Source organism: Oryctolagus cuniculus, chromosome 19 (assembly GCF_051225735.1).
Source record: "Oryctolagus cuniculus isolate XC-2025 breed Fujian yellow rabbit chromosome 19, ASM5122573v1, whole genome shotgun sequence".
Taxonomy (NCBI): domain Eukaryota; kingdom Metazoa; phylum Chordata; class Mammalia; order Lagomorpha; family Leporidae; genus Oryctolagus; species Oryctolagus cuniculus.
In genome coordinates this window covers 55,383,932-55,505,827 of record NC_142885.1, presented here as the reverse complement: position 1 = coordinate 55,505,827, position 121,896 = coordinate 55,383,932, and the positions used below count along the sequence as shown (strand labels likewise).

Here is a 121,896-nt window from a genome sequence, read left to right as displayed (position 1 = left end):
CCGGAAGGGACACTCTCCGAGCCTCTGTTTCCTCAACCCTACACCTCTCGGGGATTGTCCGGGCGGACCCCAAGTCTGGCCCAGCGACCCGGCGCGCCTCACAGAACCCGCGAGGCCGCCGCCGCCGCCGCCGCCGCGGAGCCTTCGCCCACCTTCCGGCCGCGGGCAGGGGGCGGAGCCTCGGGGTGGCGCGCGCGCGCCCAGGGGCGGGGAAGGCGGCTCCGGTTCCTCCTCCTCCTCCTCCCTCCCTTCGCTCCCCACAACAGGCGCGGCGGCGGCAGCGCGGCCGCGGGACCAGGTGAGAGCGCCACGCTCGGGGCCGCGCGGCCCAGGGTGCTTCGGCCGCGGAGACCCCCTGGCTCGCGGGGAACTTGTGGAAGAGCGCGGGGGCGGCGGCTCGAGAGTGTGCACAGGTTCCGGGGTCACTGATAAGGGGGTGTCTCCTTGTCTGGGAGTTCACAGACGCGCCTGGGAGTGCACGCTAAGGTTTGGTAAAAGGGTGACCAACCCCACCTTGCCTCGGAGACCGTCTTCCTTTCGGGAGACCCGGTTGGGAAGACGTGCAGTCAAACCTCCTGCCTAGGAGTATTGAAAATGGGTGCCGTCCTCTCCACCGAGTCACTGCCGAGAGAGAGGAGCTGCGAGTGCAAGGGTGGATTTTACTCGGCACCCCTCACCCCAGCCCGCCTCGAGTCCCCATTTCTCAGCCTCTGTGACCTCTCGGGCGCGGCGCGTGGCTTGGTCACATCCCATTCCTCCTCGCTGGGATGCCCCCCGCTTCTAGTACTAGAAAGACTGGGCCCCAGTGGGAAAGGAGGTGGTTAGGGTGGGCTCCAGGCGCCCTCCCCCAGCCAGAGATGCGACCCGCTCTTCCCCCCTCCCTGCTGGACCGTTAGAGGATGGCCGTTTGCCCGCGGGGGCGCGAGAGCCGCGAGGTGCTTTGGGGGTTGGCGGGGCACCTGTGGCTGCGCCAGGTGGCACCGTCCGTGCGGCGAAGGCTGCCTGGTTCCCGCGGAGACCCCTGCGAGGAGCCAGGGACTAGGGGTAAGGAACTCGCTGGCCAGGTCCATGCACTTGATGGCTTGGCGGTGGCTTGCTCCCCCACGCTAGCTCCCATCGGACTTCCCAAACCGGTCTGGCGCTTGGGTTTCCCAGGCCAAAGGAGATGTGCCTGGGAATTGGGCTTGTTTCTACCCGCTGCGGAGATGAGATTAGGGGAACCGAGTGCTGGGAACATCTCAAATTCAAGGTCTGGGCCGGCTGCGGCTTCAGAGATGGAAGATGGGGTGGAGGGACTTTAATCCTCCCTGTCCACAGGCAGAACAGCGCTAGCTGGAGCCCTGAAAATGCGCTTTCATTTGCCCACAAGACCCTGTAGCTATTGGGAAACTTCTGCTTTGTAACTCACATAATTAGCATGCAGGATATTCAATATGGTAAATAAATGTGAGGTTCTCAGTTAATTTTGGCCACTGTGACTGAATGCGTTAGGCATTTGTGTTACAGGTCAGGGGGTCAATGGTAAGGGAGAAATGGAAAAGATACCTTGTTTGGGGGATCATAAAATAAGCCATTTTGGGGGGAGTATAAAAGCTCAGCAAGGATCAAAAAAGTATTTAGCCAACTGCCCTTATTAAAAATAAATAAAAATGATGTGAGGTTGGGAGCGTCCCAGAAATTCCAGGCTCCTTAGTCAGAGGATGTACTGCGGCAAGGTCTTCTCCCTAAGGCACAGCTCTCAAAACTGGGAAGAGACCCACAAGTAAACAGATTGGTTTAGGGCATTGGGAACCAACTTGTACAATATGGGTAGTAAATAAAGAAAAGAGATTGGCCACATCATTGTCTCACTAGAAAGGCATTTTTATTTTTTAAGGTCAGTGTGCCTTGAAATAGTGTCCTCAGCTTGCTTTCTGTTTTTTTTTTTTTTTTCAGTGTTTTGCCATGCTAAAAAAAAAAGACTCTCAGTGATGATACTGTTAATAGTTATATGTCCAATATCTTTTACTCTGCAATATATACATAAAAGACATATTTGTAACAAATTGGAGTATTTTTAAAAAATGTATCATGAACATCTAAATAAAAAATAAATATTATTTATTTTTTAATTTGAAAGTTAGAGTCATAGACAGTGAGAGAGAGACAGACAGAGAGAAAGGTCTTCCTTCTGTTGGTTTACTCCCCAAATGTGCCAATCCAAAGCCATGGTCTCCCATGCGGTTGCAGGGGCCCAAGCACCTGGGCCATCCTCCATTGCCTTCCCACGCCACAGCAGAGAGCTGGACTGGAAGAGGAGCAACTGGGACTAGAACCTGGTGCCCATATGGGATGCTGGCACCACAGGCGGAGGATTAACCTAGTGAGCCACGATGCTGGCCCCTGAACATCTTTTTAATGTCACTGATTAGTAACATCATTTTAGTGACTGAATTTACCATTATCTAGTCAGTTTCCTCCTGAAGGGCAGTTAGCTTCTTCCCAGTGTCCTGCCGGTCATTATATATTATAAACAGCGATGTGCTACACGTCCTTTGGCTACATTTTTATAAACTTGTTTGATTATTTAGGTTTCAGTTGCTGGGTTAAAGTGTGTGCAATGTGAAATTTGGATAAATATTGCCAAGTTATCCACTGTCTGCATGCCCTCCCTCAGTGTGTGAGGAGTTCTTGTGGAACCAGTTGGATGGAGACCTTTAATGATTTAAGAAACATTTTTGTTTTTCTCCAGTGACAGAGACGAAGTGGCATGAGGGATTGGACTGCGCACTCCATTGATTTACTGACAGGAGAATTAATCCTCAAGAAGATTGAAGTAACCTTCAGGATGGTGAAAGAAGAGTCCCCGAGTATCTCAAAGGACTTGCAAGAGTTACAGAGGAAGCTGTCTTTGCTGATAGAGTCTTTCAAGAATAACTCAAAGGTCAGTGTCCAGTCATTATATATAATGGAAAATCCCAAAGTAACATGAGTGTAAACAAGATAGAAAGTAATTTCTTTGCAAGCAGAAGAAATTTGAAGGTATGTCAGTATTGTTTCTAGCTCACCATCCTGCCTTCTGTAAGTTATAACCTTCAAATTCGTCATCCAAAATGGCTGCTGGAGTACCGGCCATTATATCTGTATTGCAGGAATAAGATTGAAGGAGTGGAGGATGAAATATTTTCTGGTACCTCCAATTTAAGGAGACTTCCTGAAGTAATAGTCAATACCTTGAATTCATCTCTCGTAGTCCAGAATTTTGTTGAATGACCACTTGTAAAGGGAATTGAAATTTCATTAGTTGGGTATAGAGAGGCCATTCTCAGTTTGTGCTAACGAAACCATTCTTTTCTTGTTTGGCTGCTTATTTTAGCTTACTTGTTCCCATAAAAACTAGGGACCAAGGCCTACTTTAAGACTTAAGCCCAGTGTTCCACTAGAAATCACAGAAATATGATATGCACCACATATGTGATTGCTAGTAGCCACACTCAACAAGTGAAAGGAAACAGGTAGAATTTTAATGATCTTTTATTTAACCTAGTATATCTAAAATATTATTTCAACTTAGAATCATTGTAAAAAGTTATTAATGAAAGAACCCTTGAGATGTTTTACATTTTTTATGCTCTTTGAAATCCTTTGTATGTTTTATACCTACAGCACATTTTGATTCAAATTAGCCATTTTTTCAGGTATCCAGTAGCTACTCAATAGCAATCGGACTTGTGATCCTATATTTTGCCTTCTTCCATGTTTATTTTTGTGCTTTGCATGTATTTCAGTATTTTGTCTGCAGGAAAAATAGCTTTCAGAGATAATACTATTCACATCTGTTGTATCTTTTCTAGACACTTTTCCCCTATGTGATATACCCATAAAAGTGCATATGTATGTGTAACAAAACAAGCTGTTTTGTGATCGGTTTTTTGTTCTGGACAGCACAGCTACATTAAGGTCTACTCTAGGAGATACTTCTTTGCAGTTCAGAGCAGTAAACTCTACAGAGACCTTTTCTGGACTCGCTCCAGAACCCATCTGGGACTCTGTGGATTTACCAAGCTATTTTTAAATTGTACAAGTAGCTTTCTAGTCAGCTGGCTGAGGCTCAAAATTTAGCTCAATAAGTAAAGTCCTCATGCCCTTTTCACAAGAGTTGATTCTCATTGCTTATGGTGGTTACATTCTGCGAAGTCACTGCAGTAAGTAAGTAAGTAAGTGCTGAATAAGCAAATCTCCAACCATTGCTCCTAGGGGAGCACCATATTTGGTTCCTGGTCATCAACTGATCGATATGTACCCTTATTTTATGTGCATTTTTGCTTAAAGGTTATTTAATGTGTATTTGTGATCATCAACATAGAGCTCAGGGCCGGCAGCCCTCGAACTTGTGCCTGGAACAAACATGTATTGTCTAACATGTGTTTTCTCCCTAAAGCACATCACTGCCTTGTGCTCAGGAACACTAGATACCACTTTAGTACTCTACTTGGGGGCCAGTGTAATAACCAAGCAGAAGCACAAAAATTTGAAAAATGTAGTACCAAATAGACCATGGGGAGGACACTTGTTAAATGAGTTGAAACAAGAAGCCAGATTGTCACCTTATTTGACCTCAACTAGGAATGTACACGTTAGGTGACTCAGTTTTTTGCTGCCTTATGCATGTCCTCTTATGATGTGAAAGGACCACAGGTATTGATTTTGAGTTAGAGAGAGCTGTTGGCATGTAGACACATTCACACATATGGAATCCATGAATAATTAGGATTGTGTGTTAACATTGACTGAGTTCCTACTGCATGCCAAACCCTGTACTGGGTGTCTGACCAGCTTGCCTTTGTTAATATTCACAGCAACTTTCTCAGGTAGGTATTTCAAAGCACTTGAACTCATGCCTTAGCATTTCTTCACCCCTTCATTCCAGATCCTCAGCCATGTTCATTGGAATAGGTTTTGGGCCAACCAACTCCCAGAATGATAGGAAAAATGATCAGTTGTCCAAGTCCTGATGTTCTTTAGATACTCCTGAGGTAGAATATTTAAAACATTTTGGTTGTATTTATCAATATTAATTTTTTTTAACAGGCAGAGTGGACAGTAAGAGAGAGAGAGAGACAGAGAGAAAGGTCTTCCTTTTGCCGTTGGTTCACCCTCCAGTGGCCGCTGCGGCCAGTGCGCTGTGGCCAGTGCACCGCGCTGATCTGAAGGCAGGAACCAGGTGCTTCTCCTGGTCTCCCATGTGGGTGCAGGGCCCAAGGACTTGGGCCATCCTCCACTGCACTCCCTGGCCACAGCAGAGAGCTGGCCTGGAAGAGGGGCAACCGGGACAGAATCTGGCGCCCTGACCAGGACTAGAACCCGCTGTGCCGGCGCCGCAAGGCGAAGGATTAGCCTAGTGAGCCGCGGCGCCGGCCTTTATCAATATTAATTTTATGAAGAACTCTGCAGTATTGAAGGCAAAAGGAGAGTAAACTACTTGTAAACTCATCACTAACAAATCCAGTGGTGGTGGAAGTGATGAGGATGAGGATTATGCGTGTAATTTTTACCCAATAGTGGTTATAATTATGGCAGGTACAGTTTTGTATTTTATGTTTGCTTGATACTATGTACTGTGATTTTTCAATGTTGAAGTGTGGATCTTCAGAACAGTTACTTTTACAGAAGGTAAGTATATCAGTGAAGTGCATCAGGTTGACATACCATAATTTACCTGTATCTGGGAAGTTTAGATGTTAGTAAGTCCTTTGAACTCCAAATGGCAATAGATTGGGCTTCCAGGTGGAGCGTAGGAAACAGCCCCATCATCTCTTCCTGGAAGCCTCTGAAGCCCAGTCAGGTTTTTTTGTTTATTTGTTTGTTTTTAAAGATTTATTTTATTTATTTGAAAGAGTTACAGAGAGAGGGAGAGATAGAGAGGTCTTCCATCTGCTGGTTCACTCCCCAAATGGCTGGAATGGCTGGAGGTGAGCCTATCTGAAGAAAGGAGCCAGGAACTTCTTCTGGGTCTCCCACGTGGGTTCAGGGGCCCATGGGCTTGGGTCATCTTCTGCTGCTTTCCCAAGCACATTAACAGGGAGCTGGATTGGAAGTGGAACAGCCAGGACTCAAACTGGCACCTTTATAGGATGCCAGCGGCACTGCAGTTTGGGGCTTTAACCCACTGTGCACAGCGCCGGCCCCCAAGTCAAGTCTTAATTGTCTCTCTTTTAGACTGAGAGAGACAGAAACCTGCTCAAAATATCTCAAGCAAACAAGTAAATGGCGTGGGGGGTGGGGGTGGGGGTTTCCAAGTCTTTTGGGAAATGTAAGGCTGAGTTTGAAACCAAGGCAGGTGCTCGCTTCGGCAGCACATATACTAAAGTTGAAACCAAGGGCAGAAAGTGTGAAGCTGGCCCAGCTTCAGGAGGAATTAGAACCGGGATCTGGTAAGTAGATGGAGTCAGAGATAACTCTCAACACCCTTCTCTTGGCTGTTTAGCTTCTCCTTGTAGCCTTCCCATGTGAAGAGATGGAGCATGGGCTGTGCAGGTAACCATCCTGATGTGGATTATCTGTGATGAAATAGTTGTGTCCCCTATAGACCTTTTTGCCACAAAGGATGCTTTTGAACAATGTCCCCAGGCACCTCTGTGCCAACCCTGAATGCTATGCCAGAGGCCACCCAGAGACTATAATCTGGGAGAAGCCATCATGTAGCGCCTTTGGTTTGTCATCATCAGTGGTTTCAAATGATCTCAATTCCTCATCATCCCTTGTGGTACCAAGGGACAAAGAATCATTGATTTGTCTTATGCATTCTGACACCAGAGTATGTGTCTGGCTGCTGTGTGGCCCCAGGTGGAAGCTTCATGTCCTCTGATCTGTCCACTTTGTCCCTGTTTTGGATCCTCCCAAGCCCAAGTGCCTATTTATAAATAAATCACCTTTGTCTGACCTTGGCCAAGTCACTTTGGCTCATTGAGCTTCCACCTCCTCTTTTCTAAAATAAGCAATGCCAGGTTCATAAGCTTGTAGTGAGGATTATCTGTGCTGCTGTTTGAGAAGGTTTAACACAGAGCCAGGCACATGATATCCCAACCTGGCAGCCCTGGGTTCTTCAGTGCGGCTCTGTGCCTGGAAATCCTAGGTTGGAAACTGTGGCTGCCTCCAGGGTGTGCACTGCAAACTGGAGCATGTTACTGAGTAATAAGCTCTCCCACTTCCCATCCTCCTATTGTGTCTCCCGTTGTTGCCACAAGAATGAAAAGTTAATTGCAGTGTTTTAGCCCCATGGATTTAGGTAATATTCAGTTGTTCCTCATTACCTGCCTCACAGAATAGTAAGGAAAAATAGATGAGGAAATACATGGAAAGCACTTGAAACGGTGCTGGGCACCTGCGTGTTTAATGAGTGCTCTCCGTTTTGGTGAGACTTGGCTGACCCATGCCCTTTCCTACTATGGCAGATCGGCTTAGCAGGGTGATGCTTCTTGCCTGGGAAAAGCTGGTTACCCAGTTTAACTCTGCATCTTTTTTTTTTTTTTTTTTTTTTTTTTTTTTTTTTTTGACAGGCAAAGTGGACAGTGAGAGAGAGAGAGAGAGAAAGGTCTTCCTTTTGCCATTGGTTCACCCTCCAATGGCTGCCGCGGCCGGTGCACTGCGGCCAGCGCATCGTGCTGATCCAAAACCAGGAGCCAGGTGCTTCTCCTGGTCTCCCATGTGGGTGCAGGGCCCAAGGACCTGGGCCATCCTCCACTGCACTCCCTGGCCACAGCAGAGAGCTGGCCTGGAAGAGGGGCAACCGGGACAGAATCCAGCGCCCCAACCGGGACTAGAACCCGGTGTGCTGGCGCCACAAGGCAGAGGATTAGCCTATTGAGCCACGGCGCCAGCCTTTTTGCATCTTACCATGGTCTCTGTGTACATCTGAGGGATTGTCTATTTTTGGGTTGTAGAGTCCAGACTCAGAAGAGGCTAAGAAGAAAGTGGATTCCTTCAAGGAGCAATCTTGTTTTACTCTTGGATCACCAAGACGAATTGTCCCTATGAAAAACAATTTTTCTTTTGATGTTCCACTTTCATACCACATCCCCCCATCTTTTTCATCTCTGCACCAGCCTAGGTTTGGACTATCTGTCTGTCTATCTATCTGTCCATACATCCATCTATCTCCTTCTATACATCTGTTTACATTTTTTTAATTCACTTACAACACATCTCACCTGGGATGCCAATTTCTGTTGAAAATACTTTCTATGTTCAGATTTTATAACATCTCAGTTGAAAAGAGTAGCTGTGTGTGCCCAACCTTTTTGAGATATGCTTAGAAACTGTCCAATGACTGAATCAAGGATCAGTTCTGAGTTAGAATCCCACCTCCACCAGTATGTTTTTAAATTTAATGAAAAATCCAGGCCATTGGGGCCGGTGCCGTGGCTCACTTGGTTAATCCTCCGCCTGCAGCGCCGGCATCCTATATGGGTGCCAGGTTCTAGTCCCGGCTGCTCCTCTTCCAATCCAGCTCTCTGCTGTGGCCTGGGAGGGCAGTAGAGGATGGCCCAAGTGCTTGGGCCCCTGCACCCTCATGGAAGACCAGGAAGAAGCACCTGGCTCCTGGCTTTGGATCGGCGCAGCGCCAGCTGTAGCGGCCATTTGGGGAGTGAACCAATGGAAGGAAGACCTTTCTGTCTCCCTCTCTCTCTCACTGTCTATAACTCTGCCTGTCAAATAAAAAAAAAAAAAAAAAATCCAGGCCATCAGTTGCACAAGCCACGTTTCAAGGTTGGATGGCCCACATGCGGTTGCAGTGCTGGGTAGTGCAGGTGTAAACCCTTGAGTCTGACACCCTCACTGTCCCATCCTGCCACACAGGCCTTCCTGTGCTAACCTAACACTTGCTGTGTACATTGCTGCCTTCCTTACCTGGAATACCCCTGGGCTCCTCCCCACTGTGCTCTCTGGGGCCCTTTTGATGGGAAGAGTCAGAGAGAACAGTTCAGTCTGCCAGTGACACAGGTGGTATGCATGGGCCAGAATGGCCAGCACTCGGGACAACCTGGGGCAGCTTGAGAAGCCAGCCACCATGCAGGTGGTCCTGCATGGCCACCCCCGCAGCCCCTCTGCCTCTCGCTATCAGCTTCTCTCACTTAGTAAGAGCTCCCTGGGCACTGAAATTGGAGTGTCCAGTCTGGGCAGCACCAGCTCAGAGGTGATTTCTGGCACAGTCACCTCTGGCTATGGAAACAAAATAGCAAAGTGTTTGGTGGCTTTTTGTCACAATAGGGTAGTGGGTAGCATTGTGCCCTATTGTGGCCGGGCAGGAAGTGAGATTTGCCGTGCTTCAAGAGATCCCTCTAGGAGGCGGAGTTGAAGTCCCAAGTCAGATGGCAATGGCTTCTTGGAACGGCCTTTTCTGTTAAACAGGGTGAGCCTTGTGCTATGGTTGCTATCAGAATAAAGAACAGAATTTTCCTGTTTTCAGCTTGTCCTGAAATTTTCACCACTTGAATCACTTATGTAAACACTTGCTTCTACGAGGCACACATGTATTGGCCGGTGGCACTGTGATTGTTGAACTTGAATTATATTTTTATTGTGGCTGCTGGCCTGTAAGGCCCTAAGGAATGAGACATGGGAAGGATTAGTTTTGTAGGAGAAAGGTTCTGGAGTGCTGGAAACTTTAAAAGGGAACTAGGTCCAGAATTTAAGTGCTGAGGAGAGAGAAGGTGTGGGGCCTAAGAAGGGTACCCATGATGCGTGCAGCAGCTTAACCTGCTGTGCCTCAATGCTGGCCCCTTCTTTCTTTCTTTCTTTTTTTTTTTTTTTTTCTTCACTCTTATTTTTTAACAGATTCAGTGTGCTTTGTAGATACAATCCTAAGAATATAATATTCCCTTCCTCCTTCCCTCCCCATCACTTCCTCTAACCCCCCATAAACTAATGCATGTACAAATCACCTGGAGATTTTGTTTCAAAAGCAGAATCTGATTCAGCAGGCCTGGGGCAGAGCCCGAGATACTGCATTTCTAACAAGTCCCCAGGTGATGCTGAGTCCCTAGGACTTAACCTCTTTGTGCCTTAGTGACTACAATGTGAAAACCTCAGCTGTATAGTAGGCGACAGATTACATGTGTGTTCCACGTGTGCTGAGGGTGTTTCCCAAGAGAGCAGTGTTGAGCAGGAGTGCCCTGACTTATCTTTCCTCCTTTCACAAGGCTTGAGGTTGGGTGGGGCTCTCAGACTTACCACCTGTGCACACTGCCTTAAATTGCTGCCTGGGTGACTCATGTCTTGGGAGACATCTGGTAGTGACTTATTATTCATGAGCCTTCCAACTTTATGTTTTGTCATTATATTGCCACATCCTGGGTGGATGCTTCCAACCTGGGATTCAGGCATGACACTCAATCCTGGCTCCCTGTCCTTTGCCCACAGGTGGTGGCCTTCATGAAGTCTCCAGTGGCTCAGTACCTGGACAGGCATCCTTTCCTGGCCCTAACCCTGCTGGTGTTCCTTGTCATGTCGGCCCTTCCGGTTGGGTTCTTCCTGTTCTTTGTGGTGTTGACCTTCTTGGCTGCTCTTGTGGGAGTCATATTACTGGAAGGTATGCGGCTTAGTTATTCACCCGTTTGAAAAATGACTCAGTTGGGAGGACAGTGTGTATTGGGCATCTGCCATTCTGTCAAAGCTTCTTGTTCTTGTTAAAAGTCGCATAGAAGGCAGTCTACCAGAGTAGACTGGAATCTGTGTTAGAATCCTACCTCCAGCAGTGTGTTTTTGTTATCTTCTGTGAGTCTCAAATTTGACAGGTAACAAAAAATGAGCAAAGCACCCACATATAGTACACTTTAGGGATGGTGGGGATTGAAGGCCGCTAGAGGGCCAGGTAGTTGTTGCCATGCAGAGATGCGCACTGAGGTGGTGAGAAGACCTCCTTTTGAAACCGTGCCAGAAACTCGGATTTTTGTGGGAGATCTCACCTAAGAAACCTGAACTAACTCTCATTGTTTTAGACACACTGTTCTGGGTTTGCCAGTTTTCAACCTGTTTTAGATGAATGCTTCTCCTAACCATGTTCTCTTTTAGGACTGGTCATCTCCGTGGGTGGCCTCTCACTGCTTTGTGTCCTCTGTGGCTTGAGCTTTGTGTCACTCACCATGTCGGGGGCAATCGTAGTGTCCTACGTGGTGGTCTCCAGCCTCATCAGGTTCTGGTTTTCTCCCAGGTAAATATGTGTTCATGGAATAATTGATCATAATTTTAAAATTATTTATTTTACTTGTTTGAAAGGTAGTGAGACAAATAGACAAGAAATCTTCCACCCACTGCTTCATTGTTTAAATGCCCACCATAGCCAGAGCTGGGCAAGGCTGAAGTTGGGAGCCAGGAACTCAATCCTGGTTTCCCACATGACTGTCAGGGACCCAAATACTTGAGCTGTTACTTGCTGCCTCTCAGGGTGTACATTAACAGGAAGCTGGAGTCAGGAGCAGAACCAGAACTTGAACCCAGGCACTCTGATACGGGATGCAGGCATCTCAAGCAACGTTTTAACCACAGTGCCAAATGCCCACCCCATGAGGGGATTTTTACAAATAATACCCTAACCCCTATTGTCTCAAAGCAAAATTGTGAGAGTTGAATATTTCTGGTAGTTCTCCATAATGTCAGACATTAAATGGGAATTTACAATGGACTTTCAAGCAGCCTCTTGCTGTTATCATCTGTCACACACACAACTCATTTCTTTGTCACAGCAACTCTATGAAGTGGTGGTTATTGATTCCTCTAGAAAAATTTCTATTTAACTTCCAAAAGTCAAATTAAGGTGTTTTTAGTATAGCTATTATAGAAAACAATATGGAGATTCCTCAAAAAAATTAAAAATAGAACTAACAAACAACCCAGCAATCCCATTACTGGGTATATATGCAAAGGAAATTAAATCATATTATCAAAGAGGCATCTGCACGCCTGTGTTTAGTGCAGCTGCATTCACAATAGCCGAGAGATGGAATCAATGTGTCTTTCAGTAGATGGATGGATGAAGAAAATGTGTATAAACACAATGGGACATTGTATGTTGTATATGTACAATGGCATGCTATTCAGTTCTATTATTTCTGACAACATGGATAAGCCTTGAAAATATTATGTAACATGAAACAAGCCAGGCACAGAAAGACAAATACTGCATGATCTCACTCATTAAATGGTGTCTGAAGCAATCTTGTAGACGTAGAGAACAGAATAATGGTCCCCAGAGGCTGGGACTGGTGTGGGGTGGAGAGAAGTTGGTTAATGTACAAAAGTAATTTAGAGGGGAGGAATACATTCGGGTTTTCACTGAACACTTGGATGACTGTAGTGACCCCTCAAAAAATGCATGGAGAATGTGTATTATGAAAAAAAAATAGATTTAGATTTCAAAATATTTTTGCATGAAAATCAACTTACCTTTTAAATTGCATTTTCCACAACTTTGTTGAAAATAATGTGCTAATTTTCAAAAGTGATTGTTTTTAATGATTTATTTTTTCCCCTTTGTGTTGATTTTAGAGTCTTATATCTCAATGAAGTACACTGTACTTCATTGAAGCTCTTGCTAATTTGGTGATAATGGCTAATACCTGTGCCAGGGACTCTGCTAAGCTCTTTCCAGGTTTTACCTCACATAATGATACCCACTAGCCCATTCTGTAATAAGGAAAATAAAGCCAACCCAAAAAGTTGAGAGTAACAGAGAAGGGATCTAAATCTAGGTAAGTTAATAATAATAAGCAAATGATTGAGCATAGCTATGTCCCAATAAACATTGTTTACAAAAACAAGCAGCCAACTAGGTTTGGCCCAAGGGCCATTGTTTGCCAATTCTTCCTCTGCAAGAATCAACATCCTGAGTTTCATTTTTCTACAGAAGAGCCCTTGAAATTCTTATCAAAATGTTATCCTTTGTTATTCATGTGTTGAGAAATAGAGTGGCTATTTTTTCTGAGACAGTACACCAAAACTCTACAAATAGTAGTTTCTTAAAGGTTAGTTGAAATGTGAAATTTTGGTACTCTGTCATATTAACATCCACTGGTTTATCTAGTACTTTAAGTGGATCTTTACCATGCATGATTTTGTAATTTCATGCTTTGATCATTTGGATGATATTGGTTCATTGAGTCACGCAGATCTTCCAAATTTATTATGGAACTTCAGAATGTTCATGGAAAAAATGGAATCACAAAGTAAAAGTATAAACTTTATTTCTCAACATAGGCTAGGCTCCATCAAGTTCAAGACACTTTGTAGTCCATCCCCCAGAGGGTTCTGGAAATTTAATCCTGTCAACGTAGCCTTTTTACATTATTAACTGAAGAAAAATGGGTGCCCTTTAAAGATTCTTTTAAGGTTAGGAAACAAAAACAAGTCAGAAGGACCCAAATCTGGATGCTTTATGATTTCCCATAGAAAGAATGTTGTCATGATGAAGTATTTTCTGATGATTCATGGATATTTTTCTGCTAAAGCTTCAGCTAATTTCTTTTTCTTTTTTTTTAAGATTTATTTATTTGAAAGACAGAGTTACAGAGAGAGGTAGAGACACACAGAGAGGTCTCCCATCTGCTGATTCACTCCCCAGTTGGCCACAATGGCTGGAGCTGTGCCGATCCAAAGCCAGGAGCCAGGAGCTTCTTCCGGGTCTCCCACGTAGGTGCAGGGAGGGGCTCAGGGACTTGGGCCATCTTCTACTGCTTTCCCAGGCCACAGCAGAGAGCTGGATTGGAAGTGGAGCAGCTGGGACTAGAACTGGTGCCCATACGGGATGCCGGTGTTTCAGGCCAGGGCGTTAACCTGCTGTCCCACAGTGCTGTTCCCTGGCTAATTTCTTTTTTTTTTTTTTAACTTTTATTTAATGAATATAAATTTCCAAAGTACGATTTATGGATTACAATGGCTTCCCCCACATACCGTCCCTCCCACCCACTACCCTCCCCTTTCCCACTCCCTCTCCCCTTCCATTCACATCAAGATTCATTTTCGATTATCTTAATATACAGAAGATCAGCTTAGTATACATTAAGTAAGGATTTCAACAGTTTGCTCCCACACAGAAACATAAAGTGAAAAATAATAGATGATTTTTTTTAAATGATGATGAAATCAGATCAGACCTATTGTCATGTTTAATCCCAGTGAGAGTCAAGTTGGGAGCTGATAATTTCTTTTTTTTTTTTTTTTTACAGAGGATCAGTTTAGTATACATTAAGTAAAGATTTCAACAGTTTGCACCCCCATAGAAACACAAAGTGAAATATATTGTTTGAGTACTCGTTATAGCATTAAATCTCAATACACAGCACATTAAGGACAGAGATCCTACATGAGGAGTAAGTGCACAGTGACTCCTGTTGTTGACTTTACCAATTGACACTCCTGTCTATGGCATCAGTAATCTCCCTATGCTCCAGTCATGAGTTTCCAAGGCTATGGAAGCCCTCTGAGTTCTCCGATTCTTATCTTGTTTCGACAAGGTCATAGTCAAAGTGGAGGTTCTCTCCTCCCTTCAGAGAAAGGTACCTCCTTCTTTGAAGACCTGTTCTTTCCACTGGGATCTCACTCACAGAGATCTTTTGCCAGAGTGTCTTGGCTTTCCATGCCTGAAGTACTCTCATGGGTCTTTCAGCCAGATCCGAATGCCTTTAGGGCTGATTCTGAGGCCAGAGTGCTATTTAGGACATCTGCCATTCTATGAGTCTGCTGAGTATCTCACTTCCCATGTTGGATCACTCTCCCCTTTATTTATTCCATCGGTTAGTGTTAGCAGGTACTAGACTTGTTTATGTGCTCCCTTTGACTCTTAGTCCTTTCATTATGATCAATTGTGAACTGAAATTGATCACTTGGAATAGTGAGATGGCATTGGTACATGCCACCTTGATGGGATTGAATTGGAATCCCCTGGTATGTTTTTAACTCTACCATTTGGGGCAAGTCAGCTTGAGCATGTCCCAAATTATACATCTCTTCCCTCTCTTATTCCCACTCTTATGTTTAACAGGGATCACATTTCAGTTAATTTTTAACACTTAAGAATAACTGTGTATTAATTACAGAATTAAACCAGTCATATTAAGTAGAACAGACAAAAAAACTACTAAGAGGGATAATGTATTAAGTTGTTCATTAACAGTTAGGGCTATGCTGATCAAGTCACCGTTTCCCATAGTGTCCATTTCACTTCGGAGGTTTCCTTTTTGGTGTTCAGTCAGTTGTCACCAATCAGGGAGAACATATGGTATTTGTCCCTTTGGGACTGGCTTATTTCACTCAGCATGATGTGTTCCCTGGCTAATTTCTTAAAACATTCTTGTACCTAGCAAATGTTATTTTTCTTTGACATTCCAGAAAGTCAACAAGCAAAATGCCGTGGCCTTTACTCTTAACCCTTCTGCTTTTGCTTTGACTGCTTTTGCTTTGACTCAGCCATTGTTCTAATTATGCTTTGTCTTCTAGATTGTACTGGTAAAGCCAGGTTTCACTTCCTGTTAGAATACTTTAGGATCTTGATCCCATTTGTGCCAAAGTTCCATCGAAAACTCTGCTCTTGTTTGCAGTATCTGGTGCAATGGTTTAGGCAAAAAGTTTTTTCCACTTTAATGTTTTGGACAGAATTATGTCAACTGACCCATTGCGATGTCTGTGGTACTGGCTGTTTCTGCTGTTAATTGTCAGTCTTACTCAGGGCACTAACAAGATGAATTTTTTTATTGCAAGTTGATATGAGTGGTTTAGTGCTGCTGGCTTCATCTTCAACATTGTCTGGTCCCATCTTAAACAAGTTACCCTTTTGTGAACCGATTTCTTTGGGGCCATTTATCCCTGACAACTTTGTGAAAAGCATCAATGATTTCACTTTCTTCCACCCAAGCTCCAACATTAATTTAGTGTTTGTTCTTGTTTCAATTTTAGTAGAATTCATGTTGCTCTGGTAGGACTCTTCAAAATGATGTCTTATCTGTCTTAGGGCCTGTCAGTAGATCCTGTTAGACAAGTTATAACAAGTTAGTACATTTTGGTGCAAAAGTTTTTGAAATCCATGCATAGATTTTTCATAATACACATCGTCTGTGAAGGTTCTGATGTGAAAAGTGTCACTTTTGAGAGAATGAGAAAATGGCATATATTATGAACATAGTTTTCATCTGAGAGCCCTTTCATTATTGAATTCTTTAAAACTCAAGAAAAATAACTTCCGCATTAAATCCCTCAAAGAATGAGAGGATAAGGGGGCTGGTGCTGTGGCATAGTGGGTAAAGCTGCCACCTGCAATGCTGTCATTCCCTAGGGGCACTGGTTTGAGTCCCGGCTGCTCCACTTCTGATCCAGCTCTCTGCTATGGCCTGAGAAAGCAGTAATAGATGGCCTAAGTCCTTGGGCCCCTGCACCATGCGGGATATTCAAATAAATAAACAAATCTTTTAAAAAAAAAATGAGAGGATAAAAGGAGAACAATACAATCCATGATGTAATGGAATTTGGACCCTAAAACATCAAACAACTAAGGTGGTTTTAAAAGAGAAAGCAAAAGAAAGGAAAACAGTAAGGTGTACTTATAAAAATCAGCTAAACAATCTTAAAAATTTGTTTGAAAGGTAGAGAGACAAAGATATCTTCCATCTGTTGGATCACTCTCCAAATGCCTGTAAGAGGTGGGGCTGGGCTGGACTGAAGCCTGAATCCTGAAACTCTTAGATCTCCTGTGTAGGTGGCGTGGAACCAAGAACTTGAACCATCACCTGCTGCCTCCTAGGGTGCACATTAACAGGAAGGTGGATTGGAAGCGGAGTAGCCAGGATTTGCACCAGGCACTCTAATATGGGATGCTGGCCTCCCATGTAGCATCCTTTTTTTTTTTTTTAAGATTTATTTATTTATTTGAAAGTCAGTTACACAGAGAGAAGGGGAGAGAGAGAGAGAGAGAGTGAGAGAGAGAGAGAGAAAGGTCTTCCATCCACTGGTTCACTCTCTAGATGGCTGCAACGGCTGGAGCTGCACTGTTCCAAAGCCAGGAGCCAGGAGCTTTTTCCGGGTCTCCCACGCAGGTGCAGGGACCCAAGGACTTGGGCCATCTTCTACTGTTTTCCCAGGCCATAAGCAGAGAGCTGGATCAGAAGTGGAGCAGCCGGGACACGAACCAGCATCCCATTTGGGATGCTGGCACTGTAGGTGCCAGCTTCACCCACTACACCACATTGCTGGCCCCCCATGTGGCATCTTTATCACGATGCTAGATGCCTGCCCCTAAACAATCTTTTGAGAAAATACATGGAGCTGCCTCCTCTGTGGATTAACTAGCCTCTGAGGAGGAAAGACTATGCTGCTTTGTTTTGGACACAGTGAGACCTGCAAGGCCCTGTCTTCTAGGGGAAAGTAGGGAGCCGAGGCACCTGTGTCTGTTTGTAGACTCACCAGAATCACGTATTTCACACCACACTCAGTCTCCCAAACCAGTCAGAACATACCTAGCCTCCTCACATCTGAAGAAGAGCAATGGGGCCAGCTTTGTGGTGTAGCAGGTAAAGGTGGTTGGTATCCTGGCAACTCTCCTTCCCATCCAACTCTGCTAATGGCGTAGGAAAATCAGCGGAAGATAGCTCAAGTACCTGGGGCTCTGCTACCTTATGTAGGAGACTCGAAGGAGGCTTCTGGCTCCCGGCTTTGGCCTGGCCCAGCCTTGGCCATTGTGGCCATCTGGGGAGTGAACCAGTAGATGGAAGATTTCTCTGTCTCTTTCTCTCTGTAACTCTGACTTTCAAATAAATAAATAAATCTTAAAAAAAAAGAAAGACTTTATTCTTTTTTTTTTTGTTATCAGGTAGGACTGCTTTATGTGGCAAGTAAATAAAAAATCCTAAATATTTAGGAACTTAAATAGGGATTCACGGGGTCAGCACTGTGGCGTAGCAGGTAAAGCAGTCGCCTGCAATGCTGGCATCACGTATGGGCACTGGTTCATGTCTCGGCTACTCCATTTCCCATTCAGCTCCCTGCTAATGGTCTAGGAAAAGCAGCGGAAGATGGCCCAAGTACTTGAGCCCCTGCTACACACACGGGAGACCTGGAAGAAGCTCCTGCCTCCTGGCTTCAGCCTGCTCCAGCCCTGGCTGTTGCAGCCATACGGGGAGTGAACCAATGAATGGAAGATGTTTTTCTCTGTCTCTCTCTCTCTCTCTGTCTGTCTGTCTCTCTCTCCCTCTCCCTGTCTCTTTCTCTCTAACTCTGACTTTCAAATAAATAAATCTTTAAAAAAATAGGGATTCATTTTTATTACATAACAAAAAGCTGTAGGTAGCCCAGGGCCGCTGCATATATATATTATGAACCTTCACCCTTTCTGTATGCCCACAGTTAGCACCCAGTGCACCAGCTACATGCGAGGCAGGATGGGGGTCGGGGGGTCGGGGGGTTGGTGGTAAATGAGTGCTCCTAATTGAATCTGATCCTTAGTATCAAGTGAATGAAATCTTCCTGAAGACCTCTTCTCATCCTCCCAAAGCAGACTTCATTGGCTAGGACTTTGTCAGATGGGAACTCCAAGCTGGGAGTGTTCAGCTTTCTCATCTTCTCTAGCATAGACTCATAAAGAGAAAAGCAGTGGAAATGTGTACTGGCTAACCAGACTTCACTGGGGTGTCAGTCAGTGGTGGCAGAACTCTTTGAAATTCAAAGATAATACATAGATGCAATTAAGCTACTCTTAACCGCACTACCTTTCCCCTCACTGCCTCCCGCAACCTACAGTCACAGGGACCAAGAAAGACCTATTTTTCTTCTTTACCTTCTGCCTCCTTTCCACTGAAGCTGTCGAAGACTAATTAGAATCAAAAGTTAGGGGTCTGAATCCTAGCCTCTGCCATTTTTCCTTGGTGTTGCCTTGAACAGACTGCTTAATTTCTCTGACCTCCGTTTTCTTCCCAGTTGGTAAAGTAGAGCTGCTCCTTGCTCTGCCTTTCTCACTGGGTTGTGGTGAGGACGCAGACGATTGGGGAACACAAAATATCAGAACAGGGGAAAGGAGCCATAACCCTACTCCCAATCCAGTCGTTGTAACATCATGTGCCCTCAGTTTCCTCATGCACAAAACTGGCCTAGCCCCAGAACTGGTGTGGTTGGGAGAGGCAGCTGAAAACAAAGCAGCCAAGAATGTTGTGTGTTCAGCTATGTATACCCTCTACCTGGCTCTAGAGCTAACCACCTCTTCTTGTTACTGAACAGACCCCCATCACAGCAAAACCCGAGTGGCGACTGTCAGCTGGCTATGAAGTCTGCAGACTTTGAGGGACTCTACCAGGAATGACCGACCGAACAGAACCAGAGCCCTTTTCCAAGCACCTCAGGGAAGCTGTTGGATCTCGCCCACTCTGTGGGGTCATGACTCAAGAGAAGCTGTCTGAGTAGTCAAGACACTCCTTAGATGTGTCTTCTGGCTTTTCCACTTTAGTGTTTGTTGGATCCTGCAGCGGCCAAGTTGGCCAGGGTGATGTGTCACCTCCCACTCAAGTATGTGGTCTTGACCTTGGCAGGGATCTGGGTTAAGACCTAGAGCCTCAGGGCTTATGTCTACAGACCCAAGAGGAGGCAGCAATGGGTTTCTTTTCATTTTATTTTTGTGTTTAGAAATGCGGGAAGCTGTTTATGTTTGTCACTCATTTAAAACAAGAGGTAAAACGTATTTTAAAACAGAGCAGGCTCTTCTGCCTTATTCACTATTCACTTTCAATCAGAAAGCATTGTACCATTTGGGAATAACAGCCTCCCAAATTTGGAAAATAGAATCCAAACTTAACTATATAGCCAAGAGTCTTTTTAAAATAAAAGTCTTAAAGGCCTGCTTTCCACTGTTACTGTTGAATACTCAATCCTGTTAATTTTTTACATATTTGTACTTGATACTTTTGTATTGTTTTAAAGAACTTATCCTGTTAAGACATTTCTTCCAAAAAGATTGATAAAGGACTACAAAATAAAAATAAAACATCCTGTGGATTTTCTGCTTCCAGTGGTTTTATTTGCTGTGGCAGTTTATTAACTGTCTTGGTGAGCTTTTTGTCTACTGCCTCCCTCCCTACCCTCAGCCCCACAAGGCCTACCTGCCTATTCCTTCTCTGTCAGTTTCATGGCAGATCCTGGGTGACGATGATTTTTTAAGTTGCTAGTGACATTCAAAACTGTGGGGATGGTGAGGGGAGAGGTTTGTTTCATGCAACTAAAAAGCCAAGGATAGACTTAAGGCACAGATGGATTCAGATGCGTAAGTAGTATCAGTAGGTATTTCTCATGCCTGCTTCTCCCCACCTGAGCTGCTTTTTCAGGCAGGCTTACCCCATATTGAGGTCCCAGCTCTAGTTAGCACTCTGTACTGGACTAGAAAGCTGCTATTTTTCCAAAGTACCTAGAAATGTTCTGTTGTCAGTTCTGATTGGACAGATTTTGGTCATGTGAACAACCCCCAACCAATCACAGTTGCCAAGAGGAGGGGATATGCAGATAAGAAGGCTGGGACTTATATCCATTCAGGCACTAGGGGAAGAGTTAGGTCAGCTCCATTGTTGCACACAGGGTGGAGATGCTTGGGTGCAGAGAAATGGGAGGCAGCTTCAAGATCAGAAGCAAATGACCTTTTTACTGGGCAGACAAAAATAAATGCTGCTACTTGCCACAGTGGGGCTTAAAGGCCTTAAGTTAGTATGGAAACTTCTGTATGCCATGACATTTTGTATACCTGGCACTAAAAGGTGGATTCGTCTCCTGTACAGATAAGAACTGCCTGTTTCTGCCAATACCATAGGTGTACCAGTACACAAAGTTGCTGTTTATTGACTGTTTCTTTCCTTTGTACAAGTGTCTGATATTAACTGCCTTACTCTGTCGACCCACTCAACCAAATATGTGCAGCAGCTAGAGCTGGGAACTCAACTGGTCTCCCACAAGGGTGACAGGGACCCAAGTACTTGAGCCATCACTGCTGCCTCCTAGGGTCTGAATCAATGGGAAGCTGGGTTCAAGAACAGAGCTGGGACTTGAATCCAGGTACTCTGATGTGGGATGCAGGCATCCCAAGTGTTGTCTTAACTGTTGCATCAAAGCCCACCCTCCCAAGTTACTTTATAATGTAAGAGTCCTTGCACAAGTGTGTTCCTTATCTGTTGCTGTGTCACAAGTCATTGCCAACTATTGGTTTGAAAGAACACATGTTTGTTATCTCACATTTTCTGTGTCAGAAGTCCAGGCACAGCCTGGTTGGGTCCTTTCCAGAGGCCATAATCACAGTGTTGCCAGTGCTGGGCTGTCATTTGAGGTTTGACTGGAGAAGGATCCACATCCCAGTTGCTGCTGTCAAGGACAGCACCCAGTTTCTTGCTTTCTGTAGGACTGAGTCCTCAGTTCCTTGCTGTACGTCCCTCCCCAGGTGTCCATTCACGGTGTGGCTTTTTGTTTGCAAGTCCTGAAAGGAGAAAGTCTCTTAGCAAGGTGGACACCACATTCTGAAGTAATAACATGTATGCGTAATGAACTTCCTGTTGCTTTTTCTGTATTCTGGTTAGAAGCAAGTAATGCGAACCACTTGCACTTGAGAAGGTCTGGGAATCGCACCAGGGTAGGCAAAGCACAGATGGGTCATGGGTCCCACGTTAGAGGCTACCCACTACGACAATATGTTAGACTGTGATACATACATACATTGAAGAAAAGTACTAGAGTGGTAAATATTTGTGAGAGTCTACTTCAGTCACAGTGATCGGGAATTTCTTCTTTTTGAACCAAAGAGTCAGAAGTTGCTGCCATGCCAAGCACTGGAGGGCAGGTTTTCCTGGCAAAGGGCACAGCAAACCAATGTCCCAGAGTCTGGTGGGAACTTAATGTGTTTAAGAAACAATGTAGGGAGCTGGTGTGGTGCCGCAGGATAAGCTACCTTCTGCAATGTCAGCCTCGCATGTGTGTGCCAGGTCGTGTCCCAGCTACTCTGCTTCCAATTCAGTCCCTTGCTAATGTGCCTGGGAAGGCAGCAGAAGATGGCCCAAGTATTTGAACTCCTGCTACCCATCTGGGAGACCTTGATGGAATTCCAGCCTCCCACCTTTAGCCTGTCCCAGCCTTGGCTGTTGTGTCCATTTGGCTAGTGAGCCAGTGGTTGGAAAATCCCTCTCTCTCCATCCCTTTCTCTCTATAACTATGTCTTTCAGATAAATAAATATTCTTTTCAAAAAGAAAAAAAGCGAAAGAAACAATGTGTAGCTTGGCCCAATGAGGAAAAGGTAAATAGAGAGGAGCTCATCACGTGGAACTTCACAGGGCAAGAAGTCCACACCAAAGAGCAAGAGAAGGCAATGAAGACTCTCACGTAGGACAGTGACACGATCAGACTTAGAAAAAAATCATTCCATGATCAATAGCTTGTGAGCAGGGAGGCCAGTGTAGAGGCATGCAGAAGTCCAGCGCAGACTGATTTTGATTGAAAACTTCACACTGGGGTGGAAGTAACAGGGACCTTCCTCCCGCAGCCTTTGGTGGTAGATTGCAAGTGGGTGGAGGAGAGGGAGACACAACGTTGGTACCTGGAGCTCTAGCCCGAGCCGGTGGTGAGTAGACTGTGTCACTGTTTCCTGAGGTGAGCGGGGTGTGAAAATGCAAGCCCTGCTTTGCTGTGTTAAGTCAGATAGGCCTTTTTGACACCGAGAGAGCTTAGAGGGCGGATTCGGGCTGAGGATACACACATTGGGATTATTTTCAGTGCTAGGGCTTTGCGCAAACTTCTTGCAGGATGCTCTACAGAGAGTAGCCAAGAGATCGTTTCGAAACATATTTCTGTTTACATAAACAGCCTTGCTTCAAACACTGCCAAATGCAAGACTCTTTCCCACAGCACTTGGAAGTACTAACTCCTTCCTCTTGGGTCAAGCTATGACCAAAGACCAATCACCAGCTATGGAATATTTTTCATATTCCATCGGCTTATGAAGTGTATAGGTGAAACCACAGTTCAGAGCTTAAATGGCTCACCCAGTTCAGCCTAGAAATGTGGCATCAAAGTCGAGGTTTGCAATCACGATATTATTTCAGTCTGTTCTTCACACTGCCCGGGCTTAAAGCAAAATGAAGTGAAATAATGTACCAAACCCTGGAACCATGCCTGCTACAGGATAAGCCCGTGAAAAAGAGTTGTCAAAATGTATGCCGGTATGAATTATTTAAAGCTGAGTGGAAGAGAAATGTGTTAAAAGGCTTATTGTTAGCCAAGCTGTGGAGGACTATGACTCACTAGTTATTCAAAAGATATCGCTAACTTTTAAGACACAGTTTAATATTGGCTTGTTTGGAATGATTATCAATCCCCAGCACACGGACACTGTGGCTGTTTATAGTCATCATGTTAGCAGTGCGTCCAGGGTGTGTGTTTATTACTGAGCATCTGCCTTACACACATCACATCACTACTTGTTTTCAGTCAGTCTGCACTGCTGCCCATTTGAACCATGCAGAAACTAAAAGATTGAGAAATCAAATTGCCCAAGGACACACAGAATTAGAAATGGGATTCAAAGCCAATTTGCCGGCCGGCGCCACGGCTCACTAGGCTAATCCTCCACCTGCGGCACCGGCACCCCAGGTTCTAGTCCCGGTCAGAGCGCTGGATTCTGTCTCGGTTGCCCCTCTTCCAGTCCAGCTCTCTGCTGTGGCCCGGGAAGGCAGTGGAGGATGGCCCAAGTGCTTGGGCCCTGCACCCGCATGGGAGACCAGGAGGAAGCACCTGGCTCCTGGCTTTGGATCGGCACAGTGCGCCGGCCGTAGCAGCCATTTTGGGGGGTGAACCAACAGAAGGAAGACCTTTCTCTCTGTCTCTCTGTCTCTCTCACTGTCTAACTCTGCCTGGCAAAATAATAATAATAATAATAACAACAACAACAACAACAAAGCCAATTTGCCTTGCTGCAAAACCTACTTTGTAAGCCATGTGCTCTTAAATGCTAACCTCTCTCCCCCCGCCTGCCTTTGCGGTCTTCTGGGGATTGGCCTTATTCCTTAATCCATGTCATGACTGACAATCCCCCTTCCATACCTCCCAGCTCCAAACACTCCCACCTTTTGTGACCCAGCTCAAGGCTCAGCCCTCCACCAAGCAGTGTTTCCTTCATGTGCGGAGTCTCCCCACTCAACAGCCTTTATGGGACAGATCGGTGGGCAAGTAACAACCTCTGTGTCACTGGTTTCCTCAATCTGCACTGAGAATGCCACCCAACCCCCGAGCCACTGGGAACTGAGGCAGGTGGTTTCTGTACAATGAAAGTGCTACATTGGGGTTGGGGTGGGGTGGCATTGTGTTGTAGAGGGTTAGGCTGCCGCCTGTGATGCAGGCATCCCATATGGGTGATGGTTTGAGTCCCGGCTGCTCCACTTCCAGTCCAGCTCCCTGCTAATGTGCCTGGAAAACAGTGGAAGAAGACCCATGTCCCTGGGCACCTGCACCCAGATGATGCTCCTGCCTACTGGCTTTGGCCTGGCCCAGTACAGCCCATTGTGGCTGTTTGGGGACTGAACCAGTGGATGGAAGCTTTCTCTCTCTCTCTCTCTCTCTCTGTCCCTCTCTTTCTGTAACTCTGCCTTTCAAATACAATAAAATAAAAATAAATTAAAATAATTTTTTAAGTGCTACATCCCTGATGTGGTCACCTCCTGTTGACTGTTAGTCTCTTATAATGGTGCCTCTGCCCCCTCTCACCCCCCCTTAGACACAGAAGTCCCTGAACAATATTTTCCATTGACTAGAAAGATTTTCCTGCCCCTGGGGGACAATTGGCAGTGTCTGGAGGCATTTTTGATGGCATGACCCTGTGTGTGGGGTAGGGGGGATGGATTGTCTGCTGTCTTCTAGTGGGTTGAGACCAGAGATGCTGCTGAATATGTTACCAAACACAGAAGAGCTCCCCACAATGAAGAGCTGTCGCGGCCCTCATGTCAGTAGCACTGGTGTTGAAAAATCCTGACCTGGACAAATAATAAGAATTAAGAGATTCAGGCCACACAATAGCAGAAATGGTCTGGGGCGGGACCAGAATTGACCAGAGCTGTCCCAGAGCAGCCAGTTCTTTGGGAGGCAGCAGGGAAGCACACTCTTCTCATAAAATAGTTCCTGTTTTCTTTTAAAAACTTTTATTTATTTGAAAGGCTGAGAGACAGCTTTCGTCTTCTGGTTCACTCCCCAAATGCCTACAATAGCCAAGGCTGGGCCAGGCCAAAGCCAGCAGCCAGGAACTCCATCTGGGTCTCCCATGTAGGTGGCAGGGACCCAAGTCCTTCCCAGGGTGTGCATCCGCCAGAAGCTGGATCAGAAGCAGAAGAGCCAGAACTCAGACCAGGCACTCCATATGGGATGCAGTCATCCTAGGTGACATCTCAGCCACTTCACCAAATGCCTGCCTCTGTTTTCTGTTTTCAGAGAGCGCTCACGTCACTTATGTTCTTGACCTTTCAATAGAGTCCTGAGAAGTTATTCTGTTCTCATCCCTATCCCGTCTTCAACTGAAAGAAGAAGAAATTAAAAAAAAAAGTAATTCACCCATCCAAGATTTCGGGGCTAGTTAGAGACTAACTGTTGTTGCCAGCCTCTCTGCTCAGACACGGTCCCTCTCCTCCCTGCTGCCTTCTTGGTAAGACATTCATGACAAGGGTGAGACGTCAGAAAGGTAGACTACCAGGTCCCACAGCCCTCCAGGTCAGAGAGGACGTCCTTCGTGTGTGGGCCCTCTTCTTGAGGATGTTGTACAGCCTTTCTAAACTCAGGAGGAGGGGTGGACACTTGGTACAGCAGTTAAGACACCAGTAAAGATGCCCAAATCCCATATTGGAGTACCTGGTTCCAGTCCAGGCTCCACCTCCAATTCCAATTTCCTGCTATGAGCACTCTGGGAGGCAGCAGGTGATAGCTCAGGGACTTAGGTCCTTGCCACTCTTACGGGAGATTCAGGGACTGGGTTTCAGGCTTCTGTCTGGTCATGTTCTGGCTATTGGGGGCATTTAATGGAGTGAACAAGCAGATGAAAGATCTTTCTCTGTGTCTGTCTCTATCTCTCTGCCTTTCAAATAAGTTAATTTTAAAATTTAATAAACAGACTCAAGAGATGACCCAAGCCCACAGTCACATGCTCCAGGAATCACTATGCCCCTTTGTAGTGTTGGAGCCTCAAACTCCATCGTTTTCTTAATAACCAGCAGAAGGGAAATGAGTTCCTAAAGACAGCAGTCCATATATTAACCAGTAGAGGGCGCTCACTCCCAGGCCATCTGAAGCTGGCTCTACAGAGACACAAGAGCACTGGGAGCCCTAAGAAGTATCAGGCTAAGGCTTCTTAAACTTTAACATGCGTTTGTCTGGCGGCGGAAGGGTGGGGGCAGTGCCGTTAAAAGGCAGATTGTGAGTCCATAGATCTGCAGCAGGACCCGAGTTTTCATTCTGATGACCAGCTCCTGGTGAATCCTCCCACCAACACCATGAGTACCCAGGTAATAAACATCTCCAACCCTCTCATGCACATGGCTAAACCTGAGGCCAGAGAGGAAAACATTGCTTATCCATGGCCGCTGCAGTAAGTCTGCAGCGCCAGAGCTAGAACTCACGTCTCCTGTGTCCAGTACTCCATGGCATTTTCTCTGCCCCTCCTCCCCGGAACAGAATTCAGAGGAAAAGAACCCTACGTGTGGGTGAGAAATAAGAGACCATGCTATCTACTTTGAATCAAACGTCTTTGCACAGTATGTCTTCTGTGGCTGCATTCTGAAATCATGGATGTAATCAACTATGGATCAAAAATAATTGGAAAAATATGGCATGTGTACTGAACACATGCACTTCTTTTTCCTGTCATTAATGCCTAAATGATACAGTATAATAACTATTTGCATAGCATTTGATTGTGTCAGGTGTTAGCTAATTTAGAGATTTAAAGTACATGGGAGAATGTGGTATGCTATATCCAAATACTACCCTATTTTACATGAGGGACTTGAGTATACATGGATTCTGGTGTTTTCAGAAGTCCTGGAAGAAGTACCGTGAGGTTACTGAGGGTCGACTGTATACTCCACTTTTCTTTCTTTCTTTTTTTTTTTTAAAAAGATTTATTTTATTTATTTGAAAGAGTTACAGAGAGAGGTAGAGACACAGAGAGAGAGGTCTTCCATCCGCTGGTTCACTCCCCAGATGGCCGCAACAGTTGGAGCTGCACTGATCCGAAGCCAGGAGCCAGGCAGGAGCTTCTTCCAGGTCTCCCATGCAGGTGCAGGGGCCCAAAGACTTTGGCCATCTTCCTGCTTTCCCAGGCCATAGCAGAGAGCTGGATCAGAAGAGGAGCAGCTGGGACTAGAACAGGTGCCCATAAAGGATGCCAGCGCTTCAGGCCAGGGCTTTAACTCGGGGTGCCACAGCGCCAGCCCCTGTACTCCACTTTTCATCAAATCACTTCCCTTGCAGTTACCAGTGGAAATTCAAGAGAAACACAGCCAAACTCTGGTCCTTGAGGAGGCAAAGCAAAATAGATTTGTCAGCAACAAGTACTCTTATTTTTGGTCTACACCAAATTGGCTATTAATCCAAAGAAAAGCTTACATGTAACGTGGTGTGTTGATATGGACGCATATTATGGTCACAGACTTTCTTTTAAAATTAGAGTTCTTTAAGCTTGAGTCAGTTTAGATGCTTTCCCTACCAGAAACAAAATGACTCCCTTAAAAAATGAGAACCCATAAGCTCTCACTAAACATGAAATCCAGAGGTGAGTGGTTCCAGGGATGATCCAGGAAACACAATGTAGCCACCAAGGTTCCAGACTCACTTTGCTTTTGCTCTGTCATTCTCAAAGTGTCCTGTGGTTGGTTTCCTCATGGTGCCAATGTGGCTGCCACAACTTGAGGAATCACAAACAATGCCATGCAACCACATTCAAAGTCAGGTAGAAAAGGGGTGAGCTGGATATAGTTTTTTTGAAACAAGGAGAAAAAAAGACAGAAGCCCCTTCTCAATTCCCCCTTAAATCTCACTGGACAGAACCATAACACATGCACGTGTCTAAACAAATCTTTGGCAGAATAATCAGGGCCTCTCTTGAATATCTCCAGCCCATCAGGACACTGATGCCAGATTTGAGCAAAGACAAGGTTCTCTTGGCAGGGACAAAGTGGGCAGGGAGGGAAGAATGGAAATGAAAACACAAGGAGACCCCTTCTAATGGATTAAGCCCTGGACTGTCTGTCCCCATGTACTTGTGTCGTAACTGTGCTTAGCACAACATGAGACTCTTTGGATGTTGTGTGATCAGTGTCAGGGTGAAGGATGGTTTAGCCAGATCTGGGGCCTCAGGAGACTCAATTCAAGGTGTTAGTGGAGAAGGGGGGATTGCCATTGTGGTGCAGCAGGCTAAATTGCCATTTGTGACACTGGCATCCCATGTCAGAGTGCCGGTTCGAATCCCAGCTGCTCTGCTTCTGATCTAGCTTCCCATTAATGTGCCTGGGAAGGTACCACATGATGGCCCAGATGCTTGGGTCCCTGCTACCCATGTGGGGAACCTAGAGGGAGTTCCAGGCTACTGGCTTTAGCTTGGCCCAGCTCTGGATGTTGTAGAAATTTGGGTAGTGAAGTAACAGATGGAAGATCTCTTTCTTTCCCTGTCTCTCCTTCTCTGTCACTTTGCCTTTCAAATCAATTAATAGATTTTTTTAAAATGGTGTCAGTGGGGCTGGATCCTTTTGGAGGGTCTGGGAAGAACCCATTTCCTTACCTTTCACAGTGTCTAGTATCTACCTATACTCTGTCTTCAAAGTGTATCACTGCTTCCATCATTACATAGCTTTCTCATCCCTCTTTAGAGGTATTGGATTTGTGGCTCACCTAGATAATCTAGATAATTCTCTGTTCTCAACATGCTTAACCGAATCATGTCTGCCAGGTTCCTTTTGCCATATAAAGGAACGTTCCTAACCCCAGGGATTAGCACATGAATGTTTTGGGGCCCATCATTTAGCCTCTCATAGAGTGTATATATGCTCAGATCCCACTGTTTCAGGATTCTAGCTTTGTATATTTTAAAAATTATGTGCCTGATTAAGAACACTAATCTATCTAATAGCTTCATTCAATCCATGACTATGGTGCATATTACCTGTGAGGTTTTACCTAGAATTCTTAGAACAGTTCTATTGTTATCTTGGTGTTTAGATAACAGTGCTGACTGGATAGCACATATATCAATATTGTATTACTGAACCCTTGCTTGCTTCCTATATGGTTTTTCTTCCCATTTAACAGATATGGAAATAGGATCAGAGATCACTCTACCTGCCTAAAAGTTACACAGCTAAGAGGATATAGATCCAGAATCCAGGCTTAAATCTTGCCACAGTGCCCTACCTATCCTAGAACTTTCTGAAGCAGCAGAATGGGGCAAGAAGGAAAAATATGTTTGAGGAGGCGTCCCAAGGTCCACAAGTTCATTTCAGCCTCTGCACCCTCAATGAAAACTGTCCAGAGAGGGTTAGAAAGCCCTTTCATCCTACCCTTGACAACTGTGTTAACAATGACAACTCATCACTACCTAATAAGGGAGGTTGCAAACCCTAGTGTGGATGCAGGTGCAGGCTTCCAGGATCAGAGCTCAATTCTCTGCCCACACAGTTGCTCTCTGATTAGGTTGCCTCCCCCAGACACAGTAGGATGCATACCTTCAAAAGTTAAGAACACGACTTTAATCAAGTGCTTATTATGCTTATTCCAGGCTGCCATGGCAACAAGTGTTCATCACAGCCAGTTTGGCTTTCCACTCTCAAAGTTCTGCTTTGGCATTTGTGGCCAACACATCAGAACCACAGCCCAGAGTCCAGGGGGCTTCGAACTTGACCTATAACTATACATAGATGGATCAACTTGCGAAGAAATGTTCTAGTTCTGTGGTTCAGGGGACTATGACATCATGGGCAAGCTAATCTAGGATTCAAGTCACTCATCTATATCACAAGTATTTTTTTAGCAATGTGTTGTTCAAGTTGTGGATAGCAACTAAGTAGAGTGGTTTGATTTCCTATGGCCACTGTAACAAGTGAACACAATGGCCTAAAATGTCTTACAATTTTTTAAAATTAAAAACCAATTAACGATTTATTGAGGAATCCATTTCACACTGCATTTGAACCACTGCACCAAAAGTGAAGGACCACAAAGAATTTTGCTTTCATTTTATGTACTTCGTGTTATTCTCTACACTTCAGAATTTCCAGTTCACTAGTGTAGGTGAGATGTTAAACAATATGCATGAATGTTATTTATAAAACACCAACTTTCTAGTTCAAGGTTTTTGCCTAGTAATTGTATTATGAGTGCTTAAGAAACTCCAAAATAACTTGCATCTGTGAGCACAAACTTCATTTTTCCATCATAACAGTCACAACGTGTGATGGGCAAAGCATGCAAAATAAGGACAAAAATGGAATGGCAAAGGAAAACAGCACATTTATGCCGTTCTTTACAGGCAAGCCAAAGTAAATGGAACTTTTATTACCTTACCTACTAATTATGCACAGATGCCTATGAGATAGATTTTCTTAGAATAAGCCTATTTTGAATCATAGCACAATTCAAAGGTGAAAATGTAAGATTTTTCATGGAGAAAAAATACAAATCATGAAATATTTTTTATAAACTGGGCCCTGTTTTGTGAAAGGCTGTTGGTTTGGCTTAATTTTATCGGACACCAAGATTTGCCATAGTAGTTATGGGAAGGCAGAGGCAAGCAAACACCAATATAACTACATTTCAGTGTGAGTGTAGTTACTGTTTACTAGATGACCATATTACAAAAATATCATGGTAGACACCTTAGTTCATGATTCTGATAATGTTGATCTATCTGGTTTTTCCTGCTGCCAGCATTTCCACCCTTTACAAAATGGGTGGCCTTTTTGTTCATCCAATCTCATGGACAAGATAACTTGAAGGACCACAGGATGTTTGCTTCCCCCCCCTTTTTTTTAAAGATTTATTTACTTGAAAGACAGAGGTAGAGAAGGAGAGAAAGAGGTCTTCCATCTACTGGTTCACTCTCCAAATGGCCACAACAGCTGGAACTGAGCCAATCCAAAGCCAGGAGCCAGGAGCTTCTTCTGGGTATCCCATGTAAGTGCAGTACTTGGGCCATCTTTGGCTGCTTTCCCAGGCTATTAGCAGGGAGCTGTATTGGAGGTGGAGCAGCCAGGACTCAAACCAGCACCTATATGGGATACTGCCACTGCAGGTGGAGCCTTAACCTTCTTACCACAGCGTCGGCCCCACACTTGCTTCCTTGTTTTCTAACAGAATAGATCTAGTCAATCAGATCCTCCATGCAGATGATACTGTATTTACCAAGAGAACAGGCAATCAGAGTGTTATCTATTAAGGTAATTTGCTTCTTGTTGATTTTTGCCATAGCCATGCTTATAAATCAACTCATTTACTAACTTCAGATTCAGTTACCAACTCCCCTCCCTCCATGCAACATATGGTTCCATAATCCTCAGCATGCTAACTGAAGCCTTGTTGAGCTTAACAAAACTGCCAATGAAGATCTGGTGAAGATGAAGTTGCAACAATTTTCAGACTTGGGGGCTCACACCATTGCTACCTCGGATACTGCTGACAAATTCCAGTTTAGGTTCTAGAGGTACATAGAAGTTCCCAGCTTTTCTTGCCATCCTCATTACTCAAATTTCAGTTCTGCACATATGCCTGCATTCCTTGTGGTAGTGCTTAGCGTTTTGATAAAGCGAGGAGAGTGCTTTCGAAGCATATTTTGGGCAAAATTCCTCCTTAGACACTTAATCTTCAGTTCTGCAAAAATCCCTTCACTTTTTCTTAAGTGTTTTTGGCACATCAGGGATCTTCTTTTTGGCATCCTCCATGGTTCCAGCCAGAAGAGACAGTCCCAGACAGGGCACTGGCACTGCGTTCCACTAAGGTGTCACCTGACTGACCCTCCTGCCTTTTGTAAAGACCCTCATAAGGCTCACCTGAATATTCTGTGCCAAGACCCTAAGTCACGTCTGCAATGACTGTGTTGCCACGTAAGGGGAACAACACTTACAAACTCTAGGAATTAGGATGTAGACACCAGGAAGGGAGCTGTTATTTAGCCTACATCAGAGGGTCAACAATTCATTTTAGCAGCCAGGAACTCTGAAGGTGCCAGTAAGAAAGTACAACACAGGGGGCCTGGCGTCCCCTATGGGTGCCAGGTTCTAGTCCGTGTTGCCCCTCTTCCCATCCAGCTCTCTGCTGTGGCCCGGAAAGGCAGTGGAGGATGGCCCAAGTGCTTGGGCCCTGCACCCACATGGGAGACCAGGAAGAAACACCTGGCCAGCCATGGCGGCCATTTGGGGAGTGAACCAATGATGGAACAATGGAAGGCCTTCCTCTGTCTCTGTAACTGTCAAAATTAAAGTACAACACAGTTTACTTCCAGTTCTGAAGTGCAACGACAAAGTCACCATTTCTTGCTTTGTCATTAGAATAATGCTTTAGCCGGTGCCGTGGCTCACTAGGCTAATCCTCCACCTTGCAGCACCGGCACACCGGGTTCTAGTCCCGGTCGGGGCACTGGATTCTGTCCCGCTTGCTCCTCTTCCAGGCCAGCTCTCTGCTATGGCCCGGGAATGCAGTGGAGGATGGCCCAAGTCCTCGGGCCCTGCACCCCATGGGAGACCAGGAGAAGTACCTGGCTCCTGGCTTCGCATCAGCGCAATGCGCCGGCCGCGGCGGCCATTGGAGGGTGAACCAACGGTAAAAGGAAGACCTTTCTTCTGTCTCTCTCACTGTCCACTCTGCCTGTCAAAAAATAAAAAATAATAAATCTAATAAAAGGGTTTAGAAACCAAAGATGTATTGAAAGAAGGAACAAGAAGTCAATCTAAAAATTAGAGACCTGTGAGTCTTGTGTATCACATGGACATATTCCTTCCTGAGTCTCAAGGTCAGGCTTTGAAAAACCTCAGGAGGATGGTAACTCAGTTGAGAGCTAAAGTCCAAACATACAGACTTTCATGTTTCTACTTTCATATTTCCTCCATGTATAGAAACTTAAAAAAATTATGTTCTTTTGCAAAAATTCTATTTTAGATCCAAACTTTTTCTAGTTGAAAAGGCACAAATGATTTTATTTCCACACTAGATATCTTGAAGATGGTCTGCAAGTGCTACAGGGTAAAGAGGACATTAATGGTAGGATTCTAGCCTAGGATAAGGGAAGGCTCTTTTCTTGAAGATGCCTAAGGAGGAGGAAATGATCACGTGCAGGAAATGGCAAAGCAGCTCTCCAGGCTCAGTTTCAGCTATAGAGGCTTCGTGTCAACACTAGGACTGCTGCAAATTGCAAAGGAAGCTGGCACCTTCTATTGACCTCCCCTCCCCATCCCCAGGAAAAGGGGGATTGGTCTTTAGATTGGGACTGGGGGTGGGGGGTGGGGAGAATGTGGCTTAGTTCTCTTCATGTGCATGATTAAGTCATTGTAAGGGAAGTCATCTACTTCTTAGTGATCAATCCGAGTTAGGAAATACTTTGAAGCAACACTTTTCTTGGGAACATCTATTTTCACGTCTTCTGAAGTGTGGGAAGCAGGGCCCGGCTCCCACAACATGGCGCGGAGAGGGAGTAAACAAGTTTTACACAGCGGCTTCTGCTGCTTCATCAATTTGACTAATGAGTTGCAGGAGTTGACCCATCCTCTGATTGGAAGAAAGCGGCGTGCTCAGCACGTGGGCAGCGGGCAGCAGAGCACGGATTGGTGGAAGAGGACTATAAAAGGGGATTCAACTGCACTTTCGGGGACAACTACTGTCTCCGGGCTGGTGGAGAGTTCACTGGGGAGCTCGTTATTTTGCTCTTCTCTTTACCTGTTCTTGCGTTGCTAGAGAAAAAAACTACAGCAAGGGAATAACAGTGTCTGGCCCGGTGCCGCTCCTCCGCTTGGGGGGGGGGGGTGATATGAAGGGAAATTGTGCCAATGATCAGCGATAGCTTCCTGCCTCTCTATCCTAGATGAGAGGGCACTCCAGAAAGTTCATGGAAAAAATATGGACATTTTTAAACAAACTCAACCTATGCACAGTAATATGCATTTATGAATTTGAAGACCCCTTATATGCATGGTTTAAATGTTTCATACCAAAATAATTTCATTTCCCCTGAACTTTTAGGTTTATGTGAGTAAAAAGTGAAACATTAGATTTACTTACTTAAATGTACCCTCCTCCAGGGTGGGCTATAGCTAAACCCTCTACTGCTTGGGAGTGCCAGAGGATTCAGGTGAGGGGGCGAGGGTTCAGAAAAGACCCAATGAGCACCGGATTCTGTCCCAGTTGCCCTCTTCCAGGCCAGCTCTCTGCTGTGGCCCAGGAGTGCAGTGGAGGATGGCCCAAGTCTTTGGGCCCTGCACCCTATGGGAGACCAAGATAAGTACCTGGCTTCTGCCTTCGGATCAGCGCGGTGTGCCGGCCACAGAGCGCTGGCCGCAGCAGCCATTGGAGGGTGAACCAACGGCAAAGGAAGACCTTTCTCTCTGTCTCTCTCTCTTACTGTCCACTCTGCCTGTCAAAAATAAAAAGACCCAATGATAGGAAGCAATTGAACTACATCCATACAGGGGGAAGGCTGCCCAGGAGATTTCAGTCACTGTTCTATACAGTGAATGTGTAACCAACAGTCCTTCCACACCAAGTCATCTTACGGAAGGCAAGAGGCTTATTTCAACCATTTTATTTGCAAGTCAAGTTAGTGACTTAACATCATGGTCCTCTTTTTACACAGGTAACTGATGAAGCCTAGAGTTGCCACTACACCTGCTACGGCAGCCACAGCAGCCGTTGTTTTAGAAGTAACATCTCCAGCCATCCCATGCTCCTTGGAATCCCCAACACCTGGAATTAAGCAGTCAAGTCTTAGGATCAGCTTTAAGTCTTCAAGGTAAGTTGAAGCTTCATATAGTAAGGCTCCCAGAGAAGGGGATGGAATGACATTTCAAAGAGCTTTTGGAAATTTGCAACAAGGTGGAGCCTTGTCCTGTGAGCCACTCTCCTCCCACTCCCTCTCTTCTCCTGGACAGTCCCACATGCTTTTGTCAGTCTTAGATCCAACAAGCTCACACCTGGGAAGTACTTTGGGCCCTCAGTCTGTTTAACCCAAAATCCTTATGCCCAAAGAAATATCGTTAGCCAACCCCTGAGTGATCCTACGGGTTGTTAGTGAGGGATTTTAGTTAGCTCAATTTCAAATTCCAGGCCCAAAGGTAAGGTTATCTGAAGTGAGAAGACAGAATGGCAATGGGAATGTAACTTATTAAACATACCTTTAAAAGTTCATGGAAAAGGAATAAAGAGGTAAGTTGATTTTGGTGCAAAAAAAAAAAAACACCTTGAAATCTATTCATCTGAGACCTCTTGAGTAGAAAATATGTATTATGAGATGGCTATCCATAACTTAAGTTTTGTATGTACTGAGGTTTGGCAGTAGCAAGTTAAAACATACATATTCTTCTGACCAATCTAGTAGCAGGCTACTAGAAACATACCCTGCATTTCTTGATGTAAGCAAAGACTTAAGATTCCAGTATGGCATTAAGGTGAAGAATAGACATAACCTAGATGTCCATATACGAAGACCACAGCTAAGGTAGAGCTGTGTGGAATCTTATATGGCTGTTAACAGTGAGATACGCCTCTTTGTAAGGATGTAAGAGGACTAAAGCAAAGAGGCCATCTATGCATCTTTAGGTGGAATATGCAATACCACTTGTATGACAGGGAGATTTCTGTAAGGGTATACAACAGACTAAAAGGAAGCCTGTCTTAGTAAAGAGACTTTTGTCTTTTCTTCTGTGTAGTTATACCATGAGCACATATTTGTGTGAGCATTATTCTCTCCACATAGAAAGCTAAGAACTTGAGACCAGGAGGTACTCCATGCTCTAAATCCATACCTCTGAAGGAAGAGCCATTCGGTAACAGGAGGATGGGTCCTGGGAGGCTGGCTGTCACTCTCTCCTCTTCGGTGTTCCCTGTGGCTGAGATAGATCACTGGGTTTGTCTCTGGCCTCTGGAACAGGTGCTTGAGAAGTTGATGGGGATCCCCAACAGCAGATACTCCTGCTCCTTCCCATAGGTTTCCCTGCCCTCGTGGTGAGAAGTGGAATGAAGCTTCCAAGAACCTATGCATTTCAGACTCATGTGAATGAGGCAAACTGAACTGGTAGGGGGCGGGATCCTCAGGCTCTTAGGACTAAGTGGAGAATGAGTTGTACCTGTCCCTTTCAAATCTTCAGTTCTTAGAGACTAAGGCCGGCTTTCAGTGAGACTCACAGTAATGGGGATTTGAGATTTTTTTTTTTTTTTTTTACCTCGCCTGTGTCTAGATGACCCAGGGCAAGTCACAGAGCACAAAGGAGAGTCAGGATAGTGTTGATTGCAGATTAAGGCACTGCAGTGGAAGTAGACCTGGAGATGGAAGAAAGGAGTCCGGTGGAATCAGTGTAGCAACATTTAACCTGTGCCAGGTGGCTTCTTAATCACCTACCAGGCTAGAGCGTGCTTGGGCCTCTGATACAAAGGCAAAGGTCTTCACATCAAACCTCTGGTAGTGCTCAGGATGGGTCACAGAGGAGCCAACTGGGTGGAAGTTAGTTTGATAGTTGTCCAGGCTATACTCACAGCTGGAAGGCACACACCAGGGATGAATCCGTTATGTGCACGGCAGAGTCTAATTCAGCATTTATTCAAGGGCAGCCATGCCTAACATTTTCAGGACTGCTGTTACAACTACCTTCTACCAGTACATTCGTTTTACTTTATGGATCATTTTATTAAAGAAAAAGATTGAAAGGTGGAGTGATGGAGAGGGTCAGAGAGCCAGATTGGGAGACACAAAGCAATCTTCTATCCACTGGTTCACTCCCCAGGGCTGGGCCAAGCTAAAGCCGGGAACTCCATCTGGGTCTCTCACATGGGTAACAGGAACCCAAATATCTGGGCCACTGTCTAACTCCCAGTCACTTTAGCAGGAAGCAGGCATGAGACTCAATTCCAAGTACTATGATATGGGATGCAGGCATCAAAAGCTATAGCCTAACATGCTGTGTCACATGACCACCCCCTGGTAGACCTTGAAAATTTTCCAAACTTATTTGAAAGGAAGCAAGAGGGATTTTAGAGGGATACTCCCCAAATGCTGGGGGATGGACCAGAAGCCAGGAGTCCAGAACCCAATCCATGGGTCTTTAATAGGAGTGGCAGGAACCCAGGTACTTGAACCATCACCTGCTGCCTCTTACAGTGTTAGTAGGAAGCTAGAATCAGAAGTAGAGCCAGGACTCAGATCCAGTACTTGGAATATGGATGCCTCATGTCCTTTAGTGCCTCTTAACCTCCAGGCCAGACACCTGCCCCAGTCTTCCTCTTTTGACTTTATACAATGGTGACCATGAAGTGTCCTAAGAGGTACATGCTATTTTTCTATTACATACTAAAAATAAGTACCTGTTCACTTGTCAGTTGAACAAGAGGGACAAATTGCATGTGTCACTTGCACAGACACTGGCTTAATTTTTCCACATTACCAAGTGCCTTTTGCTTCCCAAGCAGTATGTGTTAGTGACAGGAGGGGCAAAACCCTGACGTATTGTACTTGTATGTGTTAGGTGATTTTATGAAGAGCACAGTATGATGTACATCAAAAAAGTCTATAGAAAGTGGAGCTGGGGAGACAAATGCCTTTGTAGCAGTGTGTGTGTGTGTGTATGCAGGCACACACACACACATGCACAAATCGTTGAAATCTTTAGTATAGAGTTGGTATTTTGTGTACAAAGTTCATTGAAAATGAATCATTAATTGAGAATGGAACTGGCAAGGAGAGGGAGGAGGAAGAATGGGAGTATGGTGGGAAAAAACTATATTCTTAAAGTTAAACTTAAGACACTTGTATTCCTTAAATTTGAAGAGAGAGAAAAAGATTCAATTAGAAAGCAAGAGTCACTCAGATCAGGAACTGATGACTAAGAAACTAGGACTAAATCAGGGCCATTGTGACTTATTGCTCGTCTCAAGTCCACGAGGGTTTTTTCTTATCACTGTCTAGTTCTAATGGGTTACCTGGGAAACCGTACAGTATGGAAAGTACCTACCCATCCATGACAATACTCCACTTGGGGAGAGATGCTGGGTCCATGGAAGATGTTGCCCAGCAGTCATCTAGGGCCAGCTTGATATTGGGGTCATTTCTATTTAGGACTCTCACTTCCATGTAAATTGGTTGGCGGAGGTATTTCACTATAGGGTACTCATTGACCCTGTAAGGCTGTTGATAGGACTCATCTGAAATGGAACAGAAATTTCCCATATTCAAGTAGTTAATGCTTGCAACATATGCTTAAATGTCATTCCTTCATTATTCTGGCAGCATCAGAAAGTTCATTTTAAGGAAAAGTTCCCTAAAGTATTTAAGACAATGTGATAGGAAGCAACATCTCACCTGGATAGGTTTGCAGGCTCAAAGCAAGTGGACCTGGCTTCACTGAGGCCACAGGAGGAGGAAGACTTTTGATATTGGCATTGAGTAGCATGTCATCTCTGGTGTAATAGCACTGCACTGTCATTCTGTAAGAGTGTGTGCGTGGCGTTATGGTTCAGAGAATTTTGTTAATGAACTGTTTAAGAATTAGCAATTAGTATCACACCTGAATTCACTATCTCTGGATATTTTGCTTGGAGGGAGATTTTCCCAGAGAGCATGTACTTCATTTTCATAGATGACTTTCTCATCTTCAAACTTAAATGTTTGAGATAGTTTGTTAACAACCAGTTACTTCAAAGGTAAGTAATGACATACTATCATCTGCCAGTACTAACCTTGTGTCTTGTTCCACATCCGTTCAGAGGAATGCGAAACCTTACCAGCCCCTGAGACTGAGCCTTGAAGACAGGTTGGCAGGATGAACTTCCTACCCTAAGGGTATCCAAGTTGAGAGCTGGTTTGGTTTGGTGGGTGTAGACTTCAAAGTCCATAAACCCATCCTGGGTGCAAAGCTCACCTGAAACTAGACAGCGGTAAAGGTTTAGAGAAAGGCAGTTTGTCTGCCATGTGATATCAACCTGGAAATGTTATAGGGAAGCAAATTATTTTTGGCAGGAGCCACTGGGTTTTAAGTCTTGGGAAAATACCTTAATAAGCAGCTCGAGTTACAAGGGGGAGCTTAAACCCCAGTGAAGCTGCTGTGTGAGGAACGAGAATGATTTTCCCTTCCAAGAGGGCAAGTACCAGGAGATATGGAAAGAAGTACTGTCTGGGATAAGAGTTGAAGGACAAAGCTCTGATGAGAGGCTTACGTGATTTGAGATCAGCCTTAATGGGGCTTAAGGTACCTTGTGCTATAACTATATCCCTTCTTTCCATACACTTGAGCATTCCTACACCACAAATCTGAAACCCTAAGTCAGAAGTGCCCCGAGATCTTGAAGCTGTTGCTTGAAGTTTCTAATTTTGGAGCACCTCATATTTCAGATTTTCAGGTTAGAGATGATTGATAGGTAATATAGATATACAAATATTTCAAGACTTTCCAAGTGCAAAACTAAAAACCAAAACCCAAATTCTGAAATACTGGTTCCAAGTATTTGATAAGGAGCATGCATGCAAACTATACTGAAATCTTGAGTGGTTTGAGGGGGAAATCGAGGCAGAACTAATTTTTCCCCATTTAGCTTAATCTGATACAGAGTGAACAGGACCCCAGGAGCAGAGGCAAGATCGAAGATGCCCATTGTATTCCTACTGGGGACATCTGTAGGAGATTGACAATCTTTTACAGGTATGATTTTTTCATTAGAACTATGAGACATTCTTCCTGTGGTAGGCTCAAGCCTCTAACCTGAGATATTAAATATTTAAACATTGAGCAGTTATGGTGAGATCTACCACTTACTCATATCAGTGTTTCAGAAATGTTGTAATACTTAAGTCCCCATAATGGCAGTTGGACTAATGTTTCTTATTTGACCACTCTTTTTCAAGCCACAAACAATACACTCAAATCTGCAATTATATGTTTTGCCACGTGCACAAAAGTCAAGGAAAAAAGGCGATTTTAATAAGTCTTCACCTATAGAAGCTGGTGAGTCACAAGGGCACTCAGGATTAATCACTGTGGATACTGTATCCAGTTCCAAGTTAAAGGTCAACTTGAGTGAAGATATGTAGAACTGATCATGGAGGCATTTTTCAGAAAACTGCGATGAGAGAACAGTGTCAACTAACAATCCCAGCCTGTCTTGGGCCCAGAGAAGTCATGAGACAGGAAGGAAGTCCAAACTCTTACAGTGTATACTCCAGGCTTATCTGGTTTCTCTTTAAGCCAAAGAAGGGAGACCCTATCACTTCCCCAGATCAGGATGTTTCCCCAGGCAGGAAATCTACTGCTTAATTCATGCCCTGAAGTACCCAGCACTGCAAGCTCTTTGTACTAGGCATTAGAGCTTGAATTAACAGATCAAATTCCAAGGAACAGTGGAGAGCTCTACCAAGTCTGAGTCAAAAGGACTCTACAGATGTTATTACAAAATGCCATTGCGGAGCCGGCGCCATGGCTCAATAGGCTAATCCTCCACCTTGCGGCGCCGGCACACCGGGTTCTAGTCCCGGTTGGGGCGCCGGATTCTGTCCCGGTTGCCCCTCTTCCAGGCCAGCTCTCTGCTATGGCCAGGGATGCAGTGGAGGATGGCCCAGGTGCTTGGGCCCTGCACCCCATGGGAGACCAGGAAAAGCACCTGGCTCCTGCCATCGGATCAGCACGGTGCGCCGGCTGCAGCGGCGGCCATTGGAGGGTGATCCAACGGCAAAGGAAGACCTTTCTCTCTGTCTCTCACTGTCCACTCTGCCTGTCAAAAAAAAAAAAAAAAAAAAAAAAAAAAAAAAAAAAAGAAATAAGTTTACAAAATGCCATTGCGAAACACACAACCCAACTTGAGATTACTCTCTCTGTCCCTGGCAATCGCATCAGTCAAGACTGGCCTGGTTGAAAACCAGATGGGATCCTGCTGTTTGGATCAAGCTGTCCTGCTTGTAGAACAGGAGAGGTTCCCCATTAGATATTTGCTAAGTTTGTACTGCCTGATGAACTGAGAGACAACATTAGATTCTATTTCAGATATCAAGGAGGCTTGGTGTTAGAGATTAAATTTCAGTCACTTGAAAATTCACTATGTAAAGTGATCCAATGAGGTCTTCCAAAGTGTGACTGTTACACCAGCAATTCATTTATGGTCAAGTCAGTTTTATCAAGACAACCCATACAAGTGTACTTGAGGTCAGGCTTTCATAGAGTTCAATGGTTTTAACAGAACATACTTTTGTTTTGAGAACAGTTTTGCTGAAATGCAGTCTTAAGCCATTTATTGCTTCTACATCAATCCCTTGGTCATGCAGCTGGCTCACTGTGATGTTCCTATTTTCAATGCTCACAGACTCTAGCTTCCCAGGAAATTCTGGTATGGTAAGAGTCATATGCGTAGCATTACAAGTCACAGGACCTGGAAGGAATGAGTGACAGGATGCCCATTACTAGTCTTGATTAAGCCCCAGAACCATGTCTTCCACAACCAAAGTTGCAGCTTCCTGGAGCCTCACCTGACAGACAAATAGCTCGTGATGGGAAAGTCATCTTCTGTCCAGGAGATACCAATGAAAGCTTCAGAAACATGGTGTGGAGATGACTGGTACCTTCCTGGAGGGACAATATGTATTTAAGGTGTTGGTTTACTTGAATATCTAACCATTAAGAACCACTAGAGCGTATGTTTGAATACAGGGAGCCATTTTGACACAAATGTAACTTAGGTATTTTGTCCAGGGATCACTCTGGAGGTGTTTTAGTCTTAGTGTCACTTCCTGAAACATCTGGAAAGCCAGTGTTGCCTAGACATCCGACCGATACAAGATCTGACCTTATTATTTTATAGTATCAGCAGTTAGTATTTATAGGACTCGAATTAGCTTATATTCAATGTGAAATAGCACTGTTCTTATTAAAGTGGCTGATGCTTGCACACCTGTGGGCCAAGGCCTGCCCTAAGTATTTTAACACATGAATCCATTTAATTCAGTGTCTCACCACCGATGTGGACAGCACACACTTACTATAGAACAAAACATAGGAAATAGATAACCAAGACCCAACACTTCAATTCATAAGTCTTAAGAGTACCCTTATTCTGTGTTATATTTGGGTTCAAGTCTACAAAAGACCAGATCAAGGTATGGATCATGGCTGTTTTGTTCATCTTTAGGTATTTAGTGCCAAGTCACTGGTACAAAGTTGGCATTAAAGTACTTGTTCAATGAGTTTTATCATTAACTGCAAGACATGATTGAGATCACACACTTGGATTTAAAAATATCAGTGTGCCTTGGGGTTATATAAGTATTTTTACACCTACCACATAGTGAGTCACTCCAGTGGCATTGAGTAGCACACTGAGGGTCATCTTGTTGTCAATCAGGACACCAAATCCTTGTCCTTTGGCCTCCTCCAGGCTCAGAGTTTGGGCTCCTGGACCATGACCAGCCTGAACCATCCATCCCATCTGAGATTCATTTACCTGAATTCAAGAGGTTTGTTTAGAGGTCTGGGCACATTTAAGACATTAGATGAAAGTCTTGGGAAACATTTAATATAGAATTAAAGGCTAATGAAGTACGTCATTTAAAAGTTACATTCCTACCATAGTGCTATCACCAAGGCCAGTAGGAATATGTGGAAAGGAAAGCTGGAAGACAAAAATAAAAATATGTAACATTATGTGAAGCCTTGATATGCTATAGAAAACTTCTGAAGTGTGCTACCTGCTATGTGAAAAACAGTGATTGCTATTTGATTCTTATACCAAAAATCCCGGTTTTACCTTTAAATTCACTACCAAAGGGCAGTTGGGAAATCCAAACTCCCTTTCAGTTATAAGCTTAGACAGTGAATTCTTGAATGTGCCATCTTTTACTATGTCCTTAGAAGTTGAATGCAGTGTAAAATCATGTAGTTCCATCAGTGTAACAATTCAGTATGAGTTACTTATGTTTGTCCATTGTCAATATTATCCACACTTATGTTCCACGAAGATGTGACTGTACTGTTTTACTCATGTACTATGTCTTAACATCTGTGATAGAGCCTGGAAGCTGGTAGGTACTTGTTAAATGATTGTTAATGTCATCACAACTACCAGGTGCACCCTTTGTTTGTAGCCACGGTGTGCTTAATGCGTAAATACTGTCGATTCTTACAGCTAGCCTTACAAGTCAGTGTTGTTATTCTACTTCGCAGTGGAAAACAAAGCCCCAGTGTGGTTAAACAACTACGGTCACACCGTCAACGAGTAGTGAATACAGGACTGAAATTCTACCCAAGTTCTAAGCCCAGCACTGTTGAGAACACTACCTTACTTCCCTTGAAGGAGCCAAACGTGCAGTTGTGAGCCCTTTTCACTTACAGACATGAAATCCTTAGTGCAGGCTGCCGATTTTGAGAACTCCAGGGTCTGTTCTACTGGGCAGAAGAACTGATACTCGACATCTGTGTGTCTTAAAGCAGCACTGTTGTTCATGACTCTGATGCTCATCTGGTATCCGCCGTGCTGCATACAAACGGCATAGTAAGAGCAGAGCAAATGTTACTTGCTTAGTGGGAAAGGTGATTCCAAGACACCATCTGACCCGTGTGTGTGGCAAAGTTCTCAAATTACCAATGCAAAGTTTTGGAAAATGTCTTATTCCTGTAACAGGAGATTCTGTGCGTGGCCGTTTGAGATATCCTAGTAAAGACTTATTGACAACAGTTTGAGCATCAGGGATTACAGCTCAGTTTATTTCTCTTGTATCTACCCTGTGTCTGGGTATCATAGTCGTGGTCAGTATATGGCCTCTACCCAGGAGAGTTAAGTGTGTCCATTTATTGAGCACCAAGGTAACTGCCATTGTGGTGGGCAAAGCCATCATTGACATTATGCCCATCTTTCTGTTAAGATAGCAACTAATTTAGATTATGGGCCACATATAATCCAGGAGTTTAAGTCTCTAAAAACTTAATGGTTAGATTTGGAAAACCACTCATAGGTAGAAGACAAAAACAAACAAACAACAACAACCAAAGACATAGGCATTGCTTGGTCATCCATAGGCTGTAGTTTTCAAATCCTTGGTGTCAAAGGGTGCAACTCCAAGCCTCCTAAAGTGGGGAGGTCCATTTTAGAATGGGAGTTTGATCACTAACGATCAGTCACTGGATATTTTTACATGATTTCATTGGAAAACCACAAAGGTCTCAGTGGACCAGATGACTTATGGTGCAAGCCTATTACAGGGCAGGGTCCAAGGAACACAGACTACTTGCATCAGAATCAGACGGTGTGGTCTGTTAAACGAGCACGTCTCCCAGGACTCATCCCAGACCTACTCAGTCACTACACTAGTTACACCTGTACTACCCAAGTCTATGTTCCCCAGGCAATTCTTTGCTCCCTAAAGCCTGGAAACTTCCGCTTTCATTGGTTTTATTGCTCCCAATACCTGTTCTTGTCAATAAATCCTAAGTCTTAGCTGCTGTTAACTTTAACACCTGTTTTTACCAGCTAGCAGTTCCTTATTTGCAAGTACAACAACAGCCTCCCATCTCACATGGGGGTTATAGATGATTTGAGCATTTGTTTTAGCTATGCTGTGTGCCCAATCTTCACCTGTATAGTATCATAATCCTCTGTTATCCTGTGGAAAAGTTATTGTCCCCATTTGCAACATGCAAATAGACTTAGATTAGGCTACTTGCTTAAGGTCACACTGAGATGATAGTAGAGATGGGGTTAAAGGGCTCAAACACTCAAACTCCAGGCTGTCTCAATGCTGCCGTTTCAGGCCTGATGATTATGTATTATGAGGGCTACCCTGGGCAATGCAGGAGTATTTGGCAGCATCCTTGACATGTACCCACTAGGAGCCCGTATCTGCCCCAGTTTTAGTAACCAAGAGTGTCTCCAGACATTGCCAAGTGTCCTCAGGACAGGTTAAAGCAAAAACAAAATGAAGCACACATCTCTGGTTGAATCACTGCTCCACTCCAAAGCCTAGATCCTTGACCACCAGGTTCACTCTCAGTGATTACCACATTAGTACTTCCCAAATCATTCCTCGAAGTTGTTACTTACCACTGCCCTGGTACAGGCCTTATATGGAACTCTTAAAGTTAGCTTTTCTGGGTCCAGGATATAGGTACAGTTCAGCATTTCAACACCAAGGGGATCTGTAGAAGTTAGAGCAAGTTAGATAGCCAAGGAGCACATTTCAGTGGCAGAGTCAGCCAAAGTTAGAGAACCAAACCTGCCTGCCAGTCTGTTTCTAAAGTACAACAATCATCTCACTTTTGACCCAGCTGTGAGTTGCTGCGACTTGAAGTTGTAAGTTTCCTAGGAGATTCTGATGTAGGACTACCTTCAAGGAAACAGTCTTCCACTCTTGATGGCATCATGCAAACCACAGGCCTTCCTGGAATCGTGGGAATTGGATGCCAGTTACTCCAGACTTTGTATACTCTGTGCACCAGACAATGGGGTCTTATACTCATTAAAGACTTAGGTGATGGGCTGATGCTGTGGTGCAGGGGGTTAAGCCACCCTCTGTAGTGTTGGCATCCCACATGGGTGCCGATTTGAGTCCCAGCTGCTCCACTTTCAATCCAGCTCCCTGCTAATGCTCCTGGGGAAGCAGTGGAAGATAGCCCAAGTCCTTGTGCCCTTATACCCACATGGGAGACCCAGATGAAGCTCCTGGTTTCAGCCTGACCCAGCCCTAGCTGTTACAGCATTTGGGGAGTGAGCCAGTGAGTGGAAGATCCATCCTCCTGTTTCTCCCTCTCTCGAATTCTAACTTTCAAATGAATAAACATTAAAAAGAAGAGTAAATATTAAAAAACTTAGGTGAGACAATACAAGTTACCTACCTACCACAGATGCATGCAATGTCTTGGTGCCAACATAGCTGGGAAACTCTACTATTATTTCATTTTCGTTACAGGTGACAGTTCCTGGAAAATAAAAACATGTGGATCTTTTTGAGGTACAGAAGGCACAGTCACTATAGCAGTGTGTGGAGACAGCCCTGCATCAGGGAAGGAAGCCAGTTGAGAGACAAGGATTGTCCCTGGAGAGCTCACAAATTGGTGAGCAGAGTCAGAGAACTATAATGCAACATACCAAAATCTGAAAGGCATGCTCAGGTTTCTGAAGCACTCCAGGGGGAATCCTGGTTTAGGGTTAACAAACACCTCTGTGGAAGCCAGGTCAGAACCTTGATGGTGGAGCTGAAGATGTAGATGATGGCTTTGTGAAGAAAAGAACGAAAGCTTTCTCTAGGTGCTTTGCAAATTAAAGTTAAAAACTGAGAAATCACAGGGGCGCTTATTTTCTCTTTAGACCACATTGTGCTCACACCTTGCTGCTCTACAACCTCTGGTATGAGCGAATATCTGGGAAAAACTCCTTGTTCAATTGGAACACCCCTGATTTTCCCTGTCGTGAGTTGGTAGGTGAAGACCACTGCTCCACTGCTCTTAGAGAATGGGGTTCAATGTTATGATTTGTTGTTCTGTGGGTGCCACCAAGCTTGAGGCAGGGAGGCCCTGCATAGTAGTACAGGCATTTTCACAGGTGCTTTCATTTAGCAGGCATAGCAAGTCCAGATGAGGCAGTGGAAGAATCTAGTGATTTGACCCAGGTAAGGAAGGCAGTACACAGAGGCCCGTGTTTCTTGGCCAACTACCTGCTGCTGTAACCTTCCTCACTGCCAAGGGGACTTCCCTCCCTGCAAAAGGCAGCATACCTGGGAAGGCAGGATCCGACAACTGAAGAAGATAAATCGAGTTCACCGAAGTCACAAGAGTGAAGAAGAGAAATAGCCATGTGCAGGCGCTAGAAGAGGATGGAGGAGAGAGGTAAGGGAACATGAACTTCGTCAAGCTAGGCCATGGCAATCTTTTCCCCCTGCTCCCAGAATTACTCACCTGCATCCTGCATTGAGCCAACTAGAGAGACTCCCAGAATCCCCAGTTGGCTGATATGCCATGACAGGAAGACCACACAATCCAGCAGGCACATGAGCTGCTGCGCTGTGCTTTTATACCGGAAATGGGCTATGGCCCTGCCCTCTTCCCGTTAGGGGCACCTGAATCTGCAGGCACCCTCCCAGCTGAGAGGGATTTTGGGGAAGAAGTGGCATTTCCCCTTCCTGAAGTACCTCTGCCTTGGGTATTCTGGGGCTGCTCTTTGGGCTAGGCATGAAACCAGAGTTCCCTGAATTTGGTTCCAGGTGAGTGAATTGGTGTTTTTCCTATAACTCTGGGAAAAATTGGGATCTTTTGGACAAAATATTTACAACTCAAATATGGAGCGAAAGGGTGGTGGGGCTTGTGAGAAAAGAACGAGTCTTGTTCATGCCAGTACATCTTTCCTCTAAGTATCCTCTGGTCTCTCTGGCTGTTGTGGAGCTCACCCTAGCCAGGTGCGAGAAGAAGCACTTTTTTAAAAATAGAGGAAGTATCACTCCAAATATAAAAGCTTTACATTTACTACAAAAAGTGCAACTACAGAAGGATACAGAGAAAAAGTAGAAGTCACCCATAATTTGCCACTGCTAATACTCAGATATGTAACTTTATAGTCCTTTTCTAGAAAATACCACATATAAATTTCAAAAAGCCAAACCAGCAAATCTTGGATCAAAGTTTAAATTCTGTTTTGTAATCTGTTGTAATTTTACAACAAGTTGTGCACCTTTGCTCTTAAAGATCTCCTTTGCTGTTTTTAAGGCTGTCCGGTGTCCAGCGCTGAGATACATCAGGGACTGTGTAACTGTTCCTTAATAATGGGATTAAGATGGTTTCCATTTTTGCATTATTACATACAGCAATATCATAACATGCTTATATACATTCTTTTCTCATAAGCCCCACCACCGTTTCACTCCATATTTGAGTTGTAAATATTTTGTCCAAAAGATCCCAATTTTCCCTAAAGTTACAGTACTGAGGGTTAGTCCTCAGTAAAAGTTCCAGGAAGTAGAATTCCTGAGTCAAAAGGGAGTAGTGATGTAAATGAGGTCCTAGAGTGTAGCACTAGGGAATTTACAGGTGAGAAGACTAAGGCAAAGTAGCTTGCCTAAGCTTTGAGCACTGAATGTCGGGGCTAGGGTGAGGACTCAGACTTCCTGAAACCTTATCAACTAACATCTTCTCAGCATCTCTCATTGCTCTTCGAGACACCAACATATCCAGAGCCCAAGTTCCATAACTGATGACCATAATGCTCAAACCCTGCAAGCAGCAGTGTAGCCCTTGCAAAGACTGAGTTATATGTTCCCTTTCTTGCTTTCTGCATTCTCAGTTACAGGTGTCTGAAATACCATCGAAGGTTAGCACAGCATTTCCCAGCTTTGCTGATGAAAAAGATCACAAGGGGTTCTCATTAACATCACAGATTCCTGGGTCCCACTTAAAAGTGCTGAATCAGGCTATCCAGGGGAGGGATCTGGGTAGGGAATGCTTAATAAGCAACACAGGTGATTCTTATGATCAGGAGAATCTGGAAAATGCCCAGAGGAGGTAGGCAACAAAATAAGTGGTTGCCAGTGGTCAGTCTCTTTGTGGAATTGATTGATTGATTAGAGAGGGGTTAAAATCCAAATAAGCAGGTTTGGAGGCTGGGGGGTTGAGATGATGAAGGGACTTCCTTGCAGAGTGGTAGTCACTCTTCCTGAGCATATTTCCCAAAATGTGGCCCCTTTTCTACAAATGTAAAGTAGGTTTGATTAAGACAATGATGAGAAAGCTATTGGAGGAAGGGGCACACACACAAGACTCAGAGACCTACTGAGAAGGTTGTCACAGAGGTGATAGGTTAATAAGCTTGTTTGACCTCCCAAAGTCCCCTTCATCCCATACCTAAGACTGTGCCTTTCTCCTAGTGTGAAGTTTTTCTTTGGAAATGGCAGCAATGATCAGAGCCCCCAACTGGGGGCTTCTGGGAGGTTGAGGAACCACAGAGACCCTGAGCTGGAGTTACGAGGAGAACAAGGTCCCCTAAGGGGCTGGTGGCAGCGGCAGCTGCACCAGACATTATTTTCATTGGCCTCTTCTGAATCAGACCAGTGCTATGCTTGGGGCAGACATGGAATAAATGGCTCCAGGCCCATAAGAATAATCTCTAGAATATTCTACTTTAGAAAAACCCTGCAGGATACAAATGTGTTCAGTGCATCTGGCTTTGAAAATGAGAAAGAGGGGCTGGAGCTGTGGTGTAGCAAGTAAAGCCGCTGCCTGCAGTGCCGGCATCCCATATGGGTGCTTGTTCGACTCTCGGTTGCTCCACTTCTGATCCTGTTCTATGCCATGGCCTAGGAAATTAGTAGAAGATGGCCCAAGTCCGTGGGCCCCTGCACCCACGTGGTATATCCAGAAGAAGCTCAAGGCCTCCTGGCTTCAGCCTGCCCCAGCACTGGCTATTTTGGCCATTTGGTTAGTTAACTAGCAAATGGAAGATCTTTCACTCTCTTTGACTCTCTGTAACTCTGCCTTTCAAATAAATCTTTTAAAAAAAGAAAATGAGAAAGAAATGACTGCTCATAATAAGATTCCTATCAGGTAGGAGAAACTAGTTTTTAAGTAAAAAATTTTATCTTAATATTTCAAATATATTAAATACTTAATGGCTACCATGGCCGGTACGCTGCACCAATCTGAATCCAGGAGCCAGGTGCTTCCTCCTGGTCTCCCATGTGGGTGCAGGGCCCAAGGACTTGGGCCATCCTCTACTGCCTTCCCAGGCCACAACAGAGAACTGGACTGGAAGAGGAGCAACCAGGACTAGAACCCGGCACCCCACCCGGAACTAGAACCCAGGGTGCTGATGCTGCAGACGGAGGATTAGCCAAGTGAGCTGCGGCGCCGGCCAAAACTAAAGCTTTTAATAGAAATGTTAGATTATAAATATTTAACTTAAAAAGTGGGTCTCTTTAAATTGTATGTTTTTTTTTTTAAAGAATTATTTTATTTATTTGAAAGACAGAGTTACAGAGAGAAGTAGAGCCAGAGAGAGAGAGAGGTCTTCCATTCTGCTGGTTCACTTCCCAAATGACAGCAACAGTCAGAGCTGAGCTGATCCAAAGCCAGGAGCCAGAAACTTCTTCTGGGTCTCCCACGCAGGTGCAGGGGCCCAAGGACTTGGGTCATCTTCTACTGCTTTCCCAGGCCATAGCAGAGAGCTGGATTGGAAGTGGAGCAGCCAGGACTCGAACCGGCGTCCATATGGGATGCCACCATTGCAGGCTGGGGCTTTAACCTGCTGCGCCACAGTGCCGGCCCCTCAGTTGTATGTTTCCCCCACCCTTTCCAATGAGCCTCATTTGGCCAAGTACCCTCCTTGCTGAAGTGCAGTTCTTATAAAGATAGCTCATAAATCTTAAATTCTAAATTATTTGTCATAGTATCCCCAATACTTGTAAATATGTTAATGGAAGAAAACCTAAATGTCATCATCTGGAGGTGGCTAGGTAAACTTTGGAATACTTGTCAGCTACTAGCTGTGATTCATGCAGACCTGTGGATCTTGATGTGAACTATGTCCACAATGAAGCTGGAATTTCAGAGCCCTATAATTAGTAAGGTTTCATGTTTTGCATTTAAAAAGAAACATGAAAGACCTAGGTGTGTGTGAATAGTTTGATGTGTCTGCATGTGGCTATACAAATGTGCATTTGCAGCCGGCGCCACGGCTCACTAGGCTAATTCTCTGCCTGCGGCGCCGGCACTCTGGGTTCGTGTCCCAGTTGGGGTGCTGGGTTCTAGTCCCGATTGCTCCTCTTCCAGTCCAGCTCTCTGCTGTGGCCCGGGAAAGCAGTGGAGGATGGCCCAAGTCATTGGGCCCTGCACCTGCATGGGAGACCAGGAGAAACACCTGGCTCCTGGCTTCAGATCGGTGCAGCGCGCCAGCCATGGTGGCCATTTTGGGGGTGAACCAACAGAAGGAAGAATTTTCTCTCTGTCTCTCTCACTGTGTAACTCTGCTAACTCTGCCTGTCCAAAAATAAATAAATAATAAATAAAAATGCATTTGCCTTTAAAGTCTAGAAGGCTATGACCGAGGGTGAACAGTGTCCAAGTGGCTGCTCTGGGCATTTGCAACCACTGTCACCACTGATTTATTTGTGTTCTTGCTCCTGTGGCTTTAAGAATTTGTAATACTATCCCTGGGAATAGGAATAAGAGATGGGAGCATGGGTTACTCCTGCTTTTTGGAATTTGTCACTTCTGTTTTGATTGAGTTTAGGGATAAAGTAACTGATTAAAATAATTTTAAAGTGGGAGCAGGCATTTAGCCTAGCAGTTTAGTTGCTAGCATCCCAAATCTGAGAGCTTGGACTCAATTCCCAGATTTAGCTCTTGATCCAGCTTCCTGCTAATGTGAACCCTGGGAGGCAGTGGAGCTAGCTCAAGTAGTTGGGTTCCCGCCTCTCAGGAGATGTGGATTGATTTCCTAGCTCTCAGCCTGGTCCCAATCCCAGCTGTTGTGGGCATTTGGAGAGAGAACCAGTGGATGGGAGTGTTTTCTCCTTATTCGTCCATCTCAAATAAATAAAAGGATTTTATCCATTCATCTGATGATGGATACCACATGTATTGAAATGCCACTCTGTAGGCTATAAACATGTAAAATTAGTGCTAAAATAATTTTTTAAAAATGTACAAGTAAGCAAAAAAAGCCCCAATGTTTGATGCTAACATTAAAAATTAAAACTCATTTCTATCTGAGTAATCTAAAGAAGCTGTAGAGTCAAAGACTCAAGGTCAACACCCAGTGGAATGGAAGCGAATGCATCTGAGATATAAGCCTTCCAAATAAAACCCAGCTCCCTACCATAAAATAAAGACACTGAGTCTAAACAGATTTAGTGACTTGCTTAAGGCCATTTACCAAGTCAGTAGCAGACGGAGGTCCAGTGAGAAACCTGGTCTCCTGGTTAGCATCTCCTGATGCTAACCCTCCCTGCCCCACTTTCTAATTTATTTTAATTTTCCATGTGTGCGTGAGGGGGTGTTTTAAAGCTCTGTTCTTCTCTTGCAGTTTGCTTAGCTTTAAAAGTACAAGATGGCATTAATTAGAATTTAGCAGTATAAGAAAAATATGAGTGAGAAACATAGAAATTTCTACCAGTTATGCTAATACAGCTTAAAATAGCTTCCAAATATCAAACATAAATTTAACTTGGAAAAGTTAGATAGACTATGCCAATGAGAATGTTCTTGAATATCATATGATAAGCAGTTCCTTTAACAATTTAAGTATATGATGTTAATGTCATCTCCCCCTTTGGACCTTTAGACAGATCCAAGTTGATTGAGCCCTTTGTGAGTAATGGATTCAGGGAAAAAAAAAATCTAGACAAGGGCTTTATCAACTTATAAAGGAAGGCAGCTTCAGTAAGGCTCAGAAGTTCTAAATGAAAGCTCATTTATATACAACCTTAACTGAAAGCTTATTTACATAAAAATGTTAGCGATTACTCTGTGGTTTGTAACTAGGGCAATAGTTACCACAGGAATAGAAAAAGGTTTCTTAGCAATGTAGCATATTTCTTTCAGTGGATAGAATTTAATCTACATTAAAGTTCTTAAGGTGATGTTCTAAATCTCCCACTTCTCCCTGTGCTCCCACAATTTGCAATGTGCCTTTACAGTCAGTCTATTTCACTACCACCCTGTCCCCAAATCTAACTGACTATGACTTGCTTTGCTGATAGACTGTGGTGGAAAGTGATTGTGTGCCAGTTCTGAGCCTAGGTCTCAAGAGGCCTGGTATACCCATATTCCCTCTGTAAAAATAAGCCCAGCCTAGCCTGCAAGGTGGTAGTCACAAAGATCAGGGACAGTATCTAAGTCAAGGCCATCCTTGAGTGACTTAGTCCTCAGCAGACCTACTAGTTGACTGTTGATGAATGTCTGAACCCAGCCAAGGTCAGCTGAGCACAGAGGAATTGTCCAGTTGACTGTAGACCCACAAGCAACACCATTGCCTGTTGTTTGATGTTGCTTAGTTTTTTTTTTTGTTTTGTTTTTTTGTTTTTTTTTTTGACAGGCAGAGTGGACAGTGAGAGAGAGAGACAGAGAGAAAGGTCTTCCTTTTGCCGTTGGTTCACCCTCCAATGGCCGCCACGGCCGGCGCGCTGCGGCCGGCACACTGCGCTGATCCGATGGCAGGAGCCAGGAGCCAGGTGCTTTTCCTGGTCTCCCATGGGGTGCAGGGCCCAAGCACCTGGGCCATCCTCCACTGCACTCCCTGGCCACAGCAGAGGGCTGGCCTGGAAGAGGGGCAACTGGGACAGAATCCGGCGCCCCGACCGGGACTAGAACCCGGTGTGCCGGCGCCGCTAGGCGGAGGATTAGCCTAGTGAGCCGCGGCGCCGGCCTTGTTGCTTAGTTTTGGGTGGTTTGTTGTGCTGCATGATTATGATAGGAAGTATCTTTATGGTTTAGGGTTCTTATTTCAAAATGACCACAGTTTTAAGTATGAAACTGAAGATATCACCCTATGGAAGTAGGAAGCATTTATTGAGCAACCATGAAACTATGAAGTCTCCAACGAAGCAACACACACACTTGTGCAAGTGCATGCACACACACAGACTCTGTCTTCAGGGGGGTTGCTTTCTGATGGTGGAGACCAAATAAGTACTTATGTAAGACCTTAGCATTAATGAATCAACTTAAATACTGTCTGGTATCCTTTTACCTTCTCTTATTAATGGCACCATGATATGGCTTTAGGAAACTCTCTTTCCCATTGGATATAATCTATTTTATTTATTTAAAAGAGAGAGAGAAGGAAGGAGGGAGGGGGGAGGGAGAGAAAGAGAGAGAGTTATCTTCTGTCTACTAGTTCAGTTCCCAAATGACTGCAACAGCTGGGGCTGGGCGACCGAGGCCAGGATCCAGAAGCTTCATCCAGGTCTCCCAGATGGGTGCAGCGCCATCTTCCACCACTTTCCCAGGCACATTAGCAGGGGGCTGGATCAGAAGTGGAGTAGTCAGGACTCTAACCGTATGGGATGCCGACTTTGCAGGTGGGGGCTCAACCCATTATGCCACAGTGCCAGCCCTAGGGGCAGCAACTTTGAGCCTGGCACTGTGCTACACGCCTCATGCATGTATGGAGAAAGAGATGATGTTTGGGAAAACTGATACACATTTGCTTTTCATTGCCCCAGATGGCTTATGTGGCTTTGCTTATACTGACTGATTGCTTATACTTGGTTAAGGAGCCAAGAAAAGTTGATACGTGTAAGAGGTTGGTGGTATGTATATATTGGGTGTCTGTATGCATATGTAATTTTTTCCCCTAGAGTGGCCTGCAAATAAAAAGGCAGTGATATAGCAAGAAATGGCTGCTGTTTTTAACAGTGGTAGCTTTCTACTTGTTTGGCAGGTGTCTATGTCTGGTGCTTACCCAGCAGTGACTCTGAAGGAACAGGATAAGGTGGTACTAAAACACAGAAACAAATTCTGCCTGATGTAACCACTTCTCTTCAATTTCTGTTTCCTTGGTGAAATCGGGAAGTTTTCCTGCAAGTGTGTGTCCTCTTTCTGTTAATCAGGCATTCACCTGCAATGGTGCAATATATCAATTATCTGAAGTCTCACAACCCTGTGAGGGTAGGTGTAAATTTCTCAGGATGTTACACTGAGAATAGCCTTTTGATTCTTGGGGGTTGGAAACAAATACAGGAAATGGTGAAAAAAGGGTTTCATATAGATGCATGATATCTATTAGGTGACTGATTGGCTTAGAGAGAAATTGGGGATGATCAGGGTGTAGCAGGTGTGAGAGGTAATGGGGGGACCCTGCATACCAACAGACATGGCTACTTAAGCCAAGCAGACAGAATACATGCATGAGGTGGGTTGGGCATAAGGAAATGGCTTCAGCGTGATTAAAGATTGCAGCAAACTGTCACTGTCAGGTTCAAGATTACAGCCCAAAGCAGTAGAGACTGAAGTGAACTGGCACTCACCTAAAGGGGCAGCTGCCACTCAGCTCGCGCAGAGATCACTGCCAAGATCTTCAGCTTTGCATCTTGAAGCTGAAAACCCAGATTCTATTAAATTTCTTCAATTTTAAGTATTGGCACTTAATTTAAAAAATATTTTCAAAATCCTGGATCTGTTAAACAAGACATCTACAGGCTATATTTATCCCAGGGCTTTTTACTTCTAAAGCCATGGAGACTATGTGTACTGTGGTTGAGCTGCTGGCTCATCTTGTTGTCATGGAGTAGGAGGTGAACCTGCAGCTTCTCTGGCACCCCTTCAACTATTCTGAGTCCTCAGCTCGGTGCATGTACAGTTCCTGGAGGGAAAGTGGCAGCTTGTCCCGCAGTCACCTGCATCATCAAGGTTGGAGGTGATGCGGCAGACACGCATTCTGTGTTGTTCTCCTGGGTTCCAGTTTTCCTCTGCTGGTTCTAGTTTACCCTTTATCTTCACCACTTCACATCCCTTTTTTCCTTCCCAGTCACTGGCGATAAAGGGCTTTAGGGCTAGCACCAGGTGCAGAAGATGTAGCCCTGCTGATGGCTTACACAGCTTCTTGAGTTGTGTAATCTAAACCCTATAATAAATCTCTTACTCTGCATCACTCAGGATATGGTTTTGCTTCCCTGATCAAACCTAAATGATAGAGAATTTGGTTGCTACCTCCTTATATTACAGTTGAGGAAAAAGGATTCTGCATAGCTGCAATAATTCTAGGTTCCAGTTATTTAGAGATAGTCCTGGGAATTAAATCTAGGTTTCCCTTTGTCCCTATGCTTTTTACTCTACTCCCCACAACCCCATGGTTAAAGAAATTGGTTTTCACATTTGTATAATCTTTAAAACATATTTTTCACAGAAATGCCCAGCCCCATTCAAGTAACAGGTTAAACCTTCCTTTTTCACACCTCTATAATTCACTCCTTCCTGATTGGGTCTCCCTGCAAGTTTTATAAACCACATCTGTATCATTTACATCTCACAGAATACAGGGAAAGGATAGGTGGGTCTCAGAAACTATGTGAGTTGATGAGTCTCTCTAGGAATAAAATTCTTGCAAGACCTGCTGTTGGGGTGCACACTTAATATAGTAGTTAAAATCCTGGTTGGGATGCCTCTAACCCATATGGGTGTGACTGAGTTCAAGTCCTGGCTCCGCTCCCAATTCTAGCTTCCTGCTGATGCATAACCTGGGAGGCATCAGATGATGGCTGAAGTAGTTGGGTCCCTGCCACCCACATGGGAGAAATGAACTGATCTGGCTCCTGGTTTGGGCCTGGCCCAGCCCCTGCTGCTGTGGGCATTTGGAGAGTGAACCAGTGCATGTGAACTCTGTCTGTGTCTCTCTGTCTCTCAAATAAACAAATAAAATTTTAAAAAGCTGCTTATGTACAAGGCTGGTGCTGGACACTAATGCATAAATAATTAAGGTAGTATAGTGGGATTCATGCAAAGAGACAAGACACCAAGGCAATTTAACAGGAAGTAGTCTTTTATTATTTATGCTGGCATAAGGCCCAGGTGGAATTTCTTTTTTTTCTTTTTTTAAAGATTTATTTATTTATTTGAAAGGCAGAGTTACAGAGAGGCAGAGAGAGAGAGAGAGAGAGAGAGAGAGAAAGAGAGGTCTTCCATCTGATGGTTCACTCCCCAGATGGCTGCAAGGGCTGGAGCTGTGCTGATCTGAAGCCAGGAGCCAGGAACTTCTTCCGGGTCTCTCCCACATGGGTGCAGGGGCCCAAGGACTTGGCCCATCTTCTACTGCTTTTCCAGGCCAAAGCAGAGAGCTGGATCAGAAGTGGAGCAGCCAGGTCTTGAATCGGCACCCATATGGGATGACAGCACTGCAGATGGCGGCTTTACCTACTAAGCCACAAAACCAGCCCCAAGGTGGAATTTCTTATTCAAAAACCTGAGCTCTGAACAGACAGGGGGTATTTCCTAATATATAGTTTTAGCCTTTTTGTCTCCCTTATATGGTTACATGCATACATTTGATTGGATATTCTAATGTTACATGGTAGCCATGGGAATTGATACAATACTGCCCATGCATACATAGTTATTGATGATTTTTTTTTCCATACATATACTGAGCCATAAGCTGTCTTGCAAGGGTTAACACCATTCTTCTGTACTGTACATGGTTACATGTAGGCAGATAGTAACTACAGTTGAAGCATTCATAGGCAAGCAGAGAACAACCATATTTCATTCCCAGGACAGATTCCTCCTTTTTTCTTCTTCTGACCTTGGGAAGGCTTCTACCACAATTTTAATCATGTCAGTTAGAAACAAGTTTAATTAGAAGGCAAAGACCTATACCACAGTAGGAATAAGAAAATGAAATGAAGTTTCCTTGAAATGCAATCCCCCCCAGTTGCTGGTAAGTAGAAGACTATCATGAGCTAAATGTGTCCCTTCCCCCAAATTCATGTTGAAGTCCCAATCCTTAGTACCTCACTATGTGACTATATTTGGAGATGAAATCCTTACAGAGGTGATTATGTTACAGTGAAGTATTAGGCTGGTTCCAATCCAATATGACTGGTGTGATTACAAGAAAAGGAGGTTTGGCCGGCGCCACGGCTCCACAGGCTAATCCTCCGCCTAGCGGCGCCGGCACACCGGGTTCTAGCCCCGGTCGGGGTGCCAGATTCTGTCCCAGTTGCCCCTCTTCCAGGCCAGCTCTCTGCTGTGGCCAGGGAGTGCAGTGGAGGATGGTCCAAGTGCTTGGTCCCTGCATCCTCATGGGAGACCAGGAGAAGCACCTGGCTCCCGCCTTCGGATCACGCGGTGTGCCGGCCGCAGTGCGCCGGCCGTGGTGGCCATTGGAGGCTGAACCAATGGCAAAGGAAGACCTTTCTCTGTCTCTCTCTGTCTCTCTCTCTCTCTCATTCTCACTCTCTCACTGTCCACTCTGTCAAAAAAAAATTAAAAAAAAAAAAAAAGGAGGTTTGGTCACAGGAACACACAGAAGGAAGACGATGTGAGCATGCGTAGAGTGGTCATTTGCAACCCAGAGTAGCATGAAATGGATCATTCCTTATGGCCCCCAAAAAGAAACAACCCTGCTAATCCCTCACTATCAGATTCCAGGACCATGAGAAAATTAATTTCTGTTGTTTAAGTCACCCACTATCTTGTACTCTGTGGTAACAGTCCTATTACACCAACACAAAACCCAGACTGAAAAATCCAAGCCTGTGTGCCTATAATATGTATCCTCTTTTTAGTATACCATGATAAGAGTTAACACAAAACCAAGTCCCAGCTGTTGTTATTGAGAAGAAAAAAATGCAGAGGAAAAAGAAGTGTGTAGAAAATGAAATGGTTCTATGTTTATGATTATCCTAAAGAAGGGAGTTTACCTACTTTCCCACTATTGTTTCTACTACGTCTAGTGCTGGTATGACTAATTTACATTCATTGAGTACTCACTGCACACCCTAAACTGTGCTGAGTATTTTACAAATATTAAAGCAGTAATTAGTTGCAACACTTCTATGAATAATAATTGAAAATTCTTTTCATTTTGCTGACGAGGAGATGAAGTGAGAAGTAATTTGCCCAAGTTAAAGGCATGATTCAATTTTGGACTTAATGTCTATTAGCATCTGATTTCAGAACCTGTGCTCTGAACCATTACTCTGGATGTATTTCAGCACATGGTTGGCGCTCACATTTGCTCGTCTTCCTTGTCCAAATACCAGCTTTGGTTTTCATGGTATCTGATGACTTGCTAAAGGGCGCGGTATCATACCTCCCTTGTGGTAAATTTTGCCATCTTAAAACAAATTGGCAGTTGATATAGGTTTTTCAATGATCATTGTTCCTGTAATTCTGCGTTTTGGTCAAGGATTCAGGTCACAGAGTTATAGAAGGAAACCAGTGGTGGAAGAATTATGTTGATTCAAATCTTCAAGTCAGAGACTAATAATTAGGAAAAGAAAAAGACAGAAGGGAAAGGGAAAGGAAATTTATCCAGCTTACAAAGCCAATTGATTCAAGTGTAAAATTTAAATTCATAGCCCCTGCTTAGACTACCCTGTATTCAAATTTTAAAGAATTTGTTTTTGGAAGCCTTTATAAAACTCTCCACTGTTACAATGTATGCCATCTGGGATTTAGCATTTATAAAATGTGCGGTTAAGAGATGCCAAGAGACTTCTCATGCAAACCAGATGGTACAATAACAACTCTGTCTTTATTTTTCTGGCGGAAAAATAGGGCTTTGAGTGTCTTGAAACTTATGTGAATAAATTAAACCCAATCAATACTTCAGGGACATTACAGTTTCAATAGTGCATTTATCTACCTAAATATTTTCATAAATGTTTCCATTTGAAGAAGGAAAAACAAAAGGGGAGACAATGGTCCCTTTAGATTGCCTCATGTCTGTATTTAACAATGTTTCTTAGGAAAACACCACCAATGACCTTCAGTGTGGGAGCATAGAGCTTCTCTTATTTTGAAAGTGATTTATGTGTTTAAATTCGAAGCAAGGTTGTTCAAGTCTCTCTTAAATAGGAAAAATCCACATCAAATAGGCTCAACAATTTTATTACTGTGCTAAAGAGAAAAGAATACATGAATAGGTGGCATTTTCTGGATAGTACACTGAAACCTGTCTTTATCAACAGATGTTCCTCATAAACCCCAGTTCAGCATATACAGCTGTGTGCCCTTGCTTGGTTCCTGTAAATTTCCCATGTAACAACAGGACTTTTGTAACTCCCTTTAAATCCCTTTTGCTTTCTGTTATTGTTTTTATTTCCATTAACATTCATAATAAGATCCTCATTAGATGAAGTAATCTTGTTAAGAAGCAGTGTTCCGCTCAGATCTTTCTTTTTCCTTATTGCGCAAAAATATGCTTCCCCACTACACAAGTGAATTTCTTCTTTAATTAAACATGAATAGATTCAAAGAACAGACACAGTCTGCTTTGAAAACCAGATCTCTTAGGGTGCAGGGGGCAATCTCATTACTAAAATATGTGTTTCTGAGCTCTACAAACTATTGAATTCTTCCCCAATTAACCATGAATGGTTTTTTGAACAATGGGAGAGAAGTTTCGTTTGTACTTTGCCAGTTGGTTTTTCTTGGAAATAGGTTGAAACTATCAACTACCACTAATCTTTGTCCCTTCTTTTCTTCTTCCTGAGCCTTTGTTTTATAGTTAGAGTCCGAGGTAAACTCTTTACCACAGCCTTGGTTCCTTTTGGCCAGGGTTGAACTCACTGGTATGGTCATCTAGTTGTCAGGTAGTTGTTTTTTTGACAGGAGAGATGGCAAACTTACAAACATAACAGTGAGAAGTCAACAATGCCATTGCTATATTGGGGGGGGGGGGGACTCACAGGTGGGGGACTCCAAGTGCTGCCCTGAGGCCAGTTGTCCCTGTTTGAGTTACTGGCCAAAGGAAGTGGTGTCTGGGTAGAAGGGCTTCTCAAAGTGAAATAGCTAAATAGTCAAAATTCAGATAGTACGTTGACGTGTCAGAGTTTTAGAAAAATGAAGCAGGAAGGCCGGCCCCAGGGCTCACTAGGCTAATCCTCTGCCTGCGGCGCTGGCACCCCGGGTTCTAGTCCCGGTTGGGGTGCCGATTCTGTCCCGGTTGCTCCTCTTCCAGTCCAGCTCTCTGCTGTGGCCCAGGAAGACAGTGGAGGATGGCCCAGGTGCTTGGGTCCTGTACCCGCATGGGAGACCAGGAGAAAACACTTGGCTCCTGGCTTCAGATCCGCACAGCATGCGGGCCATAGTGGCCATTTTGGGGGGTGAACCAACAGAAGGAAGATCTCTCTGTCTCTCCCTCTCACTGTCTAACTCTGCCTGTCAAAAAAAAAAAAAAAAAAGAAAAAGAAAAAAAAAAGAAAGAAAAAAAGAAAAAAAGAAGCAGGACATAAAACCCATTCCTTCTGAACCTAAGTGACAGCCAAGGGGACACAGAAGTCACTGGAAGGAAATTTCTGAGTGCTACTGGCATTGCAGAAGTACAGAGAGGTAGGGACTGAGGGTGGCTGCTCCAGCAGGAGGGTGAGGAGGGCCTGGACTAGAAGTCACTGCCACTCAGCTCTGATCCTCTAAGCCGGCGCACCGTGCACTTGGCAACAGTACTTCTCTGCCCTCCCGAGAGTCCAGGAGCATACTCTTAGAACAGATTCAATACTTATTTCCACAAGACTCATCCAGTCCAAACACGCAGCCCAAATCCACAGTTGTCCTGCAAGTACCGAGACTTCTCAGTGTGTGTGTTTCATGCAAATCTCCATTAGTTCGCTTTCACTGTTTCTCACAAATTTTGTTTCCTTTGGGGTTTAGAGAATAAGAAAATAGATTAATCATCGAGCTAAAACTCTGACTCTATCTGCTCCCTAAACCACAGCCACATAACTTTTTTTGGTTTGTAAAAATATACCTTGTTGGCCGGTGCCATGGCTCACTAGGCTAATCCTCCACCTGTGGTGCCGGCACTCTGGGTTCTAGTCCTGGTTGGGGTGCCGGATTCTGTCCCGGTTGCTCCTCTTCCAGGCCAGCTCTCTGCTGTGGCCCTGGAGTGCAGTGGAGGATGGCCCAGGTCCTTGAGCCCTGCACCTGCATGGGAGACCAGGAGGAAGTACCTGGCTCCTGGCTTCGGATCAGCGCAGCATGCCGGCCGCAACGCACTGGCCGTAGTGGCCACTTGGGGTTGAACCAACGGAAAAAGGAAAACATTTCTCCCTCTCTCTCACTGTCTAACTCTGCCTGTCAAAAAAATATATATATACCTTGTCATTTGTAAGGAATTTTACTTCATCTTTCTACTGTGAAATTGATGATGGCATTAGGATCATTAGCAACATCTCTCAATTTTATCCTCAAGGAAATGAACATTCAGGATAACTTGCCCCAGGTCCTGTGAGCTCTCCAGGTCTTCTCATTCTGAAGTCAACTCTTCTCTCTTAACCTCACTTTGAAGGAATGAGGTACAGAAGAGCTTCAAGTTCAGGAGGATTTGTCTCACTTCTCTTCCCTGTCTGTACTCTTCTCCCAAGAAAGGAATTTTCCCAAGAAAATGCAGACAGTGTCAGAATCTTTACCATTTTTTTCAAGTTCAGGTATTTTACCATTCCACAGAGAAGTTTAAGGCCAATGTGTTAAGTACCATTGAAGCTGTGAGAAATTCCTTTCTCTTCCTTGACTTGTCTCTCATTCTGCCCCTCCTCCAAAATTGCTTTGTCACTCTTTTGTCTCCAACGTCATCCTCACCTCTCTTCCTCTTCCTCTTCTTCTTGTAGCAGACTTCTTGGCAATCAGGATTTTACTTCAAATGACCCATCTCTGAGAAATGCTCCCTCAGGTTTCTGTGCATGTTTCTATTTCAGGAAGCATTAATGAATGCCATCGTGTCCTAATTAAAGTGAATCATGCAAAACTGAGGAGCAAGCTTATCTTTTTCTCAGAGAATCCACAATCATGTTTGGATATGTCACTATCTCTGGAATAAAAACAAAGTGTTCTTTTAATTAAAAAAAAAAACACTGTTCTTCAGGCTGTTTCTAACAGTTTCTACTGCTATTCACACAAACCAGAAAAAGGAACAATGACCCTTGAAGCCAATTAATATTGTGAAGAAACTGGATGAAAGTTTGGTACTTTTTCAGAATGGACAAATAATTCATTTTGAAATAAAGACTTGGCAATAATTAAGTTGGACAAAAAAAAGATATGAGGAATAAACTGTTACAGACTTCAAAAACAGATCTTCACACATCAATTTTGTAATAATACGGGAAAACATTTATGGTGGATCAAGCAGACAGAAAGATAATGCAAAATGGTTGGTTGCTTGGAGGTTAAGATGCCCATATCCCACATCAGAGTTGCTGGGTTCTGTTTCTGGCTCCGGCTCCTGACCCCAGCTTCCTGCCAGTGAAGTTCTTGGGAGGTAGCAGTGATGGCTCAGGTAGTTGGGTTCCTGGTACCTGTGTATGGGACCTGGATGGAGCTCCTGCCTCTTGGCTTGTGCCCCAGCCACTGCAGGCCTTTGGGCAATGAATCAGCAGATGAGCTTTCTCTTTCACTGTCTCACAGTTAATAAATAATTTTTAAAAAGAAAATAAAGTAAAAATTACACAATAAGGAATATATGTGTTCGTGGATAGTTGATCCAGTCATGGAAGGGGATGCTTTCTGATTCTATTGCAGCGTCTTCAGAGAACATTGTCTTCATGAACTCTTTTATTTGATATCTGTTGGACCTGCGCTGATTCTATTTGGTGGTCAGTTTTTATAAATACTCATATTCTTTATGTGGTTGAAAAGAACATGCATTTTCTATTGGGTGGAACTGTCTATATATGATCATTCAAGTTTGTTACTTGTGCTCCAATCTTTAAATCTTTACTAATTTTTAGTCTGATATAATATTAAGAGAGTGTATTAAAATATTCCACTATGATTATGGGTTTTTTACTTTTTGTAAATTCTAATTTTTTTCCTATCTGAGGGCTGCTATTAGGTATATATGACAGGAGTATCATAGTCTCCTGTTAATTTTTGTTAATATTATGGTAAAGTTGTTTAATTTTCTGTTCCTTATGGGGCGGGGGGGGGGGAGAGAAAGTGAAAGTGAAACTTCTTTTCTTTTCTTTCTTTTTTTTTTTTTTGACAGGCAGAGTGGACAGTGAGAGAGAGAGAGAGAGAGAGAGAGAGAAAGGTCTTCCTTGACCGTTGGTTCACCCTCCAGTGGCCGCTGCGGCTGGTGTGCGGCGGCTGGTGCACCGCACTGATCCGAAGCCAGGAGCCAGGTGCTTCTCCTGGTCTCCCATGTGGGTGCAGGGCCCAAGGACTTGGGCCATCCTCCACTGCACTCCTGGGCCATAGCAGAGAGCTGGCCTGGAAGAGGGACAACTGGGACAGAATCCAGCGCCCTGACCAGAACTAGTACCTGGTGTGCCCGGCGCCACTAGGCAGAGGATTAGCCTATTGAGCCACGGCGCCAGCCAAAAGTGAAACTTCTAACCAACCACTGATTCACTTCCTAAATGACCACAAGGACAAGGACCGAGCCTGGAACTCTAGCTGGGTCTTCCACATGGCTAGTGAGGGCAAAGCACTTGGGCCATCTTCCACATCTTTCATAGGTGCATTAGCAGAGAGCTGGATGAGAAGCACAGTAGCTAGGACTTGAACAGGTACTCTGATATGGGGTGCCACCATAGCCTGCCATAGCACAATGCCAGCAAAACAGGGCGGGCATTTGGTGCCACAGTTATGATGCTGCCTGGTTCAAGGTCCAGCTCCTCTACTTCCCATCCAGTTTCCTGCTAATTTGCACTGTAGCAAGCAGCAGATATTGCATCAAGTACTTGGGCCCCTGCCTCCCATATGGGAGACCCAGATTGAGTTCTGGGTCCTGACTTTGCCCTGGCCCAGCCTTGGCTGTTGTGGGCATGTAAGGAGTAAACCAGTAAAGAGAAGATTGCTTACTGTTTGTCCCTCTCTCTCTGCCTTCAAATTAAGTGGAAATAATTTTTTAAAAAGAGGTTTCCCCAGTTGAACTAAACTAGTTCTGAATATTTTTGAAATTATTTTCTTCGTTTGGTGCCTAGATGTGCAGTATCACATTCAATACTTGCAAATGGACATAGCAAAAATTAAATGTGCCTCAAAACACTCAAGATGAACACAGCAGGCTATAATATTCAATGTCATGGCCATTCCAGAAAGAAAGGTCCAAGTTCAGTGTCATGAGCCTTTCTGGCTCCCTTCCATGGATTGATGCTGGAATGAGCTTTGCCCTGTGATACTCATTCTTGTCACTGATTAACCAGCAGTACAGGCAGGCTATCCTGCCAACATTTACTGTGCCTGGGGAGAGACATCTGGCCAACCTTTGGTGAGGAGGGAAAATGTCCACTCGTTACCACCAAGCTGCCAGTGATAGCTACCTGGAACTTCTGAAAGAGGCTACCAAGCGAGATCTGAATCTCTCTGATGAAGATGGCATGACTCCCACTCTCCTGGCAGCCTACCATGGGAACTTGGAAGCCCTGGAAATTATCTGCAGCAGAGGGTAAGTTCAACATTATGTCTTCTGTGGGAAACAGTGCTGATAGCAGGATTTTTTTTTTTTTTTTTTGACTGGCAGAGTTAGACAATGAGAGAGAGACAAAGAGAAAGGTCTTCCTTCTGTTGGTTTACCCCCCAAATGGCTGCTACAGCCGGTGCACTGCACTGATCCAAAGCCAGGAGCCAGGTACTTCCTCCTGGTCTCCCATGAGGATGCAGGGACCAAGCACTTGGGCCACCTCCACTGCACTCTCAGGCCACAGCAGAGAGCTGGACTGGAAGAGGAGCAACCGGGACAGAATTGGCGCCCCAACTGGGACTAGAACCTGGGGTACTGACGCTGCAGGCGGAGGATTAGCCTAGTGAGCCCTGGCGCCAGCCTGATAGCAGGATTTTGTAGTCGGCAGCAGGAGACAAAGAAGTCAGTGCAAACACTTTGTTCTCTTTCTAGACTTTCTAAATAATTGAATTTTTAGAGAAAGGCAGAAAAATCTGCCCAGGGAGGCACTAGTTTTACAGTGAGAACTGGCACCATGAGAGTGGCTCGTTCCTTAGCACAAGTATAGGAGAGACACTAAACTCTAAGGTGTTGTTACCTGCCTTGGGTGCAGGGAAGATAAATTAATTCCATGCCTCTCAAGTTTTTTCTTTGAAATTTAAATAGCAATCATGGTTCTACTTGGTTTTGAGTTGTCAACCTTGGTTGGAATAAAAGGCATATTTTTATTATAAATTTTCATAAATGCCTTTAAAATCCCACAGCTTTTTGTTAATATTCAATCCCAGTGCAAGCTCATGATTGCTGAAGAGAGTTGCTGGCTTTGTAAGCCACAGCACACACACACTACCCCCACTCCAAACTTTAAAACAGCAGTTTTGCTAGCTCCTTTTCTCTGCTTTTTCTGCCTGTGACCAGAGGAGCTAGGCAGTATTAGCAACTACAACCCAAGATGAGTAAAGAAAGGGGAAAAATAAAATGTAAATGAAGAAGCCAACTAAATTCAATACCTATTCATTTTGTATCTGTTATATGCCAGTCATTTTGCTAGCCACTGGGCATGCTGTCATCAGTAAGAGAGATACAATTTCTGTGATGGTGATCACATCTGAGAGTGGAAGACATGATAGGTCTTATAGAAATGGAAATGAGAAGGCATGAAATAACTCAGGCATTCATCCTACTCAGGGTGTAGGAAAAGCTTTCCCAAGGGGCAAGCAATTCAGCTGGGATTCGAAGCGCTGAAGATGGAAGAGAAGTTTCCCCCACCACTGAGCACTGTGGATTACACTGTAGATTCCAGGATCTGAAGAAGTTGGATGTTGCTGGTCATGGCTTGAATGGGGACAGGACAAGTGTAAGAAATGTGACCATGTTACCAACATCTTTGAGACCACTATTAAGGAGTTGAACATTATTCTAAAAGCCTAGAAAGCCATGTCTTGGGGGTTAGGCAGGGGAATCACCAGGCAGATTTATGTTCATAAAATTTACTCAGGGAGCTGTGTAGCAGTCAGAGAGAGTGTTCAGGGGCTGTTTTAATTGTAGAGATGAAATGACCTGGACTATGGTAGTGTCAGTGGGAATGTAGAGACGTGGATGTATTTGAGTGGCAGTTTAGATGTAGAACCGGTGACTGTGTGTGGGCAAAGGAAGGGGAGGGTCAAGGCCCCAGGTTCTGACTTGGACAGTTTGTGGATGCTGACACCCTTTATTGAAGAGGGGGGCACTTTCTGAAGAGTAAGAAGAACCAGGGCTTGGGAGAGTTGAGGCCCCCCTGAGAGCTAAAGGAGGATGTGAGTGCAGTTGATGTTTCCCATCCTTATCTGATGTATGACTTCCCATCCCAGGCACCCCCACCCCACAGTCAGCTTTCTCCAGATCCCAACCCTGTGTCATCTCACCGCTTCTCCCACCCAGCCGAGGCTTCCCAAACTTCCCTCCTCTGCTGAGCATTTATGTATACCTCCTTTCACAAAGGGCAAGATGTCAGTTACTCTCAAACCAGTGCGCGAGTTTGTCCCCACCGGGAGAGGGCTTAGCATTCTGCTCTCTTGGCAGAGTCCTTGTCCTGTTCAAGGTCTACTTTATTTTACTTACTTATTTTTAAAGATTTGTTTTTTTTTTTTTTTTTGAAAGAGTTACAGAGAGAGAGGGACACACACACACACACACAGAAAGAGAGAGAGAGAGAGAGAGAGCGAGCGAGCACGCGCGCTTCTATCTACAGGCTCACTCCCCAAATGGCTGCAATACCAGGGCTGGGCCAGGCTGAAGCCAGGAGCCAGGAGCTTCTTCCAGATCTTCCATGGAAGTAGAAGGGGCTCAAACACCTGGGCTGTTTCACTGTTTTCCCAGGCCATTAGCAGGGATCTAGATCAGAAGTGGAGCAGCTGGCGTAGGAACTGGAGCCCACATGGGATGCCAGAGCCAAAGGAATTGTTTTCATCCTATGCACAATTTCAGCCCCTTGAGGTCTACTTTAAATGGCAGTACTCAGATGTTCTCCCTCTCTTCTCTGTAAGCCTGAAATATTTTCTTACAATAATCGTCTTACTGGTCTTTAATTACAAAAGTTAACATTAGCTGAACCAGAAAATTAAGCCACACGCATGAACACAAAATATAAAGAAAAAAAGTACTATGATGCCATAGTGTCAACATTTATGTTACATGTGATATATTATATATAAATATATATGTAGATATAGTGTATATAATATATTTGTGTCAATATATGTCAATACATATTCTATAATTTAATTTTCAAGGACTTCTTAGTATCCTAGTCAACAAATATATTTCTTAGTCATTCCTTCTATTGGACACATACTTTATTTTTCCTAGTTGAACAATGCTGTGATGAGTATTAAACATAAGTCTTTTCTCATACTTTTTTGAGAATAAATTCTCCCAAGTGAAGTTTCTCAATCAGTTGGCATATACTTAGTTCATTTGCACTACTCTAACACAATTCATTGGACTGGGTACTTGACAAAAAAAGAATTTATTTCTTACACTCTGCAGCTGGCAAGTTCAAGATCAAGGCTATATCAGGTTGAGCATCTGGTGAGAGCCTAGAGGTGGTACTTTGTTGCTCCTCCCTGGGGGAGGAAGGCTGAATCTTTAAAAGGCAGAAAGGAGAGAAGGGAGAAAAAAGGGTGAATTTCCTCCACCAAGCCCTTTTACAAGGGCACCTGGATCCATTCGTGAGGGTGGAGCCTTTATGAGTCAATCACTCCTAAAGGCAGCACCTCTTTATACTGCTGCATTGGAGATTAAATTTCAACATGAATTTTGGAGAGTACATAGACATTAAAACCATAGAAATGTGTACAATTTAAAGACTTGTATATATATATTGACAAATTGTTCTTCACAAAATAGGTACCCATTTTTACAAATATGATAAGTCCAAAATGATACATCAGTGTGACTTTAACATTCTTTTCTTTAGTTACTGGTGAGGTTGAGAATTTCTTTTATGCTTAATGGATGTTGTATTTCTACTTTTGTGAACTATTTATTGATAACCCTACCCCACTTTTTTTTTTAAAGATTTATTTATTTTTTCGAGAGGCAGAGTTAACAGACAGGGAGGTCTTCCATCTGTTGGTTCATTCCCCAAAAGACTGCAACTGCCAGAGCTGGGCCAATCTGAAGCCAGGTGTTGGAAGGAGCTTCTTCCAGTCTCCCATGTTGGTGCAGGGACCCAAGCACTTGGGCCATTATCAGGGAGCTGGTTTGGAAGTGGAGTAGCCAGGGCACAAACTGGTGCCCATAATGGATGCCAGCCCTGTAGGCAGAGGCTTAACCTACTATGCCACAGTGCTAGCCCTTTTACCCCACTTTTATATTGTGATCTTCAACATTTCCCGTTGATTTATAAAAAGGCTTTTTAAAGTTAATATCAACCTTTGTCATATATTACAAATATATTTTCACAATTAACAGTTTATATTTTGACAACAGCTATTTTATATACAAATGTAAACATACATACATGTAGAGAGTATATAAATCTATTTTTGCCATACAATTCTAATGTTGAGATCATGCCTAAATATTTACTGACATTTTCTTTTTAAAGACCTATTTGTTTATTTGGAAGTCAGAATTGGAGAGAGGGATGGATAGATGTTCCATTCATTGGTAAATTCCCCAGATGGCTGCAACATCCAGGGCTGGGCCAGGCTAAAGCCAGGAGCCCGGAGCCTCTTCTAGGTTTCCCACATGGGTAGCAGGGGCCGGAGCACCCAGACCATCCTCCACTGTATTTCCTAGGTCATTAGCAGGAAGCTAGATTGTAAGTGGAACAATCGAGGCATGAACTGGTGCCCACAGGGGATTCCAGAGTCGCAGGCAGTGGTTTTACCGCTTAAGCTACAACACTAGCCACCATCCCCCACCCCTGCAATCCCAACTAACATTTTCATTAGCAGTTCTTTAGTTTTATTTTTCATTTAAATACTTGAACATAATTTATTTTGCCTTAAGATCTGAAGTTACACTCTGACTATGTGTTCTCTACTTAGTCATTTATTCCAATTCAATTTGTTGTATATAGCCCATCCCTTTCTCCACTAATCTGACGTAGTCATAAATTTACTTCAATGTAATATCACAATCTAGCCCATTTGCTCATATTTATTAAGTGCTGGCTGTGGGCACAGAAATTCTTCTGATTCTGCATTTTCTAGTCCTTCTTTCTCAACTCTAGTCATTGATTCCAGTACATCTTAGATTTTATTTTCTTTTTTTTTTTTGACAGGCAGAGTGGACAGTGAGAGAGAGAGAGACAGAGAGAAAGGTCTTCCTTTTTGCCGTTGGTTCACCCTCCAGTGGCCGCCGCGGCCAGCACGCTGCAGCCGGCGCACCGCGCCTATCCGAAGGCAGGAGCCAGGTACTTATCCTGGTCTCCCATGGGGTGCAGGGCCCAAGCACTTGGGCCATCCTCCACTGCACTCCCGGGCCACAGCAGAGAGCTGGCCTGGAAGAGGGGCAACCAGGACAGAATCCGGTGCCCCAACCGGAACTAGAACCTGGTGTGCCAGCACCGCAAGGCGGAGGATTAGCCTACTGAGCCACGGTGCTGGCCCAGATTTTATTTTCTTACACAGAAGCATTTAAGATATGCTGTGTTAAGTTGGCCTGGTATAGACTTTAAAAAAAAAAAAGGTGAGTTTTCATAGGTAAATTTTCATTTTTAAATTATTTGAGAGGCAGAGAGAGAGAGAGAGACAGGAACGGACAGATAAGCAAAGAAAGAGGGAGTTCCCATTCACTGGTTCACTCTCCAAATTTCCACCATGATTGGGGCCATACCAGGATGGAGCAAGAAGCTGAGAACTCAGTCTAGCCTCCCTTGTGGGTGGAACCCAGTCAGTTGAGCCATCACTACTGCATCCCCGGGTCTGCATTAACAAAAGTCTGGAATCAAATTAGAGCTGTACAATACCAGGCTGTTTTGATTATAACTGCCCTGCAGTGTGTCTTAAAATTAGGTATTCTGTTGCCTTTGGCTTTGTTTTTGTTGTTTAAGATTGCTTTAGCTATTTGAGGTCTCTTGTGTTTCCATATGAATTTTGGAATTGTTTTTTCTAGTTCTGAGAAGAATGTCATTGGTATTTTGATTGGGAACACGTGTAATCTGTAAATTGCTTACGGTAGTATGGACATTTCAATGATATTAATTCTTACATTTTGATGACATTAATTCTTACGTTTTGATGAGATAAATTATTCCAATCCATGAAGATGGAAAATTTTTCCATTTGTTGTGTCTTATTATATTTCTTTCTTTAATATTTTATAATTTTCATTGTAGATATCTTTTACTTCCTTGTTTAAATTTTTTTTTTTTTGACAGGCAGGAGTGGACAGTGAGAGAGAGAGAGACAGAGAGAAAGGTCTTCCTTTTGCCGCTGGTTCACCCTCCAATGGCCACCGCGACCGGCGCGCTGCAACTAGCGCACCGCGCCGATCCGATGGCAGGAGCCAGATACTTCTCCTGGTCTCCCATGTGGGTGCAGGGCCCAAGTACTTGGGCCATCCTCCACTGCACTCCCTGGCCACAGCAGAGAGCTGGCCTGGAAGAGGGGCAACTCCTTGTTTAAATTGATTCCAAGGATTTTTTTGGTAGCTATTATGAATAGTACTAATCTTATAAGTTTTTTCTCAGCCATCCCATTATCTATGTATATAAACACTATTGATTTTTGTATATTGATTTTATATTCTGCAACTTTACCAAAGTCTCTTATGAACTCCAATAGTTTCTTAGTGGAGTCTTTTGGTTTCCCTGTAAATAGGATCATGTCATCTGCAAACAGGGATAATTTGACTTCTTCCTTTCCAATTTTTATCCCCTGTGATTTCTTTTTCTTGTCTAATAGGTCTGGCTAAAACTTCTAGAACTATACTGAATGGACATGATGAGAGTGGTCATCCTTGTCTAGTCCCAGATCTTAGTGGAAATGCTTCCAGCTTTTCCTCATTTAATATGATTCTCTGTGTGGGTTTGTCATATGTTGCTTTGGTTGTGTTAAATGCTCCTTCTATACCCAATTTGCTTAAGGTTTTTATAATCCTTTTTAAAGGATGTTATAATTTATCAGATGCTTTCTCTGCATCTATTGAGATAATCATATGGTTTTTATTCTTCGATTTGTTATTATGATATATCACATTTAACTGATTTGCATATGTTGAACCCTTCCTGCGTACCAGGGATAAATCCCACTTGGTCTGGGTGAGTGATTTTTTGATATGTTGTTGGATTCAATTAGCTAGTATTTTTTCCGAGGAATTTTGCATCTATGTTCATCAGGAATGTTGGTCTATAGTTCTCTTTGTCTGTTGTATATCTTTTCCTGGTTTTGGTCTCATAGGAGTTTGGGGGGATTCCCTCCCTTTCAATTGTTTTGAATAGTTTGGAAAGAATTAGAATTAATTCTTCTTTAACAGTCTGGTAGAATTCAGCAGTGAAGTCGGTTTTTCATTGTAGGGTGAGTCTACATTACTGATTTAATATTTATCTTGATTATTGGTCTATTTAATTTTTCTATGTCTTCATGACTCAATTTTGGTAGATTGTATGTGTCCAGAAACCTATCAGTTTCTTCTAGATTTTTTGATTTGCTGGCATATAGCTGTTTTTAGTAATTCCTGATGATTCTTCTTTTTCTCCATGGTATATGTTATAGCATCTCTTTTTTCATCTCTGAGTTTATTAATTTGGGTCTTTATTTTTTTGCCCCTTTTTTGTCAGTTGGGCCAGTGGTGTATCAATTTTGCTTATTTTTTCAACCAGGTCTTCATTTCACTGTTGTTTTGTATGTTTTGTTTCAATTTTGCTTATTTATTCTCTTTATTTAATTATTTCTTTCCTCCTGCTAATTCTGGGCTTGGTTTGTTCCTGTTTTTCTGATCCTTGAGATACATTGTTAGATCACTTATTTGATGCCTTTTCAATTTCTTGATGTAGGCATTGATTGCTGTAAACTTCCCTTTTAACACTGCTTTTGCTAAGAAGGAAAAATTTAATTTAGAAGCTAATCAATTATTGAGGCCCATTCCATTGGATTATGTTAGAAGATGTTTTCTTCTTTCTAAAATTTCAGGATGGAAAGCAAGTATTACATGTATTATCCTACAATGGGAAGGATAATGACCCTAATTACCAAAAAAATTCATTTTGCCTTTAAAAATTGGTTTTGTTTTCTAAAATGGACATGCATTCTTTTGTCTCTGATTCTTAAGGGAGTACAGGCTTACCACAATATTTCATATCATATTAGAAATGTATAGGTAATGAGGTAAAAAATCACACCAATTTTCACAGTCGCCAACATATGGATCCACTGTATAGATGTTCCCCAACTTACAGCGAGGCTGTGTCCTAATAATGCTTATAATTTTCCTATTGGACATTATAGCTTAGCAACGCAGGTCACTGGAGAGCACCAGTGTTTACTCTCATGACTGCACAGCTGAATGGGAGCTGCTGCTGCTGTGGCTACGCAGAATCTCTGGAGAGTATCCAATTTTGCTAGCTTGGGGAGAGATGAAAATTTAAAGCACAGTTTCTTCACTGGAAAGTCAAAGAATTGTTAAGTCAAATGATCACAAATTGGGGATCATCCATCTATCCTTTTGCACTTGTTTTGAAAGTATGGCACAGACACATTCAACTTTATCCCTCAAAAATGCAGTCCTATAACCTGTGCCGAACTCTTTTAATTATTTAACAATATGTCATGAACCATTTGAAGAGTTGAGATCCATGCCACAATTTTTAATGACTCCATGATATTCTGATTTGTAGTCTTATCATTTATTTTAATTGACAAATAAAATAGTATACATTATGATATATAATGATTATAAATATTTATTGCAGAATGGTTAAATCAAGCTAATTAATATATATGACATCATGTATTTATGTTTTGTGTGTGCATGTGTGTGTATGTGTGTTAGAAACACCAAAATCTGTTCTTTTAGCATTTGTCAAGTATACCTGTATGGAGATACATTATTATTAATAGTCATCATGTGTATCATTGATCTCTTAAACTTATTCCTCCTCTGTAACTGAAGTTTTGTATTGTTTGACATCTTCCCAGTTCCCTGCCTTTCCTCAGTTCTACCCTGCTTCTATGAGTTCAACATTTTTAGAATTGGCATGTAAGTTCAGTCATGCAGTATGTGGCTTTCCATGCCTGTCTTATGCCATTTAACATGACATCCTTCCAGGCTTATCTCTATTGTTGTAAATGACGGAATCTCCTTGTTTTTAAGGCTGATTTGTATTCCACTGTGTATATATACTATAGTTTCTTTTTCCATTCAATTATTGATGGACCCTTAATGGTGATTCTATAGTTCATTCAGTTGCTTATGCATGACACTTTATTTGGCCCCGTTTTTATTCTGACTTGAGAGTTATGTCAAGTTGTAATGAACATCCTCACTCATTCATCTTTGTACAAGGGTGTCACATTTCCTTAGGATAAATTCCTAAAGGCAGAAATTTGTTGATTTGAAATTTGAATTTGTTGATTTGAAAGGGTGTCACATTTTAAAGGCTTTTGGTGCATATTATGCAGGACATTTGGACCACTTTATTCCTCCTCCAGCAATATTTCTTTCCTCACACTCCTGATAAAATTAACTATTATTTTTAATCATTGCCTATCAAATAGGCAACAAGATAGTGCATTATTTAATTTGCATTTTTAAAATCTTTTTAAAAGATTGATTTATTTATTGAAAAGCAGAGCATCAAAGACAGAAAGCAAGTGAGCACGATTTCAAGAGAGGGAGCTCTTCCACCTGCTGGTTCACTCTCAGATGGCTGCAAAGGCCGGGGCTGGACCAGGCCAAGGCCAGGAGCTTCTTCCCGGTCTCCCACATGAGCAGCAGGGGCCCAAGTACTTGGGCCACACTCCTCTGCTTTCCCAAGTGCGTTAGCAATCAACTACATCAGAAGTGGAGAAGCCAAGACTTGAACTGGCACTCCAATATGGGATGATGGCATTGTAAGTGGCATTTAGCCCACTGCAACACAATGCTAGCCCCTGAGCTGTTATCTTTTAAAATTATATTGTTGTTTACTTATTTGAGCCAAAGAGTGAGTGAGTTCCTATGTGGCAATTAATTCCCCAAATGCCTGGAAGCCCGGAACTGAATCCAGGACTCCATGTGAGGGGCAGGGACCCATCCACTTGAGCCATCATCTGCTACTCCCAGGGCATGCATTAGTAGGAAGGTGGAGTCAGAAGCAGAGCCAGGTGTCTGGCACTGTGGTGTAGTGAGTAAAGTTGCTGCCTGCAGTGCCAGCATCCCATACAGGCATTTGTTCAGGTCCCTGCTGTTCCACTTCTAATCCAGCTCCCTGCTAATGGTCTGGGAAAAGCAATGGTTCACTTCCCAAAAGGCCGCAACAGCTGGAGCTGCGCTGATCCAAAGACAGGAGCCAGGAGCTTCTTCCCGGTCTCCCACATGGGTGCAGGGGCCCAAGGACTTGGGCCATCTTCTACTGCTTTCCCAGGCCACAGCAAAGAGCTGGATGGGAAGAGGAGCAACCAGGACTAGAACCAGCACCCACATAGGATGCTGGCGCCGCAGGCGGAGGATTAACCTACCGCGCCACAGCACTGTCCCCTCGTCTCAGATTTTTTTTTTTTTTTGACAGGCAGAGTGGACAGTGAGAGAGAGAGACAGAGAGAAAGGTCTTCCTTTGCTGTTGGTTCACCCTCCAATGGCCGCCAAGGCCGGCGCGCTGCGGCCAGCGTACCGCACTGATCCGAAGGCAGGAACCAGGTGCTTCTCCTGGTCTCCCATGGGGTGCCAGGGCCCAAGGACTTGGGCCATCCTCCACTGCACTCCCGGGCCATAGCAGAGAGCTGGCCTGGAAGAGGGGCAACTGGGACAGAATCCGGCACCCTGACCGGGACTAGAACCCAGTGTGCAGGCGTCGCAAGGCGGAGGATTAGCCTGTTGAGCCGCGGCGCTGGCTCAGATTAAAAAAAAAAAAAAAAAAAAAAAAAGATTTATTTTGTTTGAAATACAGAGTTACAGAGAGAAAGAGAGACAGAGAAAGAGCTTCCATCTGCTGGTTCACTCCCCAAATGGCTGCAACAGCCGAGGCTGGGCCAGGCCAAAGCCAGGAGCCAAGAACTCCATGCACCTCTCCCCCTTGAGTGGCAGGGGCCCAAGTACCCAGGCCATTTTCAACTGCTTTCCAAGGCACATTAGCAGGAACCTGGGTCAGAAGCAGAGCTGCTGGGACTTGAACTGACACTCGGATATGGGATAGCTGTGTCACAGGTGGTAGCATAACCTGCTGTACCCCAAAGCCTTATCGTCTTTCCACATCCTATACGGGAGTCATGGGTACAATGACAGCCAGAGGGCACACTTTCACAGCCTTACAGGGAAGCCAACAAGCACAGCGCCCATGACCTTCAGCACCTGAAATAATTCTAATTCACTGTGACTCCCATTGAACTGTTTCCTCCTGCAGGCATGCCCAGGGTCGTTTCTAAAGAACATATTGTTCAAAATAACCAGAATATTTCTGGTTGTCCATCCTGGGTTACCACCATTACCCTTCCAACACTCGGGCAGGAGCTAGGACACATGGGATGATGAGACCCAAGGCTTTGTTGATGCAAGTGCCCTCTTTTCATTCCTGGACATGGCTTTGATCAGCAGTGATGCCTCTGACTTAATAACCTGCTCTGCTGGTGGGCAGATTTGGGTCTCAGTTAATGCAAATTACTTCTCAAGACCCAGTGCAAGCCAGAGCCCTCTTTACAGCTGGTGTGGTCAGAGGCAGGGGCACCTGCAGGCTGCAGGTAGGAAAGAAAGCACAGAGCTCTGAGTCAGAGAGCAGGATTGGAAGAATTCTGCACCATCCACAACCAGTTGAAGACCAGGCCACGCGTGCCTGCCTGATGGACACTGCCCAGCTCAAGAGTCGCTGCAAAGATGAAATCAGACAGAAGGTTGGAGGCACCTGGAGCAAGCCCAGAGCCCCCCCCCAGAGGTGGGAGTGGCTCGCAGAGGTGCTGGTGTGCTTCAAGGTTTATAGCTGTGCATAGAGCTGAGCTCTGTGGACCCCAAGTGACGTAGTGACCTTAGCACCCCAATCCTGCCTACAGCCTCTGTTCTCCAAATGCTACCATAGGTGTCACCCAACCCCCCACTGGTCTCCAGGATGGACCCCACTGTGTCCACATGTTTCTGGGCTTATAGGAGCTCCTCAGTTCTGCTTCCTCTGGGAGACAGGCTGATCAAAAGAACCCCATAAAACTCATGCTCCAACGGGCTTTCCAGGTGGAGAACCAGAGGCCTTGTGAGCAGTGCAGCATGTGAGCACAGCCTGAGCTCAGGTCCTGGCAGGTTTGTTTTGAGGTCCAGAGTCAAGGCCTCCGGTGGATCACTTCCCTGTGTGCCTGTCTCCTCCCCTGCTGAACACAGGGAAGACCTCGAACAGAGCCAGCACATGCCCAAGTGGCCCTGAACCATGAGAGGCAGGAAGCTCTCAGGAGCGGGCTTTCCCTGGATCCTTGTCTCTGCTGTTATCTCCACAAAGCTAAGATGGTCATGGAGCAACTTTAAGTTCATGGGCAAAAGAAAATCTATTTCCTGTGCCTTGACCAAAAAGAACAAAGGGAAGATACAGAGGCCAGGGATGTGGGTTCCCAGCCCAACCCCTCTCCTCACTCACTGCCCAGTCACCCTCCAGCTGGGACCTTGGGGCAGGTGTTGTGGCACAGTAGATTCAGCCACCAATTGGGACCCCCGTATCCCATGTCAGAGTGTTGGTTTGAGTCCCAGCTATTCTATATTCTGATCCAGCTTCCTGCTAATGCACCAGGAAGTCAGCAGATGATTCCCAAAGCACCTGTGTCCCTGCCACCCATGTGGCCGCCATCTTGGTGGAGTTACTGGCTCTTGGTTTCAACCTGGCTATCATGACAAATGGAACCTCTGTCTCTCACTCTCTGCCATTCAAATAAATCTTTCAAAAAAATTAAAAAAGGACCTATGAGGGTCAGAGCAGCAGCCCTGCCTGCCTCTGACAGGATGCCCACCCTCTCCCATCTCCTTCACATGCAGAGGAAATGGAAATGGTGAAATATGAGGATGAACCTCTGGTGTCAAGGCAGTACCATCTCTGCTCTTAGCTAAAGCCCAGACACTGCACTGGGGCTGTCTGCCCAAGTGGCCCAGCTCAGCAGCAACTGCCCCAGGGCAATGGGGGAGCTGCAATAGGGACAGCAGCAGCAGCACTGCTCTGTAGCAGGCCCCGCCCCCACTTACTTGCCCATCAATTCCTTGAGTATCCTGGCCATGGCCCTGCCCGTGTTGAATCGTCCACCGCTGAGGATGTTCGTGGCCACCTGGGAATCCAGAGAATTCATTTTTATAAAGAAAAACACTTTTGAAAGAATGATTGCTCTCTGAGAAGAACTTCACCAAAAAATCAAATCAACTTCAAAAGGAAAAATTGGAATGGAATAGATGATCAGGGTAATTTAATGTAAGCCAATTGTGTATTTAGTTTACCAACCCAAATTTAAAAATTATTGCTCAAGTGCACCAATCTACCAAAAACCAAGGGCAAAATATGGGTTATTTTATAAGCTCTCCAGTGAGTTTCTTGTTGGGGAAGAAAATATAGAGAAAAAAAAATCAACACTGAAAGGCCACCAGAAACCACGAAACACTGCAGTTAAAGGAAAGTTTTATTGTTGAGTGGGGGACACCTCACAGGCTAGAGGGAGAGGGCGAGAGAGGGTAAAGAAGTGAGAGGGGTTGAGAAAGAGAGGTCAAGAGAACGCGTCCGGGAAGCAGATCCTGTTATAGTCTTGCAGCAGGTAAGGAAGTAGGAGCAGCGAATTCCGTTAGGGTGGGGGTGGAGCTGACATTTGTGGTTGGGCCATTTGGTCACCTGACTTCTAGCAAGCCAGGTTGGGCCCTGGAGAAGCCACGATGGTGTCCAGGGCTTGAGATGGCGCCTTTAGATAAGATGGTACCATTTCACTAACAAATGCTGGACTCAATTTAACCCAAGCAAACCACAGAACATCATTGTTGGCTGTGAATTGTCAAATGAGAGGGACCACTTTGTGAATACTTGGGATATGATTGCAATGGTTCTATCAAGAAATGTGAAAGGTGACAGGGACTGAATTTAGAATGAAATTCATCAGCAGAACATATTTTAAATCAATCATTACATCAATTTGGAAAAGTTGTCTGTACATAGAATGATTTGCTTGTAGAAACAGCTTCCATGTACTAGAGAAACTTGAGAGTCATCTTATTGATATTTTCATCAGCAAATTCAGAATTTTGCGTTTGACATTTTCTGAAAAGAAGACATACATTTTGGGTCCCCTCAGGTTTTGTTCCTGCTATTCTTCCCTACTTGCAAGCATCCTTTAAAATCCATTGAGATGGAAAACTTAGCTCTATGACCTTAAGCAATTGATTTAACCCAGATTTCTTAATACCTTGACACACCCCTACCCACAGTGCACTCCTCCCAATAATTTCTTTTTTAACCTTATCCAACCCAGGGATTATTTCAAGCAAATTTAATCAATCTGTTTATGTTTATAGTAACATCTTGGATGTTTTACAATCCCTTTAATGTCTAGTGTACTTGAGGAGTCTTTTGAATCTGGTGTTCAGTTAAAAAGTGCAATCACATGTTTAGGGGTGAGGCATTGTGTTCCCCTAAGATGCACAACCATGCCAGTGCTGAAAAGGGTGCCTTTGATCCAAAACTACTAAATCAGGCTGACCAACCAGAGCCGCCTTGAAAGTGGCTGCCAGCAAAGCTGTGTCATTTACCATTTGCTTTCCTAAGGTTTAATTTCACTTTCCTTCCTTATCCTTCTCACTCCTTTTTCTTGCCCCTAACTCCATGCACTCTAGAGGTGCTGATAGACACTCCTAGTTCCCCAAGTGTGCCCTGTAATATCACCCATCCCCGCAGCTGCTCATGCTGTGTTCTCTGCACAGAAGGAGGTCGCCAATTGCCGGGTTACCAATTGGATCTAGCACACAAATGTGTTTTATTTGGACTGCCCTGTATTTATCTTTTAAATTCGAGCCAGCACATAAAAAAAAAAAGTTGCACATGAAATTCTGCATCTCTGACTTTGCTTGAAAAATGAAACCTCTGGCAATATTGCCTCTGCTTTTATTCAAGGTAGCATCAGCCACAATGTCCTTTCTAGGTAGAGCAGGCATGTAACCATGACTTTGTTGGAAGAAAAAACTTAGCTCCATTCAGTCACTCACATTACCAGCTTGGTTTGGGTTTGAGACTGGCTAGGAATAGATGACACAAAGAAAGGAAAGACACAGGCTTTGCCTTCTGGAATTATTATCTAGTTAAGGAGACAGAGCATATATAGCTGACAAGTTCAGACTATAAGCGCTCTTGTGCTGCAGGAATTTGCTAGATGGGTGTGAGAAAAACCAGAAATATGAAATTAAGGATTGTGAGTTTAGACATAAGGGAAATACTAATAACAAATGTTTGCTGACTATTCACTATGTGCCACACACTTTTCTGATGCTTTATGTGTCTTGAATTAACTAATTCACATAACAATTCTATGAGTAGTAGTAGTAGTATCCTCAGTTTGCAGAGCAGGGTACCAGGTTGTAGGAAAGTTCATTTGAACTTGAAGCCTTGTCACTGGTGAAGTGGGAAGGCTGGGATGTGTCACCATAAAGTGTATTGTGTTGGAGACAATTAGACTGGGACACCAGGGATCCAGGTGCACTGCCTGTTACCCTTGGGCAGATCGATTATGCTCCCTGAGTCTTATTTTACTCTTATGATAATGACCCTTCCCTTCCTTCTCCAAGAGGGAGGTTGTGATAATTGGTGGTGGTGGGCAATGAATGTGAAAGTGCTTTCACAATTGAAAAGCACGAGGCAGGAGGAGTTACAAACCTGATTTGTCAAATGAGAGGCCAGCGGTTGGTCCGTGTTAATTAGTGCAGTTCTTCTCAGCCTGTAGTGAGTCTAAATATCATCTGGGGGATCTTGTTAAACTCTAAATTCTGATTCAGTGAGTCTTCACTGGAGTTCTAGATTCTACATTTCTAGAAAACTCAGAAGAAATACTGCTGCTTGTGTCAACGGACCACTGATCTGGGAACTAAAACTGAGTAGCAAGGAGTGAGTAGGAGGGGTTCTGGTACATTATCAGTTCAGTTGAAAGGGTATAGATCTGCTCTTCTGTTTCAGTCATCTATTCTCCAGAAATGTTGAGAATTTTTCAGTCTCTCTCTCCTGTCCTCCACCAGGTCTGTGCCTGTTAGTAAATTAAAGGCCTCACAAGACAGGGGAGCTGGTGTCTTGGAGCAGGGTTCCAGTAAGCATTCATTCATTCCACAGGTTTGTGTTGAGCACCTTCTGTATCCCTGTTTCTGTGCCAGGCATTGGGTCTCTGGCCTTAATAACATCTTTTTTTTTCCCACTTATTTGACAGGTAGAGTTAGACAGTGAGAGAGAGAGAGGCAGAGAGAAAGGTCTTCCTTCCATTGGTTCACCCCCCAGAATGGCTGCTATGGCTGGTGCTGCGCCAGGAGCCAGGTGCCTCCTCCTGGTCTCCCATGCGGTGCAGGGCCCAAGCACTTGGGCCATCCTCCACTGCCCTCCAGGGCCACAGCAGAGAGCTGGACTGGAAGAGGAGCAGCAAGGACTAGAACCCGGCGCCCATATGGGATGCCAGTGCTGCAGGCAGAGGATTAGCCAAGTGATCCATGGCACTGGCCCCCTTTAATAACATCTAATGATGCCCCAAGTTCTACCTTGAACTCTTGTAGAAATATTTACATATATGACACTGGAATTAAGCTGAAGATAAAGGGAAATATTCTACCCTTTGTCTGAATAATTGTTGTAGCAGACATTGCCATCTACTCAACATCTTGTTCCTCTCTTTTTTTTTCTGATGAGGACATCATTTTGTTGAGTGATTTACTTTCTTACAAGTGACTCAGGGGAGGTTAGCTATTGGTATGCTGGCACCACCTCTTACCAGCTCATGAGAAGTTATTGCTAAATTTCCAGGAAGTTTGAGAGTTAAATATAGCAATTATTGGAAATAAAAATATGAATTTGAAAAACAAAAAAAGGAAAAATATAAATTTGAACTTTATAATAAATTAAAAAGTAACACTTGAAACTCATTACTTCCTAATTATTTTACTACATTTTGCTATTGTCTCTTAAGATTAGGCATGTCTAGTACATATCTATATTGTGAAAATAATTCTTAAAAACATTTATTTGAGAGGCAGAGAGACATAGAGGAAGACCTCTCACCTACTATTTCACTCAACAAATAACCCCAAAAGCTCCTAGCTGGGGCCAAAGCCAGGAGCCAGGAACTCAATCCAGGTTTCCCATGTGGAACCAGTCACTTGTGCCATCACTAATGCTTCTTAGGTCTGCAACAGCAGGAAGCCCAAGTCAATGAATGGAGTGGAGTATTGAATCCAGGCTTTAATGTGGAATGCGGGCTCCCTACTGGCATCCTAATTGCTAGGCCAAATGCCCTCCCCTAAATAATTCATAACAGTGTGCTATTGCAAATCTCTTTAAAACTCTGTGTTTTCAGTAATATGACATTGGAAGCTTGAAATTTGCATGGTAACAGTATTTATACCACAGATATGGGAGCATGTTATAACTCAAGGCTTTGATTCTTTTCCTAGATGAGCCAGTTGTTAAATGTTATCAGCCCACCATTGAAAAATTCTATCCTTATCTTCAGGAGGAAATTCTAACTGACCTAAGTGACATATGGTACTGTATTTCCCTACCCTTAGGCATGTGACTCAATTCTGGCCACAGAGACATGGAAATTGCTGTGCTAGGGAATTTCTTGGAAAGCTTTTCTTCTAAAAAGGAGACACAGAATAGAGTTGGGCTCTTTCTGTTTCTGGTCATGTGGTATCTTGATGTGACATTTTTGGATTTACAGCATCTCAAAACTGTGTCAAGGCAGGATAAACATGCTTATATCAGCAAACATTTTGTTCTTTATTCTTGTTTTTAGTTTTTTTGGATCTCACATTTAGAGGGGAAAAAAACATTTAACATGTTTTTCTATTTTCTCTTCTAGAGGGGATCCTGATCGGTGTGACATCTGGGGAAATACTCCTCTACATTATGCAGCCTCCAATGGCCATGCCCATTGTGTCTCATTCCTGATCAACTTTGGGGCCAACATCTTTGTCCTGGATAATGACTTACAGACTCCTTTGGATGCTGCTGTCAGCAGGGAGCAGAATGAATGTGTGGCCCTCCTGGATAAGGCTGCCACTGTACAGAACAGTATGAACCCCAAGAAGGTCGCCAGGCTGAAGGAGCAGGCTCAGAAGAATGCCAGGAAGCAGATCAAAGAGTGTGAAAGGATCCAGGAGAAGCACCAGAATAAGATGGCCCACACCTACAGCAAGGAGGAATCTGGGACTCTCTCTTCATCCAAGGGTACATTCTCGAAGTCATCCTTTTCAAATGCTTCTGCCTCTGGTACATTTGGATCCCTGTCTAAGGGCATTAAGGATACCTTCAAGTTAAAGTTCAAGAAAAACAAAGACACAGCAGAGCAGGTGGGAAGGGAAGGCAGAAGTGGGCAGAAGAATGTGATGGAAATGTTCAGAGAGGAGGAAGAAGATTCCTTCTCGGAGGACTTCAAAGAGAAGCTCCAGGTCTCAGCAGAGGAGGACAGCAGTGGGCAACATGAATCCATTCTCAACCGTCCAGGTCTAGGAAATATTGTTTTTCGAGGAAACAGAGTATCAATCCCTGAAGACATCTCAGACAGCAAGAGGGAGTTGGAATTCCAAATGCCCAGGGAATTGCTTCAGAGACAAGAAGAAGCAGAGGCTGATGAAGAGATGGAGGACAACAGCCCTGGAGATGACCTGCCTTGGGATGAGGCTGAAGTGGAGTGGGAGGAGGATGTGGTCGATGCCACTCCCCTGGAAGTCTTCCTGCAGTCCCATCATCTGGAGGAAGTCCTCCCCATTCTCATGAGAGAGGAGATAGATCTAGAAGCTCTATTGCTTTGCTCTGATGAGGACCTTCAGAACATACAAATGCACTTGGGTCCCAGGAAGAAAGTACTTAATGCCATAAACAGAAGGAAGCAGGTGCTACAACAGCCTGGGCTGCTGGTTGACACCAGTCTCTGATGCAGAGTGGTGGATCAACAGAGTGAGTCTACATGGCCCACTCCAGGCACTCCAGGAAGCACTCCAGGCAAAATCCCCTCTCTGCTCAATGCCAGGCCACCATGAATGGTTTCTAGGGTTTTGGATAGGCCTACCTAAGAGGCCCAAATTCTGTCTGGGAAATTCTCTATACCCCATCTGAATAAACCATCACCAAGACACTCGAGACAACCTCAGAACAAGAAAATGGCATTTGTCTTCAGTTATCCTTTCAATATTTTTGAATAAAGAAATGGTCAAATGGATGACAGAAAGGGAAAAGAAGCTTTCTTTACTTTTCTAACTCTGTACTTAAATTTACAAACTCCCATCCCACTAGTCTGCTGCTTTCTTTCTAATCCGCATAGGCTGGGGATTCTAACTCTGGTGCTGTGGTTCACTCTGACTTTGTGTTCTGGTGGAAACTAAAGCACCAGTGGAGGCATTGGCCTGGGGCTTGATGCCCTATTCAAGTGCATCTAACCTTTTAACATGTTTACAACTAATAGAAATGGGTCTATCATGCTCATACCTGACAGGGTGGCAGGTAGGAAGAGTAAAGCAAGAATTAAAATGTAGAATGCCTGTCATAAACTAAATTGTATACCCCCAAAATGCATATGTTGAAGACTTAACCCACCAATGTGACTAGGTTTGGAGACAGGATTAAATGAGATCATAAGGATGGGTCCCTAATCTCATATAACTGGTGTCCACATGAGAAAAAGAAGAGATGCCAAGGATGCATGCAGAGAGAGAGAAGGCCAAGTGAGGACACAATTCTTCTTACAGTGAGAAGCTGAAGGAGAGAGACCTCAGGAGAAAAAAAAAACAACCTGCCATCTCTCAGTCTTGAACTTCCAGCCTCCAAAACTGTGAAAAAAAATATATGTCTGTTGTTGAAGCCACTCAGTCTATGGTATTTTGTTAAGGCAACCCCAGCGGAGGAACAGAGTTCTTATGCAAGAGGGTAGAGGAAGAGAAAAAGGATACAGAAAAATGTCTGACCTAATGACTTTTCTAGGAGTAAGTGATGCCTTCTACTTAGAAAAGGGAAAATAAAACCCAGGTTTTTTTGTGGGGAAGATTGGATTATAAAGGTAAAGTTTGACATTTTCATGTTTACTATGAATATATCTTTTACTGTTGTTTATCGCCATTGCTGCATGTCTGAATGTGTGTTAAGTTCTACAACATGAACTGGCCAGATGCTGCTGACATTTTTTTTTTGTGAATGGCAATCCCAATTTCAAATTGAACCCTTGCTGAATATCTAAGTTCCATTGGATTTTTATGGCCAGATTTACATGACATGGAAGTTACCACTGATTATGTGTGTAAGATAGAAATAGCTGTTTATCTTTGGCATGCTTTTGGGTACTTCAAGAGGCACCAGAGATATAAGTTTAGGAAGGATACAAATGTTTAAATATGATGAGCAGTTGGCCCAGTCTTTCTCAATGGGTGGATTCAGAAAGCTTGCCTGTCATTGAATAAACGTGTTGCATTAGGGGATGATTATATTTACAGATACTGTGGTCTGTTGTTCTGGAATCAACTCAAGTTGTATTTGCCTTCAGTAATATGCACAAAAGCAGTTGGCAGAAAGAAGGCACTCAGAGTCTGAGCTTGCCTCTATTATAAGTCATCACTGTAAATGCCGGGATTGCCTCTTCTCCTATTCCCCAGAATCTTCCTGATGAGGCATCATTTCCACCCCCTGCCCCAAGTTACATAGCAAGGAGAGTGTCATCAGTCAAGGTGGCAGAAATGAGCCTAACTGTGCAATTTTCACCCCCTTGGGGGAGATGTTTGCCATTGGGGGCCCCTGGGAGTCCCCACAAACACTTTTATGCTCTTCTTGGGGGTTCTTGGCCTCTTAAGATTTTCAGACTTTTAATAAACAAGAGTTCTCCCAACTTCTTAGCAGTGAAGACATAGCCTCCCCATCAGACAGCATTAGTTCATAAAAAAGTTTATGTCACAATATAAAAAAGTTATAAATGTTCTGAGAATTCCAAATTTTTCTAATTAAGCCCCAACCTGAGAGAAGATACTGGAAAAAATATAAAAGTCTTGATGAGAGGCAAAAACAAGAGGATTATGATCCAGGATGAGTTTCAAATATCCACTTATATACCATTAACTATGTGCTTAAATAGCTCACTCCAGTGATATTGACTCCGGGGCCCCACCCTGCATTTTCCCATACCATGTGGCATGACATTAAAATCAATAAAAAAGAAAAACAGGAGCCAGCACGGTGGCGTAGCAGGTAAGCCACTGCCTGCAGTGCTGGCATCCCATATGGGTGCCGGTTTGAGTTCTGTCTGCTCCACTTCTTATGCAGCTCTCTGCTATGGCCTGGGAAAACAGTAGAAGATGGCCCAAGTCTTTGGGCCCCTGCGCCTGCATGGGAGACCATGAAGAAGCTCCTGGCTCCTGGCTTCAGATTGACCCAGCTCCAGCCATTGCAGCCAATTGGGGAGTGAACCAGTGGAAGGAAGACTTCTCTCTCTCTCTCTTTCTCTCTCTCTCTCTCTCTCTCTCTCTCTCTCTCTCTCTGCCTCTCCTTCTCTCCCTGTGGAACTCTGACTTTCAAATAAATAAATAAATCCTTTTTTTTTTTTAAAGAAAAACAACTGGGAACACTTCACTGATGTTTAAAAAGTTACAGTGTGATAAATGTATATAAATGTATATTTATATTTCAGGCCATGATATATTATGGATCAGTTACAGAAACTGTCACCAGCCTAGACCATTGTTTTGGATTCCAATCCATAAGCCTTTGCCTTATCTGACATCTCCCCTAAATATCTCACAGGTACCTCAAACTCAACGTGCCAGAACTGAAATCTATTTTGTACCAAGCCAGTGTTTCTCAACCTGAATGATCTTGCCTTTTAATTCCTAGAGGACATCTCACATTGTCTAGAGACCTTTTTTGAGGTTTATTTATTTGAAAAGCAGAGTTACGGGAGAGGGAGAGAGACAGGGAAAGCATGAGGGAGAGGGAGAGGGAGAAACTCACCTCCTCTTTCTACCCTTAGTCTGGGTTGAGAACTCTTCCTAACTTCAGGCTGTCTGTTTGCCCTTCCAGAACTCCTCCTTGCTATTTTACACCTTATTCTGTGTCCCAGATGGTTGACCTCTGCAAACCGCATCCAAGAACTCCCTTGCTTTTGGGATTCCAGTTGGGTTTGGCCAAAGGGAGGTAATAGCAAGAGACCAGAGGGTAGAGGTGGAGCATTTATTACTCCTGTTTCTTCCTTGTGGGACAGTACCCACTTCCCCTCAGCTGCTGCCTGGCAGCCCCTGCTACAGCTTCAGTACTTGCAAGCTTCTACTTGCTGCTCTTTTAAGTTTAGCAGTGGCAGTGACTTCCTACTGTTGCTAGCCCTGAGGTGCTGCTTTCTAAATAGTCTCTTCATTAAATTCTCTTCAATCACACTGTTTGTGTGTGGCATCCATTTCCTGCAGACACTCTGTGCCATATGTGCCTGCAACACCAAAGCATTGTAGTGTAATTATCTTTTTCAGTCTTCCCTTCTGGACTGTGTTTTCTTGAGTTGGTTGAAGACTATGTCTTTCCTGTTGTATTTAGCAGATTAATACACAATTAGGAGAGGAACTCTTGCGGACAGAACAAAGGAAGAAATATACCAACTATATCCTCCTCATCACACACTCTGCTTTACATATCTCTTCAGCAATACTCCAGTTGCATGAGACATGCACAATTGGTTTATGTGTATATTTTTTTATTGTGTATTTGAAAGAGATATAGACAGTTTCCATTCACAGGCTCTAAATGCCTATAGTGGCCAGAGGGTGGAAACCAGGAGCTGGGAACTCAATCCAAGTCTCTTATGTAGGTGGCAAGAATCACTTGAGCCATCATCACCTCCTTGTAGGGTCTGCATTGGCAGGAAGCTGGAATTAGGAATTGGAGCCTTGTCAAACCCAGGTACTACAATGTGGGGCAAGGGCATCCTCACTGGTGACTTAACAGCTAGGACAAATGCTAACCTCTAAGTGGGTATTTTATTTCAGCACAAAGGTCCCTGTTCAGATCACTTGGCAAACATGATCAACTTTTGGCTAAGCCACCTGGAGTATGGAGAGGCCGTGCCAGGAGGAGTGTGGGTAAGAAAACAAAGCAAAATAAAGTGCCATGCCTTGCTTTGCTGCTGATTTGTTTGATGGCCAGCCTGGGGTAGACTGGCAGCCAGATTTGGACAGAGTCTTTGGCAAGAGAAGGCAACATAACTTCCGATGATTCAGGAGACAGCATCCCAGCAACTCAGTTTCCCCGTCTGTATGTTGAGCAGGTAGAAGAGGTAAGTCCTGCTGGCCTTTTCAAGACAGACTCCATAGTGGTCATTTGTAGATTTTGCCTTCCCTCTTCAAGGTGAATGACTCCTTCCCTTTTGTCAGTTGTTGTGGTCAGATGGGCTGATTCTACTCCTGACCTCAAGGATGGGCAAGTGAAACAGGCCTGGCCAATAAATCTGCCTGGACAACACAATGGTGACAGGCACATGGTCTAAGCATGGCCAAACATTATTCCATTTCTTTCAGGCCCAGGAATGGGCACATGAGCTACATGATTCAGGGAGTCTCAATTCTGAGTCTTCTAACTGTGGAGGAAGAGAATCTCTGTTTTATGCTAAGGTTGCTAAAGAAGAATATAATTCAGGGGGCTGCTGGCAACTGTCCTGCCTCAGCAGGGGACAATTTGCTTGCTAATCCAATGCTGAAGAATACAGAACCTAGGAACAACACTGGGTCCTGATGACACCTGGCACCCTGAACACAACTATAGCTGAAACCAGCTACCTGTGTGCTTGTTAATTACAAGAGACATCACATTCAGTTCCTCATGCATTCCCTCATTCACTCACTCATTCAGCTTAAGGTAGTTTGAGATGTGGTCTCTACCACTTGTGACCAAAGGAGTCCTGATCTATACAGAAACCCATTGTTCCTTTATATTTTAGGAAGTCTACATAATGTATGATTTCATGTATGAGAAATGTCCAGAAGGGGCAGGCAAATCCATAGAGGTAGGAAGTAGCTTAGTGGTTTCCAGCAGTTGGGAAAAGGGGTGAATGGATAATGACTGTTAATGGGCATCAGGTTCCTTTTTGGATAATGAAAATGTTCTAGAATTAGAGAATGAAGGTAGTTGTGCAACTCTGTGCATGCACTTCAAAACCACTGAAATGTACACTTTGAAATAATGATTTTATGGTATGTGAGTTATATCTCCATTTTAAAAAAATAAAAAATATTCAATTATAGTCACTAGAATTCCCAAAGGGAATGAATGGAAGAACCTCATTACCATCATTTCTCCTGCCATGAGATACAGAAGTTAGCAGAGCAAACACTACAGAGTCAGAAAATGCTTTATTGCAGGGAAACACAAAGGGTAGTAAAACACAAGGGAAAGAGATGCTACTATAACTTGGTACAACCGGAGGTTTTGTTTTCCAACTACAAACACGAATGGGGATCCCAGTATTTAGGGTTAGACATAAGCACAAAACCAGAGTTCACTGGAATCTGGGCTCCCCCACTTGATCTAGAATTATGAGATAATCAGCTGCAACATTCCTCAAGCTGCAGCATCCATAGCAACATGAACTATCTTTGTTTTATTTAGCAGATGACCAGGAATCATACACTAGTTTGGCTGCAACCATGTCTTCCACTGCCATTCCTGGAACATAAAGAAATTTGGTTGACATTTTGCCAGCATAATTTTTTCTGAAACAACCCTGGCCCCATGACTGGCAGCTGTCAGATATTTTTGCTGCTAGTGTCCATCTGGGATTGATACCCAGAAGTAAGCTCAGTCTTGGATTTTCTGTGAAGGGCAGAACAAGCCAGGGATTATGTTACTAAGCAAGAGATGCCCACTGGAAAAATGGTGTTTCCTTCAAGGAAATCTCGTGCAGGTTGGTTCTCTGCCATTTCCCTTAAGCTCTTCCTCTCTTCCCTCCCCTGCCACGTGTTTATTTATTTTCATAAATAAGGGCAGGTGTGGGAGGGGGACAGAGAGAGATCTTCTACCCACTGGTTCACTTCCCAAATGGCCACAATAACCAGAGCTGGGCCAGACCAAAACCAGGAGCCAGGAGCTCCATCCAGTTCTTCCAAATGGGTAGCAGGACTTCAACCACTTGAGCCACCATCTGCTACCTCCGAGGTGAATTAGTGGAATACTAGATCAGAAGCAGAATAGGCCTAACTTGAACCAGCACTCTGGTATAGGATGCATGTGTCTCACAGTGGCCTAACTCACTGCATCACTCCTGACCTCTGCTTTTAACATCTTTATTCCTTGCCCTCTATCTCTGAAGGACTTCTCTTCTGAGTTTCCTTTAGCTATAAGCCTGATTTATTGCTGACACTTTTTTCTGAGCAAATCATTCTCAATGCATATCTTGATCCTCACAACAATTCAAGGTAGAAGCTGGTGAGGAAACTGGTTCACAGAGGTCAGGTCATTTGCCCTGGAACACACATCCAGTCTGTGGCAGAGAAGGGACTCCAACACAGGACTGCCCTTTTCAGGGTTCATGGGCTTAAGGTTCATGTCATGCTCTGCTAAGACATGTAAATAATTGACCAGGAGGATGGATTCCACATGATTTAGCTACAGAACCTGATGAGTCATCTGTCTTTCCACTAGTGGGTAAACCTGCTTTGTGTTCTGGTTGGAGTTGTGTCCAGGGAACAATGGTTCTTACCCAAAGACTTGAACACTGTGGTCTTCTCACAGTGGGCTGGCTTCACCCCCTTCACCACCTCTCCCAGCTCAGCGAAGATCTCAGCCTGTGAAACAAACACACATGGACCCAGGCACGAAGCTCAAGTCAGGGTTAGCCTCTGCAGCTAGCACACGATGTTCCGAAACAACGATAAAAGGACTGTTTGTAAAGTGGATGATATCAGGGAGACCACTGGCCCCTGAAATCGCTCTTTGAGTAACATCTGCTTTTGTAATTTCATGAAGTAGGAGATGCAAGTCTGTCCCTAGGAGGCTGCTCTGCCAGGTCCCTAGGTCCATGAGGAATAGGCAGTTTCTTATCTGAATACACATTTCAGTAACCTCCTTCTTCTATGTTTGTATCATAAGAGGAAAAGGCAGCCAGAAGGTGGCCGATCACAGTCCTATTGTGCTGGCTACACTGGGTGGGTTTCCAGGCTGCCCCAATCCCACTGTCTAGAGGCTAGCCCAGTAGAAAATCCACCAAGCTTCTCTCGCCAGGCTAAGGGGACAGGAAGGCACATGTCACCACTATAATGGCCGTGTTCTTCTGCAATGGGATTAAAAAAGGTTTGCTAGATGGTAAGGGGTTCCTTCCCCTCAAGAAAGTTTGGTGACCAGGGCCTGGGGCAAGCCAAACTGAAGGGGACATTCATGACACCCCTGACAGGTGAGAGGGAGCTCACCCCAGACAAGAGGACATCGCCAGACTCCTTCAGGGCAGCCTCCTGAGAATCCACATACAGCACCGCCTGCTTCATGAGCTCATCATCCAGCTCTCTCCAGTCAGGTCTGCTGGCACCGATGGCTATGAAACAGCAAAACAAGCCCTGAGCACAGAAATGGCCCCAAGAGATGCTAAAAGGATCCCCCTGGGTAAGAAGGGGCTGAAAGATCCAGACTCCTTAACCCCCTCCCAGGCCAAGCCTCTCCCCATCAGTAAGACTGCAGGTTTATTAAGAATAACACCTACCATTGTTTTCCATTTCATGCCCTACCTCATTCCTAAGATTTGAGGTGACTTTGCATTCATTCATTGGGTGCTTTCTCTCTTTGGGATGTTTAACACATACTATTATAGTTCTCACTAGTATGCTTCAATGTTTGAGTCTCACTTAACAGATGCATAAACTGAGGCTCAGAGAAGTGAAGGTTCTCACTAAGGTTATCTAGGAGGGAACTTCAAAATGTTCATGGAAAATGGAAATGAAAGACAAACTTTTATATATTGGAAAATAACTAAGATGAAGAATGCAAATCTTTTCTTTGAAATGAACATAAACCAATAAGGACCTCTAAAAATAAATTCGTTCAGAGATACAGAACAGTAAAAAAAAAGAGAGATAAGTGTGTTTTGATGAAAAGAAAATTGAAATCAATGCATACAAGAGATCTTCAAAAAGGTCATGAAAAATGCATTTTATGAAAAAAAAAAACTACGCAGGGACTTTGAAATTTTTTATACCCACAAATAAACATCTAATTCCATTTTCCTCACACATTTTTTGCATCACATCAGTGAACCTAAGTCTGTGAGAACACACCGGCTTTCACGTCTCTCCCACTTATCAGAAGCCGTGACTTCCTTACAAACACCATGAAAGACTAACATCACGTAGAGCTTATCCATACCCCACACCCCACCCTCTTTACCTTCTGTCTGCCTGCTCACTCTTCAATTACTCCCATGCCTCACTCCCAACTACTTCTCTCTTAACTCATGACAAAACAGCCCAGCATCAAGGTCACCGAGAAACCCCAGTACCAAGAAACCTGGCTCCTTCTCGGCCTTGAGCTTTCACAACCTCCACAGATCCCAGGAGCCAAACAATGAATGCAACACATCAGGCCTCCTGGCACTGGGGCGGCTGCAACCAAATGCCTGTGGAACCAGGCAGGCAATGAAAAGGAGCTAAGTTGGCCAGAAGGGATTGGCTTGGAGGTGCACAGAAAGCAGGCCCTTCTCACGGGAGCACCGTTGTTCACTCCAGCTAATTATTGCCATGTGTGAATGCATGTCCACTGTTAACAGATACTCCCATTTTTCTTTATTAAAAAAAAAAAAGAGAAGCAGGAAATCTATTTGCATGTTATTTCTCAATTTCTAGAACAGTTCATGGTCCAAACAAAACACATCTGTTGGCTTTGAAGACAGTTATAAAGCCTTATATAGTTATAAGGCAGCATTTATATGCCTTCTTGTACTACCTTCCAATTTTCCCAATTTATTCCCTCTTCTGTTCTCTCGTACTCTAATTTCCAAAGAGAGTGGTGCAAAACGTCCATCTTGAAGGTTATTTGTATGGGGAGTTCTAGTGAACAAAAGCCCTAGCTAATGAAGCTCGTAAATAATCATAAGCTGGTGGGAAAAAAACACCCCAGTTTCTCAGGCCATCCATCCTCATGCACTGTTTCCCCCCAGACCATCGCTACTTAGGAGCAAGTTCCCAAAGGGTTGTGTGAGGCCATGCAAACAGTTGGAGGTGGGCCAGGCAGCAGAGGAGGGTTCTGTCTCAGACTGGGCTCTGGCCTTGCTTCAGTGGGGATGAGAATGAGTGAGGGTCGCAGGATTGGCTGGTGGGGTGCTGTAGGGACAAGATGAGGGAAGCGTATTCAATAGCGGAACTGATCCTGCCTCTCAGTTGAGCTATAAACTAAGTCAACTCTATTGTTTGGTGTTGTCCTCTTGTTTGCACTTGCAATAAACTTTTTTGAATGTACAATTACAATATAAACAATTAGCAATATAAACTTCTTTTGAAATACAATGACAATATAAACCGATTTTGTTTCTAGGCTAGGGAACTGTAAATGAAGCCTTGCCTGAAAATCAAGTCAGTCCTTCCTGGAGATTCAGAGTGAGAGAGGGGCCTAGCCTACAGGAAGGTTGGAGGGAGGAGGGTTCACATGATAAGGAATGTGGGAGAGCCCCAGGAGCTGAGGGAAGCCCCAAGGAAATGTGGACCTCCATCCTAGGACGTAAGGAGCTTGTTCTGCACAGTGGGTGAGGTTGGACCTTGGGCACTAAATGAGACTGCAGCATGTATAACATCTGATTTCATCCTCAGGAGACTGAGAAAGGAGCTGGCTCACCCACACCCCAACTCCTGACCCACAGAAACTGGGAGAGAACAATGTGCTGTTTTAAGCTGAGAGAGAGAGAGAAGAAAAAAAATCAGCTCTGAAGATTTAGCCGCATCCTTGAGAACCCATTTCACCAAGAAATTGTTCCTCTTGACTTCTCAAGTCCTTCCAGAAATGGTCATTTTGTCCCTAAAGTCAGCCTTGATCCACCTCTTCTCTACTCCCTGGACCCACATCATGACACCAGCCTCCCGCAGGCTGAGACTTCCAGTTTATTTTGCCCCATTCCATGTTGTGCCACATTCACTTCGTTTGTAGGGCCCTTGCATTTGGTGTTCCCTCCACCTGGAATGCCTTTCCTTTAGCTCTTGGCATGGCTGACTCCTCCTTACTATTCAGACCATGGCTCAACAAAGATCTCAGGAGCAGGTGTTTGGTACAGCTGTTAATAGGCTGCTTAGGACACCAGCATCCCATATTGGGGTGCCTGTGTTTAAGTCCTGGCTCTGCTCCTGATTCCAGCTTCCTGATAATGCACACCCTGGAAGGCAGCAGGTGAGGAGTCAATTAGTATGGTCCCTGTCACTCTTGTGGAAGATCTGGATTGAGTTACTGGCTCCAGGCTTCGGTTTGGACCATCCCTGGCTGTTGCAGGCATTTATGGAGTGAACAAGTAGATGGGAGCTTTCTCTATCTATCACTCAAACAATGAATTCATGAATGAATAAACAGAACTTTTGAAAAATGACTTCAGAGAGCTTCTCAGATAACCCTGTTGATAAAGAACTTACCTCTCCTTCCACTTTCTACTTCCACTATCAGACTCTCACATCATGTCTTATTTCCTTCAGAGTCTCATCTTTAGTTAGAAATACCTATTTTATCTAGTGTTCTTTTGTTTGTTGCTTATCTCCCTCTGTTAGAATGCAACAACCAGGAAAGCAGTGACCTTGAGTACATGGTTTATTGTGGCATCTCAACATCTAGAAACATGCCTGGCATGTGGCATCAGTAAACATTTATGAATGAATATGTTATTTTATCTAGCTCTTGCCTACTCATCTGCCCATGTGTGCAGAGCTAAGTTCTGAGTTCACACCATATGCTTGTAACTAAAACATGGGTATAATATCATCTTTATGTTTTTCCAAGTTTTATTTATATTTATTTGATAGGCAGACACAGAGAGAGAGAGAGAGAGAGAGAGAGAGAGCGAGAGAGAGAGAAACCTTCTTTTTTGCTGATTCACACACCAAATGCCCACAACAGCCAAGGCTGGGCCAGGCTGAAGTCAGGAACCAAGTTTCCCATGTGGGTAGCAAGGATCCATGTACTTAAGCTATCCTAGGGTGCATATATTAACAGGAAGCTGGATTGGGATTTCAAGTGGGGACTTGAACCTAGGCACTCCAATATGGGATGTGTGTGTCCCAAGTGAATCTTAACCATTGTGCCTCGATGCCTGCCCTTGATGCCATCTTTAAATCTTCTCATCTTTGCCTGCTCTGCTCACCAGGATTGGAAGATAATATGGAGGATGATGTAAAAGCATGGCCACTGGTGTAGAGTGCCACAGTTCAAATCCTAGTTCTGCCTCCAACAACTTCTGACTTTGGGTAAATTACTTAATCTAAATGCCTTAGTTTACTCACCTGTGAAATTGTGGTTACAAAAATAATTCCCTCCTCCTAAGGTTGTTGTAAGAATTAAATGATATAATACATATATAGTATTTAGAAAATACATACAATAGTATTTGAACATCTCTTGTTATAATCCTTAGGGCTGTTTGAAGATCTTCAGAAGTGCCAGGTACCCTTATGTTTTGAGTCTTCTCTCCTACTCCCCACCCTATCACAATCACATGAAATGTCTTTAGTATTATAATTTTTTGGAAAAGCTTTTTGTTATTTGAAAGTCAGGGTTACAGTTGGGAGGAGAGTGGGGAGAGGGGAAGCGGGAGGGAGAGAGGGGAGAGCGGAGGGGGAGGAAGAAAAGGGAGAGGGGAGAGGGGAGAGGAGAGAGAGAGAGAGACAGAGAGAAGAGAGAATCGATTCTCCATCTGCTGGCTCATTCACCAGATGGCCACAATGGCCAGGGCTGGGCCATTCCAAAGTCAGGAGCTTCATCTGAGTCTCCCATATGAGTGGCCCAAAACTTGGGCCATACTTCATTGTTTTTCCTAGGCCATTAGCAGGGAACTGAATTGGAAGTGGAGCAGCCAGGACAGGAACTGGCACTCATATGGAATGCCAGGGTCACAGTGGTGCTTTATCCACTATACCACAATGCTAGCCTCTGGAAAAGTTGTATAATTCTAACAATTATGAATAAATGATTGGGGAGGGGTAGCTTGGCATAGTGGTTAACTCGCTGCTTGGAATAACTGCTCTGAGATGCCTGGTTCAAGTCCCAGGTCCTTTGATTCCAATCTGGCTTCCCACTAATGTGCACCATGGGAAGCAGTAGATGATGGCTGAAGTACTTGGGTCCCTGTGACCCATGGGAAAGAGCTAGATGGAGTTCCAGGCTCCTGGCTATTGAAGGCATTTGTGGAGTGAACAAGTGAATCGAATATCTCTTTCTATCCATCTCTCTTTCAAATAAAATGAACTCAAATCAATAAAAAATTTAAGAAAACCCAAGTGATTAATTTGGACTTTGTAATTTTACTTCATTACATTTAATATCTGAGCTGCGAATGCATTCAAAATCCTTTGTTCTAGCTTTTCTGAAACATACACTACATTATCATTATAATCACCCTACTATGTCAGAGAACACCAGAAATTCTTTCCCTCCACAGCTAACTACAAAGAAATGATAAATGTTTGAGGCAACAGATATGCTTACCATGATTCTAATATTACAAAATGTATACCTACCTGTATCAAAACATCACAGGGTACTCTATAAAAACATATAATTTTATGTGTGAAAAAAAGAACTGAGTTGTGACTGACAATTTGCCACAATGTTACATTTTATAAGGTATTAATTAATTCAATATTAGTTTCATGTCTAATTTCCTTTCAGATTTTGGAGCAATTACTTTTCAGGGCTTATGTATTTTCAAGGCCCTTAAAAGGCCCTGGACATGCTGCACAGTGAGTAAATCGGCTCTGTAGATGGAGGTCCTGAGTGTAATCTGGGGAAGAATCTGGCCACTACCTACCTATTCATGGCTCGTGGAACCACTGTACTTACCATTGATGTGCGCACCTGGCTTCACCCATTCACCAAACAAAATGGGCTCTGTTGCCATGGTGACTGTGATAATCACATCAGCACCTGTCACAGCCTCCTGGACCGATGAACAGACCCGTACCTCCCCTTGCACTGTGTCTGCAAACTTCTCTGCATTTTCTTTAGTGCGGTTCCATATCCTCACCTTCATTGGAGATAAGAAGAGGAACATTGGTGCCTTATTTTGGGCTCTTAGGTTCCACTGAGACCAGGGGTGCTAAGGGGAAGCTGAATCCCTCTGGAGTAGCATCAGTGGTTCTCTAAATCATTCCCTAGGAAGAATGGACGTTTGTTAAAAGATCCTGTGTTAATCTGGACAGACTCCTGGCCAGGTATTTGAAAGTACCATGACTGAGCTTTCTTTACCACTTTCTCTTTCAGGAAATTGTAGAAGTTCTTCAATTCTAGGACAGAACACAGTTTCAGTAGCATAACAGCTACTGTACAGCTTGATGATTAGCAGAGTAACTTCTGGGGCCAGGCAGGTTCAGAAAGAGTCTTTGCTTTGTAACTTACTGTTCTTAAAAGTATGAGGATACTTCAAAAAGTTCATGGAAAAATGGAATGAGAGGATTTTGGGTGCAAAAAAATCTTAAATCCATGAATAATTTTATTTCTTATCGTACTCATTTTCCATGAATTTCTTGCAGGCCCACTCATACTTCACCTCACTCAGTTATCATGTCTATAAAATGCAAATGATAACTGGGCCAGGTGAGTATGTGACTCACACTTTTTCCCCCTAGAAACCGCTTATTTAAGGTATACAAACTTCGTAAATACAACCTTAGGAACATAGTGATTCTTCCCACTGCACCTGCCCTCCCATCAGCCCTCCCCCCCCACTTCTTTCTCCTCCCTCTCCTATTCCATTCTTGTTTTTTACTAAGATCTATTTTCAATTAACTTTATACACATCAGATTAAGTACTCATACTTCTGAGATCTTGTAAAGGAGATGAGTGGTGTGAGATTCATAAAAAGGATGACTTATGGCAGTGTCCTGCATGGAACTTGATCTCTGAAAGGTATGTAGGGAGGGTATGTAAAGAGTGGGAGGTGAATGATAAGCCTAGCAAAAAGGCCAAGAATTCTGGTACAATTACAATTCTGGAAGGTTCTGGGGACTGGTGGGTGTTACTGACTTCATCAAAAGCTGTGTATTTGCTAGCTTAACAGGTTTCAAAGTGTGGGTCCAAGGTTGTCAGCCTTCAACTGAAAAAAGGCCTAAAGAATCTCTCATAAGGAAATACAATAGATATAGAAATAAACTTAATGTCTAAATAAAGTCAAGGTAGAAATAAAGTCAAGGTGGAAAATAACACATTTCTCCTAGTTACAAGGGAATAGTTAACCATGTCACCCTTCTTGATAGAAAACTATGCAAATATTATGCAAAAATTGGACAGTCTGTAAAGGTGATCATGTTAGATCATTTGATGAAGACAGGATATGTAACTGTGCATTCTCATATGATTAAAACTTATAAAAAGCTGATAAAAGAAGACTGGAAAATGGTAAATGCTCATCTTTGAATGCAGATAAAAAAGCATTTGAAGTGGGGTTGTAGGGGAATAGGTGTTTGATGAAGTAGTAAAGATGTCACTTGGGGCACCCATGTTGCATATTGACTTGCCTAGGTTTGAGTGCTCACTCTGTTTCTGAGTCCAGCTTCCCGAATGTATCTGATGAACATAACAGAATCCTTCAACTTACTGAGTAGCTTGCCATGTTCTCAGGCACACGCCCTGTGAACTGAGAAACTGAATAAAGGTGATTTGACCTTCTCAGACTCTCCACCTCCGTCAGGGCTTCTTGGAAGTCTTTAAAACAAGAGCCTAGATCAGGCTGTCAACTTAATGATTTCTGAGTACTCGGCGTCCCAGTGAGGGAGTACAGACTCAGCTCGCTGCCGCTCCTCTCCCTCTTCTCTCCCCACTCCTCCTGGACTTACCTCCTTGAAGGAGAACTGCTCGGTGAAGATTTCATAATGGCTGTAGGCCTGGACCCCGGCCCCAAGGATGCACAGCACTTCACTGCTGGGGGGCTTCAAAAACTATTTGAAAGAAATGAGGGGGGCAAGGTCAAAGGAGACACTAGCAGCCAAGGTGCAAATCAAACAGGGTTTGAATTTCAGGAGACATTTGCCCCATCTTCAGCTCCCTCGAGAGCATGTAGGCAATCAGGAGATGTTGTTCTGCGTTTCAGTTTCCCCTCTGTGGAATGGGGAAGAAAGGAAGGAGTGAACCTTCACTGGACACCCAGCATATGCCAGTGCTTTATCCTCACAATCTCATTTAGTCTGTATGAAGGCCCTATAGAAACTCCTATTGTCACTCTCCTCTTCCAGATAAGGAGATTAGGGTCCTGAGAGATTAGGTAACCTGCTCAGGAGTCCTACAACTATTAAATGACACTGTGAGGCTTCTATATTGCAAAGTGAATGTTTTTTCTTCTGTGCTTCCCTATCTCAGATACCTGCTAAGCAAGCCCTGGAGCACCATGCTGCTGCTTCTTTTTCCCTTAAGATTTATTTATTTATCTGAAAGTAAGAGTTACCAAGAGAGGAAGAGATACACAGAGGGATCTTCCATCTGCTGGTACACTCCCTAGATGGTGGCAATGGCCAGTGCTGGGCCAGGCAGAAGCCAGGAGCTTCATCTGGGATTCCCATGTGCGTGGTAGAAGGTCAAACACTTGGACCATCTTCTGCTGCTTTTCCCAGGCCCTTAGCAGGGAGTTGGATTGGGTGTGGATGGGACTAGAACCAGTGTCCATATGGGTTGCTAGTGCCACAGGTGGTGGTTTTGCCCACTATGCCACAATGCTGGCCCCACCATGCTGCTCCTAAGAGCTGCCTGGAATGTGTGCCCTCAGGTTTCTCAGCTATGCAAGAGGACTTCAGAAAGCTCATCAAATAGTAAAATTAAAAGATAAGTTTGGGACCAGCATTGTGGAGCAGCTGGTTAAGGTGTCGCTCGTGAAGCTGCATCCCCTGTGAGCAACAGTTTCAATCCTGGCTGCTCCACTTCCAATCCAGCTCACTTACTAATGTACTTGGGAAAGCAGTGATAGATGGCCCAAGTTCTTGGGCTCCTGACCCATGTGGGAGACCAGTATTTTTTTCTAGGTCTGGTTTCAGCCTGGTCCAGCCCTGGCTGTTTTTGGCCATTTGGGGAGTGAACCAGCAGATGAAGACAGACTCTCTCTCTCTCTCTCTCTCTCTCTCTCTCTCTCTCTCTCCCTCCCTCCTTCCCTCCCTCCCTCCCTCCCTCTTCCCCTTCTGTTTGTTCCTGTCACTTTACTTCTCAAATAAATTAATAAATAAAATATTTTTAAAAGGTTTATTTGGGTGCATAGAAAATTGATACACTCTTTGTGGATCCTTTCACAGGCTCTGTGTCCCTGTCAAGACAAGGATAGAGCTGGCATTTAGATACCCCCGAGGGTAGATGTGTGTCTGAGGACTGCAGTCTGTCACCAACTTGTATCAAGGGTCATCTCTCAATGAAGTCTTTCTGACTTCCCTGATCAAATTCACTGCTTCAAACAATTTATTTGCTTATGGATTTATTTTCTTGTAACTGTCCTGTAAGCCCCATAAAGACAGTGGCAGTCTTATTTACACAGAATTAGTGCATACTTATTATGACCTACAAGAAGATCAGGGGTTCTTAACCTTGGCACTCCCAAACTTTGGACTGGCTCATTTCTTGCTGGGGAAGGTGGCTGTCCTGGGGAGAAATGGGGGCTGAACAGCAGCCCTGGGCTCTATCTGTTAGATGCCTGTTGCCTCTCCCACCCCTCTAGTTGTGGGCACCAAAAATGTCTCCAAATATTGTTAACCATTTCTGGGCCAGGTAGCAAAATCTTCTTTGGTTTAGAACCACTGGTAAAGGTGAAACACATTACTTGCCTTTCACAGAATATTTTGTTTTTTTTACTATTTCATTTAGTAAAATTTGAGCTCCTTGAGTCTCTCATTTTTCATGATGTTACTCATTGATATTCTAGAGTATAACCTTGAAAGCGAGTTTTCTGTACGATGAATTACTAGCAAAAGTCTTGGAAGTATTTGCAGACATGAAGGAGTGGTGCCATTCTGTACCATGAAATATAGTTCAAAAAATCTGATCTGCAAATGTTTTAAAATGAAAATATCCATAATACCCACCACTTTATGCTTTTATCTGGTAAAAAGAATTAGGTAATATTTCCTTAACTGCTACTATTTTTTTCTGTTCTTGGTTACTATGAATCTATTTGTGGAGGCCCATTTGTGCTTCAGAAATTGTGACAGTATTCTGTAAAAGTGACCTTAAACCTCTGAAATTAAACCCGTAATTCTTGGTTGCTTTACTTGAAAATTTGTTGATCTGGTAATGATGTTATCACAGACATCTTTTTTCTTAAATAGTATAAATATTTATAAGACTTATTCAATTTTATCAGTATTAGTGGCATTTCATTTTTTTCTCATAAGTTTATAGTTAATAAAGAACTTGTATATGAATCTTCTAGGTTTCTTATTTAAATAACTAAAGTCCACTTTCTCTTGCATTTACCAAGGTTTATAGGATCTGGCCCTCCATCTCCCCAGCACCCTCATGCATGTTCCCTATACACTTGCTGTCTTCCAGATCAAAGCATCTATGCCTCTGTCAATCCTTTGCATAGATTCTTCCTTCTTTCTGGAATGCTTTCCTCTCTACCTCTCTTGAGGAACCATTATCCTTCAGATTTGAGCTCAAAAGCCTTCCTGGATTTTATAGATCACCCATTTGGTGCTCTCATAGCACTTTTCAGGGGTGTAGTTCCACATTGACTGGTGTAATCTTTGGATTAATATTACAGCATATTATGGATGAATATATCTGGGTTTGCTCAATTCTTTGTCCCTTACTGAGCACAGATCCTGGCACCTGGAACACACTCAAATATTTGTTAAATAATTCCATGTGAGGGATAAGTCACCTTAGAAAAAGCATGTCAGAATCCTTAACTAAGGTTATATAAAACCCAAGCACAAAGAAGTTATTGTGCACATCAGATCCCTAGAGTGTCCTATACTTGTTATACTCCAAAGCCTTAAATGAAAGAGACTAGGTGAACAAGAAAACATTCAACAAAGCAAAAAGTAAAATAGACTCTTTGTTTCTTATTGAGATAGCCCACATGAGCCCTAGGGAATAAGGCTAGGACTAAACTTCAAGGTTTCTGGACCCTTCTAGGAGTGCAGGTGTTTCTTAATGCAACAAAGCCTAGTGTTACTGAGGGCTGGGTCCACCACAGTGCATTCCCAAACCTAGTTGGTCATCAGAATCAACTAGGGATAATTTTTTAAAAGGCTAGCTTCCTACACCTAGCTGCCAGCAATTTCAATTTAGTAGTTCTGGGACTCTGTATTTTTTTTAAATTCCCAAGTAATGCTGCTGCATAGCTGTGTAAGAAACTACTGACCTAGGACAAGAAGACCATGTGGCTTGGGAGACACCACAGGTACCTGCTTACCCTATTTCAGGGGACCCTAGTCTCCCGTGTAAGATGAGGCCAATAATACCTGTCATCTTCTTACAAAACCCCAAGTCCACACAATGAGTTGGAAATTATTTTTAAAAAAGCCAACATCCTCTACAAATGCAAGGCAGTATTATAGGATTCATTCTGATCATAAGTTACCTGCAAACATCTTTCAAGGAGTCTTTGTTTATTTTGATCTAAATTTGGTTTCCATATAATTAAAAACCAGTTTACTGAGCTGTAGTCTACTCCCATCATATACAATTACCAGATTATTCCTCATATTCTTTCCATCATGTATTTAGAAAACCTTGACATTTAATCTAAAACACCTGGTTTGTGCTGCTCTATTCTTCCTCCCCCTCCACTCCCTACTCACTACATTTCTATTCTGCTTAGGAAAAGCAGCATCTGAGATCTTGTATTCATCATTTAATGTGAAAGATTCCAGATTCCAATCATTTCATAGACACTCCATTTTCTAAGCCTCCCTTTCTTTAACCCCTAAAAATAACATCTTTTTTTTTCCCAGTGCCTCAGTGCTGCTTAGAAACATCATCACTCCCAGCTCTCGCTGTTCCTCCTGCCTGACGTGGCCCCTATGTGTATGAAGAGTTCACTCACACACCACCCGCAGCCTGTACTCAAAGGGCACCTTTCAGTAGGGTCATTCTGGGACAATTGTAAATGTCCTCTCACCCAACACCTTTCCATTCTGCTTTATATTCATACTTCTAATGTCCAATGTGGTTATGTTGGTTTAATTTTTTAGCAAGATCTGAACACACTATTATTTATTAATAAATATTAATTATGCAATTATTAAATATATTAAGTTTTATTACAAAGATTAACATTCTTAAATTCTTTTTTTTTAGAAAGTCATAGTTTAAGTTTTTAAAAATGTTTGTTGTCCACCTCCCCTGTGTGTTCACTGCTGCAGTACAGTCAATACTGGCTGGATGAGTACAGGAGTCTGGCTTAGAAGTGTTCTGCCCACCTCTGCCTCTTGTGTAGCAATGGTTTTGACCTATGGAGCAATCATCCTGTCTTAACAGGGATCGTTTGGTACAGGGATAAAAACACAGTTCTAGGAACCAGGTCAAGTTTTTAATTAAAGTCTATCATTTATAAGCTGTGCAATCCTGGGAACCTCACACAATCTTTCTGAGCTGCAGTTATACTCAGCAAATGGAGATAATCATTTTGGTGGGAAGATAAAGAATGATACATGCAAGGTGCTGGAAATCTGGTCATGTACATCAAATGGTAGCTAACAGCTTCACAAATCACTGTGCTCACCCGGTATTTCACACTTGGCATATGGAGTCTCAGTTATGTCTACAGGAAAACCAAAAAAAGTTCCTCACTTCTCCTTCAGTCTTTCAAGATCGAGCAGCCCAACTTGACCCACCAGCTCAGCCAAAGCCTGACAGCTCAGCCACGCCCTCATCTTACCTTGGTGGCAATGGCAGACACTGCAGCTGTTCTCTTAGCAGTGATGACATTTCCATCTATGACCTTGGAGGGAAGGAGAGACAGTCAGCAAGGTCATCCCCATCCACCCCTTAGACTGACAGATGTGGTTCTGAAAAAGCAGCTCTAGGAAGTGTTACAGAATCCTACAAAATACTTGACCTTGGAAACATATTTGTATTGAAGTCCTCCACTTGTTGATAGGTAATGTTGAACATTTTAGTCTCTAAGCATTGGTTTCCTTGTCTATAGAAACAAACTAATCCCAACCAGTCTGAGGGTTAATGTGAGTCCAAATGCACTGGCCCGTATGGAAACATCCAGTACATGGTGGGCCCTCAGAATTTGCCCCCCCCCTTTTTTTCATGCTCTTAAAACACCAAAGTAAGGGAGGGGGGAGGCTTGTGGAATATGATTGTCATTGACATTTGGGGAGGGAGCGTGGAGTGCTACCTTAGTGATTCTCAACTTATGCTACAATGTGGGGAATCTGTGAAGAAATAGATATTCCAACACCACCCTTAGATCAACTGAATCTGAGTCTCTGAGGGTAGGATGCAGGCATACTTATTTTTAAAAGCTTCTTAGGTGATTCTGCTAGTGAAGGTTGAGAATTATGCATGGATGATGTTAATAATCACTCTTTGCACTGTTGTCTCATAATAAGTTATCCATCCCAGTTGACCCTCAAAAAGTAGCTAGCTGAAGCACCTAGCTACTGAGCAGATTGGGCAAGGAGCTAAGGCCCTGTGGTCAAGTTTCAAAGACCCAGGTCCTACAGGTAGGTAGTTTGGATGGCATCTTAATTGGATGAGCACAGATCAGGTAGAGCTAGCTTTTCTGCTTAGAGTAACAAACATATTCCTTGGGGATCCAGAAATTCAAGGAAGAAGGAAGGAGGATCCATAAGCCAGTTTATAGAACACAGAACACAAGAATTAGAGTACCAGCTCCACGGTAGACAGTCTAGCAGTGATTCCTGGGTCTTTCAGTTACCAGGAGCTCAAGCAAAGTGGTTTCACTAATCCAAGCCTCAGCAACCTCACCAGAAATTGGGAAGGGGAGATAACAAAAACTTTTATTGAGGAATTTGTCATAATTGTATTGTGATCAATAATATCTCCTGCCTGGCTGATAATAAGGGCTCAATAAGTGACAACTGAACAGGCAGTATGGTCTCAAGATGGTAAAGGCTGTGGACTCAGACTGGGCAGGTGTGAAGCCTAGCAATGCCACGAAGATCCTTTAAAAAGTTGGTAGAAAGTAAAATTAAAAGAGAATAATTTTTAAAAGTTTTTTGAGGGGCCAGCGCTGGGGTGTAGTGTGTTAATGCCCTGGTCTGAAGCACCAGCATCCCATATGGGCACCAGTTCTAGTCCTGGCTGCTCCTATTTTGATCCAGCTCTCTGCCATGGCCTGGGAAGGCAGTGGAAGATGGCCCAAGTCCTTGGGACCCTGCACCCACATGGGAGACTCAGAAGAAACTCCTGGCTCCTGGCTTCGGATCAGTGCAGCTCCGGCCATTGCGGCCATCTGGGGAGTGAATCATCGGATGGAAGACCTCTCTCTCTCTCTTTCTCTCTCTCTCTCCCTCTCCTTCTCTCTCTGTGTAACTCTGACTTTCAAGGAAAATAAATAAAAAATCTTTATAAAAAAGTTTTCCGAGATGAACACATACAGTTTTTTTTTTTTTAATAAGATGCATTTCACATGAACTACTTACAGTGCCTTCACACTTACTGGCTACTTCAATCTGGGTACGTTGGCATAGTTGCCCCATGACCCAGCTTCCACATCTGTAAAGTGTGGGTGATGTTATTACCTAATTTATAATGTGGTTTTCAGTATTAAGTGGGTTAACACATGTGAGGTGTTTGGAAAAGTGCCTGCCACCTAAAAAATACCCAGTGAATGTGAGCTCCTGCAACAGGCCACTGCACACAGCTCAGAAAAGACTCCCACGGACCACGGAACACCCTTTCCTCTCCATGTTGACAGGGAGTCATTAAAAATGTTTCCGTCCTACCGGGTTAGTTCAAACTGTGTATCTGAGTCCACGACAAGAACATAGGCAAGAAGGATGTGATCACTGAGTATTATTTCCACACTGCAGCACTCTGGCTGCAGCTGTGGGCTCTGGTGCTGATGGCATCTTTAAGCAGTCATATGAACAGAGACATGGTCACAGATAAGTTTCATTGTCATGGATATCCAATCATGGTGGGGGGAGGCATATGCGGTCATGGTCAGAACTCCCCCTACTCATGGAGGACTAACTTCTCATCTGAGATCTGAAACCAGCCCTCCCCCCCCCCCTCCACCACCACCAGGGAGTTGCTCACCGCCAGCAGGGATCCGTTGCTTGGTTCAAAGAGTAGCACAGTAGCCTGGTGGGAGGGGACAGTGGAGGTGGCGCTGTGTCCCTCATAGAAGGTGACCAACTTGGTGGTCAGAGCATCCTCTGCTGCACTGTAGGCTGGCATGACCCCCAGGAAGCTACAAGGAGAGAGGAGCAGCTTCAACCCTTTCCCATCCATGCTGAGGTCTCCTATCAATTCTCCTCTACCCTCCTCTCTCGCTCCTCCATCACTGCTCCACCGGCACTCTCCCATCTGGCCATTCCTCTGCCCTTCCCTTCCACAGTGTGGCTCTGGATGGGAAAATCATCCCAGCTCTGCTACTTCCGAGCTGTGTCAGCTTGGGAAAGTCAATTAACCTCTCCGGGTCTGCTTTCCACCTGCAAAGCGGTGACATCAGTACCCGCTTATGTGGGGGAATGTGTTGAATTAAACGAGGTGACACCTGTAAAGCGCCAACTTGGCACAGTGGAGAGTGCATGATTAAGTGGCAGTTGCTAATTAGCAATAACTAAGCAAGCCCTCTCTTCCTTTCTCCCAAGCCTCCCCTTAGCGTTCCTCCTCTTCCTCCTTTCCTGCCTCTAGTCCTGGCCTTCCTTACTCATCACCTCCCTTCACCCCCCAGCACCCACCCCGGGGTGGCCGCCTGCACTCACCCCCTGTGCTTGGCCACCGGCACCACGGTGCGCACGGGCTGCATGACCCCTCCGTCGGGGCCGCTGGAGAAGTTGGCCAGGGCCGCCTCCAGGGGCGGGATGAGGAGGCTGGAGCTGCGGAGGTGCTCCTGCACCTCGGCCGCGCTCAAGAACGCTGGCGCCCGGCTCATGTCGCCGCCTACTTTCTACCCTCAGCTTGGGCACTGCGATTTACTTTCCTTTGGCTGTGCTTTATATGAGAGGGCCCCGCGGCGCTGCGGAGACGCCTACCGGTCACTGCCCAGCCTCCCGGGGCGGGGCAAAGCCGCCCCACCCCTCAGGCCTGACTCCGCCCCCTCTGCCCACCCCGACTCCTTAGAGTGCATGGGATCGGTCCCTCCCCCACCACCCCTAGCTAGGGATGGAATCGAGGAAGCAGGCTGGGAGTTGGTATACTTGAGTCCACTTTCTCAATTCCTGTGATCAGCTGTAGTAGCCACATTCCTTGAAATGTTAGTATTTGTCGCAGTCTTGCAGTCTTGGTCGCCTGTCCTGGGGAGAAGTGGTGGGTGAGAAGGGACACAGGATGGAGGGGCTCTCTTACTTTTTAGATTATTGCCTGCTAGGAGATCTTAGATGAAAGGAGACAGAGAGTTCTTAATCACTTGCCTTTCAGTTCTGTCCCTGTCCCCTCCTGGAATCTAATCCCAATAACCCTTTCCCCCACCCCACCGCCACCCTTTTCTCTCAGGCTAATTAACCTAGCTAACCTTCAACCAGGGCAAGGTGTCACCCAAAGAGCCAAAATGCAGGGTCTTTTCTTCAAGGAGTTTCTACCGTACTTGAATTGGAGAAATAACATAGCACAGGCACAACATGTAACTAACGCTGCATAGCAGGAAACCCTCCTTGCCAAATCAGTGCTAAGAAAAGTAAGTGGTTTGGTAAAAAAAAAAAAAAAAAAAAAAAAAAAAAAAATTACTTTGACCTGAAGTGGTCATACAATGGTGTCATAAAGGAGCAAGAAAAACCAACACTTGAAATAACAATAACCACAACAGGTTATTATTGATCTTTACTAAGTACCAAGTGCGTTTTGGTACTAAGTACCAATGCATTTTTTGTACATCATCTCATTTAGTTGTACAACAACCTCTGAGGCATGTAGGTGCCTTGCAGTCTATCTGAAGCTCTGAGAGGGGGAAGAATTTGTTCAAAGTCACCCAGCAAGTCAGCAGAGGTGGCAGGCTTCACCTGTGGAGTTCTAACCATTTAGCTACCCTAGCCAAAAGGAAGGAGGAGGGCATTTCAGGCCAGATGGAGTCCAAGAGTGGAAGGAATGTTGCTCAGTCCTTGGAGCCAGTGAGTTTCCAGATGAGCTGGGGTAGAACAGAGGGGCTGATGCCTAGAAGCAACCAGAGATAGAACTGGAGAATTCTTGAGAAGAGTGATTCTTCAGAAACAGTACATGCTCAAAGAGGTTTAACGTTTAGGAACATGGGTCTTTGTGCCAATGTATGGGATGAAACAGGTGAGCAAGAGGAGAGAAAGGTCAGCAGGTGGGAGTGGTTCCCCAGTACTTTGGGTGGAAGATACATAGGACATTTCTTCAGGAATGGTGACATCATAGTAAAAGACAGTGTAGAAGTACCTTTCAAGAATATGTGCCAATGAAATAAGAAATTATATGGAAAGTATTTAGCATGACACAGAGTAACCACATAATAAATCTACCTCTTATATAGTATTACCAAAGACAGAAGATGGCAGTAGTTGGGAAAAGCTGATTTCACTTTAAAAACAGATAGGTATAAAGAAAAATTGATTCACTGAGAACAAAAAAAAAAAAAAAAAAAAAAGAAGTACTCATCAATCAAACGAATAGATATGAAACAGGAAAGCCAGGTATTTATTTGCTTCCATTGTGAAATAAGGAATTTAACTCTGATTAAATAGTGAGCTCCAGTATTTGAGCAAATCCTGTAGGAGCAGGGCTAGTCTACAAAGTACCTCAAGTCACCTTCTTATAAAGCTTTGAGTGATATCACCCAGGTTTGCAGCAAAGTAGCACTGAGAAAATTGATCTTGGTTACATCAGCTGTGTTGGGACCAGAGGCACTGAAACTAAGTATCTCAAGACTCCAGAGCATTTTAAAAATGAAACTTATGCAATACTTTTAGTCTTGTATAGTATTCACACCATTTGAGCAGGTCAGATAATTCTTAATTGACCACATATAGCAAGAGTTTACCCACCAGGTTCTGTGGTGGCTCCAATACCTCATGACATTTCTGTTATTTATTTATTATACTTTGTTAAAATTACACTTCTCTCTTTGGCTTCAGTTGAGGGTAAATAAGCAAACATAATTAATTCATGTGCTGTTTCAATCTATTCCAATTTGCCTAGAAATAAATGCATGACTACTCAGAAAACACACTGGTATGTGAATTACCTCAAATCACCTCTTTATAAGGCTTTGGGTAACATCACCTAGGCCCTCATAAGGTTTTAGTCGCTAACTTGATGGTCTGTAACCACCTTTGGGAAGAAGTCCTATTAAAGGGAGGGGGAATGGGGTGGGAATGGCTTCTTTCTCCTCCCCAGGCTGGCAGTAGCAGCATTGGTGCTAGGAAGATTGGTTGGTTCAGAATATTAGGTGACCAGCACCAAGGAGTATAAGCTGGTGTTGCGGTGGGGACTGATAAGACATGGATTGCACAATAAACAATACCCTGTCCCTAATACTCCAGAGGAAAGAAGGGTTACTGAGCTCAGACATTACATCACTTGGCTCAGGTTGTAGGGTTAGCACACTGTTGGGTGGTGCATAAATAAGCACCCTTCTATGATATAAAGAACTTTCATCACGAATGGTTGTTGAGAGTTTATTATACATTTATGAAATCATTATATTATCTCCCTACTTTAACTATTGGTGTGATCCACTGCAATTTGTTCCTTCATTTTTATTGGAGTGCTAATACGTTTCAGCTAAAATTCCAGCCTCTGCAGGTAGAGGATTAGGAACTTCAGGTTCAGAGCCCTTCTCTGGGAATTACTAAGCCAGATTGGCTTTCAATCTGAATCTGTCATTGGTACATGCTAGATGATCTTGAACAAGAGACTTAACAACTCTGATCCTGTTTCATCAACTTGTAAAATGAGATATTATCCGTAATATTAGAACAGACCTCCCAGAGTTGTGGTGAGGCATAAATGTGATCATTTTGTCAAGTGTTTAGCAGGTATGTATTTAAAAAGTATTATTAATAAGTAGCATATGAAAAAGTAATGCTAGGTATTGTTGAGGGCTTATTATTAAAATAAGGAAACTACCATTAGTAAGAATGACTTAAAAGACTTACTTGTAAGGTAGGGGCTGGCACCCAGAAAGCTGGTGTAACTGCCCCTTCCCCATTCTCCCCTGGGCCTTGTCCTGGGAGGGCCCAGGGCCTGTGCCTCTGGGCTTCCAGGCTAACTTCCAACAGTCTAGTGAGGAGGTGGTCACTTGCACCTCCCTAGACTTCTGCTGTCACCATACATATGGAGCTGTTACAAGGGCACAGCAAGTCCGTGACTTAGGTACTCACCCACTGCACAAAATACATGGGACATATTGAGTACACAAAATACTCAGGACTCAAGCTAAATAGTAAAATAAAACCGTTTAATGCAATGTGCAAAAAAAGAAAAAAAAAACCCAAATGGCAAACAAAAAAATCCATGAATCATAAAATTTTCAATAGAGCCAGGATCAGAATTTCTGATTTCTCTTTTCACTTCAGGTTTCAATATAGAACCATCATTGGACTTTTATACTCAAAGTATTTTATCTAAAAATTTTAAAAAATATTGTATTGAAACATTTGTCTTCACTGAGTCGCTTGGCCATTTCACTTTGCCGCCAAGGTGCATTTTCACCCTCTAAATTCCCACGTTGCGCAGTGCGCGGTGAGTCAGGAGAAGCGGGAGGATGCCCAGGAAGGTAAGTAAGTGCGGCCGGGGATGGCGGGCTCTGGCGCCGAGGACACCCTCGGGTTGCGCCCTCGCCCGCGCCCGCGCCCGCGCCCGCGCCCGCCGCCCGGCCTCGCGCGCAGCCGGCTCCTCCGCTTCACGCGCGTCCCCAGGCTCGCGCCTTCGGTGGGCGCGCGCGAGGCTGAGCGCGCACAGCGGCCCTCGGGGCGCCTGCGCGGCGGGGCGGTTGGGAGGGCGTTGGGAAGAGGCGCCGCGCGCGGTCGACGCGCGCCCCTCAGCGGCGGAGGCGGTGGTGGAGGTGGCGGTAGCGACTGTTCAGTGGTGAGTGTGCGGGCCGTCCTGGGGGCCCTTCCTCCCTGACCAGTGGTGGCCCTGCTTTGGCCTCTAGGACTGAAAGGACGCCCCCCCCCCCCCCACACCTGACAAAGGCAAAGAGAGACCCGCTAGGGACTTAGGGTTGAGTTTTATTTATTTTCTGGGTCGCAGAAGTTGACTTCCTGAGTGGGGACTGGGTCTTGTGTATCTGGCTGGCTGTTCTGCTGGTCGCGTAGCAAGGGACTGTTTGGGAACCCTTGTCGTGAGTTTTTGATACGGGCCCATGAGCAAAAGAGCCCATCAGGGAATCATTTGCTACTAGCGCGTGTGCGAGAGGACGTTCCCTTCCTAAGCTCTTGGCCCTTTGGACGCCTGACTCCACCTTGCGACGACAACTTTGGCAGGTTGTAACTCAGTGGTCGGATAGAAGGACCTGGGAGGTGTGCTTATATTTTGGCTCTAATCTAGCTGGAACCAACGGGCTTGACCTCAGGGTCTCATCTACTATGTAGAAATAACGTTTTAGCTCTCAGAGTTTTTCTTTTTCTTTTTTTTTTTTTTAGAATTTTTTAAATTTTTTATTTAGTAAATATAAATTTTAAAAGTACAGTTAATGGATTACAATGGCTCCCCCCCATAATTTCCCTCCCACTCACACCCCTCCCATCTCCTGCTCCCTCTTCCATTCCGTTCACATCAATATTCATTTTCAATTCTCTTTATATACAGAAGATCAATTCAGTATATATTAAGTAAAGATTTCATCAGTTTGCACCCACACAGAAACACAAAGTGTAAAATACTGTTTCAGTACTAGTTATAGCATTACCTCACATTGGACATGAAATTCAAATCACATGAATTTAGCTTTTTTTTAAATATATATATATATCCTTTTGAAGTGTATACTTTACTGGCTTTTATTACATTCATAGGACTGGGCAACCGTCGCCACTGTCTACTTCTGGAACATTTTCATTATCTCCCCCCCCCCCCCCAAATAAACCCTGTATTCATTAAGCAGTCACCCTTCATTTCTAGCTTCACCGCCATCCCACATCTGCTTTTTGGTGGCCTAGGTTGTGAATTCTGGACATTCTATAGAAGTAGAATCATATATCACCTTTTGTGTGTAGTGGTTGCCTCCTAGCATGTCTTCAAGGTTTCTGCATGTTGTAGCGTGTGTCTGTACTTCATTCTTTTATAAGGCAAATGATATTCCATTGAGAGATGTACTGCCTTTTGTGTATTTGTTTCATTTGATGGGCTTTTAGGTCATTTTTGACTATGAATAATGTTACTATGAATATTTCTGTGTTTTTGTATGAACATTTGTCTTTTACTCTCCTGGGTACATATCTAGGAATGGAATTGGAGAGTAATTCTATGTTTAACTGAGGAATTACCATGTGTCATGTTACAGTTTTTTCATCAGTGAGTGAGGGTTCCAGTTTTCCAAGTTCTCACCTGTGCTTATTTTACATTTTGCTTTATTGTACTCAGCCTAATGGGATGTGAAGTAGCATCACATTGTGCTTTTAATTTTCATTTTTCTAATAATTTGTTTTGTCAATCATTTTTTCTGTGTACTTAACAGTAATCTGTATAATTTGGAGAAATATTTATTTAGATTCTTGTGTCCATTACTTAATTGGGTTATCTTTTTGTGGTTGAGTTATAGAGTATATATTCAAGATATGAAACACTTATCAGATGTACGATTTGTCAATGCTTTATTTTTTGAGTTATCTTTGCGTCTTCTTGATCGTACTCAAGAACTTTTCATTTTGATGAAGCCTATTTTCTTCTGATGTTTTCTATCTAGGGATGCATTGCTAAATCCAGATAATGAAGATTTATCCTCATGTTCTAAGGGTTTTATTTGTTGTTATTTTTAAAATTTTTAAGAAAGCTTTTATTTAATAAATATAAATTTAATAGGTACAGCTTTTGGATTATAGTGGTTCTTCCCCTCATATCTACCCTCCCACCCCCACTCCCATCCCGCCTTCTATTCCCTCTTCCATCCCATTCTTCATTAAGATTCATTTTTAATTATATTTATATACAGAAGATCAACTCTATACTAAAAGATTTCAACAGTTTTCACCCACACAGACACACAAAATTTAAGCACTGTTTGAGGACTAGTTTTACCGTTAATTATCATAGTACAACTCATTAAGGACAGAGGTCCTACATGAGAAGCAAGTGCACAGTGACTCCAGTTGTTGATTTAATAGTTGACACTCTTATTTATGACGTCAGTGATCACCCAAGGCTCTTGTCATGAGCTGCCAAGGCTATAGAAGCTTCTTGAGTTCACAAACTCTGACATTATTTAGACAAGGCCATAGTCAAAGTGGAAGTTCTCTCCTTCCTTCAGAGAAAGTTACCTCCTTTGATGGCCCCTTCTTTCTACTGGGATCTCACAGAGATATTTCACTTAGGTCATTTTTTGTCAGTGTCTTGGCTTTCCATGCCTGAAATGCTCTCATGGGCTTTTTAGCCGGATCCAAATGCCTTAAGGGTTGATTCTGAAGCCAGAGTGCTGTTTAGGACATTTGTCATTCCTTGAGTCTGCTGTGTGTCCTGCTTCCCATGTTGTATCATTCTCTCATTTTTAATTCTATCAGTTATTATTAGACACTTGTCTTAGTTATGTGATCCCTTTGACATTTAATCCTATCTTTATGATCAGTTATGAACTTTTTTTATTTTTTAAAGGATTTTATTTATTTATTTGAGCGGTAGAGTTAGAGGTAGTGAAAGGGAGAGACCAAGAGACAGGTCTTCCTTCCGTTGGTTCACTCCCCAGATGGCCACAACAACAGGAGCTGCACCATTCTGAAGCCAGGGGCCAGGAGCTTCCTCCTGGTCTCCCGTGCAGGTGCAGGGGCCCAAGGACTTGTGCCATCTTGTACTGTTTTCCCAGGCAATAGCAGAGAGCTGGATTGGAAGAGGGGCAGTCGGGACTAGAACTAATACCCATATGGGATGCCAGCGCTGCAGGTGGAGGATTAACCTACTGTGCCACAGCGCCAGCCCCAATAAGTTATGAACTTAAACTGATCACTTTAACTAGTAAGATGGCATTGGTACCTGCCAATTTAATGGGATTTGGAGTTCCATGGCAAGTTTTTAGCTTTACCCTTAGGGGTAAGTCCAAGGGAATGTGTGCCGAGCTGTACATCTCCTCCCTCTCTTATTCCCACTCTTATTTTTAACAGGGATCAATTTTCAATTGAATTTAAACACCTAAGATTAATTCTGTGTTAAGTAAAGAGTTCAACCAATGGTATTAAGTAGAAAAAGAAAATGCTAAAAAGAATAAAATGCTAAGATGTTCCTCAACAGTCAGGACAAGGGCTGATCAAGTCATTGCTTCTCATAGTGTCAGTTTCACTTCTACAGGTTTTCTTTTAGCTGCTCAGTTGTTACAGATCTGGGAGAACATATGATATTTGGGACTGACTTATTTCAGGAGTTAGGATTTGAACTCAAGCAGCCTATGTTCAGATGCTAGATGCTTGAGAGCTTGTTTGGAAGTTGTAGCAGGGGAGTGCAGCTACTTGTATACCCTTGACCGAAGACTGGTCCTCCTGTAGCGGGGAAGGTCGTCCTCTTCGACCGAGTGTGCAGCTTCAGGAGGGATGGACATAGAGTGGCAAGGAATGAAGGGGACACCTGCCTAGCCACCCAGATCAGCTGAATCAACCTTGGCGACCAATGGGGTGACAGATGTGTGGCCAGATCGCCCTCACATCCATGGACGCTAGATTCTTAATCACTGTACCACACTGTCACAGTTAGGAGGAAAAGGTCATGATTGCTTTGAATTGACCTAATATTTAGCACAGGATATGACACAGACTAGGTAGTAAAAAAAATTAGTTGGTATTCAGCATTGTAATTTGTGAGGCTTTATCTCAGAGCCTATCCAAATAATAAGTGATATGCTGTATTTATATTTTGTATCTTTCTTTTAAAAATTATTTATTTATTTATTTGAAAGGCAGAGCAACAGAAGGAGAGACAGTGAGAGAAACATCTTCCATCCACTGGTGTATTCCTGAAATGGCCACAGCCTCTGGGGCTTGGTCAAGCTGAAACAAGGAACCCAGAACTCTATTTAGATCTCCCCATGTGGGTGGCAGGTATCCAAGCTCTTTGGCCATCATTTGTTGCCTTCTCATGGGAAATAGCTTGAAGCTGGGTTGGAAGAAAAGTAGGCTGAACTTGAACTGACACTCTGATGGCCTGCAGGTATCCCAAGAGGTGCTTAATCCACTACACTATAATGTCTGCTCTTATACTTTTCATCTTTCTTTGTGAAAATAAGCTGCAACTTGCTTATGTTTGCATCACTATTGCCTAATGTCCTCATACATATTAGAAGTCCTTTGGGCATACATTTAATCATTAATATGATGTATAGTATCAGACAAACAGTTATTTCAAGCATTTTTTATTATCTTTCAGAATTGATTAAAAAACAAAACAGGGGCCGGTGCTGTGGTGTAGTGGGTATAAAGCTGCTGCCTGCAGTGCTGGCATCCCATATGGGTGCAAGTTCAAGTCCTGGCTGCTCCTTTTCCGATCCAGCTCTCTGCTATGGCCTGGGAAAACAGTAGAAGATGGTCCAAGTCCTTGAGCCTCTGCACCTGTGTGGGAGACCCGAAAGAAGCTCCTGGTTCCTGGCTTTGGATCGGCATAGCTCCCGCTGTTGCGGCCAATTGGGGAGTGAACCAGCAGATGGAAGATCTCTCTCTCTCTCTGCTTCTCCTTCTCTCTCTATGTAATTCTTTTTTTTTTGGACAGGCAGAGTGGACAGTGAGAGAGAGAGAGACAGAGAGAAAGGTCTTTCTTTTTGCCGTTGGTTCACCCTCCAATGGCCGCCGCGGCTGGTGCACCACGCTGATCTGAAGCCAGGAGCCAGTTACTTATCCTGGTCTCCCATGGGATGCAGGACCCAAGGACTTGGGCCATCCTCCACTGCACTCCCTGGCCACAGCAGGGAGCTGGCCTGGAAGAGGAGCAACCGGGACAGAATCCGGCACCCAGACCGGGACTAGAACCCGGTGTGCCAGCGCCGCAAGGCGGAGGATTAGCCTAGTGAGCCGCGGTGCCGGCCTTCTATGTAATTCTGACTTCAAATAAATAAATAAATCTTTAAAAACAAAAAAACACTGAACAGGGCCCAGTGCTGTGGTGTAGCAGGTTAAGCTGCTGCCTGTATCACCAGTGTCTCATATAGGCACTGGTTTAAGTCTTGCTTGCTCCACTTCTGATCCAGCTCACTGCTATCGCACCTGGGAACGCAGTTGAGGATGTCCCGAGTTCTTGGGTCCCTGTACCGATATGAGAGATCCAGAAGAAGCTCCTGGCTCCTGGCTTTGGCCTGGACCAGACCTGGCTGTTGGAACCATTTGGGGAGTGAACCAACAGATAAAATCAATCTCCCTTTCCTCTTATTTCTGTAATTCCACCTTTCAAATAAATGAAATAAAAGTCAGAGCTGGTGTTTAGCTTAGTAGGTAAGACATCAGGTAAAGTAATTGCATCCCATATTGAATTGCCTGAATTGGATATGAGACCCTAAATCCTGACTAATGTGGACCCTGGGAGGCATAGCAATGACTCCAGCAACTGTATTCCTGCTACCCATTTGGGAGTCTTGGATTGAATTCCTGGTTCCTGGCTTCAGATCTCTCTATTTGTCTGTCAAATAAAAATACAATAGTAGAACAGTGAAATATTTATTTTAATTCATTAAATTTTATATTTTTTCAGGTAACTTAAACTGTATTAAACTTTCTTCCTAAAAGTTGAGCTTCCATTGTTTAAGATCAAATGAGTTCATCATGGCCCATGCAATTTTCAGCCCTCCTCTGGAAAAATTTTCTTTTAAAGGTGAGTGGAGAACTCGTTGGGAAATGGTTGAAAAGGCTAATGAAACCTAAGGGGAATTTTTAAGTAGGATGTTCACTTCATTTCAGCTTCTTTTTTCTTTTGCTCCAAGGTGAGAGGTAGTACTTATTTTTTCTTTTCTTTTAAAGTCACATTTAAAAATTGTACATATTTATGGGTTACTGTACATTATTTCTCCACATATGTGCGTGCATAATGTTTAATTCAGGGCAAAAAAGGTCTGTCTCCTTAAACATTGAACATTTCTTAATGTTGAAGATATTCAAAATAATCTCTTCTAGTTTTTTTTTTTTTTTTGAGAAATACATAGTACATTATCTGCAGTCATCTGACTGTGCAACGGGAGACCAGAACTTATTATTTCTTTTTTTAATTATTACTTCTATCTTATCATAAGTTAATTCCCTTTAGTCAACCTTTTCCCATCCCATCCTATCCTGTGACAACCATTACACTGTAACTTCTGTAAGGTAAGCATTTTTATGCTCCCTTTTGAGTGAGATTGTCTGATAGTTGTCTTTCAGTGCTTGGCTTATTTTGGTTAACATAATGACTTCCAGTTCCTAAATGTGTAGAATACTCATAGGGCCAATCAATAGGATGAATAATAAGTAAAAAAGAAAGACAATCTGGAGAACCACTCTTTTTTTTAACACTTAGAACACAATTTTTATTAATATAAAGGGAAAGATTTAATGTAGTTCTTAAATAATTCTAAGACTATAATTATACTTCCTTCTATCACCTACCCACTCTTCCTTCCTTCCTACCTTCCTTCCTTCCATTACTTTTTATAATTTTTGAAATAGCATATTTAATTTACATTGTAGTCAAAGATTTAATGCTCCATCAAATAAAGAGTTCAGCATGTAAGAAGTAATAGACCATAGTTCAGCAGCAATATAGATAAAGGCTATTAACAGTAATCAAATGAAAAGATGTCAGCTTCACCCATATATAGTAAATCTTAAAATAATCATAGATCATTAAAACTATAGCATATCATTCCTAACCATCTTTTTGACAAAGATATAAGACAAAGTTTGATAAAGTTGCATTTGCAGCAATACCAGTATACAGACATTTCTTTCTTTTTAGTTTTTTGATTTTTAAATTTTAGCTCCCACATATAAGGAAGAACATGAGGTATTTGTCCTTCTGTGTCAGGCTTGTTTCCTTCAACATGATGTCCTCCATTTGCATCCATTTTGATGCAAATGGTATAATTTCATTCTCTTTTTAATAGCTGAATAATATTCATTGTATATATGTACCACATTTTCTTTATCCATTCATCTGTTGATGGATACCTTGGTTGATTCCATGTTTTGGCTATTGTGAACAGTGTTGCTATAAACATGGTAATGCAGATCTCTCTTGGATACAATGTTCATGTCTTATGGATATATACCCAATAGTGGGATTGCCTGATCATATGGCAAGTCCATTTCCAGTTTTTAAAGAAATTTCCTTACTGTTTTTCATAGTGGCTGTATTAATTTACATTCCTATCAGCAGTGTGTAAGATTTTTATTGTAGAATGAAGAGGAATGATATGTTTGTATTGTGTGTATGTTGTGAGTACACAGCAGTATAAATACACATAGATATGTTTTTAGGTTAATTAACACAGTGCTTTCTTTTCTTTTATAGAGGCGGCAGATAGTTGGTTTAGCTGTGGAAATCCTCTTTATATTTCTGTTCTTTGCAATGATTTTGACCTTACGCAGCAATGCAAAAAAGCAGTTTCGTAATGCTTCTACTTTTAACCCTCTTCCTGTGGAACTACCCAACTTCCTTGTGAATACTCCACATAAGTATGAATTGGTATATGTGCCTTCTAAGAGTGAAGTGGCAAAAAATATTATAGAGATGGTGAAAAAGGATTTAAATGTCAATTTTAAAGGTCAGAAATTATAATGTCAAAGTTTTTGTTGAATATGTTAGGGTGCTTCAAACATTTGTGGAAAAATGGAATTAAAAGGTGTTTATTTTGGTGCAAAAGTTTTTTTTTAAATGTTGTGGGATGTGTTTTTTAAAAATTTTTAAAGATTTGAAAGGCAGAGCCACAGAGAGGTAGAGGCAAAGAGAGAGAGAGAGATAGAGAGAGAGAGAGGTGTCTTTGATCTGCTGGTTCATTCCCTAGATGGCCACAATGGCCAGAGCTGTGCTGATCTGAAGCTGGGAGCCAGGACTTCTTCTGGGTCTCTCATATGGGTTCAGGGGCCCAAGGACTTGGGCCATCTGCCACTGCCTTCCCAGGCTGTAGCAGAGAGCTGGATTGGAAGCAGAGCAGCTGGGATTCGAACCAGAGCCCATATGTGATGCCTGCATTGTAGGTGGCGGCTCCACCCACCACACCACAGTGTAAAAGTTTTTTGTTTTTGTTTTTGTTTTTTTTTTTTTTTGCACTGGCCCCAGTGCAAAAGTTTTTGACATGTGTGCATACAGGGGATCTTCAAAAAAACCATGGAAAATGTGTATTATGGAAAAATTGTGCATAGATTTCTCATTTTCCTGGAAGCAGTTTCATCAGCCTGGAACCTAATAGGCAATGGACTTAACTTGATGAAACCAGTCTGTAAAGACTAAAAGAAGTACATGATGCTCTTTGTCTTGAGACAAATAAAAACATAATTTATGAAAACCTACTGTGAAGAGAGAAAATTTGGAGCAATAAGTGCCTATATTAAAAAATAGGAACGTTCTAAAATAACCTAACTTTATACATCAATGAACTAGAAAAAGAAGAAACAATCCAAGATTAGCTGAAAGGAAATAATACACACTGGAACCAAAATAAATCAAGTAGAGCAGAGAAAAAGTAAAGAAACAAAACAGAATTGGTTTCCTGAAAAAAATAAGCAAAAATTACAAACCTTTAGGTAGACTAAGAAAGAAATAGAATACACAAATGAAATTTCGAGGACTCATTACAATAGTTACCTCAAAAATAAAAAGAATCATAAGGGACTATTATAAATAATTATATGAATTTACCAGCAAATCAGATAACCTAAAAGAAATGAATGAATTACTAGAAGTATACAACTTGCCAAGACTGGAATAAAGCCTGCTCAGACCAATAGCAAAGACACTGAAGTAGTAACCAAAACTTCCCTGATATTCAAATAATACCATTCCTTCTTTAGCCCTTCCAAAAAATGAGTGGAAGAATATTTCCAAACATATTCTATGATATAAGCATTGTCCTGATATCAAGTTAATATTTCAGATGAACACAGATGCAAAAATACTCAATATAATACTAGCAAACCAAATTTAGCATGTTAAATAGATTATATGCCATAGCCAAGTAGAGTTTACACCTGGGATGCAATATTGATTTAACATACATAAATCAGTCTGGACAACTGTGGGGGAATGAGAAGGCCGTGCCAAGATGGCCAGTGGCAAGCGAGCATCAGTTACTCAGGAGTGGCTTCAGAAACCCCTGGGAAACCACCTGGCAACGGAGCCTTCCTGGAAACAGGCAGTGATTGGTTAGAGCATAAACTGCTCCTTGACCAGATTGGCTGCCTCGACTATATAAGCTGCTGTACCAACTGAAATAAATGAGTCTGCGGGCTGCTCACCTCTGGCCCGCTTTCTCCCAACTCCCGGGGTCTGTGTGGTGACTCCGCATCTCTTGCCCCCACCACGCTCCTTCTCTCAGAACGAATCCACAGCAACAGACAACGCATTGATAGAATGAAGTATAAAAACAATATGATTATCTGCATGTATGAAAAAATTAAGCATTTGACAAAGTTCAGCATCCATTAATGATAAAAGGTCCAAAAAATAGGCATGGAAGGAAATTTCCTCACCACAACAGAGACAATTTATTGAAAAAATGAACAGATAACATCTTGAGGAATGGAGAAAAACTTACAGCTTTTCCTCTAAGATCCCAAGAAGGATGCCCACTCTCACTACTTGTATTCAGTATAGAGCTTGAAGTACTAGCAGGGACAATCAGACAAGAAAAAAGCAAAAAGGCAGAAGTAAAATTGCCTTTCTTTGCAGATGACTTGATTCTGTGTGTAGAGAACCTTAAAGATTCCATATAAAAATTGATAAATGAATTCATTAAGACTGTAGTATAAACTCAACATATAAAATTAATTCTATTTCTTTATACCAACAATGACTAGAAAAGGAGATCAAGAAGACAATATTATTTACCATGGAATCAACAAGAATAAAATACTCAGGGATAAATTTAACCTAGAATGTGAAAGACCTATATAGAGAAAACAGTAAAATATTTGTGAAAGAAGTTGAAGTCACAAAAATGGAAATATATTCATATTTATGTGTGGGAATAATTAATATTGTTAAGATGTTTCCCAAAGCAATCTACAAATTGAGTTAATCCTATGAAAAATTCCACTGTCATTTTACTGTAGAAAAAGAAAAGACAATTTAAAAATTCATCTGGAGTTACAAAAGATTCTGAATAGCATTTTATTTGAAAGGGAGAGAGAAAGAGTGTGTGTTTCCATCCCCTGTTTTACTCCCAATTGCCTGCAACAATTGGGAATCGACCAGAATGAA

At 43.5% G+C, this 121,896-nt stretch overlaps 5 protein-coding genes, 1 long non-coding RNA gene and 1 pseudogene across 11 annotated transcripts in view; 3 read left to right on the top strand and 4 right to left on the bottom strand.

The window, feature by feature from the left end:
- The first annotated feature begins 259 nt into the window (after positions 1-259).
- Positions 260-20,004, top strand: LDAF1 (lipid droplet assembly factor 1). Of its 4 annotated transcripts, none has more exons than XM_051847892.3 (5): positions 260-298; positions 2,732-2,923; positions 10,402-10,570; positions 11,053-11,191; positions 19,234-20,004. In XM_051847892.3, exons 2-5 carry the CDS (start codon positions 2,750-2,752, stop codon positions 19,313-19,315), a joined length of 564 nt encoding a protein of 187 aa, XP_051703852.1. In that variant the 5' UTR covers positions 260-298; positions 2,732-2,749; the 3' UTR covers positions 19,316-20,004. The 4 variants fall into 4 exon arrangements, with proteins under 4 accessions (XP_051703852.1, XP_002711860.2, XP_089177698.1 ...); XM_002711814.6 differs by having other exon boundaries at positions 260-1,044; XM_089321572.1 differs by lacking the exon at positions 19,234-20,004 and adding an exon at positions 13,517-13,823.
- A 10,862-nt stretch (positions 20,005-30,866) lies between these two features.
- Positions 30,867-31,947, bottom strand: LOC100351995 (large ribosomal subunit protein uL30 pseudogene; annotated as a pseudogene).
- A 2,810-nt stretch (positions 31,948-34,757) lies between these two features.
- On the bottom strand, positions 34,758-47,249 carry ZP2 (zona pellucida glycoprotein 2). Its single transcript, XM_017342508.4, has 18 exons — positions 47,119-47,249; positions 46,938-47,026; positions 46,060-46,143; positions 45,269-45,363; positions 43,562-43,705; positions 42,800-42,844; positions 42,515-42,676; positions 41,706-41,802; positions 41,427-41,608; positions 40,183-40,309; positions 38,933-39,120; positions 38,761-38,852; positions 38,556-38,680; positions 38,209-38,398; positions 36,603-36,738; positions 36,427-36,523; positions 36,010-36,093; positions 34,758-34,951 (listed from the first exon to the last, which is right to left on the bottom strand). The coding sequence occupies exons 1-18, from the start codon at positions 47,178-47,180 to the stop codon at positions 34,806-34,808; spliced, it is 2,145 nt and encodes a 714-aa protein (XP_017197997.4). The 5' UTR covers positions 47,181-47,249; the 3' UTR covers positions 34,758-34,805.
- Positions 46,913-84,298, top strand: ANKS4B (ankyrin repeat and sterile alpha motif domain containing 4B). Of its 3 annotated transcripts, none has more exons than XM_089321570.1 (2): positions 46,913-47,049; positions 82,921-84,298. In XM_089321570.1, exon 2 carries the CDS (start codon positions 83,135-83,137, stop codon positions 83,993-83,995), a length of 861 nt encoding a protein of 286 aa, XP_089177696.1. In that variant the 5' UTR covers positions 46,913-47,049; positions 82,921-83,134; the 3' UTR covers positions 83,996-84,298. The 3 variants fall into 3 exon arrangements, with proteins under 3 accessions (XP_089177696.1, XP_089177695.1, XP_002711861.5); XM_089321569.1 differs by lacking the exon at positions 46,913-47,049 and adding an exon at positions 47,265-47,423; XM_002711815.6 differs by lacking the exon at positions 46,913-47,049 and adding an exon at positions 63,851-65,254.
- LOC149120598 (uncharacterized) lies at positions 54,001-55,688 on the bottom strand. Its single transcript, XR_016226145.1, has 3 exons — positions 55,545-55,688; positions 55,176-55,244; positions 54,001-54,171 (listed from the first exon to the last, which is right to left on the bottom strand). It is a non-coding gene; the product is annotated as an uncharacterized LOC149120598 (long non-coding RNA).
- Positions 84,299-89,409: 5,111 nt separating the features above from the next.
- CRYM (crystallin mu) lies at positions 89,410-107,415 on the bottom strand. Its single transcript, XM_002711835.6, has 8 exons — positions 107,133-107,415; positions 106,462-106,615; positions 104,102-104,164; positions 99,078-99,179; positions 97,086-97,269; positions 91,481-91,602; positions 90,775-90,859; positions 89,410-89,741 (listed from the first exon to the last, which is right to left on the bottom strand). The coding sequence occupies exons 1-8, from the start codon at positions 107,300-107,302 to the stop codon at positions 89,677-89,679; spliced, it is 945 nt and encodes a 314-aa protein (XP_002711881.1). The 5' UTR covers positions 107,303-107,415; the 3' UTR covers positions 89,410-89,676.
- A 3,976-nt stretch (positions 107,416-111,391) lies between these two features.
- LOC100352755 (phospholipid-transporting ATPase ABCA3) overlaps positions 111,392-121,896 on the top strand; it is a 182,954-nt gene continuing 172,449 nt past the window's right edge. Inside the window, exons 1-3 of the mRNA XM_089320830.1 lie at positions 111,392-111,411; positions 117,199-117,318; positions 118,990-119,242. Of these exons, the coding sequence (XP_089176956.1) occupies positions 117,259-117,318; positions 118,990-119,242 (313 nt within the window). The 5' untranslated portion in view covers positions 111,392-111,411; positions 117,199-117,258. The remainder of the gene's footprint in view (positions 111,412-117,198; positions 117,319-118,989; positions 119,243-121,896) is intronic.

What these genes read in the sequence shown, in the direction of transcription:
- LDAF1 (XM_089321572.1), top strand. Translation starts at nt 2,750, where the DNA reads ATGAGGGATTGGACTGCGCACTCCATTGATTTACTGACAGGAGAATTA. An exon ending in CTTTCAAGAATAACTCAAAG is followed by an intron (nt 2,924 to 10,401) that starts GTCAGTGTCCAG and finishes CTTTGCCCACAG; the next exon opens with GTGGTGGCCTTCATGAAGTC. An exon ending in AGGTTCTGGTTTTCTCCCAG is followed by an intron (nt 11,192 to 13,516) that starts GTAAATATGTGT and finishes TTTTTTTTTAAG; the next exon opens with ATTTATTTATTTGAAAGACA.
- ANKS4B (XM_002711815.6), top strand. Translation starts at nt 65,091, where the DNA reads ATGTCCACTCGTTACCACCAAGCTGCCAGTGATAGCTACCTGGAACTT. An exon ending in GAAATTATCTGCAGCAGAGG is followed by an intron (nt 65,255 to 82,920) that starts GTAAGTTCAACA and finishes TTTCTCTTCTAG; the next exon opens with AGGGGATCCTGATCGGTGTG.
- ZP2 (XM_017342508.4), bottom strand. Translation starts at nt 47,180, where the DNA reads ATGGCATATCAGCCAACTGGGGATTCTGGGAGTCTCTCTAGTTGGCTC. An exon ending in GCACTAAGGATTTCATGTCT is followed by an intron (nt 42,845 to 43,561) that starts GTAAGTGAAAAG and finishes TTTGTCTTCCAG; the next exon opens with CTTTCCTTTCCACATATTCC. An exon ending in ACGAGCTATTTGTCTGTCAG is followed by an intron (nt 41,609 to 41,705) that starts GTGAGGCTCCAG and finishes CATTCCTTCCAG; the next exon opens with GTCCTGTGACTTGTAATGCT.
- CRYM (XM_002711835.6), bottom strand. Translation starts at nt 107,302, where the DNA reads ATGAGCCGGGCGCCAGCGTTCTTGAGCGCGGCCGAGGTGCAGGAGCAC. An exon ending in GCAACGGATCCCTGCTGGCG is followed by an intron (nt 104,165 to 106,461) that starts GTGAGCAACTCC and finishes CTTCCCTCCAAG; the next exon opens with GTCATAGATGGAAATGTCAT. An exon ending in CACAGTGTTCAAGTCTTTGG is followed by an intron (nt 89,742 to 90,774) that starts GTAAGAACCATT and finishes TTTATGTTCCAG; the next exon opens with GAATGGCAGTGGAAGACATG.